General features: G+C 40.6%; 1 protein-coding gene and 2 long non-coding RNA genes across 6 annotated transcripts; 2 read left to right on the forward strand and 1 right to left on the reverse strand.

The window, feature by feature from the left end:
* The first annotated feature begins 4,548 nt into the window (after nt 1-4,548).
* Nucleotides 4,549-45,379, forward strand: LOC148404665 (uncharacterized). Its single transcript, XR_015861144.1, has 5 exons — nt 4,549-4,593; nt 27,350-27,494; nt 43,006-43,100; nt 43,176-43,255; nt 44,717-45,379. It is a non-coding gene; the product is annotated as an uncharacterized LOC148404665 (long non-coding RNA).
* On the reverse strand, nt 14,207-107,598 carry LOC148404666 (glutamate receptor 3-like). Of its 4 annotated transcripts, none has more exons than XM_088388481.1 (16): nt 107,366-107,596; nt 106,920-107,078; nt 75,942-76,181; nt 56,946-57,133; nt 46,681-46,734; nt 45,690-45,851; nt 44,708-44,875; nt 44,240-44,344; nt 38,534-38,638; nt 36,143-36,349; nt 33,969-34,342; nt 33,048-33,246; nt 26,730-26,977; nt 18,701-18,815; nt 17,335-17,582; nt 14,207-15,747 (listed from the first exon to the last, which is right to left on the reverse strand). In XM_088388481.1, exons 1-15 carry the CDS (start codon nt 107,451-107,453, stop codon nt 17,337-17,339), a joined length of 2,658 nt encoding a protein of 885 aa, XP_088244607.1. In that variant the 5' UTR covers nt 107,454-107,596; the 3' UTR covers nt 14,207-15,747; nt 17,335-17,336. The 4 variants fall into 4 exon arrangements, 3 of the variants coding, with proteins under 3 accessions (XP_088244607.1, XP_088244600.1, XP_088244620.1); XM_088388474.1 differs by lacking the exon at nt 18,701-18,815 and adding an exon at nt 25,884-25,998; XR_015861142.1 differs by lacking the exon at nt 14,207-15,747 and adding an exon at nt 25,884-25,998 and having other exon boundaries at nt 17,434-17,582; nt 107,366-107,598.
* LOC148404667 (uncharacterized) lies at nt 46,917-76,700 on the forward strand. Its single transcript, XR_015861143.1, has 3 exons — nt 46,917-47,148; nt 74,295-74,402; nt 74,483-76,700. It is a non-coding gene; the product is annotated as an uncharacterized LOC148404667 (long non-coding RNA).
* Nucleotides 107,599-144,179: the final 36,581 nt, after the last annotated feature.

A 144,179-nucleotide genomic window follows, 5' to 3' on the forward strand; every position in this document is an offset into this window, starting at 1 on the left:
ACAGATATGTAGTTTACCAGATGCCCAATTATCCCTTCCTGCACTCCCATTTCTCACCAACTTTCTTCTCTCCCTTCGTTCTCTCGTCTCTCTGCAGCACCAGACTGCTTCCATATCCTTTTGACTCCCCAGGCTGAGGCTTATTTAACAAGCACCTGGGTGGCTGGGCTGAGTGAGGATGTGGCAGCTGTGGAACTGCACAATGTGCTCCGCCCCTCTCAACCATGGCAGACTCCTCCCAGAGAGGGTAAATCTCCAGATGGGCTCGGTTTGAAGCACTTCAACCTGGGATCTGCTAGATGAGCCCCATACGGGATGACCTAGCATATTTAAATGCTAATTGCAGATACAGTCAGATTAATTACCTAACTGCATTTATTTGCATCCTGCAGCAGTCTATTTTCTTCTTCAGTAGTTTCAATAACGTGAAGTGAGTTTGTACATTATAAACCTCTGTCATCAGGCATGCGCTTTCTGTGACGGTTGGGCTGATGTATTCTTGATTTAATGCTTTTCACTGCACTAACGTGCACGGTAGACGTTACTGTATTATCCTTCCGCGCCTCTGTGCTGACACTGCTTTTTTCCGCATCCCATTGATTCAGAAGACTTGAGTGATAGATGGGTTTAATAAAGACCCCCCATACACACACACACATTCACACACAAACACACTCACACACACACACACACACACACACACACACACACACACACACACACACACACACACACACACACACACACACATACACACACACACACACACACACACACACACACACACACACACACACACAACTCGCCTCTACCCCAAAAATGTATTTCTCCAGCTACAGTTTTAGGAGGGCATAGAAGGCCTAAGATCAGGGTCACCTTTCTCAGAATGTCATGTCCAAATCTCACTCAAAATCGCTAAGGCTCCCTTTCACTCCGTTAAGACAGTTCATGACTCTTTGCTTAACGTTTTGAGCTTCACAGTTTTTGACATTTTCCCTGACATATTCTCTCTTGGTGCAGCGCCACAGCACTTTGAGCCCAGGCGGTCATCATCATTTTGCTATCATGGCCTCTTCGGCCATCTAAGCGTTACATTTACTTTGACCTCACTTTCTCCGTCACACGAATCGTAGCACTTATTGCTGCTTAGTGACTGTGGTTTGTCCAAGTGCAGCTAAATTACTCCGCTCCCTGGTGCTGACAGTGTGCATGATTTCATTTTGGCTTTGGAAGAATGTTGTGCAACAGTGATAAGATCAAGATGGCGGCGCGTGCACACGCAGCGGCCACTCTCTGTCCCGTTCGGTGTTTTGTGAGTGTTTGTCCGGCAGTTTTGTTTGTGTTCGTCTCGTGTGATACGTCGTGCTACTAGTGCGGCGGGCATGTTCTGCTCAACATAGGCGGAAGTGGGTTTTATGGCGTTCTGGACTTTGGTGCGGAGAGATTAAGGGCGCTCGGACTGCTTCGTCATGGAGCGACGCCGGGCTGGCCTGCTCGTCCTCCCCCGGTTGGACTGCGTCGTGAGCTCGGACTGCTCCATCCTGGAGCATTGTTGGGATGCGTCGGCAGCGGGTCTGCGAGGCAGCGGAAGAGGGGCCAGCGCGGAGACGTCGGGCCAGGCTAGCGGCCAACCCAGCTCGCCCAACCGTGCCTTCCATTCTCCTGGCGTACGTTCGTTCGCGGGACGACGAGATGGGTTGCGTTCACCTGATAGGATCCACGAACCGGACAGTGCGTGCCTGCTGTGTGCTCGTGTTCACAGTGGCCTGGTTGACTGTCATCTTACCGGACTCTGCTGTGCATCGGGAGCGGCTAGCGTGCTATCTTATTGTTCATTGATGTTGACTTCTTGTTTTATTTTTCCTGTACTTGTATGTGCGTTGTGAACTCTGTCTTGTCACCCTGGGATAGTGAGAAACGTAATTTCGATTTCTTTGTGTGTCTTGACATGCGGAGGAATTGACAATAAAGGAGACTTTGACTTTGACTTTTGACTTTGAATAACACAGGTCTGTTTGCCAGTACCGTATTTTCCGGACTATAAGTCGCTCCTGAGTATAAGTCGCACCAGCCATAAAATGCCCCAAAAAGTGAAAAAAACATATATAAGTCGCTCCGGAGTATAAGTCGCATTTTGGGGGGCAATTTATTCGACAAAATCCCACACCAAAAACAGTCATGAACAAGCAACAACAGGCTAAACGATAGCAACAACAGGCTAAACGATAGGTATGCTAACGTGACAAACACAAACAAAGAGCTGAGAACGGGCTTGACGTAACATATAGAGTGATTAAGGACAACTATTACATGAATAACATGTTTATAAAACCATCGGTGTCACTCCAATTCATTAAATAGCAACAACAGGCTAAACGATAGGTATGCTAACGTGACAAACACAAACGAAGAGCTGAGAATGGGCCTGACGTAACATATAGAGTGATTAAGGACAACTATTACATGAATAACATGTTTATAAAACCATCGGTGTCACTCCAATTCATTAAATCCATCGATCGTTCTTTGTCAACAATGGGTGCGCGCGGCTGAGGGCGCTTGCACTTCAAAATATTCCATAGGCTCATATAACGATAGATAAACTATATTTCAAATAACTATAATATAAGCCAATAATATTATCAAATCATCCGTGCACTTTAAATCCATTAAATCCATCGATCAAATTCCTCGTCCTTTGTCAATATCGCCGCGCGTGCGCCCTGACGTCAGCCTCGTCTTTATTCCACAGAGCTAGTATATAACTATATTGTAGCGTTAACAAAGTACAAGGATAGACGTGGTTTGGTAAACGGCTCTTTATTAAACAAAACAAACTTCCAAGCATGTGGCGGCGTGGACTTCCAGACACGAGAACTCCTTGGCATAGGACCGGGCGTGCGTAATGGCCATGTCCGAGCCCCATGCACCGTTCGCGGACAGCAACTCGGCCGAGCGCCGGCCCCCGACTCAGTAGAGTAGGACCGGGCGTGCGTAAAAGCCATAATAGCTTTTCACACCTTCTATGTCACTCCAAATCCTTGATTCCTTCAAACTCTTTGTCCTCCGTGTCACTTAGAAATGATCACCGCTAATGATGCCGGTAGTCCTTACGTGGGTACGTTTGTCCTTTATGTAAACAACCGCCGCGCCGCGCCGCGCCGTGCCACTGACGTCACTTGAAATAGTAATCCATTGGTACATCACGGTTCTCCAAACTTTCTTTCTGCTGCTCGATTACTGTTTTCAGCTGCATATTTTACAACTTGAAGTTTGTAACCTGCAAAATATGAGTTTCTTTTTGGTGCCATTTTTCTTAAGCCCACCCAGTTGGTGAGTCACGGCCAACGGTGAAATTTAGAGCGCCCTCATCCAGTTTCGTCTGAAAATATAATTTTTTTGGGTTGTTTTATCAAAGACAAAGTCTGCTTTATCGTAGATTTTTTTTTTATATACTAAGACACACAAAGAGATTGAAATTACGTTTCCACTATCCCTCGGTGAGATAGTACACATATGCATACAAGCAACACACAAAAAACCCAAGAAGGCACAAACAATGAATAAATAAGAGTGTTGAATAAATGATAAATAAACAAATAATAATAAATAATGATAATAAATATAAGAGGAGCAAAAATGGAGCAAGTGTACATACAGCAGACAGTGGACTTGGATATGGTGCTTTAAAGTGTTAATTGCTTTATTTGATGTTTTCTCTATTTTTTATGTTTTGAATATGTTCAAGATAAAGATATAAAAGCATGTGAAGTGATCAACTATACTAAAAATAACATGGGAAGTGGTCAACTATACTTGTAAGTGATGTCTTAATGATCAAGTAAAAATTTGTGAAAAAAAACATATATAAATCGCTCCTGAGTATAAGTCGCCCCCCCACCCAAACTATGAAAAAAAACGCGATTTATAGTCCGGAAATTACGGGAATTGGATTAATTAATAGGCTCACAGACGATTCTCTGCTGTGGAGTGACAATGGCAGTTAACGAAGAAAAAAGAGGAAGAAGACTTAAACTGCATTGAAGTGAGAACGTAAAGCCCACATAAAACAGTAGACCCTTTGTGTTTTATTGTCTGCATTTAGTAAAATGAGCCAATAATTATTGTTGTTTTGGCATTTGGCCTTCTTTGCACTCAGATTGATGCCCATTCAGGGATATGCATGAGAAGATTTTGCCTGCTTCATTTTATCCACAGTTACTTCAGAAAGTTAATCTCAGTATATTCTGGATACATACTGATAATAAAACCATGTATTCCTTGAAACTTCGAAGGTCAAACAAATTCTGGTCAACAGTTGATTTGTTTGGATTTCAAAACTATTTTTCTCAGAGGAAATAAGAACATTTTGTCACGTCTCGTCCCCAACTGCTCCACTATGTGTCTGTTGTCTTGGTTTCTGTCTGTGTGCTCGCCCCTCCCCTCCTGTGTGCGCATGATCAGTGTGATTATTCCCACCTGCCTCTCGTTACCTGTCATGTGTATATAAGTCCTGTCTGCCCCTCACTCCCTGTCGGCTCATTGTTATGTGTCAACGTCATGATGTCTTTTTGGTTCCAGTTGCTGTCATTGGTAATGTCACCCGGTCATTTTGTTTCACGTCTTTTTCGGTCAGTCTTGTTGTTAGGTTTTGTTAATGAGTCATGTCGGTTGCCGAGTCTGTTAGTTTGCCTTTTTGAGTTCACCAATAAACCCTGGTCCAAGCTGCACTTGATCGTCCTGCTCCATGCTCCACCCGACCGTGACACAAAACCTTGTTCCAGGACCAAGCCTTGCCCTTTATGAGCAGAAAAGGACTTTTTATTTGAAGCAAAACTTTAACTGTTTTTGTGAGCTCTTCCAGTCGACAATGCTATGACAGTAATTCTTGCTTTCATCTTCGCATGTCATGAATGTGTGCATGACACAGGATCTGAGTTTGTGATGGGAAGCTCCGACTGTACTTGCTCTTGTCATCAAAGGAAAGTCGCACACTCCCTTGATAGTTGTCTTTCACAGATTTGAATATAATGCACCAGGAAAATTACAAGTGTGTAAAGCAGCAGTGACAGACCTCAAAAAGCGGAACAATTCTAATTGGATGTGTAGAGAATCAGTACAAGACTGGACCAATGTACATCACGAGAAATGACAATAAAGGGCGATGGATGGGGATGAAGTAACTTCAGCTGATGTGGGCTTGCTTTGTGTCAGCCGAACTGGAGTTAAGATGGCCTAACAGAGGCTATATTTTTAGATGCTCCAGACTTGCACATGTTTCATATTTGTCTTGTGTATCCCCTGCTGCTGCATAAAAATGTAATACCCCAAGTGGAGCTCTTCATTTCCCTTTGTCTCGCTGCAGATGACCCAATAAAGCTTTGCAAAATAATCACAAGTTTGACTGCTGTGACTAAATTGAACAAATGTGTTTGCAGCATATACAGTGCGTCATAAAAGTTCCAGGACTGGTGTCAGAGAAGGTGTTTCAAATCTAAACTGCAAACTTGGAGTTCTCTTAGGTTAATGGTTGTTATGTGCTCATTTGGGCTAGTGCAGTAATACCGTATAAAGAGAGGGGAGAATAGTCACTTAATTTGAATTCAAATTGAAACTCTTACCACTATGGCATGACAACATAACCATTCTTTCTCTGCTTTCTGTTGAGTCATCATCAATTGAAAAGTACAAAAAGTACAAAAGTGGTTCAGCAGTGACGTATCGCTATGAAGAATGGGCACTTGCAGACTTGCTTTTAGAAATTGTAGATAAATATGTGTTGCAGACTTTTTTGTAAATACATGTGTCAAACTGCATTGTTGTGTGTTTTAGTTTGCAGTGTGCAAGTATAAATGTATTGAGTTTGTCCCTTGTTCATGATTATTTTCAGAAGTTACACACTGTAGAAGGTTTGTGTCAAGTTTTGTTGTGGTTGAGAGTTGCACCCAGTGGACATATTGCTCTAGTTTGAGGAGGCCCTGTTCCATATACTATAAACTGCATGTACTTTAATTAGTGAGACTGATTACTGAGCTGACTCACAGTTCACAGCAATCAGTTTTGCAAAACATCTTTACAGTTTCCACCAACAAATCACATCAAAATTCCCAACATTGTACTTCCTTTATATTCATTTTATGTATTACACTAATTAAATTCAGATGGCGTGAGAGTGCAACACGTGATAGCAATACATTCGCATTATGTTTGTATTATTTCACATCCAAATCACCATTAAAGATATTCAGTCAAACATTCTAAATGTGTATCCCAGTACATACTATACCAAAGAGCAACATTTATATTTGCGAGAATATAACCATTTACTCATTTAATGAAATCAAAGAGATGTCAGCAATACACTCTATTAGCACCTGGTTATTTCTGGAACAAATCAGATTTTTAATTCTTGCTGTGGCCAGAGGCCATTGATGGCTTCAGTGCTTTTCTGTGCTTTGGTGCTGCCATGTTGGCAGTAATTATGTTGCCAGTAATTATGTTGCCATCGAAGGCAAGCAATGGAGAACATGGACATTAGCGTAGCATCGTTGTTGGCACAAAGCTCAGAAGGAGCGTGTTGTATATATAGAGATTGTGTAATGGAGGAAGCTCTTAAGTAGTCTCTTGAATGTTATTTTTGGTACAGCTGTTTTTTTTTTTTGGTACAGCTCTTATCTATGGACTCCAATCATGACAGAGTTGAAAAAAGAAAGCACACTCTCTAACAATGTGGCTGCACAACTTTTTCTTGGATAAACTTGAAAACCTTCAAACAGTTTCAAGGTCTTTTATATTTAATCACAACATATTTTGTACTGTACTGGATATTTCTAGGCCACAAAAAAAGTCATTCAATTTAATAGTCAGCTGTAACGGGCAATGCCTTTTTCCAATTCGACGGTTAAAATGACGTGACGTTTAATGTTTTTGTCATATTTAATACATAGAGATTGTGAACTGGTCCAGATGTACACAGTTGTGTGCTGTTGCTTTGGGTTTTTATTTTAAGGATTGTTTCTATAATTGGGTGTAAGGGATCAGACAGTACAGCCAAGTGCGTAGCGACAGAGACTTTACTGTGAAAGGGGATGATGGGAATAGCTGGTGCTGGAGCAGCGATCTGGCTGGGGTGGACAAGCAGTTCTGCGGATTTCGAATTGTAAAGTCAGTTTCTCAGGGACAGAGGAGCAAAGCATCACGGGACAGACTGACACTCGGGTCTGCGCTGGCGGCGCTGATATAACGCTGTCCATGAGCCCGTGGCAGGTGACAGCGATTCCACTGACAGGGGGGCGTGGTCCTGTCGCAGGTGGCACCAGCACGTGACATTGGGACCTGATACTGGTGGTATTAAGTGGTAGATTAAGTCTAGTAAATCCTCTCTGAAGGTCCAGGAACCAAATGCAGTGCCTGCCACTGTTTTACAGTAATATCCAGTAGGCATAATTGGAAGCAAGCAAGGCTTTTAAAAGATAGATGATGTCTTCTAACTCTCAGTCTGAGGTCTCTGAGCACACATTAAGCCTCTGGGTTGTACTATTAATGAGGACTAAGAGATTGGGCCCTCTCGATTGTGGTATTTTCCAGTAAGGTTTTGATCAAATTAGAGTGCCATTAGACCAGGTATGCTAAAGTTGATGCAAAGGCGAGAATGATTTGCTGTGGGCTAATTTTTGCGTGGCACCCTGCCCCCACCAAGTTGGAATGTTTCAATCAAGCTTATTTAAAATGGTTTTTCCCATTGCCTTTTGCCTTCCTCTGGGGGCACCCTCTCACATTTTTTTTTGTGCTTTTTCCTGTCTGCCCATGTTTTACCTCAGTCAAGCCCCAAGATGACCTGGCAGGCTAAAGTTAAAGGCCCAAACTGGGGCTAAATGGATGCCATGAATTCAATTGGGGCGCTGGTAGGGATGGTCAAAGACTTTTTCCCGTCGCGATGCTATCGATTATTAATCGTGTTTATGGTCATGAGGGATGTTCGCCAGCTGTTGAAATATTAACATCTTGGTTTGATGGGTGTAATGAGGAACAATATGAAATGGTTACACTTCCAGAGCCAGCCTCTGCATCTCCATCGCACAAAAATGTTGGTTCCTTCCTTATTCTGTTTTTTAGTAATCAGCAGTAAATCATGGGTTGGTTTCACCCAAATCAAATCTAAGCACTGAACAGGGCAGTCTAAATGGATATTTGCGAGTTCTTACTAATACACAACAGCACTATTGATCTAAACAACTGCTTTAGATTACTTTCACCATACCGAAATGCTGGGATTTTTTTTTTTTCCCTCCAGCTGGCTTCCACTAACTCAAAGTGTCAAATAATTTTTTGCTTATTCAGATTTTGATTATTTTTAATGATGTGTGCCTTTCTTTGTTCAGCTGCCAAACAGGCACAGTTCTGGTACTGTGCACTTAAGCAGATGTCAAGTTCTGTTCATAGCATAAAATCACAAAGGGCTTCAATCAACATCAGCACTATTTATGCACCCTTGATCCAGAAGCAGAGCAGCCGTTTGAAGAAGTACAAATCCAATGCAATTACACAACAACATCTGTTTTTTCTTCTGTCCCCTAAAAAAATATTAGAGGAGCTTCAGCACAGATTCCTTAATATATTTCTACCCGCATGTTACCAAATTTGAAAGTTTCTCCCATTGCGTCTCTTCTTTGGACAAGCTCTGACAATATATTAGGTAGTTGCCCTCTGGTTTTAAAATAATTCACACCTGGCACCGATTCCATTTAGTTTTTATGAGCCTTGGACGTACCTTAAAACCATTTTAGGTTTTTTTGTATCACAGCCTCTTTTATGTGCCCTCAACCTAGCATTTCATAAATTAGTATTTGGTTGCACCCGCTGAACCATGCTATCCTATCTTGATCTGTCCTGGTTGGACCTCCTAAACTATCTTAATCACTCCTTAATTTTCACAGTTATGGACACGAGAAGCACCACTTGGGACTGTCTTAATGTTTTTGATTACTTTTAAGATAAACCCAAGGGCACATTCCTGAATGGCTTCCAAGCCAATCCCACAAACAAAAACAACAAAAACAGTTTTGCAGGATGGCGAAGAAAAGCTGCAACAGGCCTGGAGTCAAACACCACTCTCATATCTCTGATAACATTATTAAAAAATTCAGCCTAAAGGCCATGAAGGTTTAGCAGAGGATTATTATTTCAAGGCCTCTGCAAAATGAATCAATCCCTTATCAAAGTCTACAGTTCTCATGAAGTGTGTAATCAATTTAAACTGTGTTCTAGGCTATCCTGTGACTGTTCTATTAAACCGGGCTATTTCAGAGGGAAACAACTCAACTATAGCGTTTGACACAAAGCGCCTTTCTTTGCAATCGCTTGAAAACTCACATAAATCAGACAGTGTGAAACATTTTTCCTGAATTTGAAGAATTTCTAAAGAATGCACGTAAAAGTTCCTTGCAGGAAGAAGGGAAAGGTTTGATGTTGATGTTGATGATCCTAGGAGAAATCATGCGTTTCGCTCTGTGGTGCCTTTAGCTGAAACGTTTGCAAGAAGTGGTTTGCACCAACACCTCCACAGTGTAGTGCAAACCGCTTCTTGTGTGTTGTTTGATTTGATGTGGTTGCCTAAAAGTGTCTTATATGCTGGTGCACGCAGTATACAATCATAAGTTAAACCCCTCAGAACAAGGCACATTTACCCACTTTGATATGACCGTATGGTATTGATGGGCGGTCTGACCATGGTCCAAGTACGTTTCACACATGATGACACAGCTGAATTAACAAATGACGTGGTAATGTTTTTTTAATGTGCACATCAGTTGTTTTAAATGAAAATGACATATATACTGATCTTCCCTCTATCTTTGTGGTTGCAGTGAGTGTTTTTAACATTATACATGAAGTAGCATCTTTAAATCAATCATTAGCTGAAGCCTTGTAACTGAGACAATCCTAACATACAGTGCAAGCCAATGCAGCTTTTCAAGTGAGAAATTAAATTCTTGACCGATGATCATATGTCAGTACATTAATTGTCATTCTGTGCCAATTGTATATTTTGGAAGTCAGCTTTAAGCCGCATCAAATGCAAAATAAATGCTTATTGCTATGAATAGTAACTAAGAAATGCAATTTCCAGATGTGAATTCAGACTGAGCTACTTGTCATTTCTGTAGCGGAATATTTAATAACGTTCTGCATGACTACATTTTGTTCTTTTTCTTCCCCATCCAACAAATCCGGTTCAGTATCAGCAATCATACTTCACACGTGCTTTTGAAAGCCATAAAAGCAAGAAGGGCTGAAAGTGATACTATAACAAATAATATACATTGCCATTCTCTTAGGAAGTGGTAGGACCTCTTTTGACCATAAATATAACTCCTAATGTCCATTTACTAGAATGTCCCAAAGCTCCAGGCCAGTTTAGTCCATGTCCATCATAAGTCCCCCAGAAAATTCGCAAACAAAGTAAACTTATGCAAACCTACTGGCTTTTTATAATGTTTAGTGCATGTTTTCTTAATTTGAGAAAAAAAAAGCCACAATATTTCATCAAAATTACTTGGTGAGTTAATTTTATTCCCCTGCCATGACCTTAAATCTATAATGTGGTCGTTCCTGACAACAGAAGCCATGATGAACAAGGTTAGCAAAACAACAGCAATGTTAGTAGTCGTTATGGAGCACAATGATGACCAGAAATGTCTCATTATGTTCCTTGCCTTTGTGGTGCACTGAAAATGATCTTCCTATAATCTGCACGGGATCTGAGTCATACCTAAAGTACTCATTGTCTGAAGAATGTCTGTCTGGAGTGCCAAAAGGTGCCTCTGTGCCAATATTTGTTTTTATATCTCATTCTGCCCTCCTCTTCCTTGTCAGAGGGTTTACAGATGATCTCCATGTGTCCTCTCTCCACATCTTTATTGTCTATGGTCATTAAAAGGTGCTTCAAAGAGTCCAAACCTGAATTCCCAAAGGTACCGGCATGCTTAATACTTAAGACATTTAAGTCTTAAGTCTGGCACTTTAACGGACAGCGAAAGAATTTCATTGTACAAAGAAAACGTGCTTTCCTTTTTTACAATAAACACTTTGAATCTTGAATCTTAAAAATAAAGAAAGAAGAATTTATCTTCTTTGCTCCCGGGATCCTCTTCACAATAATCGTGATGGGAGTTTTGGCTCTTTACTGTAAGTTTGGCTCGGTAAAAAAGAGCTGGCTTTTAATACGCTGAAGTGGCTCCTCAAGTTGATTGATGTAACTTGTGATGGTCTTAGCAGAATGAATGCTGAAGTCTACGAAACCACTTTGTCTGGTAATTTACAGAAAAATGCATCCAAACTAATTGGGAGAAGCTTCAGTTTATGCATCAAAACGTACTGCCATCACAGAAAAGGATCTCACCAGGGGGAAGAAAGTGGACGGTCTTTAACTGGCTAAGTCAGTCACCAGACTTTAACCCCACAGAGCATACATTTTACCTCCTGAAGAGGAGACTGAAGGGAAACTAACAAGGACTGAAAGAGACTGCAGTAAAAGCCTAGAATATTATTTCAAATGTAGAATGCAACAGTCCGGTGAAGTTAGTCGTTTTTGTCTTAGGTCATAGCCATTGCATTTTTCTGGGGGCCTTTGAAATTAGCTGAAAATTTGGTGAAAATAAAAATAGGGAAATGGAACGAGTAACTTGGAATCTTATTCATTGTATTTCTTGGAAAGAGAGCGATAAGGGCGGTTGACTGCAACTTGTTGAAAATTGAAGCAGCTAGCAGACTAGAAAGCTGTTTTCTTGTGATGCTCATCAAAGTCAAATCACATCCTTTCACCTTTTTAACTTTCCTCTGTTTCACACTTTCTTGACTTCCTTCCTGAACATGGTGGCAGAGCCCCTGTTAGATCAGATTGCTTTTCACAGCTACAGGCCCTTTTAAGCAGCTAGGTAGAAGAGCCAGCTGAGTCTCACAATTCAAGACATGCAAGGAGTATAAAAACACACGCTTGGTGTGGGATGATTACTGTAGTTGCACTCGTGGCGGTAGGGAATAAACTTTCCTGTTGATGTGATTACGCTTCTTTCTTGCGTCTCACGTTCTTCATCAAATTGCCGGTTCACTTCTGGTTTGTCCTTTTCTGTCAAAGTGCTAATGCACTGCCCTCTTTAATTGGGGAGTCAACAATTTCCATTGGACAGTTACATGGGGGCGTCATGCTCTGCATTGGTTCTCAACGTTGCAGTGCCATCCAGGTATTATAATGAAAATAATGAGAAGACACAAGAATCTGAAGTGATTGAGAGCAAAATTTCAATATTTGTCTGATGGTGTGGCAAAATGGACCTACAGATAAAAGAATTCATTTCAACACAATGACCAGAGACGAGTGAAAATACAGTTTGTCTAAATGGCTCTAAACTTAACACAAACACACGACACATTTTTGATGTCATATGAGGGCTCTGAAATTAAAGCGCAAATCTTTTTAAAAAAATTATGGGATTTGTTGTGGTCTAAAAAACTATCCCTTGATTCTGTAGCAGGTTTTTAAAACACCAGGGTAGGAGATCACAAAATCAGACGAACTTTTGAACGATGCTTTCAGTGTGCGGGTGCAAGGCAGGTGTGTGAGTCCACTTTGATGTGGACATATTGCTTAATGACACAGACATGCAACAACATCTTTCTGTACATTTTATTTACAAAATGTATTAAAATTCTCTGTACAGTGCCTCACTAATGAGGTTCAGACACATTTTTGATGTCATATGAGGGCTCTGAAATTAAAGCGCAAATCTTTTTAAAAAAATTATGGGATTTGTTGTGGTCTAAAAAACTATCCCTTGATTCTGTAGCAGGTTTTTAAAACACCAGGGTAGGAGATCACAAAATCAGACGAACCTTTGAACGATGCTTTCAGTGTGCGGGTGCAAGGCAGGTGTGTGAGACCAAAGCAGACACTGTTCACTATTGATCCAAAACACACGCACACAATTTCCCTGTCCAACAGCTCAATACTGGACCATTACAGGTAAAAACCCCTCAAGTGTATATTTGTCTGCTGGAAACTGGCTAGTTAACTGACACCATATCCACAGCTTGTTGGAGTTATTTAGGATCATGAAGTCATCTCGAGTGTTTTTTCCTTTCTCAAAAGATACAGCCATGATTAAAGTACAGTAGCAGTTTGAGCTTCAAATTAAAAATGCACCTCATGAAGGCCAGCAGAAAAATATAAGCAGTTATTTATTCATTGAGGACATTTGGTTGCCATGACAGTCGAGAACGTGTTTTTTTTTTTATTATTTTAAGACAAAGAGCCCATTCACTTTTAAGCCACACTTTTCACTGTTGTTTACAAGACACTGTAAACAAGCAGACGTTAGATATGGGAAGCATGACTTATTTGTATGGCGTGATTCTATAACACTAAATATCGCTTTGAAGCTTTATCTTTTTTGTACTGTGCAACCAATTAAAATTCAACAATAGGTGATGAACTTACCTGTCCAACAAAAAAGCTGCTAATTCTGTGGCTGCCTGGGGCCGCTTTGCTCTTGCCCTTTTTCACATGCCCAGTTTCTCACAAATGAAGTTGAGGATTTGAGTTTTATGGAGGTGGTTATCACATTATAGTTTCAGCATATCTCCTGAAGCTAAAGATTTGTACTCTCGGTTGCTATTAGAATATGAAATCTACTGATTTAATTGTGAAATGTAAATGCAATGTTTCTGTTACATTGTAGTGTTTGCATTTGTTGAGAGGAACACAAACATGATTTATCAGTGGGCCACCATTACATTGACTAAACTAAAGCCTGTTCCATTACATACTCTGCCTTGTCTCCGATTTAAGGAAGTTAGTTTATTTTAGCTGTTATTGTGTGGCATTACTGGCATATGAAAATAGTGACAGAGACAAGTACAGGAAATACTTGCATTATTCTGACATCCATGTACTATTCATCTCCTACACAAGCTCGTATTGCAATGAAGAACTTGATTCAAGAATTTATTTATGAAATTGTCATCAACCTGCTATTGACATCAGCCAATCTCACCCTTTATTTTCATTTAGAAATTTATTTACCAAGTGTATGACGTAAGCCAAAGATAGCTTGGTGAAGTTAATATTGTGGACAGGTGTAGAAAATTAGAATGGATGACTCCACTTTGATGTGGACATATTGCTTAATGACACAGACATGCAACAACATCTTTCTGTACATTTTATTTACAAAATGTATTAAAATTCTCTGTACAGCGCCTCACTAATGAGGTTCAGTAAATTATGCATGCATCTCTTGCTCTTTTGTACCCACTACAATGCCTGGTGGTCTCCCAGAAAGACGAGCGTTACAAAAAAGGAAAAAGGTAAAACTGATTAACCAAAGAAAAATAATAGAAACAGGGCTGAATTTCTAATCTAAGTTCAGTTTGTGAGTTGTAGGGCTCATCAAGCATCACATGCATTTTTTGTTAAAAAAAAAATATCATCAAGTAATATAAATAGTTTGTGTTGAGCTAAACACATTTCACCTGTTTTCTTCACATTATCATTTATTTTTTTATTTTTTTACATAAACTATTTGCCCACAGCTTCTGGTGATTTAAATATCTTCCTAAAAATCCTATGGAATCACAGCCTTTTTGGAAAAGTAATTATTACAGTAATATGGACATGTGCTAAGCTTGCAGAAGCACCTTGGTGCAACCTTTATTAATATCAATTCATGTCAATGATTTTTTTTTTTTCTTTTTACAATGTGAAATTACCAAACACTTATGCTCCTGAAAGAAAACCAAAGTGAAAAGCACAATTCATTTTCAAATGTTCTTATGTGCAAAGAAAATGGTAACATATTCCACATAGTACAGTTTGAAAGCTTTGACTGGTATCATTTAGTTAGATTCAGCAGTTCACTGACAATTGGCGTTTTTGGGGGGGGGGGGGTGTCAACCTTACAAGGATACTTGCCGCACACACACACACTCGTACACACAATTTAAGCATGGCAACCTTTCTTTGAATGACACACACACACACACACACACACACACACACACACACACACACACACACACACACACACACACACTTGGCAGTATTAGAAGTGCGAGTCATGACCTGGTTCTGTGGCGTGTGTCAGCAGCACCAAAAGAGTACAAACAACACACTCTGAACTGTTTTAAATGGCATTTTAGGGTGATGAATCAATTAATACAGGAAGGGCCAAGGTTCATATAAAAGTTAACTGTGTAATAATCAGTGTCTGGCGATGGTGCACTGACAAGATCGAAAGAACACATTTGAATATGTTTAACGTGTGAAAACCTGGCAGCAGGAGAATAGTAATCTGCTTTTACAAGAAACCAATTAGTCCCGTCATCTAAGATTCATCTTTTGGCACTTCAAAGTGTGCTTAGGGTTGCAAAAGTGATGGCTTTAATTCTCTCACATTACATGTATTCTCTATATGTACTGTATATATTAATGCGATCGCACTGACCCTCAATTCTTCACTTTTGTGTGAGTTTCAAGCAAAAAGCAATATCGTTGAGAATGCGTTGCATTGATTGGACTTTTCCATAAGGCACTGAGAGGAGGGAAATCAGCTCTTCCCATGACCAGTCTGGTCGTGTCATCATTGCAGATTATCATCCGACCCAAAAGGATTTGGCTCCATTCTCGTAATCCTTGTCCATTCAGAGATATTTAATCACATTTGCACGGGACGATGGAAAAATGTGCGAAACCTGTGTCAGGATACAAAGCAAAATCAAATACGGAAAGGGAGAATTACTTTGTATGATTGTCAGACGATCTTGCATATCACAGTGAGTAAACACAAAGACAGATTATATGTGTCCAAGATACTCACTTGTGCAAACAAGATGTCAAATGTTTTGTGAGCGCCAACATATTATCTTAGAGAGATACAGATCTTACATGAACAAAATATAATTAATATGCAGAATTTTAGCGGCCTTCGGCACTGTTTGCAATTATGATTAAAAAAAAAAAATCAGTAAAGGGCCGCCTGTTATCCAATTATCAGCACACATTTACGTTTTATCTCAATGGGCTTCATTATGCTTTAGCTTCCAGATCTTAATTTTTTAATAATATCAAACAACAATATTAAGACTGAAAAGCAGCAATCACAGTAAAAGCTCAAGTAGCCTCTTGACGGTTCACTGTGAGCGATGATTGTGAGGAGGTATACTAGGTATAAAAATATTTGCAGGGCTCTGGTGCACGTCCGTGTTTGACTGGACAAGATGTGAAAATAACCCAATTAAAAACAAAACTAACATTTGAAGCTGCGTATTTAACAGTGTTTACCCGCATTTGTGCAGTGGGATGATTGCTTTCATGGGGAAAGCACAGGTCTCTGCAGGAGCTGTTAGTCGTGAATACGGCTGGAGTCAATAGATCTATTTAATAATTAACATGTTACTCTACTGACAAGGTCAGGCATGAGAATCGCTAGCCTCATATTGCAGCTCTAAAGATCATATGTTAGAATGTTATTCGCTCCATCTGTAAACCATATGCACCGCTGCCAATGTGCTTTTTAATATGCAATGAGAGAATGCAATTTCTGCACACACTGTGTGTAAATGCTAAAGACTTGAGGCTGGATTGAAAAAAAGGCAGAATTCTTTGACATGTAGAATGTGAGACTAAGTTGGAATGATTTCAAATAAAAATGTGAATTATTTATTGATTTGGTAATTTTACTTTATATATTTGGGTAATGTGCTTGTAATGAGCCAAATATTTGAATGTGGAATAGTTTGAACCAGTCAGGAAATGTGGAATGTGTGAAGTATTCAGAAAATTAGGCGATTTGACAATGCTTTTCAAAATGGCCTGAATGAGCGGGACAGTTGGAACAGCTTTGAAAATCAAAGTATGGAGAGTCTCTGTTGCTGAGATGCATGAGTCCAGCCAATAGATGGGATGATCAACAACAATAGCCATTTTGTAATAATTTGTTGACTACTGTTATTAAGCAGACTTTTTTTGAATACTAACAAACAATAGCCGTCTGTCAGTGCACGAGAATAGATTTTGTGTGATCTTCCACGGTGAAAGGTTAAAACTGATACTGTATTTCATCTAGTCACAAGGCTATATCTTACAAGGAACAAATAATGGCTGTGGTTTTTATACCCAAGTGAGCATTTATGTTTGAGTTATTCCAACATGACACCTGTAACAACTCCTCGAACAGCTGCAACACAGAACCGCGCGCGTTTGAATAATTTAGTCGAACAGATACGACAAGAAGCTAAATGATCTCAGCGTGATGTGGATGGTAAAGAAAGGTGACGTACCTCTAAATCTTAACACTCTCTGTTCCATATACATTGTAGCCTTCTCTGTATGTGGCAAAGTTCTGGGTGTTGGTTGGGGGAGTTGGCTTAAAATTGTGAGCACTCTTGGCCAATTTCAGCCGTTTGGTTTCTTGCCGTGACTTATAACAGAACTCTATCAGGGCCACCATCATGGCCAGCCCAAGCCCTCCAACCAGAATATAGAAGACTCCAGCCACATTACTTAGGCTGAGAGCGCTTGTCTTGTCCTGCGGGAAAGTCAAGAACATAGTTAAGCATTTTGTAGTAATGCGAGTGTTAGCAGAACAAAATTCAGCCTGATCAATAAATCTGATCTGGTAAAACTGGTGCAACTGTCAATGAATTATTAATGCTAACAGTTACAAGCAACAACCCTAGAAAATCAGTTTACAGTTCAATCTGATTGATTTTCCTCAAAGATAAGAACGTCTGACTTTCCTTAATAAAAAAAGAAGCTATCTATTGAAGTTTTGTCTTTAAGTCTAAAACTGCTCTTGACCATGTAAGGAAGCTGGTCAGCGTCGCTTAGGTCGACGGCTCTAACCATCCCTGTCTCCTTAGCGACATGTACGTATAACTCTTATGGCAACATTGTCATACAGTACAGTCAGAGAAGATGATCAAATCAAACCATTTTGCTGCTGCTTACCTACCGAACTTATTCATTAAAAATTTGTTCATAAGAGTTTTACTATTTGCAGTTTAACCCCCCGAGCATGGACGGATCAGGCAGCTTTGTAACAATTTATTAAGTGAATCTCAGAGGGTTAAATATTGAGTGTATTACATTCCCTGACTTCTTGCGGAATGCCACCTGAGCCTCAGTTTAATCACAAGCGTAAGCATTTGTCAAATTTGTCACATTTCGAGAGGCTTTGCCCGTTCCTCATGCCACAGGAGGTCAACAAATCTAATGGACACAGCTCTTTTGCAAAGTAGTAATAACACAAATAAATCAAATTTTCATTAACAGTTTGGTAAATAGAAACAGCAGCACAATGGTAAGTGTCATGAAGTGAGAATGAGCATAATTAGCATTTGTCAACAACTGCTGTGATTCAATTAAAATTTCAAGGCACTCTATGGTCATTTCCCCATTGGATTATCATTACATAACAGGTTCACATTTCATGTGGTGTAAAAAAAAATCGATGCCAAAAATTTGGGGGAAGGGGTGCCTTGTAAAGCCACAATCCATATTACAGTTAGTGGCAGGTCCAAAGAAGTAAATTATGTGCAGCAGATTAACACAGTGTGAACTACCAATGATAGAGGTTTGTCTTGCATATGAACAGTAGGTCAAAATGCAATTTGGAATCAGTACAAAAGACCTGCAGCGACTGACCTTACTTCCAGAGTCCTTGGTTCCACATTCACCCTTATCGTACCACCATTTGTTTTTCAGCTTGTCTAAGATGCCTTGTTCACTGAGTTTCAATACTGCAAGGTTTACAGGAGTTCTTCACGTGGGAAATAACATAAATAACATTATATTATGTTATTTTATGTTATTCAACTTGTTTACTACTTACATCTTTTACAAAGCGATAAAGCAGGGTTCCTGGCCACGGCAACATGACAGAGAGCAGGCATTCTACCTATCACCTTTATAAACCCTTACCTACAGAGCCAGGACCTACCCATATCGCTTTGAGTAATCGGCAGACGCTGTTACCATGGCGACGAGCAGGTACTTACAGTACGATCTGCCAGTCTCTACTTGGGATAATGTGAAGGGGCATGGAAGAGTCTCTGAACAGCATTCAACAAGATCAGTTCAAAAGGAGCTTTGTCTTAACAAACACAATAATACTTGCGTGGTTTTCTTTTTGCTGTGCACAGTATTGGCTTCATTTTATGATTTTGATGATTTTGTCATGAGAATTGGTGGTGTCAATTGATCTATTATCTATTTGAGAAAGTAAACACTACGCTTAATTCTTCTAAATACATGACAGAAATCCCCTTATTATGTCTGTCAACTGCATTTCCCCAGTGGGACTATTATTCATGATTACTTTATTAAATAATTAAATAAATAATTAACCCATAAATGCCTTTATACTCACAGAACTAACATGTAAAAGCCATGTCTACTTGAACACTCAAAAACCTGCTACGCACAAAACATGTGAGCTACCATGAGATCTCAAAACACCTCTGAAAAGACTTCAGCTTAGTCAGCATCAAAAGTTAGTGCTTTTGTTTTTCTTTGCCACAGCAGGGTTACAACGGGAAAAAATATTATGAAGCCTACATAATTGGAAAGGGACATGCTTTGTGGCAAGGCAGTACTTGTACTGTACTGTCTGCTCAGTACAATTCCACAAATAATTAGGGATGTTCGATAAGTTTTTTTCAAACCTGTCCTGTCTGTTCAGTACAATTCCACAAATAATTAGGGATGTTTGAAACCTATTTTTTTCAGGCCTATACCAGTACGAGTCGTCAATTTTTGAGAACACATCGATACTGATATCACATCCAGATACAGTGTATATATATATATATATATATATATATATATATATATATATATATATATATATATATATATATATATATATATATATATATATATATATATATATATAATTTATGGCAATTTTCTATTTTAGGTTTGTAGTTCATGATAATAAAACAGCAACAAAACATCACAAATAGCAATATATTGGAATAATAAGGCCGGTATTGGCACCGATACCGAGTCCTGGTACGCACCCATCCGTACTACTAACCAAAGAGTGGCTGCTAACCAGTTCAGGGTGTCCCCAGCCTACCACTCAATGACTGCTGGGATAGGCTCCTGCAGGCCCGCTACCCTCATGGGGAGAAGCGGTTCGAAAGATGGATGAATAAATGAATATACATCTTTAGTGAACGTGAATTTCTGGTTCACTGGTGCGTGTCCCCACAGTGCATCGTCAACTTTTCTCTCAATGCTCATCAATATATCAAAAATTATCACCCAAAAAAAGTGTTTGCAAGGTGACTCCTTCTCCGTCTTCACTGCATAACGTTAGTTATTATTACTTGTCAATATTAAGTTGTTGTGTATGTTGCAATACAGTTGTCGACCCAAATTCATACCTGCAGTGTATAGTGTCGTCAACATGACATTTGTATTAATACATACAAGTATGAGTCAGTCGTGGTTCCGCTCTATCTCCCTGGTGAAACATGAAATACAAATTGAGAGTAAGGAACAAAACGATATATCGATAAATGAGTGACATAACTACTCCCTAGGGGAACTAGGCAATGCATAACGCACCGAGAGAAGATAACGCCACTGTATGTGTTAAAGACAAATCTGAGAAACAGTTTGTGATGACCCGAGCATCGTTTTGGCTTGTGGAGACATTGATTAAGAATGCAATTACCCTATAACATGCTCTGTGTCTAAAACTCAATCTCGACCTCACTGTGTTGTGTGCTGAAGGGCAACAAACAGTATATAAAAATGTGTGCATGTGTGTTTGTGAGAGAGAATGGTGACGTCTGTAGAAACCACAAGCTCTAAGCACGATGCAAGCAATGCACTGTGAGGATGTAAGTGCTTCAGGGCACACTTAATGGGGCCTCTCTGATGAATCCTGAAAAAGCTAAACAATCCGACAAAAGGAGTGCATACCTGAGTATTTACACACACACATTTATATATATATATATATATATATATATATTATATATATATATATATATATATATATATATATATATATATATATATATATATTTTTTATATATATATATATATATATATATATATATAATATAGTATATATATATGGCATGCCGTTCAGGACATTAATATTTGAATATATTGAATGAACCTTGAATATATTGAATGAACTTCGGAATATATTGAATGAACCTTGAATATATTGAATGAACTTCGGAATATATTGAATGAACTTTGGCATATATTGAATGAACTTCGGAATATATTGAATGAACCTTGAATATATTGAATGAACCATGAATATATTGAATGAACCTTGAATATATTGAATGAACTTCGGATTATATTGAATCAACCTTGAATATATTGAATGAACTTCGGAATATATTGAATGAACTTCGGAATATATTGAATGAACCTTGAATATATTGAATGAACTTCGGAATATATTGAATGAAACTTGACTGACGTCATCATTGCCGCCATCTTGTACATGCATTTTGTTGCTGCCGCAATTATGAACCAGTCAGCTCGCAATCAGTGGTCCACAAACACCTCGTCACTGGCAAAGAAAGCTCAGCGCCGCTTGTACTTCCTGCGGAAGCTCAGGCGTGCATGTGCTCCTCAGGCAGTCCTGTCTACATTCTACCGTGGCACCATTGAGAGCGTCCTCACCAGTTGCATCGCTGTCTGGGGTGGTAACTGCACTGAACAGAACTTGAAGGCCCTGCAGCGCATAGTGAATACGGCTGGTAAGATTATTGGTGCTTCGCTCCCCTCCCTGAAGGACATTTACACCTCCCATCTCGCCCGCAAGGCAACCTCGATTGCCAGAGATGTGAGTCACCCGGCTCACTCTTTGTTTGACCTTCTGCCCTCTGGGAAGAGGTACAGGAGCCTGCGCTCCCGCACCACCAGACTCGCCAACAGCTTCTTTCTCCAGGCTGTTAGGGCCCTGAACTCGCTACTCCCTTCTGCGTAGCGTGCGGCACTGTTGCGCTATTTCTGGGAATGTCTGCTGTACGGTGTTATTTATTCATTATTTATTCAGCACGCTTTTGTTATACTTGTTTACTTGTTTGTCTGTTGTGAGCCATGTCTTGTCACCGTGGGATAGGGGGGAACGAAATTTCGGTTTCTTTGTGTGTCTTTGGCATGTGGAGAAATTGACAATAAAGCTGACTTTGACTTTGACTTTGAATATCGTGTCAGCTATTCTTAGCAATGATGACATTGTCAATGCACTGGCGAGTGCTTGTACCACCCAAAATCCCCCGGAGACACATGCCCAGCAATATCATGCTTTGGACGAAGAAGTCCAGGCTGCTTTTAATCAGGGCGGTTTAATGTCAGACAATATTTTCACGGACCAGACCCCCCGCTCAACGTGCGGTTTAAATTAACCCTACCTATTCTAAACCTCTTCTGTCTTGGGCCCTTTCTAGTGAACGTGCGTAGATTGTACAGGGGGGCTGTTGTGGGGCACTGCTGTGAGGTCGATGGCAAGCTGAGGTTGCTATGATTAACAGGAGCCTGGTCTGTTGTGCGCCCAGGTCTGCCCCGATTAAAAGCAGCCTTGACTTCTTCGTCCAAAGCATGATATTGCTGGGCATGTGTCTCCGGGGGATTTTGGGTGGTACAAGCACTCGCCAGTGCATTGACAATGTCATCATTGCTAAGAATAGCTGACACGATATTGCGAGCTGACTGGTTCATAATTGCGGCAGCAACAAAATGCATGTACAAGATGGCGGCAATGATGACGTCAGTCAAGTTTCATTCAATATATTCCGAAGTTCATTCAATATATTCTGAAGTTCATTCAATATATTCAAGGTTCATTCAATATATTCAAGGTTCATTCAATATACCGTATTTGCCGGTGTATAAGTCGACTCGGTGTATAAGTCGACGCCCTAAAATTCGACGGAAATTTACGATTTTATGATATATCCTTTGTATAAGTCGAGCTCAATTGTTGCATTATATTAAACTTCAAAATTCAATCAGAAATATGCGAAATTTATTGACGAAATGTGTTCAAATTCCGGGAGGCCGTGCGCATGCGCAGTGGCCGGAAATAGCTCCAGCCGAGCGGATCGGCTGTTTATAAGCACCGCGGAGGAGATCGCGGAGCCTCATTCGACTTCCAGCGGGCGGCGAGCTCGCGCACGCCGCCCGGCACCACCTGGAGGCCGGAAATAGCTTCAAGCCGAGCGGATCGGCACTTTATAAGCACTGCGGAGGAGATCGCGGAGCCTCATTCGACTTCCAGCGGCCAGCGCACTTGCGCACGCCGCCTGGCACCACCGGGAGGCCGTGCGCACGCGCCAAGTGGCCGAAAATAGCTCCCGCCGAGCGGATCGGCTGTTTTTAAGCACCGCGGAAGAGATCGCGGAGCCTCATTCGACTTCCAGCGGCCGGCGAGCTCGCGCACGCCGCCTGGCACATCCGGGAGGCCGTGCGCACGCACCAAGTGGCCGAAAATAGCTCCCGCCGAGCGGATCGGCTGTTTATAAGCACCGCGGAGGAGATCGCGGAGCCTCATTCGACTTCCAGCGGTCGGCGAGCTCGCGCACGCCGCCCGGTTCAAATTTTCTAAGTGCAACGCACAATGAGATGCATGAGAAACGGCCTTGGTTACCATCACATTTGAAGCGATGAATATGAAGTTAAATTTTATGACTCGGTGTATAAGTCGAGGTCGATTTTTTTCGGTCGATTTTGGATCGAAAAAGGTCGACCAATACACCGGCAAATACGGTAATCCGAAGTTCATTCAATATATTCAAGGTTCATTCAATATATTCAAGGTTCATTCAATATATTCCGAAATTCATTCAATATATTCCGAAATTCATTCAATATATTCAAGGTTCATTCAATATATTCCGAAGTTCATTCAATATATTCAAGGTTCATTCAATATATTCCGAAGTTCATTCAATATACTCCAAAGTTCATTCAATATATTCCGAAGTTCATTCAATATATTCAAGGTTTATTCAATATATTCCGAAGTTCATTCAATATATTCCGAAGTTTATTCAATATATTCAAGGTTCATTCAATATATTCAAATATTAATTTCCTGAACGGCATGCCATATATATATATATATATATATATATATATATACATATATACATATATATACTATATGATTAAAGTATGGCTCTGAGCATGTTATCAGTTAATGAGCTTAGCGACATACATAGCATCATTAACAATGCAAATAGTGCAAAAATATGACTCAAGAGGGAACCTTACGAGGGGAATAGTTAATCTATGCTTTGGCTTTGATTTATGGCGTGGCTTGGGGACACATTATGCGCATTTCCAGCCCTACTGAAGCTATTCTACATGACTCGCTATGCAAGAACCTCCATATATCTTATAGCGACATTTTCCACATCTTTTGTTTGAGTAACACATCGTTGTTTTTTTTTGTTGTTGTCGGATTCATAACTGGCTCCTCTACTGTGCAAACAATGTCGGTGGGAAAGCCAGTAATAAATTTATGGTGGTGATGGTTTTCTCCACAGTAATAAAAAAAATATTAAATATTATATACGTATATACACATATATACATATATATATATATATATATATATATATATATATATATATATATATATATATATATATATATATATATATAGTGCACTCCATGAGAGTAAATCTCAATTGACTTTCTATTTACATCATTTCTGTTGTGCAGGCAGGCACTCGGTAAAAAGCTAACCCACTGTCTTCCAGACAGACTGACTCCTGCTTAATTGCTAATTGTGGTCAAGGCCAATCCATGACAAATAATGTTAAGGGTATAATAACACAGCTGTGGTTCATGGAGCTTTTCAGGTTGCATATAATCGAACCAATTACTTGACCTATATCATCCTATTTGAGGTGACAGCATCATTTGTCTTTACATTGACCTGCAAGCTAGTAAAGACTGTAATGCCGCTGTCCCATATGTAATGCAGTGAATGAAGTACCATACAATTCCACATCATCTGAGCAATGTTATACTTAGTTGTCATGGTTGAGCAGGGCTTAATAGTTGCACCATTAGTTTCTGTAATGGGAAAATCATTCATCATTTAGCCACGAAAGAAGATGGCAGGGTGCGATCAAAAGGGTCAATGCCGGGTTATTAATGAGCTCAATGGTGGAATCAGACCAAAGGTATTTCATTGCATGATCCATTAAAAAGGAATCACAAGCCTTGAAATGTTAATTAGAATTCTCACGTTGCAATGTGCAATGCTTAGTCCCCTCAAGACGCCGCTGTTCCCCTTGCTTTGCTGATGGCCTCCATGAAGCCATTTTGCTACTGGGAATGATTGATCCCATTGGTTCAATTAAACAAGAGCCATCGTTCCCAAGACTCAAAAACATATGCTAGAAATGTGAACAACTTCCATGAAAAATATTTAAGAATTGATTCATAAATGCATAAATTCATAAATCAGATTACTAATTACATTTCTAGAATGCTAGATGGACCTAATGTCCCGGATGAGATGAGCTGCCACGCAGATCTGTAAGCATGAATAAAGACCGCCAAACTTTCATAACTGCAGGGCAGCTTATTCACGTCATAAATTGATTCATGTGCACTTGTTGTCACTAATCTCCTGTTTGCTAAGCAGGGCTCCTTTGTTTGAGCTGAGGTGTTAAACCGTCCGGTCAGACCATCAGTCAATTTGGTGATGTGCTGTAGGGCAGCAGCAGGTTGTTTGGGGTGGACATTTGGTTTGGTTCTGGTTGGGTTGCTATAACAGCCTTGCCGATTACTCTGCACTGTAGTACCCGATTGTGGTGACATCGAGGCTGACCTTGGAGTCACCTCCCCCGCTGCCGCACTCTCCCTTGTCGTACCACCATTTGTTTTTCAATTTGTCCAAGAGGCCTTGCTCATTCAGTTTTAAAACTGCCAGGTTAACAGCATTTCTTGAAACGATAAAACATAACTTGTAAGAAAATGCACAGGTCCGTGAGAAATCTAATGCAAAGTAATGGGTGTACCAAGCATTACAATAGGTCAGGGTAGAAAGGCTACCACTGTAGCGGGGGCTTACGCAAAGAATCTGTTAATCAGAATGTTCTGGGAAAGGACAAATTGCGGTTTAAGAATTTCAGGAATATGGAGAGATAAGAGGCTCACTTAAGGTAAAGACAGTGTTAAATCTTGGAAAAGGTGGCAAGAGGGGTTACATAGTTTAGAACTGAAGTGTGCGGGATGGGGACACTTGTCATTGAGAAGAGAAGAAACAACAACAAACATCATGCAATTAACATTTGTCACAGGTGACAGCACAGCTTTTAAAAGGCTAAATTGAAAAGCCATCGAACCGTTAAATTAAAAGTGACAACACAACAGTCAGGTAGGACGGAAGGAGAGATGGAGAAGGGGGGGAGCAACAGGAAGACATAGAGAAACATGAAATGATTCTTAGCTTTAACTCTATGATACGGATTTGATGAAAATAACCCTATCACGTGTAGAAAAGACGATGAACGCATTAAACCTTTGTATCCAAGTGCATTAAAAAGCAGACTACCGTTACCTCTGTGTCCATAAAAAAACAAGGAGAGGATGAGAAGAGAATGACAACAGGGTACATCAGGGTAGGTGGAATACTATAACAACATGGAGGATATTGTTATATTATTCCACCCACCTTAATGCTGAGCCTTTGGGCGTCGCCACTCCGTAGCCTTTGGAGTCGAGGTTCCCGCCCACTTTCATGGTGTCGCAGGGCTTCCGCTGCTCTATGTACTCGTTCATGGTGGACTCCAGGAGAAAGGCGAACTTGCCCTTTGACTTTCGTACCCGGGCCACGCCATCGGGTGTGGTCTTAACAAACACAGAGGGCTCGGCTGATTTCATGTACGACCACATCTTCTCGTATACAGCTATTTTGGATCGCTGTGCGGAAAAGAACAAAAGAGAAGAACCAGGTTCAGAAACACAAAACTCATTAATGTGCTGTAATGGATTTTGTGGCATTTTGAGCTTTGTGATCACTCGAATGAAATTGGCAAACAGAAGTATTAAGACATCCTGTAAACCCGCTGTGATATCTTGAAATACTTCTGAAAAAAACTGCTGTTGGATTTACTGAAATCACGAAGCACAAGAATTTACAAAACCCATTGCCTTGATTGAAGCCCTCCATGGCTTGTTGCCATTTTCATTTACCTGACAGTCTGTTCCATTTATATGTGCAATAAATTACGGGTCATGCAAACAGTTTGCTAACATTTGAAGATGACTGAATGTTTGAATTTGTATTTGTAGATCTCTAACATCCTGACTGTGGAAGGCATCATGTGAGCGTAGGAGAAGGCTGGTTACTCATTCACCAGAAAGCCCATCACAGACTTACTCAGATGAGCATATTCCAAGTGCCTTGGGTCAGGATTAACCAGCAAGCAAAATCTGGGTGAGTCAACCACTATCTATGATAAACATCAATTAAATTATTCAGTGGTGCTGGATTTGTTTTGGCATAAGGTGTTTCACATATTGAATAAATGCTGGTCATGAGCAAGTTTCCTGAATGTGAATATGTTTTTGTGTGTGCTGCTCATTTGATCAAATTTAAAAATATATGCATGGTACTTTCAAAACAGTGTTGGATCATTTTCAAGAACTGGCAGAATCAAAGCAGCCAAAAGCTTTAAGGGTGGAGGGTGAACAAGCTGTTGAGGAAAGAACATCTGTCTGGAATACACATCAAGGTTATTATAGTTAATGAAAACTAACAAAAACAAAACTAAAATTGAAAATACACTTTGGGTAGTGAAAATGATTATGGATAATTTTCACAATTAATGGTTGGGCATGCTGTTTTACACATCCTCGTTAAAATGTATTGGTTTACACTCTGGCCCCTTGATTCAGCAATGCTTCACATACTGTAGCTGAACTGCATACAGCAAGCTAGCATAGGATCAATTTACACCTACGCCGTTAAAGGTAATAAAAACCAACAAAACAATGACAATGAAAATTAGAAGAAAAAAAAATTCAATAAAACAAATCCCACCTGATATAGGGCAAAAGGCAGAATACACTCTGAACTGGTCACTAGCCAGTCGCAGGGCACATATTGAGATAAAGAAGCGAACACATCCATGTGCACACCACCACTAAGTGGGAAACGATCCGACGCTGCCCGCACACAAGTCAGGCGTGTGCACCCCTACACCAACAGCAACCCATACTGTACATATTAAAAAAAACTATAACTAATGCTAAAACTAAAAAAACTAAACTGACATTTTCCCCAAAACAAAAAAAATATTAAAATCAGTCTAACATATTAAAACTAACTGCAGTTAAAAAAGTTAAGACAATAGAAAATAAAAAACAACTATAATGAAAAATCCCCAAACTATTAACAACCGTTATTCACACTCAATATTCTCCCTGGTGAAAGGTGAGGACACACATACACACACACACGCACGCGCGCACGCACACACGCACACACACACACGCACACACACACACACACACACACACACACACACAAAACCCAATCTTGATGATAATCATTATTCTGACCTGAGTAAAAAAGTCATTAGGCCGCCATGGAAAGAATTGGTTCTGTAAATTTCAGGTAATGAAGTTAAATAGAATAATAGAATATAAACTAGAATAATTTAACATGCGTATTGAGCTTTGTCACCATGCACCATCCAGACCAGACTCATCAGTGTCCCAAAAGCCCCCTTAACAACAACATATTCATCTCTAATGCATCTCTATTAATAAACAAATGCATTAACCTTGACCTGAGGAGAGTGCTTTACCGTCTCAATGTAATCTACAATTTGTTTGTAGGCATTTGTCATAGAGCATCAGGTTGAGGGTGAAGATGAGATGAGACAGCAGCATAACACAAAAAAAAAAAAAAAATGCCTACATGATGAATGTCACCCCGCAAAGATGAAAATGCTTCAAGTCGGGCATTGGCTAGTGTGGTTTAATGCAAATATGATGGATGGGAGGAGGTCTGGGAGTTGGATGTGATGTTTTTTGCTGACAATCTGGTTATATGCGCTTACAATTTACATGTGTCAAACAGCATTGAAAGGACGCTAGTTTAGAGGACAATTTCCCCAGAGACCGCAGGCTCATCTGCTCGGCTGCAGAAAAGCTCCAACGCCTCCTTAAATGAAGAAAAAAGAATGGATCTAGGCATTGATTACTGACGACAGAGTGTGCTGTCTTAGTGCTTTATGAAGTCAATTCATCAATATCAGACTGAGGAAGCGGCGCGACCAAAATCTAAATAGGCCGATTGCACGGCAACTAAAGTCTTAACAGGGCTGTTCAAAGGGGAATCAAACAGAGTGAAAAATACAAGGAGAATAGCCTGGGTTGTTTTTGTGATTGTGGATTTCTAACTCAACAATGGGGCAAATTTCACACAGGACTTTGTTTGACAAGGGAGTCACAGGGAAATCTTCTTTCGAATTGTTTTTCTTCTTTTTTTTAAGTGTGGCAAATTATCCAAATATAGGTTCTGAGTGCCGCAGCCAGTTTCAACCTAAAGCAGATGTGAGCTGAGTATGTCTTCACAATTGTTTTCTCATTTATCATATTCATGAATGCTTTATTTTGCCAGCTTGGGGATGCGGTTAACAAGATGCAAACATGACTCCGTTTTAGGATGATGTGGTAAACTAATTGCTGCCCAAAATGCCTCTCTCAGAGCAGAGGGAGTTATTTTGGAATAAAAAGTGATCTATGAAAGTCTTGTGGTAAAATAGAAGAAGGGAAAACTTACTTCATTAAAACCATAGTGTCTAGTTTTAAATCCACCTACCAGACAGTCCATTAAAACAATAAAGCACTGAGTTGTAACTTCAACAACAAAAGCAGAATTTATTTTGTATGCAGGTGTTTGGCATCAAATATGTATCCCTCCTGATTGTGAACAAGTGTGGGAGAACTCCGTGTATAACTCAAGGTGATGTACGTGGATCTGTTGCTGAGGTTTTTTACATTAAAATGAGTAGATCCTTGTTGATAGTTTGATAGCTCTTTCCCCTGTGTTCATATTTTGAAATATACCCATAAAGAGATATTTCCCAGTGGTAGTTGGACATTTTGTTGGCCCAAGATGTCCAACTTGCCTGAATACAAAAGTTATTTAACTGCACAGTCAAAATAGTAACAGTCCATTCCATTCTAAATAAGTTTCATTGATATTGATTTCAAGTTAGGAAGCGCTCTCGGCCTCTGCCCCATGAATGTTTTTATTGCAGGCTGTTTATTTATTTAAATTATTATTTTGGCACGGCATTCTGACTTCAGTCGGTCCTTACCAAAATGCCGTCTGCATGTCCAGCTTTGTAAATTCTGCTTCACGGTCTTCCCCTCAGAATTCCTACTCTTTCATTGCATTGCGGTATGACCGCAATACAATGAAAGAGTAGCAACGCAATACTCAATATTCTCCATGGACTACCTTTGTGCAGAGACATAGTACAAGTTGAGGCTCTGAGTGGTCAACTTGTGTCATGCCATGTCCCGAACTCCAACTGACACCTCTTTGAAGTTTGTCCCTGAGGACAAAGCTTTGCCAGAGGCTACGCCTATCTTACAGTCATCTATCATTACTTTCGATAGCTCCCTTTTATATGCAAACAAGCTGTAATCTTTATAGAAACTCCATCAGTCAATACTCTGCTGAAACACAACGTGACAAGGGCTCAGGGAGTTGTGTTACAAAGCGGCGACTGATTGCAGAGCAGCCTCCAGATTCCTGGAATAAATTGTCTCTTCTTCATGAAACTCTGGCTCGAAGCAAGTCTTCGCCGCTTAGAAAATCTACTCATTAAACCTTGTATTGGACCATGCAGAATCTGTAATGTCTGCGTCACAATAGTTGAGACGTGAAATTGATTTTAATGCTGAGCAAAAATGTGTTGGTGACTGCGCACAAGTTGTTGTTCCATCTTTATCATACCTGCGCATCAGTATGATGCATGGATTTTGCCCTTGAGACTTGAATGTAAAATTCTTTTAGGAGCAAGAGAGGCTTCGGGCTTATTCACGTCAGTTATTATCCTCTTTTCATGGTCACACTGTTAAATGAGGTGCATTAAGGGTCTCTGATGGGCTCTTCTTATTTTTTTTCACATAATTAAGCACCGCATCAATCTATGATTGAAGCCACTATTACGCCACGTATTCCATTTAGATGTGCATTTCAAAATGTAAGTAAACTAAGTTTGGTGATGGGCCCATCAAAGCTGGAGTTACACTACATGGTTCAGGTGACACATCTGGTTTCTTGTTCCAATGTGGTGTGAGCCTGACAAGCCAATGGCATCTACGTACGTACAATTAAATGCCTTGGTAAGCAAACCACACAAAACAGGTAGACACACAGTCTGTGTGTGTGTTGGTGGTGGTGGTGGTGTGTGTGTGTGTGTGGGGGGGGTGTCATTAGAAGCAAGTCCTTGATAAGGACTTTAGACTCTTGAGGATACGAGGGGCTCGACTTTATCCCTTTGTGAATACGAATACAATCTTCTTTCAACATTTTGTTTCTGCATCTTATATACAGTATATTTGAGCTACCTCTTCTTCCCAGAAAGTGTTTCTGCGTCAGACAGGTGAAATCATCAAAAATTTATATCGCATAGACTTGGCATCGCATGATTAGTTGGAGACACTGACATTTCCAGCTGGCTGATGCCGTATGGATCTCATTAATGCAGAGTGTAGTTTTTCCATGTCAAGCCTCTACAGCTTTAATTAAAAGTCACTCCGAATAGCAGTTCAGACATGTCATTTTCTATTTGAACGCCGGGTTGTAAGTAGGACACCCATTCCAAAGAAGCTGGGAAAACCGTCACTTGGAGACCACTTCTCAGAAATTCCGATAGCCTGCTGTGTTGCCATTGTCAGGTTGGAAACCTAATCTATAATTGGCATCCATCATCGTTTAGATCTAAAAATAAAAATACCCTCTCTCTCTCTCTCTCTCTCTCCCTCTCTCTCTCTCTCTCTCTCTCTCTCTCTCTCTCTCTCTCTCTCTCTCTCTCTCTCTATATATATATATATATATATATATATATATATATATATATATGTATATATATATATATATGTACAGCATGCAGGATGAAAGGAGCAGTCATTGGGAAGTGTTCTTTTGAGAGTTGCCACATTCCCATCCCGTGCATGTTTTGCCAAGTTTTTCTTTGTAAGAAACATCCTTTTTCAAATGTCCTTTTAGTGTTTGACACAAAAGTAAGTTGTCCTTTATGTGAGGAAAATGAATATTTTCTTTTGAGCAGCTAGAAGGCTGTTTGATTATTACCCTCTACCTTTCATTGCTCCTAATTCAAAAGATTTCACAACTGATGTTGCTGTCAACAGCAGAAAGATAAAGTGAATGCCACTTCGAAAAAGAACTGGTGCAAGAGCTATTGCCTAGTGATCATGCGGTTTGCTTTTAGAGGCTAATGCAGGTTCAGATTTTGGTAATTTACAACTTAATTGACCTTCTGGTGCATTTGGCCGATGGACATATTACCCATCCCATCTGCAGGCTTCTTCAGACAGCTCAGATTGACCTACAGAATCGTTCTTCATCATGTCCAATTTGCCAGCCATGGCGAGCTAACTAATTATATTTCATGATCTGACCTGTCTGAGTCTGATATGGGAGCTTGATTAGCCTTCTGCTTTTATCACCTCAGCGTCTTCGATGTTGTTATCGCACTTTCTGCTGACAGCCCCACTACCTCAAGGTTGCACACTGCAGTTCTGCCGCATAAATTTCACATGAATGTCTAAAGAATTTGAGAACCGCTTCTGTCAACACGTCTGCTATGCAGGTCAACATTTCCGCACTTGGAAAAGCTGAAAAGGGACTTCATTAATGGCCTTGTGTGTTTCTATGAGTCATCAAGCCTGACAGTAACATAATGACGTGCTTTGTGTGAGAGGTAGCAAAAGAACTACTCACCCTAAAAAACTCTTTAGTGGAACCTGAGTCCAGAGTGCCATATGCTATCTCCGTCTGCTTTGCGAGATCTTCGGCGCTCTCTATAGGAGATACCATCCTCTCCACTGTCAAGAAGGCAGCCAGATTGGCTGTGTAGGATGAGATGATGATGAGGGTGAAGAACCACCAAACACCACCAACTATACGGCCTGAGAGAGACCTAATTGCAGATTGCCCATGATATGGAAAACAGAAAGAAATCATTGAACAACACATGAAAGACTATCTAGCATTATGCTTGTGGGACTTTATTGTATACGGTACTTCCTAAAATTTTAACGTCAATCACGCACCTGATGCAAATATTATACTTTGAAGCATTCGAGGTACGAATTTGTTTTATGGCCTGAAGAAGGCTATAACATCTCAAACTTGACTTAAATAAATTTGCCAGATTTTCGGCACTTTCTATATTGATCTGGGGTTAGGTTATATGCCTTGATATACTACCTTGAAACTTAATTTTAATTTTAGATATGTTGAAAAACTGGCCTGTTTCTGTGCCAGTTTGATTCTGCTCCAGTGCGCAAAGCAAGGTATGAGTATGATATGTTTAGATATGAGAAGAGAGTATGGACGTTAATCCTATCAAACACCACATCCGATGAACCACAACAGCCTTTGTGAGCAGCAACTTTTGTTTTAAGGATGAATTGATTCTGATTCAGGCCTTGATCCTGAATTGAAGATTTGTGAAAAGTTGAGGCTAATTCGTTTTTATTTATTTATTTTTTTATATTAATTTGTCAGTTTGGTGGTGGAAACGTATGTCTTATTGTACCTTAGTTAAAGGTCGGTTAATCAATTACAAATGTTTTAACTCTCCAGGTCCTTTAAAGTAATCCTAAATGACTACTTAAATAACCACTGACACTGACCCACCTTGGGGAGATGTCACAGCCCTGCTGCATGAAGGCGCCCAAAGAGAACCAGAGAGAATTGAAGATCCCAAAGTCATTGGGAGGGTCAGGGGGCATCTGAGGGTCTTTGGTCTCATCCTGTTCCTCGAGATTCCATTCGTAAGGACTGAACCGACTGACCAGGAACAGAACCACGCTCACCCCAATATAGGCAAACACTATACACATCCAGATCTCATAGGCCAGTGGGTCCAGGAAGGAGAAAACGCCAGGCTTGGACTTTTGAGGCTTCTTTATCATAATGGAGATGCCCAAACTCATAAATGGCTTGGAAAAGTCTATCACTTCCTCTCGAACCAGAGTAATGGTGAGAGGTGCGACAGCTATATCTGCTCTCTGGAAACAGGAACATGCACAGTGATCATTAGTTATGACCTGCATGAAATGTCATGCGTGCACATGTGAATTGCTGCAGCTGAAAACTTGCAAATAAAGAAGAAAGTCATTGCATATTTTATATCAGTTATCTAATAGAAAACAGAAGGACAGACATCTTAAGGGAGGCTGCAAAACACACAAGAAAATAATACTTTCCCCACGGCCTATAGATTTGAATGTAAAAAAACATCATTGAATCAAAGTGAAGTTCATTCGGTTGGAAAAAGAAACCAGCATTTGGACTGTAAGAACAACTCGGAAAAAAGTTTGCTTGCTACATGGGAGTTAACATTGTAAACAAATGTTGTAGTCTAGTGACACATCATGCTAACTTGGCATTCTAAGCGTTCACTACTCATACTGCAGCTACATTTGCTAACAACCCTTAGCAAACACACTTAGCTAACATTGTTTGGTATGGTGACCCAAACATGGGCATTTAGAAGAGAAATGTGAGCATAGGAATGATCAAAACAGAAATATATCAGTATATGTGCAATTAATTAAAATTTTAGTTCTCTAATTAATGCTAGTCATAATTTTAACAGCAACATTACATGCTCTCAGTTACAAACAAGCGATGAGCCTTATGAATTCTAAATGATTTGAGAAAAAAATGTAACATTTCAAAATAAAGTAGCTTCCCTTTTAATAGACACATTTTTTTAATGAAAAAAAGCACACATTTATAGCCTGTACTATTCATAATTGACATTTGGTTGTGAAATTGACAAAACATCATCTTGTGGCAGACTGAAAATGTGTACAAGGTCAACTGCGAAGGAGCACAAATAGACCCAATAAATACCATTGTTTTCTTTCCCCTGTCAACACACCTTTGTGAGGGGCCATAACCATTTAATCCTCGCGTAGCCGTAAGCAGCGCTCAGTCAATGGCCGAGGAAATAAAGCAATAGCAGCCTCAGGCCTAACCTTTAAAAGATAACTAAAATCTAATTAATTTAACGGTCAAAAGGTCAAAATGTACACTACTATTAGTCTCGGCCCACCTGCTGTAAAATTATGGGCTAGTAAAGACCTAAGGCTGTCGGGAAAGATCTATTTTTCTCTCTCTATCCGTAGCACATCAAACCATGCAATCTAGCAGGCTGATGATTGGGAAATTGAACAGATGAGGAGGCAAAACCCCTTTTGCATTTTGTATTGGGCTCCGATTCAACTTTTACAGTCACAGACGGACATTGGAGGCATGACCCTTTGCTAATGTGCGAGCCTCAACCTTTATAGAGTACAACACATATGGATCTTGTTGTCTCTAACCGCGAGCCACCATTTAACTGTTGATTTTGTCATCTGTGAATTTACAATGTGGCATATTCATCATACACATCAAACACTGAACACAATTACACAGCCACTTCAAAGGGAAACAATCCATCTCTCATTGAAGTGATTACACAGTGTTTGCCATATGGACTGGTTGTTTTCATGTACTTACCTTGCTTTTGCCTGCAAGAAAGGAAGATTTGTAGGCTAAGCAAGACGGAATAATTGCAGTGAACAGCACTGAGAAATGATTTCATTTTCTCCGTCTCAAGATGATCACCAACCCTCCCGTGCTTGAGGCTGCGCTGGACAAATTCCAACAAGACCGAGCAGCATTAAGACTTTGTACCGGGCAATAGCCGATGAGTTGTTGGTGATAAGCTTGAGACAGAAAAATGAGATCTCCTCTCATGTTGAAGTTCCTTGCAAACTGTCATGTAATCAGTCAAAAACGAGGCTCCCAGTACTCACCCCATAGACCAGTTCACCCACCATCCCGTTCCACGCCTTGGTCTCGGGGTCTCGGGCTCCATACTTCCCATCCATTACTATAGACAGTTTGTACTTAATTCCAACATGTTTGGCAATCTCAGATGCTAAATCGACGCAGTAGCCTTCATATCTGTCATTCCCCTCCAGATGCATATAATTTTTCTTGTACATCACATAAGGAGCTTCCTGTTGGTTCAAACACACACTGGTTTACTCACCGCTTGGCACACATTCAGTTTAATACACAGCATTATACACAGCATGCGCTCATTTGAACTTGTGCTCTCACACTCACGCACACATTTAACATACGACATACTAGACTCGTTGCTATTATCCTCTTCCATGCAGTCATGCAGAAAGAGATGATGCATTGCAAATGCATATATATATATATATGCTCTAATAACAGCAGCGTGGTGCCGCGGACACGCAGCTGTTATCAAGACATGGAAGCCAGCACACACCAAGCCCAATGCACGCAACCCAATTTGAGTGCAACTCTGTGGAATCTTAAGGAGGAGTGAAGGAAGGGAGAACATACTTTAACTGTTTCCACCAGCTGATACTGTATTTCATTGTGCCTCTGTCCTGACAATGTCCGACCTGAGCCGGTCCAGTTTTCAGAAATGCTTTTTTGGTACGACGGTTGAGCGACATGCTTTCTGGGTATCGTTTGACAGATACGTGCCTACATACTTTTGTGCACCATGTAATGAACAGGAAGCAAATTTGTTTTTTTGCACTATAGTGTGTTTCTCTAGGATGTTATGCTATGGTTTTGGTGTTGACATTGGTGCTTTTTACACAGCTGATGCAACAGCCTGATAAGGCTTTACAAGTATCTACCACGGCAGGCCAAAATTAATGGTATCACTTGGTGGAAAACTGTTTTTAGGGTATGTTTACACAACATCATAGTTTTAAAATGTTCTTCTTGCATCTGGTGTCAAAAAGATTCCTTGTTCACACAACCTTGCAAAAACAACTAAAAGCATCCAAAAACGTAGGCACGCCACGGCGAAGCTGGCAATGTCGATTTGTAAAGAAATCGTTTCTGGTCTTGGCCGCCACTGTATTTTGAATCTCTTTTGTCAGCATTTGCGGGGGCTCAGCCAAAGCTGAACAACTTTTTACTGTTTTGTGTTAAAACCAATGTTGTGCAAATGGCCCTTACTGTGAACAGAAGGGGAATACAGAGAAGCATAAAGGGCTGGGGAGTCATTAGACAGGCAAGGTTAGCACAGTGGTGGCTGAGGATGGGAATGGGGATGGGTTTCACAAGTAAATGCTAGTGACAGGAGAGAGATCAGAGTGCCCAATCTTATGTCAACATATTCAAGATCATTGCACCACTGTGCACTTAATGGCTGTTCCACCCCCCTCAAAAAAAAAAAACCCCAAAAAACGCTGAAATTGAACACAAATAAAATAAGCTGTAGCTTTACAGAAAAAAATACGCAAACCCACTCCCTGTATGAAGGAGTTAGAGCAGGAGCGTGCTAGGTTTTCATCTCCCTTTCAAAATGCTGGTGCAGCTTATCTTTTCTCTTCCCGAGCACATCATCATTAACAAACAATAGGGCTGCTCAGGAGAGTGGGCATCGTCATTACAGCCGCACGCAATTAGAGTGCAAGTGGGAAAGCAATGGTTTGTTTGTTCAGTGCTGAACACATCCCCTCACCTCAGAATCCGCCAAGCCTTTCCCCCAGTTAACGCATCTTATCTACAGACTGAATTTCTCATCTTGAGATTTCCTCCTACTGAGTGGTGAGCTTGACTCCAAATATGTGCTTTTCATTTACAGCCATTGTTCTCCGAAGGTTTTGTGTTATAGTAATTTCTTACCATGTAATTATCATACAATTACCAAATGAGAGTTCAACACAGAACAAACGGAAGGAGCAATAGAAGGAAAATAACAATAACAAGGAAGAAATACCACAATTTCCTATTATTTGGCTTATCCCAGCTCGGAAAAAGACATGGCATTATCATCCTGGGGTCATTCCTTCGGCCAGTCGATCCCAAGTGTCATTGAACATTTACTTGATGAGGACAGACAAGTCTACTTACGTATGTAACTGATGGAGTCAACCATTATTATTGATACCATTATTGTGATGTCACTGCTACGACAGGCCACTGAAGTATGGAAAATTAAAATGCTTTGACACCCACACGGATACAGTTGAAACACTCCCCCGTCAAGGGTCGACTGTTTCAACATGTAGTGAGTGGATGGAAAGCAACACAAAAAAGATGTGGTTCTACCCGCCCAGGACAGAATGTATCACTCATTGGCAATCAACACCATGACCTTGAGTGGGAGAATACGTGAAACATTTCAAACAATTTGGAAAGTGTACCATAATAGTAGTGACCACAATCGTTCGGTTTTCCACTGAGGAGTCGTTGGTGACCTGCGGATCCATTATATTTACAAAGCGTGTGAACTCGTTCCAGTACCCGATCTGTAAAGAGAGAATTTTGATTAGTGTTGCTGCAATTACGAATTACTACATGGAAAACAAACCTGACAATTACCCCAACCTGAAAATGAAAGAAGAAAACAAAAATAATAGTACACTATAAATAAGACTTTTAAATGATGGGATTAACATGTTCACTATATTTATTAGAGCAGGGTCATTTGAATCAGGTGTGTTGGAAGAGGTAAACATGTAAAGCATGCAGGATAGTGGCCCTCGAGGACCAGATATGGGCATCCCTATATTAGAGGTTTTAATGTAACAACTTGGAGGCGAATCCTAAACAGGGCAGAAGGCCTTAAGACCACAATTATAGATTTCACCTAACCTAATAAAGTTGAGTCTAAGTCTAAGTCTAAGTCTAAGTCTAAGTCTAACCAGGGTGAGGGTTGTTGACGTAAAAAAGTGTCAGTATAGAGAAACTGCCTTAAGTTTGTGAGGACATTTTGGCGGGAATGAAAATCTCAATGTTTCACCTAAAATAAAATGTAATACATAACTCATTCAGTATACATTTGCAATATGAAACCACAACAAAAGTGTTTCCATATGGTGTAAATCAGGGCTGTAGACTCGGACTCGGGGACTTGGTCATTTTTGCCGGACTCGGACTCGGTGCTGATAATAAAAAATACGTTCAATTTTATTTTCATCATGCTGCTGAGAATGCGCGTAGGAATACTGTCCACAGCCCTGCTTACGATCAATGCGGCCACGTTGAGTTGCACTTAGGCTAATGTTTACATTATATACCAATGTCAAGGACGATTACGTCACCCAGCTTATATCATTATTTAGATTTTGATCTAAATTAGCCTTGAATAAAGACTAAGCAGTCACATGAATTAACAGAAAAAATGGACAGCCGGACTCGGACTCAGTGGTCAAGAGGCCGGACTCGGACTCGGTGCAAAAATCCGACCGAGTCCACAGCCCTGGTATAAATCTATAATTATGAATTTAGTATGGCCCTCGGAGGGCCTCAGAATAAATGCAAATGTTGCCTTAAAAAAAGTGCCCATGCTTGGTTAGGCCATAAGGACTATTGTGCTGAGTTCTTTAAAATTATGCATTTCCCAGACGGTTGCAGCATATACCATTATGGAAACAAATGAGAAGGATGTTAAAATGTGTTTGGTGCAGTGATGTGACTACCGTATTTTCTGGACTATAAGTCGCTTCGGAGTATAAGTCGCACCAGACCTAAAATGCCCCAATAAGTGAAAAAAAAACATATAAGTCGCTCTGGAGTATAAGTCGCATTTTGGGGGGCAATTTATTCGACAAAATCCCACACCAAAAACAGTCATGAACGAGCAACAACAGGCTAAACGATAGCAACAACAGGCTAAACGATAGGTAAGCTAACGTGACAAACACAAACAAAGATCTGAGAACGAGCCTGACGTAACATATAGAGTGATTAAGGACGACTATTACATGAATAACATGTTTATAAAACCATCGGTGTCACTCCAATTCATTAAATCCATCGATCTTTCGATACGATAGCAACAGGCTAAACGATAGGTATGCTAACGTGACAAACTCAAACGAGGACCTGAGAACGGGCCTGACGTAACATATAGAGTGATTTAGGACAACTATTACATAAATAACATGTTTATAAAACCATCTGTGTCACTCCAATTCATTAAATCCATCGATCGTTCGATACATAGCAACAGGCTAAACGATAGGTATGCTAACGTGACAAACACAAACGAAGAGCTGAGAATGGGCCTGACGTAACATATAGAATCATCGGTGTCACTCCAATTCATGAAATCCATCGATCGTTCTTTGTCAACAATGGGTGCGCGCGGCTGAGGGCGCTTGCACTTCAAAATATTCCACAGGCTCATATAACGATAGATAAACTATATTTCAAATAACTATAATATAAGCAATGATATTATCAAACCATCCGTGCACTTTAAATCCATTAAATCCATCGATCAAATTCCTCGTCCTTTGTCAACATCGCCGCGCGTGCGCCCTGACGTCAGCCTCGTCTTTATTCCACAGATCTAGTATATAACTGTATATTATAGCGTTAACAAAGTACAAGGATAGACGTGGGTTTGGCAAACGGCTCTTTATTAAACAAAACGAACTTCCAAGCGTGTGGCGGCGTGGACTTCCAGACACGAGAGCTCCATGGCATAGGACCGGGCGTGCGTAATGGCCATGTCCGAGCCCCATGCACCGTTCGCTGACAGCCACTCGGCCGAGCGCCGGCCCCCGACTCAGTAGAGTAGGACCGGGCGTGTGTAAAAGCCATAATAATTTTTCAAACCTTCTATGTCACTCCACATCCTTAATTCCTTCAAACTCTTTGTCCTCCATGTCACTTAGAAATGATCACCGCTAATGATGCCGGTAGTCCTTACGTGGGTGCGCGCCGTGCCGTGCCACTGACGTCACTTGAAATAGTAATCCATTGGTACATCACGGTTCTCCAAACTTTCTTTCTGCTGCTCAATTACTGTTTTCAGCAGCATATTTTACAACTTGAAGTTTGTAACCTGCAAAATATGAGTTTCTTTTTGGTGCCATTTTTCTTAAGCCCACCCAGTTGATGAGTCACGGCCAACGGTGAAATTTAGAGCGCCCTCATCCAGTTTCATCTGAAAATATAATTTTTTTCAGATGTAGTTTTTTTGTTTTGTTTATTTGGTTGTTTTATCAAAGTCAAAGTCTGCTTTATTGTCGATTTTTTTTGATATACCAAGACACACAAAGAGATTGAAATTACGTTCCCACTATCCCTCGGTGAGATAGTACACATATGCATACAAGCAACACAAAAAACCCAAGAAGGCACAAACAATGAATAAATAAGAGTGTTGAATAAATGATAAATAAACAAATAATAATAAATAATAATAATAAATATAAGAGGAGCAAAAATGGAGCAAGTGTACATACAGCAGACAGTGGACTTGGATATGGTGCTTTAAAGTGTTAATTGCTTTATTTGATGTTTTCTCTATTTTTTATGTTTTGAATATGTTCAAGATAAAGATATAAAAGCATGTGAAGTGATCAACTATACTAAAAATAACATGGGAAGTGGTCAACTATACTTGTAAGTAAGTGACGTCTTAATGATCAAGTAAAACTTTGTGAAAAAAACATATATGTCGCTTCTGAGTATAAGTCGCCCCCCCACCCAAACTATGAAAAAACCGCGACTTATAGTCCGGAAATTACGGTAATTAATTATAACATTCAAAATATGCCATTAACTCATAAATTTGGCCGTGTTTTTTTTTTTTTTTTAATTCCATGCTGCAACTACAAAATTACTTCCCTGCAGTAGATAAGAACAAGGCAGACAACTTAAATCCCTCCCACTTTCAGTCTCCCAGGTTTTATGGTAAATAATTGATATTCTGCCCTGTGAACTGCATACATGCTTAATAATTTAGCATATCATTCCAGTGGCTGTACAGTTTCTTCTGTGAGACCCTGCCATGGTAGTTACTCTGCATTCTGCTGTACAGATGCTAAACTCACACCAATGTCAAGTGTTTGTTTGCCCATCTGAAATAATGGCTGCTTTGGCTCACGATGAAACGCCTTGCATATGTTGCTGCCAGTGTTCTAACTGTTGTTGGCTCAGATTTTCACATTCGCATCTGGCCTCCATTTTTTTCCCCTCCCGTCAGATCTTTAAATATTTGGGCCAGGCAGGTGTTAAAAAGAAGGAAAAAAACATTTACACGCCGAGTAGAGGTGCTAGAATTTGCTGGGGCTGCTGAGAATGTATTGTAATTTTTTGCGCGGTGTTAAACACCTCACATAGTTTATTCCTTCCTGTCTGCATGCTCATGGGATGAGAGTCGTGGAATGAGACTCGTGTCATGGAGTGCTGGTCCAGAGGCAAAGTCCTGATTTCACCTTTCAGCCCCATACATCACTCATGACAGTCGCAGCTTGCAGGCCTCCTCCTCTTGCTGCTGCTGGGCTGACTTGGCCTCACACTCCTGACAAACTGCTGCCCAACTCGTGTCCTATGCCCTCACTGCCTCGCATTCACCCTGTGACCCCCCTTCCTCCCCCCTCGTAACCCCCCACCACATCTCTGCTCATGGCTTCTTTTCAAGCTGTAGGGGTAGCGTGATGCTAATTGAAGTGTGAGTTTTATAGGCCTCAAAGGCCGGCAGTGTAATCATGTGTCATATTGGACCCGATCACACTCGTGAAAAAATCACAGCTGTCTCTTGGAACTGGGTGAGGTTATGAAATAAAGCCAGAGGTCATTATATGTTATAATGTGAATGCACGACTGGGAATTGCCATTTTAAAGGCGAGTCCAAGAAATTCTCTAAACTCTTTTACAGTAATTGGTTATTTGAATGGGAATTCCTGCCGGAAGAGGGCCAGAAATCATACCTGCACGATCACATGACATAGGAATACTCTTGCATCTTTCATGGTGGGGCACTTTAATCAGACTGATTGCAGGCTGTGCGTGCTTTGTGTGCATTCTAACACTTGTCGTACCTCACAGAGCTGCTATCCAACAGAGGTCGACAACTGAAGACTGCTGCTATTCTCATGACACGAAGAGCCCGTAGCATTTCAATAAAGGTAGGAAATGGCTTATTTGAAATTGTCACACAGTCTTCCAGCACATTACACATGCATGTTTAAGCATGCTCAAACATGTGGTTACCATTCATGAAGTCCAATTTGAAAGTTACAGTTCTGATGACCATCAACCCTTGATGTGTGCAAGCATTTAGGTGTGTGTTGATTGGGGGTGTGCATAATAACCAATTTATTCATTGTGTAGAAATATTTTTGATTGCTCATGTCTTGATGCAACTGACTCAGAGTTGAGTGGATTATTTGTAACCAGCGGAGGCGCAGTCGACTCACTCTCAACTAGTTTGTGATCTGAAAAACATAATTTAGCCTACTCAATTGAAATGCCACTTATGTTATTAATGGTGTTCCTCAAGGTGCTGTTGTCAGGCCCCTTTTGTTTATAATCTGCTACTTTCCTCTTGGCCACATCTGTGCTGTGAATTGAATGATACCCAGCTCTACCTAGCCAAGAAAAAACACACTATCACCCAACGACTTTTCCGATTCTTTTCAAGAAATCAAATCCCAGTGTGCACACAACTTTCTAAAATTAAACATTAATTCAAACCAGATTGGCAAGCAGGTTAGCAAAGTTAGCACAATAGTAACTCTGCATTTTGTCCCTTTGTTTTGATTTTTTGTCATCATTAAAGGCTGAATCCCACTGGGTGCAAAGGTTTGCCAATGTTTGAGAAAGTAGTGACTTGATTTTTTTCAGGTCATAAACTAGATCACAAACGTTGCTACTTTTGTAAACACTCGCAAACCTTTGCTGCTAAATTGGGTTATGGGCTTACGACTGTTTTCATATTGAGCCATAAGATCTAGTGAGCTGATGCTAGCATTCATTATTTCTAAATTTATTTATGTTCCTTTCATTATTATTTTTTTAATTTTCATAACCAATGTCTCCTTAATTATTAATGAGCAAAAAAAATATTTTCTCCTCACGTTATCTAAAATGGTGACGGCCTTTGTTCTTACCTTTCTTGGCCCACCTAATTTCATCTCATACACATCAATGGTGTAGTTGGTTCGACGGCCATAGTTGTCAAACTGGATGTTGCCTGTCATCCCCTTCACTTGGACCTGTCATGTGGCACACACAGACAGAGATCACTTTGCATATATAGCTGATATTACAGTGCTCGTGTCCTTGGAGCTATTGGAGTGTGCACAGTCTGTTAATCAAATGATGAACTGGATTCATTTTAATAAAAGATGTAGTTTTATGGTAATGAGGGTCTGAATTTGAGTGAGCTCTGCACAAAGATATCTGGCGGCAGCGGCAGCAGAACAGCTCCACGCTCGCTTTCCTTCTCTGTCACTTTCCATCTTTATCTCACGCTGGTTCACTATCTCTCTGCTTCGCTTCTTCCAGTTTTTTCTCCACTCATTCATTTACCCTGCTCACTTGCCATCTTCCTCTTCCTCTCGTCCTTCCTCCCCTACCGTTTTCAGAGCTCTCTCGATGTCGATGCCTTGGCTCCAAGGTACAGCGGGATTGGCAAGGCAGTCTCCGGCGCTGCCGCGGCGAGAGACGTCCACACGTTGACGCCGCAGGTAGCGGAAGGCCTCTGCTATTACCAGGATGGCATCATGTGTCAGCGCTGAAGTGTACTGTAATCGAAGAAAAAAAAATAACACAGGCGGAAATAGAGCGAGCTTGGATTGCTGAACTACTATGTACGGCAGGGAAGCAGATCAGTTTTCTTTCCAACACAGCAAGTTGGACTGTCTTTGTCATTTGTCTCAAATGTTCAAAATACCTAGGCAGGCGATAGAACTAAAAGGTTGTTGGTTTGACTCCCACCTCCCTTTCGTCCTATCCTTAGGCAAAAGACTGATGACTCGGTGGCTCATGAACCTGAATGAGCATCTGGGGACTGAATGAGAGAGCTTTGAGTACTCTGAAGCCACACGAATACCAGATAAATGCATTTGTCTCAGCAATCTAATCAGCCAGATTTGATTAGAATTTCTACTCATGTGGTCATAATCTCTTTCAAAACCTTTAGTGCATAATTTGCAGGAGGCCAGCGCATCGATATGGGATCTTATTCCCCACGCACGTCCCCTTTAACTTACCTTTTCACCAGTGACGGCTTGAGCAACTTTTTTTTTTTTTTTTTGGGGGGGGGGAACTGCGGCAGCATTACAAAATCTAATAAAATGCCATTCAAAATCCATTTCTTTCTGGCTCATTGTTTAATTAGATTTAAATTGAAGCTACGATATAACCTTAGTTCACATTGCTTATTGATATATTGATTGTTAGGGGGATGCAAAGTAGAGGAAATAAAGAGCAGAAGGAAAACATAATGACAAAGGCAAACAGAGGATGAGCGGAAAGAAAAACCACGACAGAGGTAACTTCAGAGGGAGTGATCGTTTTACTTTGCGTGCGGAATGAAAGGCCTTCCAATCAAAGTACCTTCAGAGGGGCATTCCTGGCTTCTGGGAATTCTCTTTCATCTAGCCGCTCCCAGCGCTGCATAAACTGCTGCACAATAGGGTTCTCAGGGTTGACTATCTGAAACCCTGAAATGTTGGCTCCTCCAGCAAAGACTTTGTCCAAACTCACGTTTGAAAATCCCTGAGATGAGAGAGAGAGAGAGAGAGAGCGAGAGAGAGAGAGAGAGAGAGAGAGAGAGAGAGAGAGAGAGAGAGAGAGAGAGAGAGAGAGAGAGAGAGAGAGAATGGGGTTGGCAAAAACTTGTGTAACTTGTGTTTCTTTGAGTTTGTATTTTTTTTAATTAACAATGCCTGAGATGAAACACTACAAATTTACAATTTAACAGAACCAAAAATCGTAACGTAGTATTGTGGCGCTTCAGAATGGGCTCACCTGGAACCAGTCACAAGGAGTCATGTCATTTAACCAATAACAAAACTCCTTTCCACTCTGTTTTTCTTTGCGTTTGGGACATTTTTTATTTGAAAACACTGTGACAGTTGGGCTGGCCCCTCAGCAAGTTTTTTGGTGTACTGTCCAAATCTGCCAATCCTGCTTAACGCAATGTTAAACAGAATTGGCAGATACCCCCAATGCCCAAGCATTTGGGATGAAGAAGATCAAACAAAACTTGGCTTGAACTTGGCGTGGTTGCTGGTTGCCTAAAAATCAATCAGAGTGAAATGTATATTTTGTGCAACTCAGTAATGTGTTTGTTTGCTTCTTCTACTGAAACCTTTATTTCTATTACTTCTTTTTATACCTATTTATATTGTGCAGCCAAATTTATTAGAATTTGCACAATATTGTCTTACTGCCATATCGGTATTGATAAGTTAATGGGTAAAATGTGAACCATTTAATGCATACAAGTCTAATGTGTTTTGGGCGTGTGCCATTTTGGAACCTCTGTGTCTGCATACAGCAAAAAGCAGGTTCCACGCCCTGCAGCATTTCAATTACTACTTACAAGATTGGACAGAATGTAGTGGTAGCCGCGACTGTTCTTCCCCAGGGCCACAACCTATTGGAGAAAAACATGAGTACAGTCAACCATCCATGTCTCGAAAAATAACAGTCGCATATTTTATAAGCCACTAAACAAATAAAACATAATTGCTGCAGGTTTTCTAAGCACATTGTCTTCAACTGAGGTGAAATATTACCTATGGAAGAACAAAAGACAAGTGGCAGAAATTAATTGTGGCGGCGCCGATAATGAGCGAGAACCACATCTTAGACGGTTCCGCTCGCTTTGAAGTCATAACTGAGGTGCCACCATTGGACAGAAAGGAGAACTCGAAAGGTAGAAAATGACATGTTTAAAGCAATTTACAGTGAGACAGAGAGATGTACAGTGGATCCCACTCTGCTTTGAAAATAACACACCTTTGCGGCATAAAAGCGCGTTTCAACCCACGCAGCCTGTCTGAAAATAGTAAGTGCTGTTCTACGCCTTTCCATCACACTGCTAGCAATCATGCTGCTCTTATGCTACATTTTCCTCCCACTGTCGATTATTTTGTTGATCAGTCTGACAATCGCGCTTCATGTAGTCCAGACACTATTGCAAAACATATATATATAACAAGCTGGACAACAGCCATACAGGAATATACAGTACTGTGCATGACTTCTGTGTTTTGGTTTTCTTTTGCCCTATACAGACAGTGCAACGCAGGTGTGTAGCAACATTAGCATGTTTGCGTTCTTATTTCTTTGTCATGACAACTGATGGGCTATTAAACAAGTTATGGACTAAAGCAATAGAAACCTTAACCGACCAAGTTGAAATTTGCAGCTTCAGAATAACAGTTAATTTTTTTTAGGGTCAAATATCTACAAGGTGACATCGCAGAGGTTTGAGCTCTCTTCTACACCAAATCTTTCCAACCATAAATTATGGCAGGGTTTTCCCAAACTATTTTAAGACTGACAGAATAAAATATGATATGATCAGTTTTAAGCATAAACAAGCTTGAGAGCAAGATGTAATGCTTTGTTGTTGGTTGATAAGGACAACTGCACAATCGATTTCCATGGAGCTTTGGGCGAGGTAGGCAAATTTAGCTCGGAAAGAAGCTTGAATTTGTGGTGTAGAAAATTTACTAAGAAAAACATTGCAAAGCAAGGCAAATGTATGTTTATCTTTTGCGACTGAAGTGTCCGCACACTCCAAAAGAATCAACAGTAGATTCCCATCTGTCCATTCATAAAGTCTGGATTTAGTCTCTAGTCTCTAACCAAAAAAGTGCCAAATTGTTTTCTAGTGAAATTTCACATTATTCCGGATTGCTAGCAACAAAACCATCCTTCTCAACACAGAAGAAAAATAGGAACATTGGCCCTCATTTATTGTGGAGGTTAGATTCCGGAAGCCCCCAAGAAAGATGGAAATACACCAAGTAGCTTTGTACAAAAAAAAAAAACAATACAAAATGCAAGGAATGTGTTGTCACCATCGTCACATCTTATTCTGTAATATCTGTGAATTTGAATGATTGTCCATTTAAATGTTGGCCTTTTTAGTGACCTTGGAAATGCAAGTGTAGACCTGGTCTTGTTGACTTAGAATAGCGCTAGTTTACCATTAGCAAGTCTGCATATTGAGTTGTTGCTAGTGAATGAGCTGATTACATCTTTGTCTTCTGAGAGTTTCTTCAATACAGCGATTGGGAGCACACCGGTGCCTGTGTCGATCTTCGACCACCTTTGGAGTTTACAGTTCATTCGAACTAGTAGGGTAAAATAAATTACCCAGCATGTTTAACCTTTTAACCATAGATGTGCAGTTGCTAAGCCAGTTGACAGTCTGTCATTTTAATATTGTGTTTGTTCTAGTAGCTGAGCTGGAATCATTCATATCATGAGACTATCCTACCATCTTTTATTCAGCATTAAATAATTTCCCCTTCACTATGCTGCTTTTGATCTGACCCATAATCTCTGGAATAGTGCAAACAATTTAATTTGCCACGTCTTTAATGGGGTACTCTTATAAACTTAACAAACCGCTCCCCTCTTCAAAACCCGTTCACCCAGGATTTAGCGTTAGATTTTCCCGGAGAGCAGTGCAATTGCACATTGTTCACTGTCAAGTCGTTTGGGAGGGTCAGTGTTCTGTTACAACTTCCCCATCGTTACGGCTTTAAACTCAAAGCACTGCAGGATGTCAGACCGAGGTGGCTGTCAGAATCCATCAGTGTGCATCTAATGGCTCTTTTTATAATGATGCATCCACTTTCTACTGTAAATGTTTGTCTTCTTTTTGCTGGAATCCTGCATTTTATCATCCTAACCTTGACTTTGGCCATAAGCCTCGTCACACCTGCCCTGGAGCGGGCCAGCCAAAAGTCCCGTCTCACTGTCAGCCTGCAGCTTGCTGTCTGACTTGCAGTAGTGGCACGCGACAACCTTGGCATGGAGCATAACCAGCTTCTTGTACTGTCAACTCATTTAATGAAAGGCATTGCTCACACTGTATTACTGTATTGACTGTATTAAAAAAAGAAAAAGAAAACAGCCACTGCAGGGAACAATAAGCTATCTGCTAATGGAGTAAATGAGAAAACTATTATCTTTTTTGTGCTTTCATTTGAGCATTGACTTTGTATTATTAACAAAGGGCGGAAGATCAACCTTCAATTTGTGAGAACACAGGCATCTCTGCCTTAGCAAACCAAATGCAATTTTGCCCTCTTCCCCTTAAAATTGATGTCTTCCAAAAGAGAAAGCTATTTTAAATCCAGTTTACACTGTCACCATTCTCCCTGAATTGATTCCCTTTGCTTTTAATACACACATACAAACACAAACCTGCTAAGTCATTATTCCCTTTCACGGTGACACAGGAGTAAGGGAAAGTGTTTTGTGTGTCTACCTACGCTATAATATAATTCCTCTTTTTCATTGCCACTGGAAAATTGATCCAATAGTTCTGTCTCGGTTTTAGCCTGGAATTTTCCCTAAAAGCCCAATGACGACAGACAAGCAAGTATGACGACCTTGACTTCACCCTCATGTAGTCTGCCAGGCACACAGAGAGCTCTAAGTGTAGAGCTACAGCTTCACACTCTCCTCTAGCGTTGACCTTTTCAATGCCAGCTGTGCTGCAAGACAAGAAGCAGCTCTGATAATGATAGCCTCCACAGTGTTTGTACACATCTCACACACACCTCTTAGGCATATGGACAAGGACCTACAGACACATTCAAGCACAGGAGTCTCCAAACATTTTCCTCCAATAGCTGCATACAGAAAAATAGAAAGATTTAATTGCCACTCTTAAATGTTTTGACTTTCTATCAATCAAACGTGGTACAACCAACCGACCGACCGACCAACCAACCAACCAACAACTCAACCCAACCTAACCCAACCCAACCAACCTACATTTTTTGTGTGTAACGTAGTTGATATATTTGCAAATTGGACTTTGACACTCACTAAGCAGAATGTGCAGTAAACACTTTTTGTTTCTGAAACTGAATTATCCTGACTCTACAGTTATTATACTGTCATTATTTTAGCTGTAAAAGAATTATTTGTCTTTGAATATCGATAAAAGTTCGTCATTAATAGCAATGGTAGTCCATTACTCACATCCCCCCGCTTTTTTGACCACCACTTTTTTTTACCACCACATTTTTAACGGTGCCCACACCCACTTCTTTTTTCCAATATTATTGCGGGCCATGTCACAAATTATTTTTAGTATATGCTGTAGGCTGTCCATAAATGAACAATGGGCCACAAATGACCCCAGGGCTGTAATTTGGACACCAAAGCATTATGAGGCTCGACAATTTGTATCTCATTACAGAAGGTAGAAATGTTCCTTTTAAAAGTATTTTCCATGTGTTCTACTCTGTTTCACATTTTTAATTAAATGATGAAAATAAATGAACTTTTTCTATAATGTGTGAATATTTTGGGAGTCCCCTCATTTGTATTACAGATGAGAGATCAGTGTTCACAATATGATGTGATAATTGTAGTGCTATAAAACATGATACAGGAGAAGCTCATATACTGATACAATCATCTCTGAGATGATGAAACATAATTTGGTCAATATAAAGCATGATTGCTTTCAGTTGCTAATTCTGGTATCATTTTAGCACTAATTTGTAAACCTTCTGTGAAAGCTGAACTATGATTATTTTTGATGTCTGCATTAAGAAATATGGTCTTAATGTTTAATACATAATGGAAAATGTATGACAATGACCAAAAAAAGAACCCTATCAAAATGATCCGTTTTGATTAACATAGTCAAAGGTATTTGTTTAACAATCATTATTGTGGCTGTAATCTAAAGTACTTTAGAAAAAACACTTTATTTTACTGAGAGTTGTTCCTAATATATTGCAGCATCATGTAGCTAAGTAAAGGTAAAATGAAATAAAATTAAAAAAAAACACACATCCCAAACATACGAAAATTCTAAGGACTGCAGTTTGCATAAAGTTTTTTTTTTTTTAAGAGCGACAGTTTGATGGATTTAAATTTCCATTGTTCCGAATGTATCCTTTATGAGGGATTTGGAGAAAAAAAAAACATTGGAGGTTCAACTCCAGTTTGACAGTAGTCTCCGCTCTGGAGGTCTTGCTACTTTCTATTTCACACAATGAATTGGATATTTGAGACTTTCGGTTCACTTGTTCAGTGTCCCCAAGTGAAAGTATTAGTACGCTTTGGCTAACGGCCATTGGCAGTAAGGTGCTTCTCTGTGAATTATGCAGGGTTAATTTCTTTTAATTACTTGTGGATTACTCCAATACCAAATATGAAAAGAGAAAATACATTAGATACCAATAAAATATATTTTTATCTATATTTGTCTGCATGGGAGGCATCCATTTCTGTGGTTATGATACAATAATAATATTACGCCCAGTCAACTGCAAAGTGATAAGTTTGATTATTCCAGTGATAAGTTTAACAGTTTAAATTTATAATATGGTGTTTGAATAGTAAAGCAGTGGATGCTTTGTGAAACAATTTGTGAAAAAGCGGCCAGGAGTGCAGCAGGTAAATTGGTTAGCAAGCTAGTTTGGAAGCTTTAATTTTGTCATAGTTATAGTCAGCATTTGATTTTTACTAAATATTCATGTTTCTTTTCATAACTCGGATAATCCAGTCACCTTTCTTTATAACCTAATTATGTAAAGCCATTTGGTTACTCCCTAAGCATGGCATTAGGACATACAATATGCCCATGATTTAATAGATGATGAATCCATACGATATTGCTGTCATGTGCTGACTGTGATCCAACTCCTGAACATTTCCCTACACCTGATTCATGTTCAGTAGATTGTCATTGCTGAAATATGAGATCAATTTGAGACTTGATACCTCAAGGCAATGAAAATAATGAGACACTCTCATGAGCGCAACTTTTTATGTGAGCCTTTTTGAAGCAGCAAGGTGTCCTTCTCCTCTCTCTGTGAAAACGGTCGCTGTGATTTTGCTTTATGTCATGAGCAAAAACATGCTCTGCTTCGCAGACTTTAGTGTCACAACACTGCGTCCTTGACACACGCATAAATTGTCAGCGAAACATTCTCACCCTTAGGAGTCAGCAGGTCTTTTCCTTTTTGATGATAACGCTATAATGCAGTTTAATTAGAAACACAATAGCAGTTACAAAAGGCCTGCCACAGTCAAGAGTGGTGCCAGGGTTTTGAGCACAGTAATCACATTTTTCAGCAGAAAGTTGAGCTATATTTCATTCAGGCATTCTGCTTAGCAACCTGCATGGAGAAGAATACAGCTGTTAAACTCATCAAGATTTTCCCCTTTGGATGTTTATTTAACTAAATATCTTGATTTAGTGTTTGCTGTTTTTTACTATACATAATGTTTTAAAGGTTGGGCAAATGTTTTAATTTGTCATATTTCCATGAAATGTAACTATCGTCTTTCTCCGCTGGTTTCAGCCAAGTAGCATGCTCCATTTTGCCTGACTGGTTTCAAGACATGATTTATCTAAAGTTAGGTGAGCTATTTCTATGTCCATTCCTCCATTCAACCATCTATATTTTATAATAATCTGAGTAGCATGATAGGAAGTCTTCCCAGATCGCATAATCACATAATCAAAAGGCAAATTTCCTATGAGGCTTTTTGAATATTGTTTGTAATTCCGAACACATACTGATCGGCCACTATATTTGGTACACCTGTACATTCGTCTGAGGCAATAAAAAAACTGTATTCAAACGTCTGCCTTTACAAAGTCAACCTGCCTTCTGCCAAGACTACCAAACTCTCAACAAGCTTGACTGATCGACTAAGAGATGCTATTCCACTCCAGGCCAGTAGGTGATGCTAATGCACTTCACAAAGGGCCTGATTTACGAAAGGTTTGTGCGTGCGAAACCGGGCTCAAAACTTGCGTGTTGAAACTGGTCGTGATTGCCACACACTATTTTTTTCAACCACGGCTCCCTCCACTGGATCTAATTGGTCACTGCCTCATTTGGCCCAATGCAAGTAGACTGTAACTGAAAAGGGAAAATACGTTGCTACATTTGCACTTTTATCCATATCCTCACCAAAATATTATGGCTGGTTTTAGCCACCACCTGTGCAACATTCAGTTGGAATATTTTAGGAAGATTCTGCTTAGTCACACTGACAAACCAATTAACAAATAGTTCGCATCACATTTCCCCTTGTGCTTGAATATGTAGGTTGACATGATTTATTTTTGTGGCTGCATGAGCAGACTACAATGAGTAATACACTTGCCCGATTTGTTTATTTGTATTCCAAATCCCTCCCAAAATAATATTTTTATTATCATCAGAATTTCTTATCACTGTCAGAGAATAGAATGAAACTTAAATATTTCAGATTGTGTAAATTGCCCAAGTGTGTTTTCTGTGTAGAGAGGGACAGCGAACTGTCTCTGTGGGAAAGCGTAATGACCACACTTTATGCCTCTGCAGGCAGGAGAAGGGATGTTGGAACAAATCCCCCTATGCACCGCTCAAATTTTGTTCGATTTCCATGAATCCTTCTCACTTTCTGTATGAAAATGCAGCTTTGGCAGAGTGAACTCATTCCCTTTCAGTCTTTGAACAGCTTGTGCGCCCTGGGCCTGTCCCAGACGCTTCATTTAAATGTATCTATTTATTTATTTATTTATTTATTTATTTATTTATTTATTTATTTATTTATTAATCTCTCCCCCTCGCCTGCTTGTCTTTACACTGGCGATGAGCAGGCTGTTGCCTCTGAGCAAACTCCGGTAAAGAAATCCCAGAAGAGAAGTGGGCCAGGAAGGCACATAACAGATAGGAGGCTATATGTGAGCAATCTCATAGATGCATCAGATTAGTCATGCCTTTATATATGGTCGAACACTGTACTCACACAAAGACCTATTCATTTTGACGAATTATCATTTCGATCACTGTAGCGAGACAGCAGATGCTCAAGCATGTGTGCAGCAAAAAATGTGTTGTGACTCAGGGAAGGATGGCCGTTGCATTAATTTCTCTGCAGTGCAGTGTATTGATGGGGAAAAAGCCCTACTGGTGATAAATACAAAGTGGTTGTTGTTAAACACTAAAATGGTAATGACACTGATAGCTTCCCCCTCAGCATCCCAAAACTCAAGTGTTGAAACTTTAGTTTCCAAAACAAAATTTTGCCTTATGCAGCATTATGCAAATATGTTTCAGTGTGTCTCTATGCCACTTCAAGCTATAAATAAAGCTAATAAAATTGCGTCTCCTGACCACTGATTATACAGCAGCATATCCATTTGGGCTGAATAGCATTGAATTTTGTCATTGCTGTTATCTATGCAAATACCAATATTTGAATATCACAAATCTAAAAGACTGGCTGTCCTCAATTTATTTGGGTACACATATGTAACATAATGAGCAAATATTTGCACACTCACCAGCCACCAGGGGCGGAGCAAGACATTTTTCAGTGGGGGGCCGAGTGTGACAATAGCTCATTAAGGGGTTGCCATAAGATCACATGTATGACTTCTGCCTTGGCTACACAGCTGAGAAATAAAAAAAATTAAAGAAGTAGCTAATCTATCCTTCTATATGTGTGCATTTTATGTTATTTCATACAAAATGAAAATTAGTACACTATAGTTATATGCAGAACTATGAATTTAGCTGTTGTATTTGCCCCGCCAGCATATACATAGCTAGCAAGCCGATTGTCACGTGTACATGATTTAATATTTTAAAGTGTTGAACACTCTTAAAGTTAATGTTTACAAGAATTTTAACATCACAGTTCTTAACTTATTTGTACGTTTATATATTCAGAATGTCAAAATGTTACTTGATGGATTGGCTATGGCGTTCCCCATAAAGTAAACTTCCCAAAGACTTTGTCACTGTCGTCTGTGACTTTGGCGATTGAAACTCTTCATTTGTCCTTCTGTAAGGACAATCATTAGTTGGTACAACTACAACAGCAGGTAGAAGCGGAAAGTTTATGTGAAGGTATGAGCAAGTGTCACATTGGGAGCTATTTCCCAGATAGCAGACGGCCAGTCCCTGTTTTAATGTGCACACTTATGTGCCTCAATAGGGGGCCCGCAGCGCGGAAAAGTCCCGCAGCTTCCCTCAATTCCTGTGACTCATCTGCACTGGTAGATTATTTCAATTAAGCTAGGACAAAAAAAAGAAAAAATTCATGCTGAAGTCATCTGATAAAAATGGGGCAAATTGGGCTTACTGCTGTTATGGAGGTTATTAGAGCTTTATCTTCCCCTGTGCTAGAAAACAAAGTTGACCCAGTATGATGTACGTAGCCAGTGAGAGAAAAAAAATGTCTAAAGTGGGTATTTAAAAAAAAAAAAAAAACATCCTTAATGGGAGAAAAAAGTCATAATTTTAGGCGTGGCAATCGTTAAATTATTGGAACAATTACACAGGCACACTATAGTGCACCTTCACTATAGTTAAAAAAAATCACCAAATTAATGTTTCGAAATATGAATCTGCGAGACTCATGCAGTGGGTGGATTTGGTGAAGCCCAGAGACATTAAAATGAATGTTAACAAGCGCAATCTAATTTGTTAGATAACTGCCTTGAAACGGAAGCAACGGCAGCAAGCATGGGAGAATGATGCAAGATCGTGCTTCTAGGTCTAGTGGACAAAATGGAAGAAATTATTTGGTCTTTTAAGTTTTTTTTTTTTTTTTTCAAAGAAGAGGATTTACTCGGCAACGTCATTGGTGGTCTCTTCAAAATAGCTTCACACTTTCCACTTTAAGCTCTGTCTACAATGCAGCCTTACTACTCTGACCCATTCAGCTTCTAGCCATCAGGCAAATTTACAGTCTGGCTTAGTGGGGGAAAAAAAAAGAAACAACCAATATAATAACCCAATTCTTAACTAGCCGTTTTCAAACAACAAAATCCCAAATCAGCAAAGCTTTGTATTGTTATTTATTTGTCCAACCAAATTGTTAGTTAGCAGGTTTCTTTCTTATTTACGGGGATGATTAGAAATTAATAGAGAGGAAGAAAATAATTTCATCTCGACTCAAATGTATCAAGATTTACAGAGCGCGTTCTTGTTCTGTATATGTACCACCCATTTGTTGCGCTTTACAGCCACACGCCAATTGACATCAAATATAATGTACTAGCTTAGTTCCCTAATAACAATTGCCCGGTGATGACCAGCAGCCAATTTAGTATAAAACTAGTTGTTGATACATTTGGGTGATGATAGTGTGGTGCTTCAATTCTCTGATATTGTCAAAAATGTCTTTTACGATTAAGATTTCAATGCAAGGGCTTGAGCCAAACTCCTGGTAAATCAGTTAATTTACTAAAAGGTGCTTCCCAAAACCTTTATCCACATAGTGCACTTTTTGAGTCTGCCATTTTCATTTTTTTTTTTTTTTTTGGCAGCATCGCTTGCCTGCTGCTGCTGCTACTGAAAATGATTACAAAGCAACATTCCATGTTAAGCGATGAGTTCAGACAGAATTGTATTAAAAGAAAGTGTTCCTCCTTGGACTAAAATACTGTTAAAGTAAAGCAAACAAACAAAAGTGGGCAGCTTCAAGGATGTAGCAAATTAATTGGAGCAAATACTAATGGGTTTGTTGGCCTCCCTTTTTTACCACATCTAGTGATTGAACCTTTTTATAAAACACAGCCACAGAAAAATTTGCGTCCTTTGTTGTTCCGGTAATTCGCAGCCTTTGGTGACTGTGGTGAAAGCTCACCTGCTCTAATATGCTGTTGATCCTGTCCACCTCACAGTCGATCACAAAGCGCTTTTCCTGCCTTCTGTCCATCTCCTCGATGATGCGTTTGAACTCTGCCGCATCCGTAGCGCTGCTGACGGAGCGAGCGGTCACCTGCCAGTTGTTGGCCACCGCCGCCTCCATGATGGCCTGCAATATGGAAAAGCCTGGAGAGAGAGGGAGAGACAGCCGTGACCCTAAGGGTTAGACAGTGAAGAGGCTGTCACACCGTAAGAGTTTGGCAGGATTGAGTAGCTGCTAATTTATTCTACAGGGGTTTCCACTTGAATCCAAAGGTCAAAGGCCATCTCATTACAATCTAAAATACCATTCAGAAGTCCCACTAGAATATTGTATGGAGCCCGGCTTTATGCGGCGCTGCCGATGTGTGTGCTGATCTGCATTTGCATATTGAAAAGGCAATATAATGAAGTGAAAAGAGGGAAATTATATCTCCATATTATTAAAAGATCAGCAGGTGATGTTATTGCACTTGGCAATCAATTGAATTACAGCATTTAGCTCAGTGACATGCTAACGTTGACACATCCTACTTAGTGTTCCCTTGGAGCATTGTTCCAGCTCATATTGAGACAATGAAAGATTTATTTAAGATCTGTTATCTTATGCAAAAGGAATGTGAAATAGTTTTTTTTTAACAAAAGCACTGTGGTCAAATCACACACTTAGGTAGCTGTCGTTTCTTTGATACATATATAAATATATATGGTATATTTATTCATATATTTATATACATTATATACATTTATATATTTTTTTAAATTTTTTTTGCCACAGAAATGACATTTGAAAGCAGTGGTCAAAGTTAATACCCATCACTATATTTTCTTCATTGCGAGTTATTTTTCCACAAGGCCTTATCTCGGTAAACAGGCAGCCTAAGAACAACCTCAGAGACCATAGCAAAACAACTTTCTCCATTTCTCTGATTTTCCCTCTTCTTTGCATTCCTCTTGAATGGCCAAGTAACCTTTTCTTAAGAAGTACTGTACGTAAGCACTCTGAGACAGTGTGTGTCTGCCCTTCTGATGTGCCTCCTGCACGGCAGCAAATAGTCACATCCTCAGCACATGACCTTTTAGTGAGTATAGCCGAGACCAACTTGAGTGTGTGTCATCCGTCCCAAAGAGCACGGGTGCTCCCTCTGGAGACGTCCACGTGTCAGGGCTCAAGGTTATCTGGCAACTGGTTGTCAGCTCATGTGTGCACTGAAAACATTAGTTTTTTTTTGTTTTTGTTTTTTTAAGGTGGGTTAGCACAGGTGAGTTGAGCTTGTCGTCCCTTGGCAATTTCTCAGTCACAGCAATTGTAGAAAACTATAGTAGAAGGAGCTTGTTTTGACAAGAATTTACTTGCTGTTTGGGGACCACCTTGTAGTAATGCGATGCAATTCAAATATTTTTGTGATAGCACCAAATTACAACCCAACATTTGTCTCAAAGTACTTAACATATGAAGCAAATCTAGAAACTCTCTATTCACACATCAAGAGACCAAATAAACTCCTGACTGATGAAAATTCAGTCGAATATCGCGTAAAAAAACCTGTATGTACTGAAGAGTTTAACCAATTTTTTTGTCTATGTGATACTCGCCAATGGACGTACTCTCTATTAGCTCTTAAGAAACTACTGTTGCTTATTTTCTTCCAAGCTCATCTTGTGGCAAACACGAGAGACGTCATGCGCACTTTGATTGAAACATAATTATATGAGCCTGATACTCTTTTACTGGTAAATTGAGACTTCAATCATGTTCTTCTTTTATCAACTCACAGTTTCAGACATGTGCAACAAGCGGGAGTGAAACACATGCCAACTCTGCCTTGTGCCAGAGTGTGATGTCTTTTAATTGGAGAAGATTTTTTCGTTTTTATAATATTGTTATTTTATGTTTTATGACCATATATTTCAACACGGGGTGTGCAGCAACTGTCGATGGGTCACAATGCAAGTTTGACAAGACAAAAGGCCACATTTTGACTGAAAAATGCCTGATAGTGAAGCGAAATTGTCTGACGCTTTTCTGAAGTGTCACCCATTTTCCATGAGCACGGCGGCAGCAATGACAGTGGCAGCGGTCTCTCTTACGCTGCACTTCCACCCATCTGTGTTACCCACCGCCAAAGTTGCAAAGTGACGATTTGAATAACATGGATGCATTATTCATTTTCCCGAGGCAAACGCTCAGAACCTCACCAACCTCAAGCCAGCTGGAGTGCATGGCAGGCTTCCCGGCAATAAAAGCTCCTCACATTAAGAGATGTCATGCAGTTTAACTGGGTTAAAATGCTCTCTGGTGGCTTGGGAACCATCGAGTGGAGGGCTGGTGTCAGCAAAAAGATCAATGAACCATTATCTTCCTTATAATCACGATGTATGACTTGATGATTACAAATAAAGTACCCATGAAAAGCATCATAACATACTTAATACGGATTTCTATATACTCCTTTAGCAAGGAATAAGAAATCCTGTAGTGTGTAAAATCTCGAATGTGAAGGAAAACTATACATTATGCAAATTACCCTGAGCATGGGAGTTTTATCAATGAGATTAGGATCACACAAACCTTTTATTTTGAAATTGCTGATATTTTCCTCTCTACTTGCCCGTGGCCAGCCACAAACCCTGCGCATGTGAACAATTGGATTCATTGAAGATTCAAGGAAGATTCCATGCTTGCCTGCTTTTACATTTGTATGGAAATTAGCAGATGGGATCTGGTTAGAAGTAAATAGTCTGTCAAGGAAATGATTACTTTTAGTCCCATTTCTTTAAAAGTCAGCTCTAAAGTTAGTGCGCCCTAGGCCCACTTTTAAAACCTATAAAAAATAACTAAATCCGAGAGCTCTTTTGACCACAGTCAACTGTCTCAGTCTCAAGAATATAGGAGATACAACGCATGCATCGCTTGGGTAAACATGTAGTCAGTCATGCGTTGAATTGAACATGCTAACTAACCATGCAAAACCATCTGCACACAAGAGTATCATTCATTATTTAAAACAAATGAGTGCAAACAATATCAAATCCAAAGGGTTGAAAAGTAAATTTATTTTTCAGTGTGTCAAAAACAAGAACTGTGATAACTGTAATTGCATAACCACAGGAGCCGCTGATATTTTTCTCCCCCCCACACAGTGCAAACTTGTATCCTTTGTCCGAGCATGCAAACTTGTCATCAAAGTTGAACCAAGAAGAAGCGTGGGCAGGCGATGTGCGTGTGTGTCTAATCCGAATGTGTGAAGGGGCGCATTTGCAATGAAACCTGGGAGTTGAGTTGCTTTTTAAATCCTCAACACCCACTTGGTGTGCTCGAGTGCAGGCAGACGCCGCAGTGAAGGGTGGAAACTCAATCGTTTCCTTTTTAAAACGATATCCCAACATTGCGGCATGCAATCAAATCCCGCCTGAGCCTGACGACGCTCAGCATGCGTATAAATCAGACTTGTTGTGGTGGCGAGTGCTGTCCTCTTCTTTGCCCGTCAGTCGGATTTGAACAGGATGAGTTCTGAAACGTCACCCGTGGTGGCTCAGCTGTAATTGAATTGCATCTAATCTCATTGCCCAGCTCCTCTGGTTCCCTGCTTCTCATTAGGGCCGGGTGCAGGGTGTTACAAGCCTCCATCTCCTGCGCGCTCGCCTTTGCGATCCTCTCACATATCGCTCAGCTGACCCGGGCTAACGAAGCAAATTAGAGAAGCAAATTGCACATTTCTCCAGGCATACACTTTAATTTCAACATACTGTCAGCGTTTCTAGGTCCACTTGCTCAATCAATGCAGAAAGTACTCGAATCTGAAACTTAATTGCGTGAATGCTGGATGGATGCAAAGTACGTCAATATATTTTATTTTCCTTACTTTTGGAGGGGATGTGCTTCTTTGTCAAAATTTCTCAACGGATTCTCACCATTTCAGTTTTTAACATCTTCTGAAAATGTACAATTGTCCATTCATTCCCAATGACACATTCAGCGTAACAGAATAACATCATTTCCATTCAAATATCAATATACTAATATCATTCCACATAATTGCATATCTTTCTGTCAACCCATATCATTCAATATCATTCCACGCATTTCATCAACTTATGCGCATTTCGCATCAGTGCAATTCTCAATCATTCCATATCATTCGATATTATTCAATATCATTCCATTCCTTCCATATGGTCCCAGGTGAAACCAGTTTCATTCAACTTCATTGCATATCATTCCACATGATTCCATTTTGTTTCATTCAGTATTCTGGCATTTCTCGTTCATCAATTGATCAAATAAGAATGAGCAATAAACAAACATAAGGGCACGCGAGCTTGAATTGGTTAACCTCCAGGATTCCTTAAAGAATGAAAATGAAATGCCCAGCTGGAGATGACTTCAACTGTAAATGCAGTAGCTCTCTCCTCTTAACTTGACAATGCACAGCAAAATGAAAGTCTGTGAAAGGGGCACTGTCTAAGGTCTCAGAGATCATCAGGAACAACTAAATGGAAACTACCAAGATAATGGCTTGGCCTCATAACTGTGGACTTCGCTTGATAACACGTTTAGGACTCCAGAGCTTTAAAATAGGAGGCAATTTACACGCTGGACTCGGGGACATTTTCATGACCACACCACATGTGCTCTCAATTTCCTCCACAGATTATGTGTATTTTTGGGAGGAGAAATGCTTGGTGAATTCATATTGTGAATAAAAAATAAAACAAAATAGGGTGAAAATATTTACATACAATGAAATTAAATAAAATCCAATTGGGGGTGGGAAATAGCCTTGAAATTAGCATTTTCAATTTGCAGTGTCAAAGCCAAATGGTTCAGTTATATTTTTGCACAAGGCCTCAAATCCCCGGTGGCACCCATGCTATTATTATTATTATTATTATTATTATTATTATTATTATTATTATTATTATTATTATTATTGTTATTATTATTATTATTATTATTATTATTATTATTATTGATTACAGAATCCCTCCTACCATCGCACAACATTAAATTTGCTTTCATATTCCCAGTGATGCACTGTCTCGTCTTTTGAGCAAGCCAAAATAAATAGTTACTCTGAAACACTATTTGGAGCTTGCTGACAATTTGCCTCCTGGCTAAGTATGCTCAGAGGATTCTGTGGGGATCCCCCCTCCCTCTCCCCCCTCTGTTTGCACAGTGGAAAATACAATCTTTGGTTTTGTAAAGCCTTTATATTGTCTCTCATTAGTCATTTGGCTTTGGCCCATAGGTGTAAGTCTAAAATGATGGTTTGTAGTCTTAAACACCTCGAAGAAGGCTACTGCGATTAAAGTCTGATGGTTGTCTATAATTGAGAATGTGGAAGTGGCTGTAAAAGTGTGGCATTTAATGGAGGGAGGTGTTCAAGAGGAAGACATACTCTCGACTAGTTTGCTATAACAAAGGCATTGTGTGTGTGTGGTTTTTTTTCACAGTTTCAAACTGTTATTTTAAAAGTCATTCAGCCTCAGAACCTATCCCGACTGACATACGGCGAAAGACAGACTACACTCAAGACTACTACCAGTTAGTCACAACTAAAGACAGACAACCCATTTTCCACATTATGTCTCATGTAAAAATTATTGCAGCAAGGTCTACAACTTCTCCTGGCATCCCTGCCAAGTGGAGAAAAGAGCTTAAGTCGTCTGGAGGAGTCGGACTGTGAAGTGAAAGCAAAAAGTAGCGGAAAAAGTGTGAAGCCAAGACTTTCATGTGGTGTTTACAGTGAGTTGCGAACCAAAATTGATTGGCTGCCAAGTGTGTTAATCAAAAAGACAGCACATGTCAAATCAAACAGAAGCAGCGCGTTGCCGGTATCTTTCGAAGTGCATACATGCAGAGGGGAGAGAACTATCAACCCACAAATTCAGTACGACGCCGCCATCTCTCTATGCCTGCCCCTGTTTTCCCTCATTTCCTTCTCGCAGCACATATCCAAGGATGGAGCATGTGAGTGTGTGTGTAGTACGGACGCTGTAGGATGCTGATGAAGACAGATCCGTAAATTAGACAGAAATGGAAAGATCTGTGTTTGTCATGGGCATCTACGTATATTCAATGTGTTGTTTCCGCCACCCCCGTCATCCATTCAGCAGTGCAATATTCAAACGAGCTTTTGAACTTGGTGGCTGGAACGGAGAGGAGGCTCCCAGCAGTGATTTTTATGGCGGCTGAAGCCAGCGTTGAGTAGGTGGCCGAATGGCTTTATTCCAGCTTCGCCTGTAAAAATTGGAAAAGCATGGTGCTTTATTCTAACATGCCTGCGACAGAGGACTCTCTCGATCTCATGTTTTGAAAAGCACTAGATGTGTTCTAATGTAATGGTGTGGTGCTCCTTGCAAGTCAAACTCAATGAGTACAGGAATGCCAATTCTGCTATGATATCAGTTCATGTGTGCAAAATAAAGAGAAACACTAGTGATCCGTGGCCTCATTCATATTTCTTTTTTTCATGTGCATTATATGGGTTCGCTTGCCGTGCCCTTTCTTGTCGGCGTGTCCGAGCTGATTTCATTCCTCTGATGCATGCATAATTTAGTTGTTATGAAGCAGGCGTGAAAGAGAAGGCCATCAAAGCACACAAATCATGTGTTTGTGCAAAGTCTCAACTGGGATTGGCTGATGAGCCATTACGGTAGCTGGGATGAGACAGCAAGCACAAGGAAATGTCATGTATCCTGCACTACAGCACATGCCTGTAACTGTATTTCACGTTAGAAAATGCCTTTGGTTCAATGATTGTATTCAACTTTGCGAATTGAGCGCAAAACTATTGCCTGAAGTCTTATAGCTGAATGGATTTGCTAAATACACAAGAGGGGCACATAGAAGTAATAGGTACTATACTAATACAAGAATGATCAAATTCTGGCGTTACAAAGTTTACTGTATTGGAGACATGCACATTACAATCTAGTTTGGTATATGCCACAATAAGGACTTAAAAGGCGACATACAAAGGAGGAAGAAAATGAGAACAAAGCTCAACATTTTGCTTTTAAATAATATATGCAAGTAATTAATTTGCGACTGTATTGATTTGTTGACACTGATTGTACACAGCGAGTGTACACAGTAATAGTCTTTTGTGTAATAGTGATAAAATAAGAACATGGTATTCTCAACATGACTACAGTTTATCAACTGGAAATGACATTTACAAAGCAAATATTCAAGCATTCCACAAATACGTATTGCTTGCTTTCATTGTTTGCCTAGCCTGCTAACGTTGCCAAGGTTAAGGTTTAGTCATTCGTGTTTAGTTGTCATACACGGTTTGATTGATATTTTATTCATGACCTTTTCAATATTTTGAATGTATTTGTAATTTGTAACAAACAAAAGTGGGAGATTCCAAAGAAAATATAAATACCAGACAGACAGACAGACAGACAGACAGACAGACAGACAGACAAATGGATGGACGAATAGACTGTCGGACCAGATGGATGGATGGATGGATGGATGGATGGATGGATGGATGGATAGATGGATAGATGGATAGATGGATAGATGGATAGATAGGTAGATAGATAGATAGATAGATAGATAGATAGATAGATAGATAGATAGATAGATAGATAGATAGATAGATAGATAGATAGATAGATAGATAGATAGATAGATAGATAGATAGATAGATAGATAGATAGATAGATAAAGCAACAACCAATCAATAGAAAGTGGCCAGCTTAGTTCATACGGTCGCCTTGTTTACAACACTTTAAGCAATGGCAAAACAGTGCGATCAAATTATAACAGAGGCTTGATGTGTTGGGCCATCAAAGGCATCCAGGAGAGTAGAGGGAGCCATTTATTGCTTGACTGTTTAAGCAACATAGGCAACAGTCTCTGGATGGCCAATTAGAGGCTTTGTTGAAGAATAAGGTGTAAGGTTGCCGTTTGTTACAGTCTCTTTGTATGATTGCTCTCTTTCTTGCATTCCATCTAGCTTGGTAGTAGAAAAGAGGCTAACTACACACGGTCATCCCATCCTCCTTTTACTCAAGCCTCTTGGCCTTGTTGGCACATCTCACTACCAAATGTGTCTAGACAGATTGGTCTTGTCTGCCCGTTTAACAGCTTTTCAATAGCATGAATGGATTCTGCATAGCCATGTTATTGGTGTGGTAAACACAAACACGTTCGATGTGCTTAACTGTTCGTGTGACTTTGAATGTCAATCATACACAACTCAGACATATACGAGACTAGGACCTGACCAAAAAAAATTTTTTTTTTTAGGCCAATGCTTATTTCGATACTGGGCAGAAATAAAAATGTTGTAAATGTTTTGTAAATCATCCAGATTAAGCTTTGGTCAGACATGCAAGGGCAGACAGTCATCATCACACCCACAAATATACCGTAATTGCCGGACTATAAGCCGCGACTTTTTTCCAAAATTTTTGACCCTGCGGCTTATAGTCAGGTGCGGCTTATATAAGATTTTTTTCGTGATTTTTGTGATGACTTGATCACTTTTACTCTTAACACTATTATATACAGTAAAAGCTACAAAACAAACTGACAAATAACTCGTTTTCAAATCAGACGAGTAAAAACTGGTCAAATATTTTTAAAAAAAGCTATTATTAAAAGTGAAGACAATTTGCAATTCTAGTAATGACACACGAATTTGATGCACAATTTGTCTTCGCGGGCCACATAGAATGATGTGGTGGGCCGTATCTGGCCCCCGGGCCTTGAGTTTGACACCTGTGCTCTAAACCCTTTCTCTTACTCTGCCATATCACTCAGACATTACACAAAGCAGTGGCGCTGTTTGGACAATCTGCATTGTAATTGTACTAAGTTCATCTTGTTTTTCCTTTTTTTAATCACTTCACTGGTTTCTTTTAAATCAAACAAGTTGTTTGATAACAACTTGTTTGGTATAAAAGAAACCAGTGAAGTAATCTGCATTGTATTAAAACCCAATCAATCAGCATTTAAATTCAATTCTTCTGACATTTTGCTCACCAAAAACAGGTTGTAATGAATGTGAACTTTTAATGCATTATATTCAGAAGGTTACTTTGAACCTTAAACGGCGGCGCGGCGTACTTATGGATTTTTACGGCCTCCGGCCTCCAGGAGGCGCTCTAGCAAGAAGCAAGAGCGAGACAGGCGAAGAAGAGATAATGCGCCAAAGAAGACGTGCTAGTTTTTGTTTACATTTCGCGCATCACGCGATCAAGACGGACATTACTGAAAGGAAGCCTTTATACACAAACCGTCATCATGGGGGACAAAAGAAATGCATATGATGCAGCTTTTAAGCCAAAGGCAGTCGATGTTGATGACATTATCTTGTGTCTACTCTGGAGCGTACTTATGGACTTTTACGGCCTCCGCTCTCCAGGGGGCGCTCTAGCAGGAAGCAAGAGTGAGACAGACAAAGAAGAGATAATGCGCCGAAGAAGACGTCATCGTCTCGCGCATCACGCACACACCCACATTGACACAAAGACAGCAAGCTTTTATACACAAACCGTCATTATGGGGGATAAAATAAATGAATATGATGCCGCTTTTAAGCTATACGGGTCGCTCGCTAGTTTAATATAATGTAGCGCTTCGTGCATGAATAAGATTAGCATGAACAGAACCTCTTCACACTCGAAGAAATGCATAGAACCGACGACGAAAGAGAGACTGAGAAAGTGTGAGGCGAAGGATATCTAACGCTATTCCAATCGGACACGAAGGAGGAAGACTTGGTTTCAGTGCACAGGAGGAAAATGAAGACGACTCTTTTTGTACTTTTACTGGTATGTTTTTTTTAACCAGCCCTGTTCGTGCTGCTACCGTGTTGCCGCTGTGTAACCGCCGCCATTACCGCCGCGTCTCAGTGACTTTTCTGTGTTAATTCCGTGTTGCTGTGGTATTACTGCCGCGTCACAGGCAGTGTTTGGAAAGAAATGTTAAGGTATGTTATTAAAGCTTTAAAAAAAAAACTTTGTGTCCAGTCTTTCTTTGCTAATAACTCGCGTGCACACTTCCGCGTTGCTGCGGTACTACTGCTGCGTCACAGGCAATGTTTAGAAAGACATGTTCAAGTATGTTATTAAAACGTTCAAAAGGCTTTCTATGTACTGTCTTTCTTTGTAAAAAACTCGTGTGCAAGTGCGGCTTATAGTCCGGTGCGGCTTATGTAAGAAAAAAAAAGAAATATCCCTGAATTTTAGCTGGTGCGGCTTATAATCCGGTGCGGTTTATAGTCCAGCAATTACGGTATGTACAACATACTTTACGTTTTAGAAGCAATACACTACTAATTCACGCTAAGGATGGACTTTGAATCTTCTCTACTTAAGAATAGGAAGAAGTAGAAGAGGAACGTTCTGAAGCCATGCATGTCCTTTACTTCCTGCCCATACCTTCTGAACAGTGTTGACTGTTCCATGATAAAGTAAGATTACTATATTTACCCTAAAAGTCACTATTTTAAAAATTCAAATACAAGTTGAACTTTAAAACAGTTGTATAAATGTACATCATAATATTAGTTCTTGAGTGTTTTACACTGAGCTCCTCTGTCTTGCTACTTTTGTTTTTATGTTAGGTTGTCAGATAAAACTTCATTTGAATCCAATTGTTTTACAATCATTGTAAAACTTGCAATACATTTTGTTGCAATGACAGAGTAACAGGCCAACTGGTTGGGGTGCCAATCCATCAGAATTATCACCTCGTAATAAACTTTTCTTATTGTGTTCCTAAACCTCATATGATCAATACGGCCCTTTATTGTATCGAATGGGCTTGCTCAAATGCTGTGCTCTGCAGTGTGGGGGTCATTGGAAATATTGACAGAGTGAATGAAAGAAGTACCTCAGGGTTATTTCTGCACTGAATTCAGTTTCCGTCTGGCAGATTTCTCTTCAAAGAACACTCAACTTCCCAGCACTGTAATGAGCTCATGACATTGAACACTGTTTCAAGTGCAGGTTCACCTGTCGAGCCGTTAAATGATGGAAGTAAATTAAACGGGTCTGTGTTTGCTGTGAACACAGGATCATTTCCTTTATAGCTGCACAGTACAGACAGAGTTACAGACAGAATATCGACTGATCGGGGGAGTGGTGCAAGGAAGCCACAACATACTGGTACTGCACAACAGTATCCGCAATGGGCCATGGAGGGACAGGTTCTGCCGAGTCGCCAATACTTACTCAAAGGTGCACTACGTTTTGGCTCCTAGGGATTCTAGTATGTTCTCTCCCCGTCTGCCATGTTCTGATGGGAGTCTCTAACATTATTATGTTCTATCATCTTGCAGGTTTAGGGCACATTTGTTGCAGGGGTGGCGGTACACTGCTACCATGACGTTTGTATGCATTCTGGATGGATGGCAAAAAACGTGCTTTATAAGGCCATAGAGACCTTGCAATCTGGTCGACAACTTCAAATAATTCTCAAGTCCCTGTCGATGTTTACACAAATATGAAAATGTTTCGTGACCATCTTGAGATATCCTGCCCACAGAAATAACAAATGAAGACAGCAATTGACTTGGCTGTTCCTCGTGGATAAGCACAAATACGATTTATATTAATTTGCTCAGTCTTTCTCCAAAAGGGTTGTCACAATATCAGTAACAGTTCCGCCATAACTGAGTAATGATAACCCAACATGGCAGGCTTATCAGGTTATGCAATTGTTTTACTGCAATCGGGTGGTAGTTCTGGTCTGCTCGACAGCATCCAATGGAGGATATGCACGTGACGTCACAGACCGGCCGATGGTTTGTTTTGGTGGCAAAAAGTGGCGGACGCTAAAAGGGCCAAGGCTGATACTGGAGCATTTTTCAGCATTTTATCGGTTGCAGCCTATCGCTTCCAAAAAAACGATACCAAGAAGTTATACCGGTTCCCTGCGGACCAGACCAGAAAGGATAGCTGGGTGGTGGCGCTTCGTAGGGCGGAACATGGCTGCAACAGCTCCAAGCTTTGGAAGCCAACTATCCATTCTTACATCTGCTCAGATCACTTTGTGGGAAGTACGTAATTTTGTTTTATTGACGTCAACATTCATCTGTGAGGTATACTGGATGTAGTGCTATAAGGTACACATCCACCATCAGAGGACGCTGGCATGAGTGCCTCTCATAACATTTGAAATGTACTCTTTTTATTTATTTTAATGTATGTGATGTTTGTTTTTTACTCTGTGGGCCAAGAGCCTGTGATAAAGTTTATTATTATTGCTCGGATATTCCCTTTTTCTTGCTGCTACTCGGCCACGACCTAAGGAATGCATAATTACACAGCTTCATTATAGTATGTTTGTCCAATTGCTAGTTTCTAATAATTTGATTGTTCACATATCTACAATTATAATATATCATTATTACATTATGTGCTGCCATGGCTGGGATCTTCTCCGTTTCGCTCCACTGGCTGTGACTCAACGGACTGGACATAACCAGCAGCCAGGTAGCGATATCGTTGCAAACTCTTGTAGGCTCTGAGGTCTTCCTTGGTATATGGACTTGAACAATCTATCAAATCGTTGTAAATGTCTGGATATGTTACTGGCGGAAAAGTTGCCTAATCAGAGGACCAAACGCTTGCTGTCCCAGCTCCTGCTACACTTGAGCTGGTGGCGTTCTTACTTGTTTTCCACAGGGGATCAACACGAATGTTATATTTTTTCAACTTTTCAATGTGTCTCTTGCGGCTTTCTTGGTCCAACTGGATGAAATAATCACTCACGACACCAACCCAGGCCGCCATCCTCATGAGTCTAGTGGCAGCGGCTGAGGCTTTTTGCCACCCAAACAACAATGGCCACCCCGACGTCAGTGCATATCCTCCATTGCCTTTTGATTTGGAAAAAAGTTTTCCCACTTTCACCTTCATAAAACCTGTAACAACTGTGAGGTTTCGGAATAACCCTACGGGTAACATTTAAGTACCGTAATTTTCGGACTATAAGTCGTGTATTTTTTCATAGTTTGGGTGGGGGGGGCGACTTATAATAAGGAGCGACTTATATGCTAATTTTTTCAAAAATTTCCCCCCCCCCCCCAAAAAAAAGGGAAACCGTGATAAACGAACCGCGATGTTGCAAGGGATTACTGTAATTTGAATTTCAAGTGACGTCAGCAGCGCGGCGCGGCGTGGCGCGGCGGTTGTTTACCTAAAGGACAAAGATTGATCACGGGATAACAAATATGACGAAGGGCCCCACATACTTGTTTCTAAGCTTTGTTTCTAAGTGACACGGAGGACGAAGAGTTTGAAGGATTTAAGGATTTGGAGTGACACAGAAGGTTTGAACAACTATTATGGCTTTTACGCACGCCCGGTCCTACTTTACGGAGCTCTCTTTCACCTCCGTGGATAGAAGTCAGGGGCCAGCGCTCGGCCGGGTGGCTGTCCGGGGACGGTGGATGGGGCTCGGTCATGGCTTTTACGGACGCCCGGTCCTATTCTATGGATCTATGGATCTGGCTGGAAGTCCACGCTGCCACACGCCTGTAAGTTTGTTTTGTTAAATAAAGATCCGTTTACCAAACCCACGTCTTTCCTTGTACTTTGTTAACGCTACAATATAGTTATATACTAGATCTGTGGAATAACGACGAGGCTGACGTCAGTGTTGTTGCGGTGTTGTTGACAAAGGGACGAGGAATTTGATCGATGGATTTAATGATTTTGAGTGCACAGATGGTTTGATAATATTATTGCTTATATAATAGTTATTTGATATCTAATTTATATATCGTTGTATGGGCCTGTGGAATATTTTGAAGTGCAAGCGCCGTAAGCGGCGCGCACCCATTGTTGACAAAGAACCATCGATGGATTTAATGAATTGGAGTGACACAGGTGGTTTTATAAACGTGTTATTTATGTCATAGTTTTTTTTAATAACTTTGAATGTTACGTCAGGCCCGTTCTCAGCTCTTCGTTTGTGTTTATGTCACGTTAGCATACCTATCGTTTAGCCTGTTGTTGCTTGTTCATGTCTGTTTTTGGTGTTGGATTTTGTCGAATAAATTTCCCCCCAAAATGCGACTTATGCTCTGGAGCGACTTATATATGTTTTTTTTTCACGTTATTGTGAATTTTATGGCGAATGCGACCTAATGCTCAGTGGCCGAGTGGTAGAGTGTCCGCCCTGAGACTGGAAGGTTGTGGGTTCAAACCCTGGCCGGGTCATACCAAAGACTATAAAAATGGGACCCATTGCCTCCCTGCTTGGCACTCAGCATTAAGGGTTGGAATTGGGGGGTTAGATCACCAAATGATTCCTGGGCGCGGCACCGCTGCTGCTCACTGCTTCCTTTGTGGATGGGTTAAATGCAGAGACAAATTTCACCGCACCCAGTTGTGTGTGTGACAATCATTGGGACTTTAACTTAACTTTAACTTTTAACTTAACTATATTCCGGAGCGACTTTTAGTCTGAAAATTACGGTAATATTTTTACATTCTTAACCGTCATGCAAGTGTAAAATGAACTCATGTTTTGACATTCTTTCCACCACCACCACCCTCAATGTCTGATTTGATGTTGTTGGTTGGTTTTTGTTGTTGGTAAAAATGTCACGCCTTAGCCCCAGCTGTTCCACTAAGTGTCGGTTGTCTTGGTTTCTGTCTGTGTGCTCGCCCCTCCCTTCCTGTGTGCCCATGATGAGTTTGATTATTCCCACCTGCCTCTTGTTACCTGTCGTGTATATAAGTCCTGTCTGCCCCTCACGCCCAGTCGGATCATTGTTGTGTGATCATGTCGTGATGTCTTTTTTTTTTTTTTTTTCCTGTTCCTGTCATTGGTAATGTCACCCTGTCTTTTTGTTTCACGTCTTTTTGGTCAGTCTCGTTGTTAGGTTTTGTTAAGTCATGTCAGTTGCCGAGTCTGTTAGTTTGCGTTCTTCAATAAACCCTGGTCCAAAAAATCTCAGAAAGCCAAGGTTGAAGATCATTAAGATCACTCAGGGTATACATAGCACTGGAGTCATGACACGCAGAACAACACCAAAGGCATAATCATAAAAGGAAAGTGTCAGGATGGTTGAAAACAGAGTGTGACTCAAGAAACGGAGTGTGACTCTTAAATCAAGTTGCGGTGAGATTGCTGAATATGGGGTTGATTATGCCCAGAAGAGACAATAATGTCTGTAATCACCTGTCTCTGCTGCACAGACCTGGCAATTGTGTGACCACACTTGACCACCCCACAAAATCCAGCAGCACCCTTGTCAGCATCTGTGTTTTCAGGGGAAATTGGAAAGGATGGCAAAAAACGCAAAGAAAATTTGCTTTGTTCGTGATAACGTTATAGAGAATGTTAAAGGGTATGTTTATTGGGATATTTACTCTGTACACACAAGCAAATCTGTCAACTACTCAAACTAAAAGAAACAGTCCCAATTAAGATGAATTAAGATAGCAAGTCTTCAATTTGCTTCCAGTCCGGCTGCTTCATTACAGCATCGGCTTTCAAACAGCAGTCTGATATTGGCATTTGAAGCACAAATTTACCTCTAGTACATCTAAGCCTGATGCATACAAGCCATCACTCTGCGGATCTGAGCGTGCTCCACTAAGGCCTAAAAGCCTTCTGTGCCGGCCAAATAGCAGCACCAAATGAATAGCACGGCTGTAATTAATCTTCTCTATTGACTGAATAAAACCTTTCAGTGAGACTTGGCGAGTGAACGTTATTATTGCTCCTGTTTTCTCCCTATTACCAGAGAGTTGAGAGAACAATTGAAAAGTCACTTCTGTTATTCTGGATGATCAAGGCTTTTACTAAAATCACACAAATACATTGTATCATAGGATTTTTGTTGTTGTTGCACATGATGTAAATTGGGGCTATTTGATGTGAAATTCGAACAAGAAAATGTATTTTTGTTATGTATTGTTTACTGACAGTGATAACTCTTAAAGCTTTCTCTTTAATAGCAGTCCAGCTCTCAGAATGTTACTTTTACGGTTTATTTATAATAGTAGCTATAGTTTGAGAGGTGTAAAACTGCAATACATCATATGAAAATGAACTTTTAATATTTAGTTCATCTTGTATTAACTTTATATTAACATTATACAACATAATTTTTAGCTACTATATCATGTAACTACAAAAAACCTACGTTTAATAATGCCGTCATAAAACAAGATGCCAGGTGAGACATCATCAACTTCGTGTAAATAATTTATGTTAAATATTTAAAACAAGTAAATCTACAGCAGAAATAAACTTTTTGTAGGTTTTATGATGAAAATTGAACCCTCAAAAAAATTATTTCTGTTACCATGTCTTTTGTATTGGAGCAAATGAGGTTGACCACCATCCTGTAATTGATTGTGCTTCATCCAAAGAGATCTTCCACTGTAAAAAATAACTTTTAATAAACCTAATATGATGGAAACTTGATTAAAAAGACCCAATCCAGGATTCAACAGACAAAAAATGTGCATTTCAGTATAAATCATCGCTATTTAAGTCTCTTTATTCCAGAATGTGACCCCAATTAAACACAGTGCCTTTTATTGGCCATCAACAGCGACGTTTCCGACTGCTGTCAACATAGATGACTTACAGTAGAATAGAGCAGGCTAAAACGCATCAGTATGCCGACCATGCTGGTAGTGCTGATGTTCCGATCAAAGGTAACGGCACAACATTCCCTGACCCCACCCCCAACAAATTGTTTTGTACTGTGTTGGGTGTTTTTAGCCCACAAAAAAATATACTAAGGGATGACCCCTCCTCCCAATCGGTTCCTTAAATCGGGGTTCCAAACAAATGTATCATTTGATTACTGCTTATTGGAGGACATGCAAGAGGAATAGTTTGTTTGTCACTTATCCCTCGTTTAAGCAGAAGTGCGTGCCCATAGTAGCAAGGGAGCTGCATTTGGTGATAAGAAGAGGTAGAGGCTCTCTGACACATCTGTCTGCTTGATGAGCCAAATGTCAAAGCCCCCCAAAGAGCTGGATGGAGTGCATCAATAAACGACTTTATCCCCTCCTGGGGCCAATGTCCTCCCACTAATAAGGGATCGACTTACACCACTGGCAGTCAGGATCGAGGTAAAAGTAGCTTGGCATCGCCTCTGGCACGGGGGGGGGGGGGGGGCCCTCCGGTGTACACCCGGCATTATCTGGACACAGGTAACACATGCGCCTACTGTTGCCTTAATTGCTGGACTGAATTGTGTTTTGTTTCTTTCTTCTCGCATTCCCCTCCCTCTGATACCCGCTGGTCCCTCCACTTTATTTATACTAAGTGTCCACCATCACTGTCGCTCTGCCACTTTTCCAGTCTCCTCGTCCCCCACCTCCCATCTGAGCCTGCCCTCAGACGTACGGAGGAGGCAAAATGGAGGGACGGCGGCTGCGGCTCAGCAGTGTCGGCCGTGCTGAAGGACGTGTGGGTTGCTCGCATCCGCAGGGAAGAGCTGATGAGTGTTCTAGTCAGAGTGACCCTAATTAACCACGCGTTATCTGCAGGCTGCGCGCTGGATTAAGGCCTTCTGCTGAGAATCAGACTTGAAGACCCAAAGACAGACTTCATATCCTGCCTCAAAGCAGGAAGAAGAGGGGCGGAGTTGATGAGGTGAAAGAAAAGGGCCAAAGAGAAATCCCGATTGCCTGAAGCTTATCTGCCTTCTATTAACGAGCAAGTAAACATCTCAAACGCATGCAAATGTGTGAAGACTATGCCGATCCGCATGTTTCCCCACAAAGACAAAGGCATAAAATATCTTAGTTTGTCATAGGATGAACATGTACCTCCCCCAAGTTTCAGTATGACGGGATCATTACTCTGTTGTGAGATAATGAGCTCCTTTTCTCATTTGACATTAGAAATCCCCCTGAAATGAACACTTCAGCTTGTTGACAGGCCGTCCTAAACGTGAGGCACCGCCGCATTAAACCGGAGTCTATTGTCAACAAGGCAATTCAATCTGAGAACAACACAAAGCCCTCATTGCCGCAGCACAAAGCACGGCAGCCCCAAGCAGGCAGCGCCTGCGATTTGGGAAGGAAAACATTTTAGCGGCAGATGTGACATACCTCATTTCCCATGACAGACGAGCCACTATCAACATGATTAAACAGAAGATTAACTGACACAAACCAGCCAACTGTTCCAAGTACCCAAAGATTATTGCTCATGAGACACCATTTCTCCAAGAGCTATGTGTTAATACGAGCTTCTGATTTATTTGTACTGATTTACATAACATAGCACTACTGTATACATTAGTGCTGTTATCACTTCAAGCATTACAAGGCTCTTAGAGAGTATTACGGGCTATCCTTTGCTTACCCTTGTGTTCAGATGCTATTCTAAGGCACTGCAACATTTATTGTGTCTTGTCACTGTTTACTGTCAGAAATAGGGGAACGGCAGCCATCCATATCTGCCACCCAGTGTATCATCTAACCTTATGCAGGATTCATTTGCTGATACATTCACACTGGGACGTCTGTCCTCACCGTGTTAAGTATGGCCATGCCATTCAGCAAAAGTGATGTTACCAAGTGTAATAATTAAAATAGTGTTTCAATTACTATTTATAAACCAAATGTCAAATTGGGTTACATATTTGTATTCCTACTTATCTTAAACTCTTAAATGATCTGAAACACTGACACCTCAGACAAAATCTAATGAGGTTTTCAATTCAGTTTAAAATTTCTCATTGCTGTTCAACAGAGTAAAGCGCCTAAAGAAATAGTCTTTATTAACACACTTCAAGATGCCAGATGGACTCTTCTTGTTTTTTATGACAAGTTGTCTAATAGATTTGTTAAGCAGTGTGTCGCCAACCTGTAAAAGTCAAATGTCAAGGGTATAACAGCAGTATCGTTGAACGAACCACCACAGTGACAAGACATTGTGCCTCTAGGGATTTTTAAAAAAAAAATTGTGTCTGCAGTATATTTCACGGCTGTCTCTTACCTCGGTCTGTGTCGTAGAGGTAGACAAACTTCTGCCACTTGTAGTGTGAGATCAGACTTAGGACTGCTCCTCGTAGCGCAGGACGCATCTGGATGACAAACTGCACCTCGTTGTCGGTGGGGTAACTGGGCGTGACGAAGGAGGTATGCAGCGCTCCGCAGAAGGACGTCAAGGTGTTCATGGACTTTTTGTCGTAGAATCCGAAGATGGCGTACACACCGCGGGAGAACTGGGAGCAAACTGCAAGAAAGCCAAGATATGCCGTAGCACCAGAGGGTTATGGCTTGTGTCGGCAAAATTTGCGTATGCGCATTGAAAAACTTGCGCCTCATCACTTCAGGCACTAAACGATCGATTGGATCATTTGAACTTCCACTAATAGCCAATTAAAGCTTGATGTGAATCCGAATGCCCCTCAATACAATTGATAAGACTTGACAGCATACCCTGGCTAATATGCATTCACAAATCGGGTTACTCGTATAGTCTTTCTGCTCTCATTAATCTTCTGGTTTTTCTTAAGGAACACCTTCCAAAGCACAAACATTTCTGCATGTTTTTCCATCAAGATTCCTGAATAATTCACAGATAAAAATGTCAAGCTTTATTATACATCTTATTTTTAATATAAGTAAAAAAAAAAAAAAAAATTGGATTCCTTTATCCACACCTTCTGTCATGAAAGTAGTATTTGTACCCAAGTAACAAACCCAGAACTCCTTCTGGGGTTTTAAGATGTGACACATGCACATTCGTCTGTGCATTTATCATGCACTCCAGTGGGTGATGAATGCGCACCACTTTCAGTCAGAGAAGTTCCCATTGTATGTGAAACCTCACCCTTATGGTCCCAGCTACAGGTGTGCTTTCGTAGCCTTTCACCAACCACTGCTCGCTTAGTCTGATTTACTCTCAAGTGCTCCCTCTGGGTAATGAAGCATCCCCAGCAGCTGTAAACACTTTGAATATTTCACTACAATGGTCGGATGTTGGGAAGGATCGTTACATCGTGTCACATTAAACGGCTGTGTTAAACAGGTGCCTGATTGTGCTGCAGTTATCCGTTCGAGTTACGCATCAAACGGTACTCAAGTCTAAAAACGGGAATCTGCCATTTCAAATATTGCACACTTCGTGTTTTCGGACTACATTGCAATTAAAGATGAACACTTTATTGAGTTCAAATTGACATCACAACCAAGGTTTCTACAGCTTAAAGCACGTCAAACTGTTTTGATACAATTTCAAATTTAAGCCAAAATCCACAACGTTGGTCCCAACTAAAACCATATCACCGTTGTGTTGTTATCATTGCGTGATCTTACCATAAGAGTCATTTGGTAAATACGTTTTTTTAAGAATATTAATTTATTTGAGGATTCGAGACTACGTATTTATTCTCATAAAATCCTGCTAGACGTCTTCACAATTTTTTAAAAAGACAAAATGAACGTCATAGCGCTGTGTGATTTTCAAGACTTGAAAGTTTGCTTGAATACATTTTAATGGCCTTGTTTTTAGATTCATGAATTTATTGTCTTTCAGGAACTTTAAAGCTCTGTGGAAACCCTGGCAATGAATAATCATAATAAATAATGATAAAGAATATTTTTTGTTTGACAGTAGCCTCTATATTTCACATATATATACCATGAAAACCTATCTTAAATGATATTCAATATATAGGAAAATAATTGCAATTAGATTATTTTGCAAAATCATCCAGCCCTAATTGCAACAAAACTCAAAGCCCTCTGAATGATTTCATGTAGGCAAGCCTTGTTGTGTCTTTCAGTCTGCACGCAACATGCTGATACTCGGGAGAACACGACAGAGCTCACATATTGAGCTCTTTAGCGCAATTACTTGTGAATGAAAGAACCAGTTAGTGGCGGGATTTGCCTCATCCTCTCTAATTCCCTTCCCCGCCTATCTAGCTCGCTGCAGACACCTCGCCCAAGGTGCGGCACCTTGAAGCAACACCCGCATCCTGTTAGTGAATCAACAGATGGACAGCAGTATTGTCACTAAGAGCTGCTGTTATCTTGTGCGGTGAATGGAAGCCAGCAGTGTCCTCTGCTCCCTCTTAATTTAGGCCAGTTCTGACACAGAACACGTCCCAAGGGACCAGGTCTGGCGGCATCTTTTTCCCTCGATCCAGCTGTCCTCTGCTTATTAGGTTCAGCTTTGAGTGAGGCTGATCTTCAATAAAAGATACTCTATGTGATATGGCACTGAACTCCCTTTTCGGTGTCACAGTCTTATTGTAGTGGAAGGGTTTGTGATCCCATGAGCAATAGTGTGGGGAACAATGTTCAGAGGCATTGTCACATTCTGGCAAGGTTTTAAGGGACTGAGAAATGAGCTCGTCCGTTTCGGGGGCAGACACACACACAACAGCCGGTTGCACTGCTCAGAGGTATGTCAGGTTTTCTACCAACACTGTAACAACCAACACTGGTGTTGTTATGAACATATATATATATTTGAGTAGGAATTATATATATTATATATATTATATATATATATATATATATATATATATATATATATATATATATATATATATATATATATATATAGGAATTATATATATATATATATATATATATATATATATATATATATAGGAATTATATATATATATATATATATATATATATATATATATATATATATATATATATATATATATATATATATATATATAATTCCTACTCAAATGTTTCTTGTGTTATTTACTAACAATATGATTGAAAAACTGCACTAGTAGTGCTTGTAGGTTTAATTGCTGGCGGGTGCCTTGATACCCAACCATTGCGCCTCGATGGAAAACTGGCTGAACAATAATTAAAAAAAATAATAATGTGAGAAATCAATAGTGTGTTAGGTAAGTTCAAGTCATGCTCATGGTCACCCCACTTTAAGCCAGTAAATGAATCTTTTTAACAAATAAAAATGGGGTGTTGCTTTAAATGGGCTCATATACTGCTCATAAATCTTCAATCTAATTGGCCAGTTTATTTATTCATAGAAGAATTGATTACCAAAATAATCAATTGCAAGTCCTCTCTTGCACACCTGCTTGCTTCTGAACCATGTTGAACTTGTACCTCATCCACCTAAACATCATTTGGGATATATAGTAAAATAAGCATGCCCTACTGCTATAAATAGACTTCAAGCACCATTAGTGTACCACTACATACAATTAATGGAAGCTGTGCTATTGATTTTCAATGAAGCTGGCGTGTGAAGAAAGCTTTTGTTTTCTTACTCTTGCCCACTAACAAGATCCACCACACGCTGGGGCTTCAAGGGTGTCGGCATCCTGCAGACAGCATTAAAAGTAACTTTGGAGAGTCCTCGAGGGAGACTCGCTATGCTGTTGATCACTAAGCCTTAAGCAATGTGCCATCTTGTCTGTAAGAAAAAAAATTACTACTTTAGCCAGGCAACTCTACCCAAACACTTGCATCAAGAGCAGTGAGATCATTATGTAAATTCTAAACATGCTGCAGGTTCTCTTAGCTCTTTTGGAGACATACAAAGCTTCTGATATTACTATAATGAAGACTCAGGTATGAGGAACAAGCTGACGATTGTCCGTAAGCACTTTTTGTTGTGAAAGTTGTGGGTCAAGCACACTTGTTATTCTACAAGTTGTAAAAATATTGCAAAATATTTACGTGAGAATGGCCGCCTCCATTCGACTTCATTGGAACCCTTTCAATAATGTTGATGTTCTCGAGGGATGTCCATATTTCCACCTAGGTATGATCAATTTAGAATCTTCAGTTAATGGGAACATTCTCATCATTTTTTGAATTTGAGTGGATTGGGTTATTTTTACCCAAGGGTGATATAAACCATTTTGACCCATGTGATTGGATTGGAGTTGAACCATTCTTGGTAGCTTTAATGATTTAATTTACCCCTTGATGGATAAAAATACCAAGCAACAAATCGTCATCCCAAAGTGGTGGGTAGGCTATATAACGAGTCACTTTTAACTTTATTCCTCAACTCATGCCAACTGCCTGCTTGTAAAAATTGCTATTGGCTGAATTCAAAAATCCGCACTCACTAGTTCCAAGTATGTTGAGACATCTATTGGTTCCTGTGTCCAAAATTGATTTTCATGCTGACTAGTGATCAGTCAAAATGCAACGTTTCTCAAAATTCTCAGTTCACAATTCCTAGCCACTCTTCAAAGCTGTAGTGTTTTTAATTGATCAACAACTACGTATTTTTATGTGATTTTCAAATTTAAAACAAGTGTTTTTTCAAAAAATTTCTTCACACTGTTACCTCCATGTATAATATTATTTAATTCTTAGTAGGAAAGAAGCGCTTACTACTGATTTTCCTTTATTAATAATGAGAAAATATGCTACAATGCAATAAGCCGTTATATATTTGCCCACCGGGAGGGATTTGAAGTTTGCTGTAAAATGAAAAGTTCACTGAAGCACCACTTGCTGCTAAATAACTGGAGTAAGCCGCAAGTTTAATGGACTGACTTGAACATTAGTTCTTACATATGGAAATTTCTGGCTGGCTAAACCCAAGGGAGGGGGGTGGGTGGGGGCGTCAAACTGTATTTATGTATTTGGTTCCACAAAATCCTGAACTTTCCATCGCCTCTTTCTCCTCACCTTTATCCCCAGTCTTTATCCTGACCTCTCCTTTTGTTGTCTGCCTTTTGCCTCAGCCATCTGCTCCTACCCTGCAGCAAACCATCTCTTCAAGTGTGATTCTCTCTCTTTCGCTCTCGCTCTCCGTCTCTCTCTCTCTCTCTCTCTCTCTCTCTCTCTCTCTCTCTCTCTCTCTCTCTCTCTCTCTCTCTCCGACCTGAGTGCCTTTCCCTCATCCCTCCTTACATGGTCTCCCTCCATAATATCAGTCGACTGCATCAGCTAAGCAAACTGTTACTGGACTCATGGAAAAAACAAAAGAAAAAGCAGTGTGCATTCTCAGAGGAGAGAGTGGCTGCTCTTGCATGAAGCTCATCCCTCATGGTGATTAAATAAAATTGAATGAGTTACCCGTTGAGGGAAAACACAAAGGCTGGAACGGTCCCCACAGCTCTGAAGAAATCACACAGTGTTTAGTCTAATCCGATGATTCCTTGAGTGTCACCTTGAATTTCAATAATAGCATATTACTGAGACAAGCGGGCCCGTGAATGACGTCATAGTGGAGAGATCTAACGACAAAGATCTCTTTGCCTCCTTGCCCATTCCTTCGCCTCTAATCTCATTTTATTTTCCTTGCGTAGCTGACTGCTCCTTTGCCGCTGCAGGGAACCAAGCGTCCCATCTCCAGTTCACTGGTCAAACACACACAGTTGCGCCGCCCTCATTCCCTTCCACAATCAGGACACACAGGAGTGCTAGAGGGATGTTACATTTCTGACGCATCACTTGAGTTGACTGGCTTGCTGGAATGCTAGCTCAGATGGATACGCACTACCCTGCAGGCACTCTCAGCTAATTCTAGAAAGAAATATCTTTCTTGAACTGTATTTAGACTAAGCTAACCTTTTTTTTTTTTTTTTGCTTCGCCAAGGGGAGAAGGGCAAAGGCCACTAAATGTCAAAGCTGATTGTATCTTTTTAGCTATTTTCTTTTGTCATAAACGGCATATTACAGTTTCCATTGTGTGTCTTGTGAGCCCTATATAGCGCTTTTACTCCCCCCTACTCTTATTCCAACTTTGGGACCTGCCCTGAAGAGGGGATGCTGTCAGGAGAAGATAGCTCCTAAGTGCCCTTGGGGGGTTGCATCAGCTCTCGCCGTAGAGAAGTGCAGCGCGCATCAAAGTGTTAACTCAAATGGTAAAGCCGCATTGAAGCCGCCGTGAAACATTAAAGAGAAGATGTCACTCGTCTTGCTGCATCAGCTTCTCCATATTTTTTTTTTAATATGTATATTTTATGCATATTCATATTTTCGGAATTAACTCTCAGTGAACTCACTTGATAAAAGAACTCCCCTGTTTCTCTCATGCTTCCGGGGCAATTGCAATTAAGGACTTGAAAAGAGCTGTTGAAAATGTGTTTATCACCCTGGATGTGACAATAATATTTCTTTGAAAGACAACTATGCTCCTAAAATGCTACCAAAGGCTTTTATGAACATAATACTGTGCTCACTCCCAACTAATTACACAAGTGCGGCCTCGCACATTCCCGTTTCCCCACAAAGGGGTGCAGAAAATTGCTGGAAACAATTAGTTCATTGATAGGGGGTAAATGATTAGAACAACACACGCACATTCTTGCATTTTGGCCATGTGCCATTTGAGTTCTGTTCATCTTGTATCATTGATGGATTACAGCAGCATTGCTATGATGTCATACCATTCATGTAGATTGCAGATGTCAAACTCCAGTCCTCGGGGGGCCGCATTCCTACATGTTTTCCTTGTTTCCCTCGTTAACCTTCCTATTGTCTTAGGGTCACTAGTGACCCGTTTTGAGTTTTAGCATTCATAAAAGTACTTCATACATTTGTTTTTTGCATTGAAACTTTTTGACTTTGTCAGGGACTTCCATTTAAACAAAATAATGTTGTTGTTTTTTTTTTACTGATTTATAAAGTGCTCTGGTGAAAAAAATTACTTTTGTGGTGTTCGGGTTAAAATTTTCAATTATAAAACATTAAAAAATGCCAAAAATGAAATCATAAACACACAATCAACCAACAGCCTCTTTCTCCAACCACTTGAGCTTCATTTAGGGGCTTTTCTCTTTGCTTTTCTGCGAGAACAAACAAAGGGAGACATGTCACGGCATTTCAAGCCATTTGAGTGTAGAGGTGGTGACTTGCAGAGTACACATCTCCAATTCACAGGACGCAACAATGAGGAGAAGATTGACTGTAAATGAAGCTTTGGATCACATCTTTGCTGCAAATGCGGGAGAGGACACATAGGATTTTAGCGATGGAGATGAGCAGGCCTCTTAGGACGAAGGTGATGTGGAGTAACAATTGGAAGAAACAGACACAACTGATCAGTCTGAAGAGGAGGTCACTGGTGCTGAAGCTGCTCCTGCTGAATCACTCCAATCCAAACGTGGCAACATACGTTGGAGCACAGTTCCTCCTAATGTGCATGGAAGGACAGCTGCTGCAAACATCATCAAAATGACCCCAGGGGCCACGAGGTTTGCTGTGACAAGAGTATGTGACATCAAGACGTGCTTTGATCTTTTTTTGCCATTGTCACTAAAAAAAGTCATAATTGCTATGACAAACCTTCAGGGGAAAAAAGTCTATGATGCTGTGTCATCAGGAAGACAAAAACCCCATCATCATCCTGGACTACAACAAAAACAAAGGAGGAGTGGACAATCTGGACAAGCTGACTGCCACCTACACTTGCCAGCGAATGACCAGGAGATGGCCAATGGTTATGTTTTACAACATCCTCAATGTGTCTGCATACAAAGCATTTGTGTTGTGGACCCATATTCACCAAGGGTGGAGTTCAACCCAAAACACCAAGCGGAGAATGTTTCTTGAGGAGCTCGGGAATTCCCTTGTCCAACCGCACATTGAGCAACGGGAACGGGTACCCCGAGACCCAGCTGCTGCAGACTTGGTCAGACAGCTTCAGTGGTCACCAAGCACGCCATCCACATCCACAGCAACCAGAAAAACATCAGCATCACCTTCCTCCTCAGCAGCCAGTCCTGCCTCAAGCACTCCATCCACATCCACAGCCACAATGCCAGTGAGACCACCTTGCTCAAAAAGAAAGAGCTGTCAGGTCTGCCATAGCAGTATGGACAGAAAAACCTACATAGTGTGCTTCACCTGCAAATAATACATCTGCAAAGAACACACTGTCACTTTTTGCAACACATGCATCTAAACACACACAATCACGCCCGCGCACACACACACACCCCTACACGCACACAGACACACACACACACACACACAGGCATGTTCTTTGCACATAGTATTGAGAGAACAGGTATTTGATTTCTTTTGCTGTGATTTTCTCGATTGGTCTCGATTGGTTGTTGTTTTTTTGACCTTGCAAATCATTGTTTTATTGTAATTTTTTATTATTTATGACTGTTCTGTTTTTCATATTGTATAATATTGTATTGAAGTTCTATTGTGTGGAAAAAAAAGACTTATTTTTGCCCTTTTCTTGAAGTAGATATATACGGGTCCAAAATGACCCGAAACACCATAGATGTTACTATATTTGATAATATTAAAATGAAAATCTTTTTTTTGTTGAACATTTAAGAAATGTGTTTTAATACCTCTCAGTTACACTCAGGTAACAGAATAACTGATTATTTTGTTGCCTTCTTCTCTTCAGGTTCATTTGACCACTTTTTAGACATTGAAAATGAGGGGTATGCTGTAAAAACAAAGGCCCAGGGGGCCACAAAAATATATTAAAACCAATCTTTTCATGGATAAGGGAGCCAAACCAGCTAAACAAGAGTTAAGAAAAACATTGGATGATAAAAGATTGTGTTTAGGGTATTTTATGGTTGATTTACTACACGGGTCCAAAATGACCCGCTAACACCACAGATGGCAGCAGAAAGCTAACACATTAGGAAGGTTAAACACACTTGATTCATTTATCAGGCTCCTGCAGAACGTGAGGATGAATTGATCTGTTTTTCCTTTGCCTTGTAATGCCAAGTCCACAATGGGAATTGTAGTCAGCTTCCCAGCAATACTTGTGATGTCAGCTCCACACAAAGAATCGTACGTAGAGGAAGCTAAAAAAAACTTGCTTATAGAAAAAGTACACTTCACATACTATGATCACAAGTAACATAAATCAAGTAAATAGATGGGTTTTTTTTTTAAATATGCGGGAGAAGTGTTAAAAAGCGGATTAATTGCAGTACTATAGTGGTGAAGCTTCCATAATTCCCAACCAAAAATGTAATCACAATGTCAAAGTAAGAACCCGACACAAGGTCAAGTGTGTCAGTTTGTACAGTATATTGTCGTTCTTCACAATCACTCGACTTCATTCAACTATCGCCTGCCTTCTCCTTGCACCTCTGTGGCTTTCCACTTGGCCTCTTGGTGATTGTGCGTCGTACTTGGGAGATTGCCCGGTAAGCAATCCCAAAGGGAACGAGCACCTCTCAAGCCCATCCTCTTGTGACAGGTATTGTCACCTTCAAGGTCTTACCTGTCGTGCATTGTTTGACAAGAGAACAGCAAACAGGGCCGGGAGCCAAAAGCCCGGGCCAAACAAACCTTCTATTGGCGATTTCTTTAATCTGCGTTTTGATACACCTTGTTTGACTGACATACTCATTATGCAGGAGCAAGGGGGCAGAAAGTTTAAGCGAGAACATTGTCGAAACATGATGGGTATTTTAAAACTTTAGATAACGCTGTTTTATTGATGTCGCTGTGAAGAAAATCATTTCCAAGGGGATTTGATGCATGCAAAAATTTCACGCAGCGTGCCCTCGTCTGCAGTATGTCGTCTCCTTAACACGTGCAATTAAAGACTATCTGCAAAAGCAGATAAGAGAGGAAAACCCTTGGCCATCTTTTTTTTTTTTAGAGGCTGGCCGATGTAAAGCGAGCAAATAACAATCCCTTCTTGGTCGAACTCATGCTGTTCACCGTTTGCTGCAATGCAGTGGAGAGAATAGAAAGAGTGCTCCAGGCCTTGTATCATCCAAAAAAAAAACACATCTCCCCTCGCACATTCTGGGAGATTGTCACAGGAGCACTAGAGAGGGGACAGCTGCTAAACACTGACCCGGTGAGTACGCCTGCGTGCATTTTTAAGGAGGATTCACCCGTGTATGAAACACGTAAGGCTTATGATATTCCATAATTGGATTTCCCAGAAAGCTGGTGACAAAGTATCTCACACGCCACTAATCCTCCCAATCAACTTTGCGAGCCCAAGGCGTGATCCTCGTCGCATGATGAATATGGAGGGCGCGAGCGAGCACAAAGCGAGGAAGAACGCGCTGACCGGGGATGGAGCAAAACTGTGATACGACAGGAAGGGACAGTCATTAAAGAGTGGCGACACATACCGCCATGTGTGGCTTTATCTGCATAGCTAACACAGACGCCAACGAGACGAGTCACGGGGAGGTCGCAACAGTGTCGAGGGCAGCAAATTCAAAAGGTCAGCTGAACTCAAACGTTTGAATGCTCGCTGTCACGTGCGGTCAGGGCTTCGGTCAAATAATGATCTGCTTTTGTTAAATCAACTCAAACGGATCACGCTAAGTCTGTGAAAAGTGCTTTTTTATCAAAGAAAAATAAAAGGACTTGCAGCCCAATCAAATATATGACAGTAATTGCTTAGAAACCAATTCAACTTGACTGCAGGGGGGCTGGTCTCGCTCGGGTAAACATTTATGGTGATATTTCATCCCTAGAGCCAACTTGACTTGACTTGTTTTGAATTCAATTGTAAACATCAGGAGAAAATACCTGGCAGCTTGTTCTTGTGCCTACTTGGATGATCCAGGGCCATTGTTTCTCATTTTCCCATGTCAAAATGCTGGATTGTTTTTCTGTCTCTCCTGTACATCAACCTCAATGTTGTTTTCGAGGCCTACTCCACATATACTCGTGGATTTTTTTTCAAATCCAAGCATGTTCCCCAGTGGTACTACTTCTTGGGTCTTGACCTTCAGTCCAGAAATCCATCCATCTATCCATCCATTTTCTGTACCGCTTAGTCCCCACGGGGGTCGCGGGTATGCCGGAGCCTATTCCAGTCGTCATCGGGCAGTAGGCGGGGGACACCCTGAACCGGTTGCCAGCCAATCGCAAGGCACACAGAGACAAACAACCATTCGCACTCGCACTCACACTTAGGGACAATCTGGAGTGCTCGATCGGCCTACCAGGCATGTTTTTGGGATGTGGGAGGAAACCAGAGTGCCCGAAGAAAACCCACATGGGCCCGGGGAGAACATGCGAACTCCACACAGGGAGAGCCGGAGGTGGAATCGAACCCGGACCCTCCAAACTGTGAGGCGGACGTGCTACCCAGTTCACCACCGAGCCGCCTCAGTCCAGAAATAAACTTCTTAACTACCCCTGGTCAATGTAACTAAAAGTTTTCCTTTCTTGGAATAATGTATACAGTATGTTGCACAATAATTAGCTTACTTTCACCAAGCAAATCTAAGGTTATCTGGATGGATGGATGGATGGATGGATGGATGGATGGATGGATGGATGGATGGATGGATGGATGGATGGATGGATGGATGGATGGATGGATGGATGGATGGATGGATGGATGGATGGATGGATGGATGGATGGATGGATGGATGGATGGATGGATGGATGGATGGATGGATGGATGGATGGATGGATTGGGTAGGCTGGGTGGGTGGGTGGATGGGTTGGATGTGTGGGAGGATGGTTGGGTGGATGGGTCGGATGGGTGAGGTGGGTAGGATGGGATGGATGATCGGATGAATGATCGGATGGATGATCAGCATACACCACATTCCTTTTTGTTAAATTTATTGACTAAAGTGTAATCATTTGTTCCCGTGGAACGCAGTTGTGCCTAATTGTTCACTGATATTTATTTCTTCAGTGTCAAAATATGTCTGTAAATGCCATACATTTCATCGGCAAAGCTTTGTCAAGTGTCCAGTGGCCTTTTGTTTTCTCCTGGTTAAAAGCGCCCAATGCAAATGAGTGATAGTTTGCTTATTTTAGCTGCTATGCTAAGTAATGATTTAGTAAGAAGTTTACTGTTACCGTAAATACTTCGACACTAAAACTACTTTAGGTTAAAAATTTGAATCCAAACAATTACTGTAACCAGACAACAGTAGTGAAAGAGAGACCCTTCATCCTCTAAGGTTCCCAAAAGCGCTGATGTGCAGTTTCCATGTGGACAAAAGGCCAAAAGACATAAAACATAAAAAGCTACGTAATCTATGAGGACTGGGCCTCCGTCCTGCTTGCTAAACCACTTTTGGTTTGTCATTTTCTCTTTTGCTCATCAGCATTGCAGTGCAGCAGGGACTGCTGAATTTCCATATTTCTGTGGCGGTGCAAAACATGTGAGCACAATGATTCCTGACTTGTTATTTCTGTCCTGAGGGATTTTAGATATGTGTGTCCTACGTGAGAAACCGAGGGGCTGTCACACAGGGTCTGTGTGAGTGGATGATCATCAGCTACTTGATTTTGCTTTTAAGTTAGCCTTTGCCAGTGGCCTTGCTTATCAAACGATATGTCAAGATATCCTATGAGGGGAAACAGAAACAGTTACTGATTAATTTGCATGGGGAAGCCTGATTACAGCCAGGGTGGAGTGTAAAGAAAGCAGACTCTCCTATCTCCTTAACATTCTATGAAGAACAATTGACAAAATCAAAGAGGACGGGAGATGCAACCAGTTGTTTAACCTTGATGACATCACTTGGAAAAAAAAAATCTTCACAGCCACAATCCAATTCAATGCCACTTTTCATCTTATTAGCACCCTTGCTGAGACAGTACTGTGTCCCTGGATGATAAAAGTAAATGCACAAAGACAGAGCAAGAGGGGGAGAGCGAGAAAACAGAGGATGGCGACTGAGCTGTAAGCTATTCCAAGGGACCAGTCAGTCAAAGCTTTCAATAAAAGCTCACTCTTCAGCAAATTTCCCACAAGAAAAAGTAAAAGAAAAAAAAGTGTGAGCTGCACACCGGGCAGTGAGGCAGAGCGCCACTGAATTAGTCCTCACAGAAAAAAAAAATACATTTGCCAACTCTTCGTGGCTCAGCAAAATATTCTTTGATTGCAAAATAAAGCTTTTGTCTACTGTTTTTCTGCCATGTTTAAGAATGTCATTTGAGTTCTTCCATATAATCATTGCAGATTTAATCCCCTACCTCCCCAGTATGCCACAAGTAACTCACATTTGACCATAAGTAGGATTATGTATTGACTCATTTTTACAGAATAAATAACTTTTTGGAGGACTGCAGAAATCAGCTGTGATGCGCTTTTACGCCGGTGGCCAAATATAGCATAAAATTATGTTTTATTTATGACACAGCAGGGGGGAGATTTGCAGCATTACAGCGGCCACGGCACGGCCGGGCGTGTGGGCAAGATACATCAATAAAATAGAAATATGGCATGAATAGGCCCAAGTAAATCAGCAAGATTTATCAATGACTACTCAACTGAAAAACACATTGAAAAAAATTCAATTGTATAGCGATATGTTTGGTCAACTGGGTGGTAATGATCATCAAGTCCCCCGTAGAAGTGGAAAAAATGGTTCCTTCAGACTGCAATGTAACTACAAAACACTTTTGCAGTGACGATCATTTTATCATTTACTGCCGTGATGAAATAAACCCACATAATAACCGTTTACATTTCCAAGTCAAGCACTGAAATAAAATACAGATTATCCCCTTCAGGATACGCAATCAATAATTCAATGCTGCAATCAGCCGCAAGATTAAAAGCATTGGCAAGTTTAGTGTGAAATAAAAAATAAGTATGATAAATTTCCCTCTTAAGAGGATTTTTATGTTTGGCTTTTGCTCTTTGCTGGCAGAGTCCAATCGTATGATATTTTTCAGAAATATCAACATGACAGAATGACATGCAATGACAGAAAATTTTATTTTTTATTTTATCTATACATTCGCACTCAGTTGCTCAAATGAATTAATCTTGAAGCATCCAAACTTCAATTGCTTCTTAACTGCAGGATGACAGAATTGCTGATTAAATGACCGCGTTGCCCGCAAAGAGTAAAAGGGGCTTGATTGGCATCTCCATATGCTTTTAAGGTACAAACCTGTCGAAACGGCAACCAAATTCTTAAAATGGAGTGTGAAATTTCCCCTGGCTTCCACAACCTTTGGCTCCCTTGAGAGCTGTTTTCAAACTCATGCTTGGTCGTGCATCAATTGCCTAACGGGAATGGCAGCACTGCAATAGGCAGGTCCAAATACTATGTTGTTTGAAGACAGTCAGTCGGGCTCTGTGCCCTTCATGGTGCTTGTGCAGTGTGCTGGTGTGTGTGTGTGTGTGTGTGTGTGTGTGTGTGTGTGTGTGTGTGTGTGTGTGTGTGTGTGTGTGTGTGTGTGTGTGTGTGTGTGTGCGTGTGCGTGTGTGGGGGGTCTCCCTGTATTCATTGTCGAGGCACAAGGTGAAAGGTTTGCTCTTTGAGGAGCCACTAATCAAATGATTACCCGAATGTACAGCTTTGCATTCAGTCCAGCATCACCATGCATTATGTGGTGGCTATTGATAATACTCCAGACAGAGCTGTACAAAATAAGAAAAAATGCCATGTGAACAGAATATGTCTAACCGACTGTTAAGCAGTACAGTAATCCAATTGCAGCTCGGTGGCGCACTGGGTAGCACGTCCGCCTCACAGTTAGGAGGGTGCGGGTTCGATTCCACCTCCGGCCCTCCCTGTGTGGAGTTTGCATGTTCTCCCCGGGCCCGCGTGGGTTTTCTCCGGGCACTCCGGTTTCCTCCCACATCCCTAAAACATGCTTGGTAGGCCGATTGAGCACTCCAAATTGTCCCTAGGTGTGAGTGCGAGTGCGGATGTTTGTTTGTCTCTGTGTGCCCTGTGATTGGCTGGCAACCGGTTCAGGGTGTCCCCCGCCTACTGCCCGTTGATGGCTGGGATAGGCTCCAGCACGCCCGCGACCCCCGTGGGGACTAAGCGGTTCAGAAAATGGATGGATGGATGGGTAATCCAATTGAGCTAAATTCGATGTTCAATAAGTGAAGTCCTTGTTTATGTTTCATGAAATGTTGGCTATGTTGAAGTTTTACAGACAGATTTGTTTGCATCGTTGTTGTAATCTGCACTTTTGTTATTTGTTACTGAACAAAAACCAAGCAGAGCAAGACAAAGGAATCACAAACAGAGGAGCAAGCAAACAAGAAAAAGGAAAACTTAACTTTTTTCTATTCTATTATTTTCTTTGCCGTGAAGTGATGGCTTCAAACTAGAAACTACAGACGCCTTTGTCACCTGTCAAAAGATGTCATCGTTGCATTTGAAAAACGGTACTATGTACAGACAAAGTTCATATGGGAGCCAAGTTTAACACTAAAGCTTGTCTATAAACCATATCAATATACATAATCTTACAGGCGTCATGTCTTGATGAGCATATGAGAAGTTGGAGAAGTAAAATATATATTATGTCAGCTATGCAGAAAGTCAACATAACACCCAAAGTAAGTAGGCAAATGTATACATTCTGGGAGCAACATAATGGGCAAAATAATAGAGGAAGGAAATGGAACAAATTCATACAGAATAATGTTCAGCACAAAGCCAAACTGAGTTAGCAAATAAATGTATACATTTTCGTAGGAATGCAGTCATAATGCACTCTAAGCATGAAATTCAATCTTATAAACGTATAGAAAATTACTTTTTTGCGTTGTGATGTACTGACAAAATAAGTTGCGTAGAAAAATTATGGAGAGATGAATCCTTTGAATTTTTATCATCGTCATTAACAGAAAAAACCTGTCCAGCAGGATTCCATCCCACCCGGGTGCAATCATTTTAACTTATTGCAATTCTGATTTGAATACAACAGCAAGATTCACGGTCGGACCAGAGTGAAAAATTGTTGAATTTCAAGGCAGGCAATTGTATTGAGAGAATATAAATTTAGCCAAATTAGCAAGGGACTCCTCCATTTGTGCACAAGGGGCTGAACAAATAGTCAAATTCAAATTGACATCTCTGCACTATGATGCAATAATTGATAGAATTTTGTGAAGCTGTTGTGGTGAACATTTAAAAGACTGTAAGTCAAAGTGTTCAAAATGTTACCACCTCTAACTCAAGTAGATTCATGCGTATTTGACTTTATTTTAGCTTAATCCATACTGATAAAACTAATGGATTGATGTAAAGTAAACCAAATTTATTACTGGTGTTTTTTTTTTTTTTTAAAGTGTTTGTTAAACAAACACATGAGAAGAGGACGTTGAATAAAATGGTATTAAATTGCCATACTGAAGGGGAACACGCATTTAAATTTTATTATGTACAGTCATATGAAAAGGTATGGGCACCCCGAATCAAGATTTTCCCTTATAAATTATTGGTTGTTCGCATCAACAATTTCAGTTAAATATATCATACAAAGTGATATTTGAGAAGTGTTTATAGGATTTACAGAAAGTGTGCAATCATTACTTAACCAAAAGTAGATTGAGTTTGTCATTAATCATGCGCATTGGTCAAATTCATGTTGTGGACGTTGAAAAGGATATGCGCTGAGAGCGTCTGTAAACTCTGTCAAGAAACTCGTACAATATATGTTCACCAACAGAACAGCTGGTTACTTCCCGTCCCCATCCACACTCTTATTTTGCCTCCTCTTGACACACAACTTGGCCACCAAAGTGTCACATGTCCTTTTTCATCATATTCTAACACTGTCAGGCCGTATCTGAGCGACTCTTTCCGCCAGGGACTCTGGAATGGATTCGCTCCAAACAGCCCTTTCATTCTGCAGCTGCAAAGGATTAGAACTTTGTCATGAGCCCAGATAAATTTGCCTTCCTGATTTGTATTTGCATGACACCAGAAACAAAAGCCATGACACTGGCATAATGTGGAGATAAAGAAGGACATTAGGAGCTGTAGCCAACAGTTGATGATAGAACACTGGAATATTTCATCAGACAGTGGCTGGACTTGCGTACGAGGTCCGCGGGCCGAGAGCGACCGCCCACAGGTTTTAGGTACCCATGTGTGAAATGGCAACAGCACTCTGCGACGTAATCATTGAAGGGAAAAACAGAGGAGGGTCATGGTTGAGCGAGCACATCATGTTCACTTAATTCTCACTCATGGGGATAGTCAGCACTGAGGACAGAGAATTGCGGTAAGAACCATGTCAAGCAAAAACACCGCTGCAACAGCCACATCACATCAAAAGCCTTTCCCTCCTTCAAACACACACACACACACACACTAACAGCAACATCCACTATACATATACCGACTCATTACCTCTGTTTGGCCAAACTGATCATGGATCTTAGAAGCAAATTTGCACAGATTCATTGCGTGAATGTTTCCATTGTCAGTCTCTCACAATATTGTCATTATGGTTTTAAATCCATCCATTTTTTTACCACTTCAGGGTCAAAGGTGACCAGTTGCGGATAGTGTCCATTCTAGTCCATCATAACAACTAACTTTTGTTGGGGCGCAATCACCAAACAGCGATTTGTATATATAGTTCCATGTTCTATCGCCGTTGTCACAGACTAGATCTGGCTAACATCGCCGTTGTCACAGACTGAATTTGGATAAAAGAGGTGCCTAGGTAGTGGCCATGTTGCTAGGGGCGACGTTCCCAACAAATGGAATGCATGGACATAAGCTTAAGGTTGGCGTAGGCACGTTAATAGGGACAAACATATCTTTTCTCGACATGTACGCATCTCTCAGACATTCCATATAGATTTTGGTGCAGCATATAGTATTTGTTTTTTGTCAAGTCCTATGGACATGAGCTTAAGGTTGGCGTAGGCACGCTAATAGGTACAAACGTATCTTTTCTCGACATGTACGCATCTCTCAGACATTCCATATAGATTTTGGTGCAGCATATAGTATTTGTTTTTTGTCAAGTCCTACAAATTTATGGCATCCAATTGTAATGAAGATGAAAAAGGAAGCACACTAACCTTGCACCAGCTACACGCTATTATCCATCAGGCAAAAGCAACTTAAGTTTGGATAAACTTTAAAAGTTTTGAAGGAATATAATAATTCTGTACTGTATTGGGTGGTAGTGGCCATGTTGCTAGGGGCGACGTTCCCAACAAATGGAATGCATGGACATAAGCTTAAGGTTGGCGTAGGCACGCTAATAGGGACAAACATATCTTTTCTCGACATGTACGCATCTCTCAGACATTCCATATAGATTTTGGTGCAGCATATAGTATTTGTTTTTTGTCAAGTCCTATGGACATGAGCTTAAGGTTGGCGTAGGCACGCTAATAGGGACAAACGTATCTTTTCTCGACATGTACGCATCTCTCAGACATTCCATATAGATTTTGGTGCAGCATATAGTATTTGTTTTTTGTCAAGTCCTACAAATTTATGGCATCCAATTGTAATGAAGATGAAAAAGGAAGCACACTAACCTTGCACCAGCTACACGCTATTATCCATCAGGCAAAAGCAACTTAAGTTTGGATAAACTTGAAAAGTTTTGAAGGAATATAATAATTCTGTACTGTATTGGGTGTTTTAAACCATGAAAAAAAGTGAATCAATTCAACGGACTATTGGTTTTAACAGATGACTGCTCAGGCCATTAGTCTGTCAAATCGTGGTTCCACTGTATAACCATTATTTTTAATGCTTGATACATATAAACGCACATGAAAATCTTCATGAAAATACTTTGACAAGACCATCAAATGGTATGTTAGCCAATTCTAATAATCTTGGCCACCTCCATTCATCAGTCAGTAGAGTAGATTTACATTTACACTTACGTTAGGGTAAATCTACCCGTATGTTCATGATAACTGCATAATGTTTCTTGGTACATTAAATGAACTCAGATCACATAAAGGATGAAAAATCGAAATTCCTCTTTGACCTTCATCTAACAATTGCGGCAATAATTGAATTTGTTTCACCCTGTGTTGCATCTTTCATTTTCTCCCTGCTCTCAGCAGCAAAAGATTCTCACAAGTCTCTTCCAAATCTTGCACTATTAATATAGGTTCAGGGAGTCGTAGGTTGACTACGCTCCCTGCATATGAAAATACAGTTATTACGCTTACTGTGTCATCAGTTTAAGTACCAAATCACATTGTGCAATATTTTGAAATTTGTACTCGTTTTTTTTAGAGAGGCGGGGTATTTTGGTTGATTTCGCAGGAAAACTGCAATTTCTCACTCGTTTGATGAATTTCTTCGCAGTAGTCATGCAGATGTGATGGAACCATTGCATTCATCCTGGCTCAGTGAACGATCAGAATTACATGGGTGCGTGTTATGCTTCAAGAGACATGTTTCTCTTGCCCGCAGAAGGTTAATGTTGCAGTGTCAACAGCACTTTGTGCCGACACACCCTCCACTCATCAGCTGTAGTAATTATCTGCAAACTAAGCCCTGTCTCCAGAGGTGTTGCTCTACATGATAAGTCTGATTAGATAAGTTGTCTTCAATATTAAGCACATCTTTTTTTTTCGTCACTGCGAGGAATATGCTAATGCATGTTTCAACCTCCGCTCCTTTAGTTGTATGCTAGAATGCCCATCCACTAGTTTCACAAGGTTATGATGCTTCAGTGGCCCGGCGACTATGAACTGTCACAAGCAATCAGTTCTGACGGAGCCCTCGTTTCTGCACAGACATGCAGCTTTGGCAGTGTTCTGCTCGCTACTGTCTCTTTTGGTGCACGCCAGAAACGTGGAGTTGGAAGCAACTGTGATCCAATATTTATTAAGAGAGGGTGCATTGTTGATGTTTTGTATTCAGCACAACACTGACTGGTGTCGTTTTCTTTCTTGATGATCTTTGGATCAGGAATTATCTGCTACCACAAAAATGTGGAGGGGAAGTAATAAACAAATGATAAAAGTCTGAGGGGACAGAGAAGATTAATGATCTTTTTTATAATAATAATAAAGAAAACAGAGAAGCTTTCATAAGCTACTTGACCTTGGTTGGTATGTTGACAGAAGACGTGAAAACAGTTTCGCTTTTGGACTCCGTGACGCCAAACCAATGAAACCACTTTAGATGAGGCACTGCAGGCAAAGGATTACGATGTTTAATGTGAATAGTCAATAGCTGGACTGACCAAGAGACACGAGCAGAAAAAAAAGGCAGACTGCAGCATCAATCGTCTTTGGAAGTTGGTTTTTTAACAGCGCCATGCTTACTTTTTCTTATACAGGTTTAAGGCTAAATGGCATCCTGAAATGGAAAATAATCTGTCACAAACAATATGTCCTATTCTCCTTGAGAGCTTTTGCCTGATGAAAGCATAAAAATCGGAAAGGCGATAGGCTGTGCAGACAAATCCCTTATTCCCCGATGCGCCCGAGATGAATAGCTCGAAACGGCAACAATGAGAACCCCTTCTTGATTTTATTTCAAATGTGCATCCACCATGTGAATGTTCTTATCATGCATTTTCTTTTTTATGATTCCAAAGAAAAAAAACTCTTAAAGCACATAAGATTCGGCACATATCCGCTTATGGTCCCTCATAGTGTTTATCACTGGTCAGCCAGGTCCTCCTCTTCATTACAAAGTGGCGCAGATATCATCTTCAATAATGGAGCCCAGACTTGTGCTGTTGTTGTTGACTTATAGTTCATAAAGCAGCACATTATTTGAGGGGCGCTAAGCACATGTGCAGAGCATAGATGGGCTGTCATGTTGTATCGTGCTTACTGATGTAAATTTGAAAAAAAAAAAAAAAAGGTCTTGATCTTGTATTTGTGTGTTGCCCATAACGCTAACATATGGATCAGTGTAATGCACATTACTCTTGAATCTTATGTAAATGCAGGAGTTCTTGGTTAATGGTACTGTAGAATTATGTTCCTATGGCGTCGATGTAACCTGAATTCCAACAATTTCAACACTCATCTATCACAAACGTAAAACCTTAATTGCAGTAGATATTATGATCTCTGATTGGCCATGAATATGAATCAATAAGATGACTTGCATATTGGAATGGCAAATTTTAAACTTTTAAAACTACTCTATTACTATAGTTCACAAGGAGGACCCTGTGATGACTGCAGGCTCTGTGAAGCGATTTAATGAATTTAATCATCAGTGTGTCCTGACACTCCATCCGTAATCATTTTGCCTTAATCCCTCTTCTCTCTGGCACTTTCTTACATCTGGCCTACAAAATTGATCTGATAAAGAAAATCAATAGGAAATTCAAAGAACTCACAAGCCACTTACAAGCCACTAAAGATGTACGAGTCGAGATTAGGGAGATTATTTGAGATATTGTTTTAAATATATATTAGCAGTGATGTAATGGTTAGTTCCACTTACATGCATACATGCACATACATGGTTCCAACATGGCCTCTCGCCCAGTGTTTGAGGAGGACACGTGGAGATCTAAAGCAAACAAAATTGAGCGAGGAAAGCTGTTGTGTTACCAAACAGCATCTGCCAGAGTGACTGAGTCCAAGACAAACACCACTCAGACAGAAACTCTTTTCCTCAGGTTGACTTGAAAAAGCTCTTTTGAACATTTCATTAAAAATGAAAATTGTTGAACTTGCCTTTCGGTCTTTTTTACATCTTGATTTCCTGAATCTATTTGCAGCATCTGCCTTAAAAATGCATGTGTGCATGTATGGCAAATGTATGGCATGAACATTAGGTCAAAACAATGTTCCACTTTGAGATTTACGTTCTGGCACGATCCCAAGATTCATGTTACATTCGAACGCTTTAACCCCATGTGGCCAAAGCTAACAGTGCAAGTGATGTAACCATCCAAGCAAGACCGCACTATTGCAAGGCTTTTAGCATTAGCAGCTGTCTGGCGGCTCTGCTCTCATTCATCCGGAAGTGTGACACGCGAGTGGATTCAAGACTTGGTCCTTTCTGCAGGCCTGGCCTCCTCTTCGATTGGAACTGTTTTGTCAATATCCTCAGAGGGACATTACCCTTCGCACCCCATTCGCTACAGCTCCAGTCATCCGACGGCCAGCAACTTCACAAGGCCCTGGAGAGCACATGGTCATCAAACCGTCATATTACAGATGAGAAGTTCACCTTTGATTTTACTGCACTGTCACGGTGCTCCATTCTATAACGCATTGCCACGCATCATTACAGATGTCGTAGTATTGCAAAGCTGTGATTTAATATGACTTTGGAGTTTCAGTTCATGGCTCAGTTCAGCTTTTGATGTCATTTCGGATATGTTAAAACATCAAATCAAAATGTGGAATGTTTGCTTTGGTTTTCTAGAAGTAAAAATATCAATATACACCGAGGGCAAGGGCTGCCTGAGTGTCACCCCATGGTATATGAATAAACTGTTGTAATTACTATACACTTATATATGCAGTAAATACGTAAATGTATCTACGTGAAATCAAACGGTATATAATTATGTATACATACGATCGATTTAATTGTAATATGTTGCTCTCTTTTGATTATGTGCCTCGCTTTTCTGGGAGCTAAACTGCTTGAATCTGATTTCTATAAGTTTATAACATGTAATCACCTTTATTGGCTTTGTTCTAACTGTTTTTGTAAAAAAAAAAAAAAAAAAAAACAAGGTGTAGCTTAAGAAGTTTTGCATAAGCTGCTATCTACTATAGACTTGTCACAACAACTTGCAGTGAGAGCAAAATGCTGCAATGACGGTGACCCTTTGAGAGGATCTTAGGTTCACTTGCTATATATATAGCCAACTAAGTCAAAATAAATGAAACATTTATTATCCTTCAGCCTACAGGGGTATTTATGAATCCCCACATTACATACACAATACCACACATAAAAAGGCATCTAGTTCAGTTTCAGTCCAGGAAAAACAGCAGTGCTTTTATCTTTTAGAGAGTTCGCTTAGCAGTTCAGCTTTTGCCGTGAAATACATTATAATTAAAAAAAAAAAAACACACACACACACACATTTCTAGCTTGTGGTCCGTAGTTTCATAATAATTCCCTAAATGTAGTGAAAGTTTAAAGGGCTAGAGACACCGGTATATGTATAAATCGGTTTTAGTTAGCTTATGGGCTTATAAATATAAATTGACGCTCAAAACAACGAAAAGGAAGCTGTTGCTCTGAAAAATTTAATTTAAATTTGCCGCACAGACGAGTTTGACTGCACCGAGCCGCCAGCCGGAAGTGACGTCTCATGACGTCTCAAGTTGTACGCGTTTAGCTTCAGTGAATGTAAACAAAAAGAGAAGAGGGGCCAGCGCGGAGGTTTGCGGCCAACCCAGCTCGTCTAGCCGTGCCTTCCATTATCCTGGTGTACGTTCGTTCGCGGGACGACAAGATGGGTTGCGTTCGCCTGATAGGATCCACGAACCGGAGAATGCGTGCCTGCTGTGTGCTCGTGTTCACAGTGGCCTGGTTGACTGTCATCTTTCCGGACTCTGCTGTGCATCGCGAGCGGCTAGCGTGCTATCACTCTTATTGTTCATCTTCTTGTTTTAATTTTCCTGTGTTGTTTACTTGTATGTGCGTTGTCACTGTCTTGTCACCCTGGGATAGTGAGAAACGTAATTTCGATCTCTTTGTGTGTCTTGACATGCGGAGGAATTGACAATAAAGGAGACTTTGAGACTTTGACTTTGAAAAGTATGTCGAAGCGTGACGGGAGGGGCACAATTCAGAAAACGTGCTCAGCTCGTCGAAAAAATGCGATTTAAGAAATTAAATTAAAAATGCGCCTAAAACCTAAACCAAACGCTGCAGATGTTCATTTCTCCATGTGCAGTGGGCAACTCGGCACTCTACTCTTTTTACTATGCCAACCTAACCACAGTGACGGGAGAGGCACAATTCAGAAAACGTGCTCAGCTCGTCGAGAAAATGCGATTTAAGCAATAAAATTAAAAAACGCTTATAAAACCTAAACCAAACGTTGCAGGTGGTCATGTCTTCATGTGCCGAGATCAACTCGGCACTCTAAAGCCCCCAAGAGCACTTTTTACTATGCCAACCTAACCAGAGTGACGGGAGGGGCACAATTCAGAAAATGTGCTCAGCTCAGCCCAAGTGAACTGCTAGATTCATCATATTCTGCGTCAAAAGAGGTTTCTGAATCGGATAAAATGATGCTAATATTGCCGCTAGATATGGAGCTGTCGCTATCATCTGCCATGTTGTTTGGGTTTGTTGACATCCAGATGTAAAACTTGTGACGTCACAGTAATGGCGCCGCCAGTTTGGCTTTGTGCGGGACCCGATCGATAAACTGGCATTTCATTTCAGCTTTATTCTTAGTAATCGGTGTCCATTTTTAATTTCCAATGCGGCAAATGTGTTCTCAACTTCCCTCCTTAACTTGCAAGAGGCAGTGTTCTCACTGTGAACCATAAGTCCATATTAAAAATCGAGGACATGAGAAATCAAGAATTTTATACAAAAGAAACACATTTTGATGAAACACATCTACCTGATTGTATGGAACATATTCTGAAGCTCTCTTCACCCTGTACGCGCTGTAGTTTTTATCAAGCATTTTTTTGTAGACACACCCTCCTTGCTACAAATGAGAGGACTTAAAATTCTCCTTGGTAAAAGAAAAAATAATGATAGTCCATATGAGCTCTGAAGAAATCTGAAGGATGCTGAGACAGAATATGTGGTGCACTGCATCAAGCGCATCTTCGCTAGACACACGCTGTTACAGTTTGACTGCACCAACATGCTTTACGAGTCGTGTCTGCATTGACTGGCCCTGCACATGTTTTTCGTCGTTTGTCCTAACGCACACTTGCATATGCACAAGCCTGCATGTGTGCCATAAACAAACCTCCATCTGTGCCTCCACAGCTGAACCGCAATGGATCGGCCGTCTTTCTCCTCAGTATTGCACATTCTCTGTCTTCCTCCTTCCGGAGTCTTCATTTCCATTCACACACACTGCAACGACATCTAACCCGCTTTCAACCCCCCCCCCCCCCCCCCCCCCCAACCACCACCCCACCCTTTCTTTTTCCCAGCTTCCCCTGCCATGCTTCTTTGGTCACACCTTTCAAATTGAGTTATAGCCCGCAGAGAAAAGTGAGACACTACAACAATCACAGGAGAGGTTTGTGTTGACCACAACGTGTCTCTGTCAGGCCACACACTGGGAAAAAAAGCATGTCTTCCTGTCACTTTGTTAACCATCTATTTACGCTGCAACAAAAACAACTCCAAAAATGCAGTGTATATGTGTATATGTATGTGAGGGACACTGCTCACAATTATTTGTACAGATCAACGGCTGATGATGACAATTTCACATTCTTGACGCCTACCTCACCTTGATTAATTATCTAGTTATGTTATTATTCCAGGAGTGCAGTATTAATCAGAAATGTGTTTTGACTAGTGCTGGCTCATACAATTTGTTTTTGCTTAAAATATTTGGGGGTTTGGCTCGTCTTTAAGGTTGTGTTCATTGTCAGAATGTTGGTGGCTGGAAGACACTGAATATTCATTACTCTCCTAATGCATTGTGTTATTGGCCAACACATTGCAAAGCTCAAAGCTGCTGCAGGAAAACTGTTCTTCGTGACTCTTAATATTTTTGTTGGCTCCCTAAACTTTTGGACCCTGACACTACCCCCAAGAGAACATTTTTCATCTTGAGAATATTTCTCACTTATCATCACCATAGATCATCCGGAACACATATTGTGCAAGCTACACAACATCCGAGCTGAATGCAGCAAAAGTAATAAATGATTCTGAGGCGCATTGCTTGTACCAATACCGCAGTATGAATGTCTCCAGGCTGTGTTAACCACATTCCTCTCTTTGTTTACAATGAGGCATTGCGTTGCTTTCCTCGCATCTTTGTCCTCTTTCAATACAGTCACTTGTGTCATCTAATCTGCGTCAGCGTTCTTCTGCGGCCCGATCATCGGAAGTTACTAAAAGGCTGAAGATAGTTCAATATTGGTGAAAAAAGGCATTTAATAAATGTTCTCAAAGGGGAAAAATGGCTGCAAACCATTAATGAAATGACAAAATGAGGAAAATGAAAATGAGCTTCAAGAGCAAAACTGCAGAATGCGCCGTGGAGAGAAAAAAAGGCGAGTAATCGATTAAAAAGCGTGTCGAGGAAAGGTACAGGAAGGGCTCGTTCTTTCCGCCCCAGGTGGAAGACAGGAAGAGGATGAGTAAACAGAAGAGAAAAGGATGGCGGGGTCATTAAGTTGGTTAGCCGTGACCATCAGCAACATTAACGCTGTCCGCTGTGCTTTCTTCAAACTGCTCCCCTTTTGCTTTGAACTCCTCTTTTCTTCTCTCAAAGCAACCCTGACTCCCAGCTAGCGCCGCTATTATAGAACCTGCGCTGGTAATTACACATTTCCCAATTTCTGATGTCGCTTCAAAGCAATGAGCCTTTCCACCAAAGCAAACTGCAAAGCTTGGCTACAAAGCCGAGCCTTTAGGATAACCGCTGCCACACATTTGTTTGCTTCCGGTCACTAATTCAATTAATATCAAAAGGCTTTCAGCCTTCTTGAAAGAAAATTGTCCTGGCACTCTGCATTTATCATACATGTGAATTCTAATATTTTCTTTCTACAAAGCTGTTTAATTTAACTCACTGTAAGCACGCCTCTATTATATTGGTTTTAAAGGATGTGCTAGTTTTTTTTTTTTTTAATCGATTGAGCAGTAATGCTTGCCTCCAAATGGATTAACTCCCCAAATCCACATAAACGCTTCTTTTCTAACGTCTTTGAGTGGATTGCCACCTCATGAAAATTAAATGTACTATGCTGTGTTGCTCATAAAAGGCCTGAATCATGCGCAGGGAACTATTGACGACAGAGGAAGTTTGAGCATCCGATTAAATACCAGTGACAGCTTGCACAACAAATGCTGACAAATGTAAAACTCAACGACACAGGACACTCAGCCTCCGAGGCCTGCACGTCTGCAGATGAATCTCATTTAATGACCTGATTTATTTCATTGTTCTTTCATTGTCTTGGAAGAGACAATCTGAAGTGCTTTGGAATGTTGTTGACTTTGCTTATCGCGGCTTGCGCACGTTTGACAATTTAGATCGGAATCTAAACTGTGTGCCTTGCATATTTGGAAGTGCATATTTCACTCAGGTTTAAAACGAGGTGCACACATTCTGCTACTGGGCTGAATTTTACTATCCTGTGGTGTGGTGTGTGTTAAGAGTGATTTTTGTTTTTCCCTCCCTGATCTGTTCTGTAAATGGACAGGGTCCATGACAGTAAATCTTTGAAATACACAGTTAATATTTCTGCTTGTAAATCTTTGCGTGTGTGGTCAACGCCGATCTTGGGATGCCATGATTACGACACAAAACAGCACGATAGCCGATTAGGAAGTGAGCTGAAGCTTGTGCTGTTGCCAGACGCAACTAGAGCAGCAACTGGCTGTGCTGAGTCTTTGAGAAACGTGCCTCACCTCGTACCGCAATAAAAATGTCAAGGAGAAGCGTTTGCGACCACATTGTGGTATACTTACTAAATAAGCTAAAGCTAGTAGCCAAGCTTTTGCTATTCCTTCTTCACTTCTATTATTTCTTGCGTTTTGTATTCCCCCCACCCCACAGTTTTGGGGAGGAGACTAATGATGGTCTGTCAATATTTCATTCTGTGTGAGATGTGTTGTGTTCAGTGATGCTGGTAGCGTATTAGAAAGTAGCTTTTTTTTTTTATTGTTAACGTAATGACTAATCTAACGTGATACTTTTCTCAGTGCTCAAATTTCAGTTACGTTGCAAAGTCACAATAGGTCTATTAAAAAAAAAAAAAAAAACAGATTGTACAACATTCAAGCTTAAAGAGAAAGACCCACGAGGCCAGGGGTGGGCAATTAATTTTTACAAGGGGCCACATCAAAAACCTGAGTTGTGTCAGAGGGCCACACCTACGATAACTTAAACGTGCTCAATTTTCTTCCATTATAAAATGCACTAAATTATTTATTTTAAATAGCTGGTACTGGTAATTAGAAGAATACAATTATTCTGTTTATATCTATATTAAGCTGTGTGAAATTGTGGTGTATAGGTAAAATAAAAACACAATCATTAATCAGTACAATTTATTCTTAACTTCTTTAACTTTTCCTCAAATGACAAAGCCGCTGCATCTCTGGGTGTGAAGTTTGATAAAAAGTCCTTGTTGGGCTTGCAGTTTTGCTAGCAATGCATCAGCCTCTGTTGCGTGCTGTTTATCAGACAGATGTATTTTTTCTCATGCTTGGTTGTGTAGTGACAACTCAAATTATATTCTTAAAACACAGCGACCTGTGTACCACAAATCAGGCACACGGCTTTAACTTTCATTTCTGTAAAGGAATACTTGGCAGTGTTTCTTGTTGAAAACACGGCACTCCTTGTCAACTTTTCTTTTCTGAGGGACAGCACACATTTCGAGGGCAGCATTACTTTGCACTGTTCACCTTCACGCACAGCTCACATACACGTACGCTACACGGAAGTGTGACGCGTTTCAAACTAAAAGTAAAACAGTTGCATTGCACGCACGACACAGATGATTTTTTTTTAAAATTGAGTTGTAATCAAATATAATTTACGATTGGCCTCATGCGGGCCGGACAGGGACGCACAAAGGGCTGGATGTGGCCCGCGGGCCGTATTTTGCCCAGGTCTGCACGAGGCTGTCATTGTATAAAGTCACCAAATGCATCATCATATTTACTACCAACAATGTACATTATAAATGTTGCCATTGCCAAAACATTAACAGTTAAATATCTCAGGCAAAACCGAGTGCAACGAAAAAAAAGTGGACTATAAAAATGTTTTAAATATAAAAATAAGTCAGTTTTAATGTTAACTGAAGATTTATTTTTTCAAATAAAAATAATTGCTACTTACATGAGTACAAAATGTGTTGATATTATGTAAGAGTTTTATTCTTGGATGTCATGATTCAAAATGTACCTCTAAGTAAGTATTGACACAACTGGTTATTTAATGTAAGGCAGACTCCGAATGTAACAAAGTGACTATCTAGTGTAATCTAACTAAATTGCTTTTAAAATCTGGTATTTAGGAAAGAAGTAATTTTTATAGTAAAGTAACTACGACATTTTTCAATGTCACAACACAAGTTGCGTTGGTCGTCTTGAGTACAACACACTGCATAATTACCGTATGCTCATGCCTTATCATCATGGGTGAGCTTTATCAAATTTTATCTGTTATTTTTTTTATTTTTTTAAACCTGTCTCCCTGTTTATCATATCTTGGATTCCACATATTGAGCAGGTTAAATAAAGGGGGCAACAACACATTCTGTATGTTTTAAGGGTCAGGGTTAATCTTTACACTTACACCACAAAGTGCTATTCGATTAGGTTGTGATATCATGTATTCTACTGGGCAAATTATAATCCATTTATAGATATTAAAAAATGCTATTACTGCTATTACTGAGTGTTCCGGATCCAAATGTGTGATTTAAGTATGAACACAACCTTCTGGTATATTTGAATGACCAAAATCATTTTTTATTTAAGTTGAATTTCAGTTTAAATTTCACAATAGCCGCTGCCATTTTTACATTTCTGTTCTCATGGACAAGAAATGAAATGTAATCTGGGTGCCAAGCCAGGAGTTGCTTGGTGGTTTGCCATCTACAAAGAAAGAAACAAAAGCTGTACACGAGCCAACTGTTAGACGTGCAGCATACTGTATGACGTCAGACTTGTTTTGCTAATACTATAATGGCCATAAATAACTCAGTCTATGTAAAATGTCTCTGTATGTATAGTTTTTTTTTGTTTGTTTGTACATTTGGTTGGGAGATATCAGACTACTTCCTAGTTCATGGAGAATAATAAATACTTTGAGACACTTTTGCATTTTGTATTTGTTTAAAAAACAATGGCCAAAAAGATACAGCATTTCAAAAATGTGAGATGTTTGTATGATACTGTAAAAGTGGTATTGGACCTCGGCATGCAGCTTGTAAGTAATGAATGCATCTCTGCTTGGTACACTTTACTGGAGGTTTTATCAATGTCACGATGTTGACCAACACAAACAAACCAGAGCGCAGTGGTCCACCGTGCTGACGCTGAAGGTTTTTTTTTTTTCTCTTTCCAAATTATCAAGTGACATTTGATTGTCATTTTTCTATTTTTTCCATTTCTGACGGATGAGGGGCCTTTAAAAGTAGTCGTGTCAAACTTCACAGTGTCGGTGCGTGTGAAGTTTAAGGCCGTCCTGAGACAGTTCTCTTGATGGAAAAGCTTCAACATGGCAGCAAGAAAGAAGAAATGGGCCACGGCTCCCACAGGAGCCCCATCCTCTCACCAAAGCTCAGTCTGCCCGTGAATTTAATTAGATTCCGATATCAAGCCTTTTCCCTCCTATGCTTCCATTCCTCTTCAACGTGCGTGAAATTGCATGGTACTATCTATTATTTATTCACACTCATTTGCTTATTGTTTCTGTCGGAAGCCTTCGTTTGGGTCCTCGCGGTTCAGCTGCTTCCAATATGATGCTCTACTTCATTTCCCTCACCGCTCCGGCCCACCTCCTCTGCAGATCAACTCCGTTGCTGGTCGGGTGGGAGCTATAGATTTTTTTTCTCCCCCTCCCCACCCTTTTGCCCAATGACAGCACGGTGAGGTGCTATGAGGGCTGGGTGCTAATGAGCTGACTCTGCAATGCTGGGGAGATGCTCTATAACACCAGGGGAGTGAGACGATGGAGCGGGCGGAGACTCAGAGGGGCCATTATGACCGTGCAGCACAGGGGTTAGAGGGATGAAGGAGGAGGCGAGGCGTTTTGGCTCTGAAAGGCAGCCCCATTCACTCGGCTCATCTTTTCAAATGACATCCCCAAATGTCACTCTCCACTCCATTCCTTTCTCGTTTATCCACTCGGTGTCTGCTAATTGCGATTCAAAGGGGGGAGCTTATTTGTCCGCTCTGCACCATTCTGTATATGACCAATAAAAGAGCTCATAAAAATGCTCAGAGCAAGGCAATGCGTGTCATCCTCTACTGTTTTATATGCTCCTTATCTTAACCCTTTCTAAATCAATTATATGATGAAGTCCAACCAACATACATACTGCAGGGCTAGTATGTGTACATTGTTGCCAGGGGAACTTTCTGTCCAGCGTGCCAGTCACAAAATATCGTCACTGTTACCTCACAACATAGATGCCTTTAATTGGGTACATCATTTATCAGTGCTGAGTGTGCGCGTTTGGAGTGGTAGCAGCTTACTCACACGCGTGGGTGACCGAGAAGCTGTTGGAGGACTCCAGGTTGTCCACGTTGTAGTTGAGGTGGAAAGGCTTCTCGGTGCTGTTTTGGTTGGTGTTGTAGAGTTGCACCGCAAACCTGAAGGCGCTGTGCTCCTGCACCGTGGAGCGCATGAAGAGACCCCCTGCAAGTGGGAACAACGCGATCACATCATGCGCGTCACTTTTAGCTCTTTATTAGTACATCATCGCGCATTTCAAGACATTGTTATTATTCCATTATTTCAACCAAATGCATTTTTGTATCATTTCTGCCGCCCGTAACTCGCTTCATCCACGTTTTGTTTAAATCCAAACAATTCAGTAGAGGGCTGCAGCATTCTTTATTTAAAGACTAATTTGTTCGGACATCCTCTGTGCACATTTTACACGGCTAAATAAAACCACAGATTTCCATCCGCAAATCACTTACCGATATTAATCTGATTAGGAAATCCCGCGGATGATGTGTCGAGCAGCCACAGTAACAACAGCACCAAGATTTGTGCCATTTTTGCCATCAAGAACCTCTCTGTTCAACTCCTTGGGAAGAAGCTAGGCAAATGCATATGTTCGTTCGGGAAACTGGCAACCGGAATCCAGTGGACAGATGATGGTCGCTCACAGTGCACCAATAAGGTTCATTGAGGTGCACTGGAGAGAAAGCGCGACGGAGAGCGAGGGAGAGAAAGCGCGGAGGAGGGGGAAGGAGTGCGGAGGAGATCTGATTGGACCAATGTTGGTCAAACTTGATGTGACATTAAATTAAAAGGCTGCAACCTGACACTTTACAACAGCCTGGAATAACCCCCGCACTTGCCTGTATTAGACGGCCAATCAATAGGAAGCACTGCAATCTGCAATCTCTGGTGGCCAATAACTGGCTCCGTGCCTGCGTGACCATTGCATGCTGCAGACACGCGTTACTCTTTTTTTTCCCTCTCCATTCAAAGTGATGCTATAATTTGGCCCATTTAGTGTCCAGTATACTGTGGCATTTTTATGATATAAAATCAATGGTGGGGCACCATCTGCTTTGGCAAGCTAAATCCATCCATCCATTTTCAATAGCGGCTCACCTCATTAGGGTCGTGGGTGAGCTGGAGCATATCCAGATGACTTTGGGAGAGAGGCAGGGTACATTATGGATTGGTGGCCACTCCATCTTTGGGCATTTAAAACCAAAGAAAACTATACTGCACTCACTGTGCTTTTGTTAAGAATCTGAATTCTCAGCGTTCAAAAAAAAAAAAAATGCACAAAATATGCCACATTATTTTTCCCACCCCACTTATTGAGTATATGGGGATTTTGAGCAGTGTTATTTTTACCAGAATTTTGGCTCGTTTTATTTGACCCAGCAGAATGGGTAGGCTAAAGAGCTGAAGCGGGAGCAGGTCACCTTATTTTCTGTGTGTGCTTGAGTTGAATTCACTTTGATGTAACATTCTTAGAGAATGTTGGTGGTGAACAGGTGGTTCAGTCGACTTTGGACATGGGCAGATGAAAAATGTTAATTTAAGGTGTTAACATTTAGTTCAGCCTTTACTGATAACACCCAACAATAAAAGGACGAGTGAGTAGTAACTGTTAGCAAGTACAAGTGACACATGCCATTCAAATTGGTTAATTCTCAGTCACACTTAGACAATGTAGCAAAAGACATCATAGGAATCTGATAAGAATTCTCATTTGGTACATTTTGTACATGTACCTTGGCTAACATGGATCAACTACTTTACCCATGTTGAAAATCCTTAAATGATCCATACAATGCATTAAAGAGCCTGTGCGATTCTACAGTGGTGAAAAGAAATCGGTCAAATATTTATGTCGAATGACCCAGTGATCATAAGGAGACATTTCTTTTCCAAAAGGGGTCAAAGTTGACATCCTCTCCCACAACTGACTTGTTCCCAGGGGAAGAATCTATGATCACATCACATTGATTCTTTGCTTTCCGCAGATTCTCTAGCAGATTGACAGGACATCACATTTGTGACCTCAATGATCCAAGTCATTGTGATCCGTGTCAAAGTGTAGCCTTTTGATGGTTCTACTCTGATGTCTCTTCACAAAGTGCAGGATAATGATGCATTGGAGTTTGTAGTTTTGTTTGATAAAAACACAGTGCATAACTCATCAAGTCTCATTTCAGCTAAGTGAAGCAGAAATGAGCTAGTCATTGCAGTGTGTTGCTGGTTCGCCGTGTCATCCGGCTAATAATGAAGCATTAAAAAAAAAAAAAACATTTAAGGAATTAGACCTATTAGGGTGTCTGCATAATTGAGATAAGACAGAGATGCAACAGAGATTTGAAAACGGGTGATTGTGTAACATTCTCAGCAATTAAGAAACCCCAGCCATGCTGCATTATCGCCTCAACTCGACCTCTGCACAAATCCCATTTGGTACAACCATAGATGCAATCTACTTGAAAGCCAATAATTTTGGCTTCTGTATTGTATGAGGGGACAAAAAAGGTGCTGTCTTTTTCTCATTGTGAGGTTGATTCCACAAGTATTGCATGAACATGAAAGACAATCAATAGAATAGATTTTTATGAGAAGTTGTTTAAAATATAGGATTTGCCATAATCTTTTCTTGGGCTCACAATGAAGAAAAGCACCAAATCAAATTTTCTTCTTATATTTCCATTAATTTTAAAGGCTTGCCCATTTGTTTCAAAGTGCTCTATAAATAGAGTTGAGTTCAGTCGAGTTGAGTTAATGTCACCCAAGCTGAAGTTCCTGTTCCGATTCGATTCTTCTGTTATCATTGGATAGTAATAATGTTGGGCAATCTGGTGCACTGCAGTAATGCAGGCTCAATCCCTGGCACCAGTATTGTTCAGCTTAATGAAACTCTTTTGGCAGCATGCTCCCAGCAGCATTGGTGTTTCCTACCGGTCGAGCAGAGTCTATGTATGATTTGGAAGTGCATACTGGTGAGTCAGTGCTCACTCGAAGGTCCTGAACAAATCATCGGGAATGAAGGGTGAGCAAAAGCGTGTGACTGCTTCAAGCAAAATCATAAAGAGAAATAATCATCATCATATTAGTTATTAAATACAATCAGAATTATGGAATAGACAGAACACATGTCAGCTGACTTAAGAGGAGGTGCATACCGTGGATAAACGATTTCACAAGAATAAAGCAGGTTGAGTACAATTCTGGCATTCAGTTATTTGTCAACAACAGCAGGTGTTTGGGAAAATGCAGCAGTCTGTCGATGATTACTTTGGACCAACAGGCTACAACACATTGTGGACATATGTCTTAGATCAGCAATGATGACTCAAATCTAGCGCAACACAGTTTTTTTTCATGTTGTTTTGCTCATGCACATTGTCAACTTTTGATTTTACATTTCAGTACAACTGAGCTGAATCATGAGTTACTTTTACCTGTGTTTTTTAGTATTAAACTTAGGGACGCTGTGTGCTCTGCTGACAAGTACCGTATTTTCCGCACTATAAGGCGCATCGGATTATAAGGCGCACCTTCAACGAATGGCCCATTTTAAAACTTTGTTCATATATAAGACGCACCGGATTATAAGGCGCATAGAATAAATAACTCAACGTTGCTCAAACGTTAATATCACACAACACACAAAATAAACACGTAAAGCTTACTTTAATAAGTTAGTCCTCATCCACAAATCCATATTGGTCCATATATAAGGCTCACCAGATTATAAGGCGCACTGTCGGCTTTTGAGAAATTTGGAGGTTTTTAGGTGCGCCTTATAGTGCAGAAAATACGGTAGTCGCTACACAGATGGAGCCAGCCGAATTGAAACATGTCAGCCTGGCAGTCGCCAGCAAAGATCCTCCGGCGTTTAATCAATGCCGCACAGTGGCACTCTTGTGCATATTCTCCCAACCAACCTCTACTTTATTAACAAGCGACAACCCTGGAGTCTTAACTGCCTTCAATATGAGTCCATTACTTCACTTACTCCTTAATTGTACTACCTCTTCTCTTGGTACATGCTTTTTCTTTTAAGACCTCTTCTTTTGGTATAAATGTTGCAAAAAAGTCAAACCCTGTGTGCTCACGGAATTAAAGACTTGCGAGGTACATTGAGGTCTCCTGCAACATCATGCACTGGCGATGGTTCAAACTTCTTGGATTTATCTAACTTTGGAAGCATGTTTTGCTGTCCTCTCAAATCTGTCATTTTGGCATCCTCAGGCTAGAATCTGGCTGGAGCCACCCTAATTTGTGGCAGTTTCCTGTCAAATTTGGTCCTGCGTGCTTTCTGCACACATTCATGCGATGTTTTTTGTCTTTCGCAGTCCAAAGACTGTAGAACGTCCAGTGGCCCATGAAAGCAAAACATCATTTTACATGTTTTGATTTAGTTAACTGTCCAGAAATAGCTGATGATGCTGGGAAACACCTGCCCCATGATGGTCACCAACACTTACTGATGCGCGTGAACAGCCCAGGCACAGAGCTCCCATCATTAAAACAACGAGTCAACGTAATGGCTCAATAGTGAGTTAGATATTGAATCATTTATTTGTATTTGTTCGTCCAATACATTAAAGTGACCTGAACGGTGGGCAACCTGCTTATTATTGATTAACCACCAAACATCCAGTCATAAAAGTACAGTAGTATTCTGGTTAAATTGCTTTTATTGGATTTATTTCAAACAGAATAAAATGTACATGCTGCCACTCAATGTGCATTGTGTTAGATGAAGCAGTGTGCACATCCCGCTTGTGACAACACGTCCACATGCCCTACATAAGATATTTTTATACTTAAAGTGCGCTCAATTTTTGTAATAGATTTCTTCGACACTCAAGTCTCTGGAAAATTCCATGTTCCATGATTTACAGCCATCCTCACACTTGAATGAGTCAAACCTTTTTTGATAGTCACGCACAAATTCCTATATCATGCACGGTAGATGTGTCAGCAGAATGTAGCCCTTAGCGCACAAGCTGACGTGTAATCGTGCTCTCCTTGCTGAGAAATTAGAACTAGTCTCCTCCAATAAATGAGTGGATTAATACTGTACAAAACATGCCATTAAGCAAGAATGATGTAGCCCAAAGCCAGTGATATTTAGAAAGCAATTGCATGTCGTTCGGTCTTGGCCAGATGTTGGAGCTTCGTAAGAGACTCTGAAGAAGCTTCTTCCTCATTCTGTCAGCACATCCTTCCATAACAAGGACACTGGTCTGTGGAACCAGAAAGTATTTTACCATTTTTGAATAGCGCACATCTACAAAACATATCTAGATGAATAAAACAATTGATGGTACACAAAAAATCCCCATTGGCGTAAACCTTTTAAAAATTGGCTTTAGAAACTAGAGGCGCAACATTAGACCGCAGTTCAAGGAATCAGACCACTGAGGACAGCAATTTCATAATCTCAATACTGTAGCGTGTTACAAAAGCAATCGCTCTGCAGCAAACACAGAGTGTGACGGAGGCCATGTTATCAGCTGCACAGGCCGACACACTTCACTCTCTTTGCCTCTGGCTTTGCACCGTCACAAACATGGGACCACAGAAGTCAGTGCAGCGTGGCATGAAGACATCTTTACCGCATGGGCTTTGTGCTACATAAAGATGGAGGCCTTTTGCGCCCATGAGTGACACTACAGTACAAATACACGAATATATGGAGTTTATCACACGGTTTTTCTTTTCTGGTGAAGCATTTTATCAGTTACAACCATCCAGGAAAGGAATTTAACCATATCTTGTACTAAAACAGCTAAAAACAATATTGACCAGTCAATGTCTGCCATTTAGCAACTGAATATATGCACTGTGACCTGCACTGCTCCATAGATTTCCAGTCCATCTGTGAGCATGTTTGACTCTTAGATTGTCTTTGTATTGCTAACTTCAATTCAGTCACTACATAACAAACTTCAATTTTAATTGGCGCCACAAGCCATACAAGTTTTAAAGAAAGGAGTTATACATCAGAAATTTAGTGCATGCTCATGAAATTTTATTTCGTGACCAGTTTGGTCTGTCGTATAAAATCAGTATTACTTGCAGCAACCAGATTCCCCCAAAGGTACATCACATTTTTGTCTGTCTACCTAGAACAGAGCTAATTGGGTACGGAAAACAGGGCGAGCCTGTTGCCGCTTTGAATATATGCTAAAATATACATATAAAACATGACCAAAACTCATTCTAATTTTTGTTGGACCGAGTTCTTCTGTTTAAATTCTGTCACGGTCGGGTGGAGCATGGAGCAGGACGACCAGGTGCAGCTTGGACCAGGGTTTATTGGTGAACTCAAAAAAGGCAAACTGACACGACGTAACCACAATAACATAAATGACTGACCGGGACGTGAAACCAGACGACATCGGGACATGACGACAGCAAGACCGGACGACAACAGGAACCAAAAAGACCTCATGACAGGAACACACAACGTAACTCCAACACCGAACAACCACAACCAATGATCCGACAGGGAGTGAGGGGCAGACAGGACTTATATACACGACAGGTAACGAGAGGCAGGTGGGAATATCACACTGATCATGGGCACAGAGGAGGGGAGGGGCAAGCACACAGACAGAAACCAAGACAACAGACACATAGTGGAGCAGTTGGGGACGAGACGTGACAAAATTCACCTCTAAGGTTTGAGGTGGATTACATCTACGATGGGCATTTTCTTTGTATAGTGGGAGTCACCTTATGGTGTATTAGTCTCGCAATGACATGGTACTATATACACTCTACCTGTAGCTCATCTCATCTTTTCATTCATATCCAAGTCTTCCATATAATCAGACATATCAAGACTGGGCCACAGGGAGGGAGAAAAAATGGAATTAGGTCACATGCAACATGTCATGTAAATGCATCCTTAGTCGGTTTAAATGTGTAAATTAGAGTTGCAGAATTTTAATGGTTGTGATTAGAAAGAAAATGAAAGCAGCAGTAACCACCCGTCGTCTAATATATCCCCCATCCCATTCGCCCTATTGTATCATTTCCATAACAGCAGAAGGGAAATTCTCATTGCCTGCATGCCTAATTGGGAGGAAAACCAACTGGTTGCTACAGATAATGGGAACGGTGATCCTTTTAAATAATTACCAGTGTTGATTGTGTCGCATTACCGGCGCTCCCATGATAGATGCTCCAGCTATTATGAGCTGTTACCACAACGATGCTAATGTAAAAGAGAGATCAATCTTTAAATATGATGATATATATGCACGTAAACACTAGCTTTTAACGTTATTCCCCCATTGCTACATTTGTTTTTCTAGCAGCAAACACAAGATGCATTAAAGGTACATAAATTGCTGTGACTAATGGAGACAACAGCCCTCTTGGTAGATTGAGGAAATTATAAATATTCATCACACATTCCGCATTTAGTGCATGGCATTATCCTAATTGTATTTCCTTTGATTTCCAAAATGCTGGCTGCATGAGCGCGTCATCCAAGGTCAGGTATTACACCATGATAAATGTTAAACATCTTCCAGATATGTTGATGCTACGCTTCTTAGTAATGCACTCCACATCCCAGCAGTTATAATGAAACATTCAGTAGCTGCGGGTATGAATATTGCATATCATTAATAGATCAAAGAATCAGGAGGTCAGGAGATTTCAGAAGTGGTATGGCATGTCAGTCTATACGTGTTGTTGCTGTTTGTTAGCCCCGCCCGTGCTGTAAAGCTTCTTTTCTTCCATACCTGAATTGCTAAAATCAGAGTAGCTTAACTAATTAGGCCTAGCATTGCTTATTTACTGTATATAATGCAAATAACACTAATATGCCTGTTGAGATGAGTTGCAAGCCGCACCCTCTCTGCCTGGGTGTGTCTCAGCCACACAGAAGGAGGCAGGCTGTTGAGAGCACCAGGTGGGGTTAATTAAGAGGGAGAGGTTTGGAGCTCACGGTACCCTGCTATGATTTGGACAAGGCAGCATTTCCAAAGGGCAGGACTGCAGCGGAAAGCTTGGTAAACGAAACAAAAGAAGGAGCCGGTGAGCCTTTGGACATTTGAATATGGGGCTACAGCTCACACCTGGGTGGCTTTGGAAATTAATATGTGGATGTGCTGCTTATTAATTGTAAAATTGATATGGGTTATGGTTATGTTAAACATTATAGTGAAATTGTGGTAAATTATGTGGTGTATTTTAAAAAGTAAAAGCTAAAAAAGAAATCGGGAAAAATGTTTGTGTGTACTTACCAGGGTTGAAAGCTGTTTGGCTAAGTCATCCTGACTTAGTATTTAAAAATTAAGTATTTGATTTTGGGTTATATTGCTTAATTATGGTTTAGAGTTTGACCATCTATTGGTGTTTATTTTAAGGTTTTTCATCTGTGTTTGGCTGTGTTTGGCTGAAGATAATCAAAAATAAAACAAAGACAAGGAAGAAAAACCAGTCATGATCACTGAGTGAAGTCCAGTTCAAGTCCTTTTGTCCAAGCGCCTTTCAAGTGGGGAGCTGCAGTTTAACTTGACAGTGAAAAACCGGTGTGAAGACCGGAGTATCCTGAACAGCAACTGACCAGGCCTGGAAATCCAGAGGCCTGGTAACACGCTGAGTATCAGCTCACGCCAATTGAATCCTGGTGGGAAGGAAAGATGGCCGACTCACAGTCATTGGAGCAGCTCAAAGCCAAGAGGACGTCTGCAAAGCGGCAATTCTCCAGGCTGGCCAACAACATTGTCCGGATGCATTCCATAATGTCTGAAGAGGAGCTCAGAGACAGTTTCAAGACCCTTATAATTGAGTCCAGCAAAGTCATGGAAGCAAATGAGGATGTGGAGACCCAGTACCTTGCAGAGATGGAGCTGGAGGAGGACCCTGATGAAGTTCCCGGTTTGAGCGAACAGCAAAAGGCCGATATTGTGAAAACTGCGGACGGGTGTGAGATGAAACTGAAAGAGCTGAGGGACCTCATTCATTCAGCTGCACACACAGTGGAAGTGTTGGGCCCCTCCCGCCGAGCAGAAAGACTTCCAACGGCGTGTGAGGGAGCTTGAAAGCATCATTCCCAAGTTAATGTCCAGAAAAGCATGGTTCATTGGAGCAAAAGCTAAAGAAGATGTTGAAAGAAGTGTAAGTGCAGCTTCCATCAGCTACCCAACAGCCATTAGGCTAAAGCCAACCCCCCTCCCCAAGTTCACTGGCATCAGGCGAGACTTTCATCGCTGGAAAAGAGACTGGGAGGCCCTTCAAAGGCAAGGAGAGCCCACTGGGTCAAAAGAAGTTAAAAAGTTCCAGCTCCTTGACAGTTTGGATGAGAAAATAATGAGAGATCTTCGGCTGATGACCTATAACACAGCAGACGACATCTTTCGGGTCCTGGAGAACCGGTTTGGAAGTCAAACAGCGATCGCCATTGAAATAGTGGAAGAGCTCCAGAGACTTCCAGCTGTTAGAGGCCACCAGCCCAAGAAAGTTGTTGAGCTCATCCAAGCTGTTGAAAAAGCCCTTCAAGATCTGAGTGACCTTGGTGAAACTGATGCTTTAAAGAATCCTCTGGTGACAAAGTCAATAGAAAGCAAGCTTCCTGATGCATTGAAGAAAGAGTGGCTTCTCTATGCAGCTGGGAGAAGTTGTCCTGATCCAGAGAAGCGGTTTGACAGTCTTCTGACCTTCCTCAAGAGTCAAGAAAGCATTTATGAACAGCTGGACCAGTTGAGGGATGAAGAGCCATCATCCAGGAGAGAGCGGCCTGAGCAAAGGCAAGCCAGAACTAGAGCCTCAAGCCAGTCAAGTCGCCACCTCTCAGGATGCATCATCTGTGGGGACAGTAAGCATAAGAGGAAGCTGTATTTCCGCAAGAAATTCCGGGTGCTCAGGCTCACAGAGAAAAAGGAGGCAGTGCGGAAATTGGGCGCCTGCTGGAAATGCCTAGAGATCCATGATGGTGATAATCACTGCAAGACAACATTCCTGTATAAAAATCCTGAGTGCGATGATCAAGGAGAGCATCATTTCTACCTGTGTCCCAATGCTGAACCATCCAGAAGCAGCATGGCCCAGAGGAGGAGCAAAGGCAGCACAGTGGGAGGTGGCGAGAAGGGTTACACTGAGGCCCAGGAAGAATTCTTCAAAAAGCTCTCACCTGAATTAGTCCAACAGTGCCGGGACGTATTCTGCAACACAGTAGCAAGAACCTCCCACGCTGCGAAGATGCACTCAAATCTCCTGGCAGAGAGCGGCCTAGTGGAGTGGCCGGTCATCATGATGCTGTTGGAGGTAACTGCCAATGCTGGGCAGAAAATTGGGACTTTGATCGACCTAGCATCCGATACCAACTATATCACCCATGAGGCCGCAGGGCAGCTCAATCTTAGAAGTGAAGACATCACGCTTGTGGTTCATGGCGTGGGAGGCATGAAAGTCTTGGTCAAAACCAAACGATACCTCCTAAAAATCCGTATCACCACCCCAAAAAGCACTCTCAAGTCCCACCCGCTAGTTTGTTACGGCTTAGACAGCATAGCAGACATCCACAGGCATGTGTCAGCCGGAAAACTGCAAAGTCACAAAGAGGGGCAGCTGGCTCCACAGAAAATCCGCACGGTGGGGGACCTCATGCTGTGGGACGGACCATTAGGGAAAACAGTTGCAGGCACCCATCCTGAATTGTTTGAGGAGGTCACTGTCTCAGCCCGCACGTCAAGGACGCACTTTGCTAGATCTATGAGGACTGCTGCTGTGATGTATGAAGAACACACCTGCAAAGTCCCCATTCAACCTCAGATATCCAGCTGTACTGCAGCCGCATCCAACTTCCTCGACTGGTGGAAATGGGACAGTATCGGTGCTGGCTGTGTTCCAAGATGTGGGGGCTGTCATTGTGGAAACTGTCAGCCAGGTGGTAAAGAAATGACCCTCGCTGAAGAAAGGGAGCTGGAGGTAGTAAGGAGTGGGCTCACCTATGTTGCTGCTGATGTTCACAGTGAGAGCCCTCACTGGCACACCAAGTACCCCTGGGTCGAAGATCCAGCTACATTGCCAAGGAACAGGAACGCAGTTGAGGCCACATTCTTGAGGATTGAGAGGCGGCTGGCCAGGGAACCAGAGTGGAAGGCCGCCTATGCAGCTCAAGTTCATGAGATGGTCGAACGCCGAGCTGCTATGAAGTTGACCAAAGACATCCTAAGTGCATGGACTGGCCCAGTATGGTATATTAGCCACCTCATTGCACCTAACCCACACTCCGTTACAACTCCGGTGAGGCTGGTTTGGAACAGTAGTCAGAAGTGCAGAGGGGTGAGCCTAAATGATCTCCTTCTGAAGGGCCCAGATGTCCTTAACACAATCCGCGCTGTGCTTCTCAGATTCAGGAGGGGAGCGTTTGCTGCGCTGGGAGACATCAAAAAAATGTACAACTCTGTTTGGCTGGAAGAACAAGAGGTGCATCTGTATAGGTTCCTGTGGCGTGATTCTGAGGAAGAGGAGCTGGGCGAATACGCTGTCACGAGAGTTAACATTGGGGACAAGCCAGCAGGCTGCATCGCTCAACTAGCCATGAGAGAGACTGCTAATCTCCCCCAGTTCAGCCACCTTGAGGAAGAGCGTCGTGTACTGCAGGAAGATAGCTATGTTGATGACATCTTGACCTCTCATGACAACTTGAGACAGCTTAAAGTCATCACAGAGAATGTAGAGCAGATCCTGAGAGCAGGAGGCTTCGAGCTGAAGCCGTGGGTCTTCTCTGGTCAAAATAGGAAGGAGTCATCTGAAAAGCAGGAGCAGGTGGCTACTCCCAGGACCGTGATTCTGCCGAATCAACTTAAAGAAGAGGACAATAAAGCTCTCGGACTCGGCTACACTCTGGAAGACGACAAGCTTCATGTTATGGTCAGAGTAAACTTCTCGAAGAGGAGGTGGAAAATGAGGCTGGGCCAAGACCTTCATCTTGAACAGGTGAGAGCTCAGACACCAGACCCACTGACACGACAAGAGTTGCTGAGCCAAGTTTCTGGACTGTATGACCCGATTGGTCTAACAACACCTGTTAAGCAAAAAGGGGCCATTTTGGTTCGAAGAGCTTTTCAGGAGGCCAAACCCAAGTCTAGAACCATCAAAGATACTTGGGACTTGCCGCTGTCAGGAAAGCTTAGAGATGATGCCATCTGCCTCTTTGAAGAATACGCTCAGCTGAGTAAGGTCAAGTTTTACAGAGCCCTGACACCAGCGGGCATGCTGGATAAGCCTGATCCAATCACCTTCTACGATGGCAGTGAGCATGCGTATGATGCTGTCCTGTACCTGCGGTGGGCCTACAACCGAGGAATTACAGTGCGGTTGGTGGAGTCAAAAGCTAAGCTGACTCCGTTGGACCACAAGGGGGAGGCAGTCAAGGAAGAGCTTTGTGGAGCAGTATTCGCTGCCCGGTTGAAGAGGTATTTCGAGCAACAGGGCCGAATCCAAGTCAAGCAGTGGTATCACTTTGTTGACAGCCAAACGGTACTGGGTGCAATACAACGTGAAAGCTATGGATTCCATACTTTTTTCGCCAACCGGATTGGAGAAATCCAGGGCAGCACACAGATTCAGGAGTGGTGGTGGATCCCTGGAACTTTGAACATTGCGGATATTATCACTCGGGGGGCTGGCCCAAAAGAGTTGGAGGAAAATTCACCGTGGCAGCAAGGCCCAAAGTTCCTGAGTCTTCCAGCTGACGAGTGGCCAATTAAGTCTGCAAAGGATGTATCAGAAACTGCCAAAGAGAGTATTGGGAAGATGCAGAAGAAAGTATTTACATCTGCACTCACAAGAGCACAGGTGAAGAAAGACCCACTAGATCTGGAGTGTCGGAGGCCACCTGCTGGCATTGCTGCCCGAAACCTGGTGGATGAAGGACGGTTCAGCAACCTGACCCGCCTGGTTAAGGTTGTTGCCCAGGTCTGGAGGGCAGCAAAGCATTTTGCAGCTCAAAGTAGGAGCCTGGAAACTCCAAAGTGGGAGGCAGTTTCATTGGGTGGAGTTATTACTGTGACATAACGTCAAGATGCTTTAAGAGATCTTTTTCTTGCTGCACAAGAGGGCGTGACCTTTCCAACCACCACAACAGACCGGCTGGTAGTCTTCAAGGAGGAAAAAACTGGGTTATTGGTTTGTGGTGGGAGAGTCCAGGCTTTCAATGATGACAGGGTTAGTGTTCCCCTCATACCATACAGTGCTTGGATTTCAACATTGCTGGTTCGTGAAGCCCACAGCGAAGGTCACGAGGGAATTGCTGCGACTCTGCTGAAAGTGAGAAAGAGAGCATGGGTCATCAAGGGACGACGAATTGCTCAAAAGGTCATTGACAACTGTGTGATCTGCAAGAAAGCTAGAGCTAGAAGATGCCAGCAAGTGATGGGTGATCTGCCCCAGGAGAGAACCAGGCCGGCAGCTCCATTTGAGTTCACAGCAGTTGACCTGTTTGGACCATATCAGGTCAAAGATGATGTGAGGAAAAGAGTCAGGTTGAAAGTTTGGGGACTTGTATTCTGCTGTATGGCCAGTAGAGCAATCCACACTGAGCTGGCCAACACCATGTCGACTGAAAGCTTCCTGATGGCTTATCAGAGGTTTACAGCAATTCGAGGACATCCTAAGAAGATTTGGTTTGATCCAGGAACGAATTTCGTTGGAGCCAAACCTGTTCTGGAGGAGCTGTATCAATTTCTAGATGGCCTGGACAGGTCTGTTATGGAGGAGACGTCAGCTCAAAATGGAACCAGCTGGCACTGGAAGATTCAGCCAGCGGATTCACCTCATCGAAACGGCGCTGCTGAAGCAGCTGTTCGGATTGTGAAAAAGGCATTCCAGAGCCTGGAGAGGGACTCAGGGAATCTTAGCTACAGCGAATTTAAGACGATCCTTCAGCTTGCTGCAAATCTTACAAATGAGCGCCCCATTGTTGCGAGGGTGCAGAGCCATGAAGACACTGTGCAGTACATCACACCCAATGCACTCCTGTTGGGACGAGCATCAATGAGAGGTGACTGGAAAACATTCGACTTTGGAAGGTACCCTTATAAGAGACTGCAGGAAATGCAACATCAGGTTAACATATTCTGGAGGTCCTGGAGCCAACTCACCGGTCCTAATCTGTTTGTGAGGAGTAAATGGCACACCACACAGAGGAACGTCGCAGAAGGAGACATTGTTTGGTTGTGTGACCAAAATGCGTTGAGGGGCCACTTTAAGCTTGGGAGAGTCATCAGTGTCAACCCAGACTCCCGTGGCATCGTACGGGATGTGACACTCAGAGTTGTGAGAACCTCCTGCGCCCTGAGATTAGACCCACAACATCAGCATCCAAGCATCCTACATCCAGCATCCAGAGGGATCATCAGTCCACAATTCTTCACTGGGATGTCCGACGACTGGTGGTTTTGCTACCAGTGGAAGAGCAGACAGAAAGCCAAAAATAGAAACCCTGACCACAAGTCATTGTCTGCGATCTTCCCAGCGGTTTCCGTGGGAAGATCGAGTGGGAGGTGTTGTGTGTACTTACCAGGGTTGAAAGCTGTTTGGCTAAGTCATCCTGACTTAGTATTTAAAAATTAAGTATTTGATTTTGGGTTATATTGCTTAATTATGGTTTAGAGTTTGACCATCTATTTGTGTTTATTTATTTGTGTGTTTGGCTGTGTTTGGCTGAAGATAAATATAATAATAAAACAAAGACAAGGAAGAAAAAACAGTCATGATCACTGAGTGAAGTCCAGTTCAAGTCCTTTTGTCCAAGCGCCTTTCAAGTGGGGAGCAGCAGTTTAACCCCACAAAAGTGTGGGCCACTTGACAATGGCCGAAGACTACAAAAATCCATGATCTTAGGCAATCTTGCACTGTCAATCAATACAAGATTGGATTCGCAACATAATGTCAAGTCAGCCATTTCTGTGCATTCAATTTGCAGATAAAACTGTAATCAGGCTAATGTGTTTGTCTCAGCAGAATAGTTGGCGCTGCGCTAGTTAAAAAAAAAAAAAAAAAAGAAGCAAGCTGTGAGTGAATCCGGCGCTTTGTCGTCCATGATACTGACAAGACTTTTTGCGATGAGAATCAAGCACTGCAGAAGCATCGTCTTGGAACATGACATTTAATGTACATTCTCTACATATTGATAACCATTTGCATATTCCCACATAGCGTTCTGTCAGCGGCAGCAGTGGGTAGCAAAACACAGCTGAAAAGAGTCTGTGTTTGTTCAGCTCAACATAATAATAGAACAGAAATTATTTTAGCATGTCTGCAAGGCCACCACCAACCTGTAAAACATTGCCTTCAGCCCTTACAGTAATTTGCATGTCTGCTAATGTGTGAATCATATAACATACAATGTGGAAAGAAAGGAGCATCATAAAGTTAGCAATGTGATTTTGACATGTTAGAATTTTGGCCTTGTACGGTCTTATTGGTGGATATATTGAAGTGAACCTTGTAAAAAAAAAACACACACAGGAGGAACATTTTCTGGAATGCCTAATGTAAAAATTAAGTCAATAAATGTATTACTATGTTTCCAAGAACTGAATGAAAGCTGCTCGGAGGATTTGCAAGTACAGTAATTCAACTCTATATAGTGTGACATACTACATATGATTCCAATTAAATGATACCAAGTCACAATTAATCGACAATACATTCCGCATTATCCACCATTGGATATCTGCAATGACCAATGAATTGATGAATTGATTCAATGCTCTAACCAAAATAGCACACAAAAGTAGTTCCAAGTCAGTTGTAGTGTTTCCCTTTCTCAAGTGGCAAAAGGCTTGTCTCCCTGCACACAAGGTGTGAATTATATATTAAGCCAGACTGCAGATGCGCGGCAGTGCATTATTTACTGATAGCAGCAGAAGAGACACAGATGCTCTTGAATGTTCAGGGTGCTCCCGACAGCTGTACTGGTTGTTTAAGAAGACTTGTATTCACTTCATCAGAAGTTCATGGAGATTTAACATGGTGTGTGATGTTCTACCAGATGTCCTCATCCTGTGAAAATGGTCAATTACAGAAAATTAATGTTTGAATGTTTTTGTCAAAATGCTTCAATAAGCAAGTATTATAGCACACTTTACATCTGATATTAGGTAGCAAGTTACTGTAACAGCCCATCGTAACTGATAACTCGCTGATGCTCTCAGTTTTTGGCAATTATTGTCAACTATGTACAGTATATAGAATATAGAAAAGAAAATCAAAAAATTTACTTTACAGGATCTCGAACTGGCAGCTTCCTCAGCTCTCAAGTCGGATCTTTTTAACTTGTTAAGCTGTACCTAATGTTTTGCCCTGCGATTGTTTATGACATGAGTGGTAATGTATTTTTAACATCACATTCTGGTGACATTTCCATGACAAGCTGCAGGTTTTAGACAATTCTCACATCACATTTCCTGAACATCACATTCCGCTTAAGAATCATTAAATTTTCACACATTTTCTCCTTTCTTTTAGAGGTTAAGTGTACTAGATGTGTCATCACAGTGATGGAACTCGTCCTGACAGAAAGCGCTATTGTGCAGCCGCCCTCCCCTTTGCATGGCATATACACACATGTCCTTGCAAAAGAACCCTGATGCATTTTCATTTATTTGCTGAAGTGGTGGCATTTGGGACAATAAAATGGTTCATTTATTGGACATGAAAACTGATTATTAGTAAAGACAGCTCGAGTGGGGACAACAAAGGCAGCGGAAATTCAGAGAAGATAGAGTTAGATTGATTTGCTTAAGAGAAAACGAATGGCCCTGTCACAAGGTTGGAGGCTTATAATTTATCCCATATTGACTAGCCAGTAAACCCCAACTGTTGTTCAATGTTCAGCAGAGATAACGTATCTCATTCAGTCTAAACCTTATGACAACTTGTCGACATTCCCTAAATATTATGAGCAATTAAATCCTCAGCATGTTACAAAAGCTGGCACACCTGGTTCATGAGGTTTGTCTCCCCTCACTCCTAGAGGTCATCAAGGTCGCCTATAAAGGCATATTTCCAGAAATCCATGGTACTCTTATTTTAGCACCCCATCATCTGACATTTCAAAATGTTAATGTCTACAAGGGCTAAGCTAATTAAATGTCTTCAAGCTGATTATGCTCGCAAATATGTCACCACTAATGTCTTGTGACATGACTCCTCCCCCTCACATAAACACGGGACATTGGGTGTCATAGAAGTCAAATGTCACTGTTTTAGACAACCGCGCCTTCTCTGCGCTCACTTGGCATGTGCAATATTACATGCAGATTCGTTCCAATCAGTCTGCCATTTCTCCACCTCTTGCTTTTACTGTTTTTCACTACCGAATAGTTTTAGAATCCATTGTTCTTTCAATTATACTGTACAATACACTAATTGGCGAGTGTAATTTTGCAATTTGGAGATGAGGTGCTGCCTCCTTTGTCTTCATAGGGGCTAACATTTTTTGGTTAGATTTTGGACTATTTGAAAACAAGTAACTGCTTGTACCACATCTCATTGTTTGTTACGGTTGGTTTGTTTACTCTTTTCCCCCTATTCAGCAAATTAAAATTTCATGTCATTAGAAATATTTTTTTCTTTGCAAATAAAATTTGCTTCCTTTTGCATTTGAGAATGAGGTTCGAAATAAAAATGCTACATCTGAAATATCTCTCAAACTCAAATTTAAATGCTTAATGTTAATAGTTTTTTTTCCTCAGGGTAAATGGAGTCAAGGGTCATATTTGATGCTACATATTTTTTGCCAGCGCTGTAATTACCTGGAGTTTTGTTTTTTGGGATGAACTCTCTTTTGTGAAGGTTCATACTGTGTTCTTTAAGTTTACTATTTTAGACTTTTGTTTTAGTCAAATAGGTAAAATCTTCCCTTTCTGACTAAAAGAACTGTTAAGAATAGCGAACTGCTCTTTATAGTGACAAGAATTTATGGAATATTCTTGTTGGACATGATTTTTTTTCATCAAATGACTGGTGCCTGTGTATGATTTATGACAGAGATTGGTGTGAGTGATGGAAGGAAGCTCAGGGGAAAGTAGTGTCTAGTGTTCCATAACATAACACACCTACACATTGAACGATGGTACATAACTGTAGAGTGCAAGTAGGTGTATAGCAGAATGGCACGATTCATTTTTATCTCTATATATATTCACATGCATGCATGCAGTAGATGCTCATTGAACTGTTGTGATGGCGCTGAAGGAAATCGCTGATTTTCTTGTAAGGGAGTAAAAACTATTCATATGGGAAAGGAGATCTTGATTAAATGTCAGCATGTTTAGTTGCCGCCTCTGAGTTCATCATTTTCAAAAGCCAAGTTATTCCTTAGTGCACAACCTGCTTTGGAAAAAAAAATGGCTTGAAAATGAAAGCAATTTGGTTTTGCTCCCAACTCTACAAGATGCTTGAAGTAATGTGTAAACGCAAGCTGCATTCTGTAGAGTTTACATCTTCTAGTCAATATTTTGCAGTGTTAAAAAAGCAATACTGATGATTTAAGATAAATGTAAGCCTGTGTTCCAATAACTGGATGGGTTCCTGTTACATAAAAGCGCATCTAAAGAAACTCGTTCACACCAAAATTATACCACACTGTAAGTATAATCCATTGTTTTTGCATATGTCCTCTTCCAATGTATTTATTAACAAACACAAGCACTAAGTATTACAATGAATTATGCCAGATTTATCATAAATAAATATTTTGTTCTTATAATAAGCTAACGCTGAAATGAAAGCAAATTAACTCTGAGTTTTTTGTCTACTTCAGTTACAGATTTTAATTTACTAAAGACTTTGCAGTTTACAAATTTTTAACTACTGTAATTCCTGGACTATAAACCGCACCCAAATATAAAATGCACCAGGTAAAATTTGGGTAAAATCCTGTTTTGTTTCTATATAAGATGCACTGGACTACAATCCATAGGTGTTTTAATGCTTAATTTCAATATGTAAGAAAATATGAACAAATTATACAATAGCATAAAAGTCATGAAAAATCCATAGATAAATTGAAGTCCCAATGATTGTCACACACACAACTGGGTGCGGTGAAATTTGTCTCTGCATTTAACCCATTCCCGAAGAGAGCAGTGGGCAGCAGCGGTGCCGCGCCCGGGAATCATTTGGTGATCTAACCCCCCAATTCCAACCCTTAATGCTGAGTGCCAAGCAGGGAGGCAATGGGTCCCATTTTTATAGTCTTTGGTATGACCCGGCCAGGGCCGCACTGGACTATAAATCGCAGGGTTCAAAGCTTGTGCAAAAAGTAGCAATTTATAGTCCAGAAAATACGGTAATCACTACGACAACTTCACACAATTCTAACATAAGCATGAACATAAAATCATAAGTGAGATTACAACATAATGCAAACATCTGGGGCATTATCACTTCAATTTTAAATATTTCACCACAATAATATGGATGCTTGATGTGAATAACAAATATTAAGAATTCCATAGTCCAATTTCAATATTAGACATTGCTTTCATAAGGTGCTTTTCTATCTTAAATTCACTCACTGGAGTGTCATGCAGTGCTCTGTGTCTTGTTCATCTACACTCTGACACATAGCCAGAACAAGCCAGGAACCATTCAACAAACCCAAAGACGACGTGCTCTAGCGAGTTCCTCTTCCACTGAATGGTAAACAAGGAACCGTCAGTGGTTGAGCTGTTACGTCCAGCTGCTCCCATTGCTAATCTCCCATTTCTACACCTAACCCCTTCAATCACAAGTTTCCAACCAATATAGGAAAGAATCAGAATCGTCTTTTCAAATATTCAGGTGATGAGATCACATAGTTGTTCTTTTTTTTTTTCTTTCTTAATCCTGTAAAAAGAACCCTCAGTCACATACGGATCCTCGCCTTGCGTGGTAACTTGTCAGGCTGCTGCTATAATTGGCAAAGGGGGTTATATCCTGCACTCAAAAGGCAGTCAAGCAAGCGATTTGTATCAAAAATATATATCTAGACAGGTCATTTGTAAGACCAAACCTGGAGAGTTCAAACGAACGAATGAATGAATCTCAGGCAAGTGCAGCCAACAGTTGTGTCAAAATGGTATCCATTAGATCAGCCATGTCCAAAGTCTGGCCCGCGGGCCAAATCCGGCACCCGGTCATATTTCATATGGCCCACAGCTTCGGTCTTATAATGTATTATTCATGACCCGCCTGCACTGTCAAACTGAATAAAAAAAAAAATCCTGAAACTTCAAACTGTAATTCCTCCTATTACCAAAAGGTGGCAGGACCAGCCCTCTCCGCTCATTTCTGCCATGGCGACTGCAAAGAAAAGGAGGACAGTTGACTTTGAGGGCCGTCGCTTTCAAGAGAAATGGGAATTACAATACTTCTTCACTGAAAATCAAGGCAATTGTGTTTGTCTAATTCGTGAAGAGACTGTTGCCTTGTTTAAGGATTTCAACCTAAAGAGACACCATCAGACTAAACATGCTAACACATTCGACAAGCTAACAGGGAGTGACCGCGCTGATAAAGTGAAGCAGCTCCAAGCTGAACTGGCATCACAACAGCGATTCATCACATGGGGCTGTGAGTCAAAAGTAAATCAAAAGTAAAAATTACTTAATATTAAATATTACAAAGTGGCCATGTTAATACTGTTGAAGTTATGAACCTGTAGACGTGACACAAACTATTACTTTCTGAAAAATATTGTAAATGACAAGAGCAAAATTCACTTGTTTTAAGTTTTAATAATAACAGACAACTTTCCATTACTTATAACTTCTGTTTAAAATGTTCACGAGGCAAAAATAATTTTAAACTCTTGTAAATTAAATTATCTCATACAGTTTGTTCAATGTTATCTGACTCTTCAGATATGAATGACAAGCAGAATTTGTGGTTTTAAAGTTGTTCACATCTGCCTGAGTGGCTTATATTTGGTTATTTTGTCATTTAAAAAATAAAGACAATTGGGACAATGAAATTTGTTTCATAACAGTATGTATTTGCATGAAATTTCTGTAGTTAAAAAATGTCTGAAATAAGTATTGGCCCCCGGCGCCCCTTCACTTTATCAAATTTGGCCCTCCTTGCAAAACGTTTGGACACCCCTTCATTAGATTGGCTTGATATCAGTTTTGTAAAGCTAGAGTAAAATAAGAAGGACAAGCATCCTGTGCGATTTCTCCCTGCAGTGTGCAGGTTGACTGTGGTTCCATCAAAAAAAGATGAGTGGAGCAGTAAGTAGAGTTGCCACTTATGGGACGCTTGTGAAATCTGTTATATGGTGCTCTTGGCGGGAGCACTAGGTTTCAAAAGAACAGGCATGATCATCCTTTCGTTCAAAAGGCATTTCGGAATCATTACACGTCCCAGACGCAAGGTGTGAGTAGAAGTGCTTGCTTACAAGGGAAATGAAGGCTTACAAAGGACTTTTGCCCATCATTATATAGTGGAACCTATGTGATGGAACAAAATTAGTTGTAATTTGTTTTGAAAAACTATGTTCTACACAAAATAATGAAAATTTGTCAATTACAGTAATCAGTTCATGTCTCAACATTTGAGATTATTAGATGTCATGCAAGTTAACCACGATTGATGGTAAACATAAACGAAACAAAACATGCCACCTTAACTTAGATAACAAGGGACAATGAATGGTAATGCTGGAGTCTTACGTAGTATTTAAAAATGTGTTAACTTCACATACCTTATCCTTGATGACTTGTCTGATGTCAGCCAATGAATGTGAATTTAGGCAGAAAATACTCTGTTCAGTGCTTTAGAGAAAAAAAGCCCCATCAGGTATGACAAAGCAACAACTCAGAATGGGACAATCACAACTTCAAATCCTATTGTTAGTGACTTTTCTTGAGTGATGTCTGACTGTTGGTCTTTCTAGTGTAGACCAGAGCAGTCAAAAAAAAAAAAAAACATTGGGTCAAAAATAACATTATATGGGTTAAATGACTGAGCCATCAACATGGGTTGAATAACCCTTTATTATGCTCGTTTATTTATTTATTTATTTATTTATTTATTTATTTATTTATTTATTTATTTATTTATTTATTTATTTATTTAACCTTTTATTTAATTAACCCCGGAAGTTGTATCAAATAGCCCACAAAACTTTTTGGTGGTTAATTGAATAACCCAAAATGGTGGATCTGTCCCTTTTTGATCCCCACTGGGTTATTTCTTTACCCAATTGTTATAAGGGTATAAGCTGAAAACAAAAAAATAAAATTCAAGTGCATGCATACCATCTTATTGGCTTCTTACAGTGGCCAAGTCTCATGTTCCCCATCTTTTTTCATCAGTCATCATTTTCTCTTTGGAATGCAAAATGTACATCAGTCCTGCTTGCACCTGGAGGTAAATGCATAGCAGGGTGCGTACAATTAAAATGCAACTCGTGCGCCAGCCACTGCCGCAGGGATGTGGGTTGATGTATTCCCGGCTGCTTCTCTCTGCAAGAGGAGGAGGAAGGATCTGTCAGACTGGGTGGACAATCCTCGAAGTGGGTTGCTACAAAAATGCCATTTTCCCCGTCTCACTTTGGCTTGTTATGACAGGCAGCCATTATTTCAAAGCAGTTCATAGCATAGCAAAACAAGGATGGATTCGGCCGTGTTACTATCAAATATGATGACTATGTTCACATAATACATACTATTTTGTGCAGTTTATGGCCCGTTTTGAAACTTCATCAGTACTCATTATATTTTTGTGGAATATTCTGCCAGGCACTCTAATTGGTGTACAAGTTGCATATTTTGGAAGGTTCTTAGAGCAATCAACTGAAAGAAAGTACTGTATGTGTGAATTGCTTGCACCAAGTCTGTCATGCATTTCCAATCTTGCTTGTGATCTGCAACCAAGTTTCAGGTAATTTACTGCTTTATTCATAACAATAGGGGAACCAATAAGCACTTTAATTTACAGGAGAATATAATGTGAAAATACTTTTAAGTTCCATAAAATGGTGGGTAGGTCAAGGTACCATTGCAGTGTGCTGATTTGCAGCATAGGTTTTGTCAAGGATCACATTTATTGTCCTGCCAACGATCGAGGGGTTTTAGTCACCACACTTTCTTTTTCAATGGAACAAAGACGCTGACAGTGATGTCGCCACGGCGGGATTGAGAGTGGTGCAGGAAACTAACCAGGTACTAACTTGATGAGACCGGAAATGGGTCTCAGAGCTGGTGTAAGTCGTCGATTCCCCAACTGCTTTGAAATTATGGCAAAATACAGCCATTTATTTACAATTCAGAAGCTGGAAACCTCATTTGAAACTCCTGAGAGACTTCAGCATGTGTCTTGTTTGGTGTCATCGACTAGGTTAGAAGAAAATATACACTCATCTTAAAACCCTTCTCGTGCCACCAACAAAAATGCTATGGCTTGTTCCAGTCACCAACAATGACTTAGCTTGTCTTGTTTCTGCATTATTAAACATGTCTGAATACTGAACTAGTGAAGGACCCATACTACAGAGATGCCCTGGGCTGCTGACGTTCCATGCTGCGCTCCTGTTTGTCTCAGGGTTTTGCACACGAACACACAAACTCAAAATAGCAATAAGAGACCTGAACATCAGGTTTTCACAACCCTAATGAAAACAAGCAGTAGAGAAATTGGGTGGATGCATTTAGTCGCATTATAGAGTAGTTAAGGTCTCATTCTATTTGTAACACAGTTGTGAGTGCTAAAATATTAAAAAAGCAACTATGCAGCAACTAACAGTAATGATGGGGGAAGTTTGAGACTGGTGTTAATTCATTCTCTTTACACTGTTTCCTACGGGAAGGATGTGGAAGTCAACCTGCATCACAGAACAGAGGTCCTACTCCAGTCTAATTGCCGCTGCATAAACAGAAGTAATGAGAACGGTCATTGACACAATTACTTAAGGAACTGCCAAGGTGCCAAAGTGCAGCCTCACAGAGATAGAGTGCTTCTGAGAACACAAGCCCCATAATGATCTCTGGAGGCCTGAGAGGATGAACAGCCGAGATCGTGTTAGGCATGAAAGCTCCATCAGACATCCAGACTTCACAGGCACACTTGCGCAAGCTGATCTCCTCCTCCAGCAGGGATAATTGCTTCATCAACCGAGCACCATCCTGACCCTCCCGGAGACTCTTTGAACAAACTCTGTATTTGAGTTAGACCACTGACTTCTTTTTCGATCATTATGTCTACAAGTTAAACTCAACTTGTTGAGGTTCCCTCCATCCATTTTCTGTACCGCTTGCCCTCATTGGAGTTTCTGGTGAGCTGGAGACTATCATAGTTGACTTTGCGCGAAATTCAAAGTACAACCTCAACTCGTTGCCAATCCTAATTTTTTAATTAGTGCTAGGCTTGAACAATCAGGCATGGCAAATGGATTGTGGTTGAGGAGTGGTTTCCAATTGTCCACTTGACAGCTCAGATGAGCTTCCATGATGTGGAGACCCGAATGCTCAACCAGTACAGAGCATTCAAAGGGGATTAGTGAGATCAGCTGTGACCAGTCCAACAGCAGCGCTGACATCCCTCTCCCAGATCCGCCGGTTTGAAATTGTCTGAGAACAATGGGTTACACCTACCTCTGTGCAGCGATACACCACGTGTCACAAAAATAGAGCCCAATATGTTAAAGTTTTAGCCAAATTAAGGACTATCTGATTGGTGGAAAGTCATATTTACTGAAGTCATAATTCCTATTATACATAAGTGCTATTGCAAACAATTACAAATATGAAGGGGCTGAATGGTTCACACATCTTTAAACACGTTTAAACTTTCCCCAAAACATGCTGTGAAATATTGCTTTTCGTGTTTATCAAATGAGGTCTTAAATTCCAACCGTAGTGTCTGCACTCTTAAAGTCCAAGTGACTAAATCCTTATTTTTATCGTGTCCATTTAGATGGCATCCTATGGAGAAATGCCCCCTTAAATCGACTCAATAACAACCTGATTGATATGGGACAGAAAACCATAGAGTTTATGGACTTCAAGGGGAAGCCGGCAAGGGAATAGTGATTTAAGTAGAAATAAAGGAACATATGCTACGAATGACTGAACAGATGGAGGAGGATGGTGTCATGAATATTGGCTTACGGTGGCCGAATTAACAGTTTTATATTGGTCTTTTTCAGCAATGCAACTTTCTGCATAAACAAACTGCGTAAACAAACTGCATAAACATATTGACTATTAAGTTAAGTCATGGTTTTCATGCAAGCATTTGATTGGTTTTGATTTAAAAGATGCAAGGGCATCGAATCAAAACGGTGTTTCACTTACACATACATATATCACAATACGTATGTACTGAATCATTCTTTACTGGAGACATATAACTCATATAACTTTGAAGGAAATGCCACGTACTGACCTGTTCATTTCTGTTTATGTAAAATGACAACAGATAATTCATTGCATTATATATAATGAATCAAACCAAATCGAATTGCAGCACTTGAAAATTGAAAAGTTCTTGAACCACATGTATAAAGATACGTATCAATTTTTATTTTTATTTTTTTTCCCATTCATTACTCCCCTTGTGTTTCAAAAAATTGTTTTGACTTACCCCTGGGTTTTGTAGTCCTATCTTCCATTTCATAATCATATCTCATAGCTGTAATTTCAGTTACAGTATTTGTGAATGCAAGTCAAAAGAGCTTTTGTTGGGGACAGATAACCATATATGGAAAATGTTTTGAGAAATATGTGCTAGAAGAGCCATAGCACAAACAAATGGCGCTCTTTTTGACAAAGCTGTCTTGATATGCTTGTTTACGACGCAAGTAACAGCAGATTAGGATGTTTCTGCATTCCATTTCAACGAAGAGACAACCTATTTCTTTTATCCCTGCCTGGAGCTTTTAAAGCACTCACTGCACTATAAGAACATTTGCTGTTTTCAACAGGAATTCTCTTCATTACTGCCATTTTCACTTTCAAAATTGGCAAGCAAGTTGCTGTTGCCTATAGATGGGAATCCATAAAAACAATGACCGTTCTGTTGACATTTATTTTGTTGTGAAATGCAGTAACAACAGTTTTCACAATGGAAAACCTGAGTTCAACTGTCCGATTGACAAATATATCGGTTTGTTTGTGAAATTTTGATTTCACCCACTACCGTATTTTCCGGACTATAAGTCGCTCCGGAGTATAAGTCGCACCAGCCATAAAATGCCCCAAAAAGTGAAAAAAAAGATATATAAGTCGCTCCGGAGTATAAGTCGCATTTTGGGGGCAATTTATTCGACAAAATCCCACACCAAAAACAGTCATGAACGAGCAACAACAGGCTAAACGATAGCAACAACAGGCTAAACGATAGGTATGCTAACGTGACAAACACAAACAAAGAGCTGAGAACGGGCCTGACGTAACATATAGAGTGATTAAGGACAACTATTACATAAATAACATGTTTATAAAACTATCAGTGTCACTCCAATTCATTAAATAGCAACAACAGGCTAAACGATAGGTATGCTAACGTGACAAACTCAAACAAAGAGCTGAGAACGGGCCTGACGTAACATATAGAGTGATTAAGGACAACTATTACATGAATAACATGTTTATAAAACCATCGGTGTCACTCCAATTCATTAAATAGCAACAACAGGCTAAACGATAGGTATGCTAACGTGACAAACTCAAACAAAGAGCTGAGAACGGGCCTGACGTAACATATAGAGTGATTAAGGACAACTATTACATGAATAACATGTTTATAAAACCATCGGTGTCACTCCAATTCATTAAATAGCAACAACAGGCTAAACGATAGGTGTGCTAACGTGACAAACACAAACAAAGAGCTGAGAACGGGCCTGACGTAACATATAGAGTGATTAAGGACAACTATTACATGAATAACATGTTTATAAAACCATCGGTGTCACTTCAATTCATTAAATCCATCGATCGTTCTTTGTCAACAATGGGTGCGCACGGCTGAGGACGCTTGCATTTCAAAATATTCCACATATTCCACAGGCTCATATAACGATAGATAAACTATATTTCAAATAACTATAATACAAGCCAATAATATTATCAAACCATCCGTGCATTTTAATTCCATTAGATCCATCGATCAAATTCCTCGTCCTTTGTCAACATCGCCGCGCGTGCGCCCTGACGTCAGCCTCGTCTTTATTCCACAGATCTACTATATAACTATATTGTAGCGTTAACAAAGTACAAGGATAGACGTGGGTTTGGTAAACGGCTCTTTATTAAACAAAACAAACTTCCAAGCGTGTGGCGACGTGGACTTCCAGACAGACCGGGCGTGCGTAATGGCCATGTCCGAGCCCTGGGCACCGTTCGCGGACAACCACTCGGCCGAGCGCCGGCCCCCGACTCAGTAGAGTCGGACCGGGCGTGCGTAAAAGCCATAATAGTTTTTCAAACCTTCTATGTCACTCCAAATCCTTAATTCCTTCAAACTCTTTGTCCTCCGTGTCACTTAGAAATGATCACCGCTAATGATGTCCTTGTGTGGGCACGTTTGTATGTAAACAACCGCCGCGCCGCGCTACTGACGTCACTTGAAATAGTAATGCATTGGTACATCACGGTTCTCCAAACTTTCTTTCTGCTGCTCGATTACTGTTTTCAGCTGCATATTTTACAACTTGAAGTTTGGAACGTGCAAAATATGAGTTTCTTTTTGGTGCCATTTTTCTTAAGCCCACCCAGTTGATGAGTCACGGCCAACGGTGAAATTTAGAGCGCCCTCATCCAGTTTCGTCTGAAAATATAATTTTTTTTGGTTGTTTTATCAAAGTCAAAGTCTGCTTTATCGTTGATTTTTTCTTTTATATATACTAAGACACGCAAAGAGATTGAAATTACGTTTCCACTATCCCTTGGTGAGATAGTACACATGTGCATACAAGCAACACAAAAAAAACAAGAAGGCACAAACAATGAATAAATAAGAGTGTTGAATAAATGATAAATAAACAAATAATAATAAATAATAATAATAAATATAATAGGAGCAAAAATGGAGCAAGTGTACATACAGCAGACAGTGGACTTGGATATGGTGCTTTAAAGTGTTAATTGCTTTATTTGATGTTTTCTCTATTTTTTATGTTTTGAATATGTTCAAGATAAAGATATAAAAGCATGTGAAGTGATCAACTATACTAAAAATAACATGGGAAGTGGTCAACTATACTTGTAAGTGATGTCTTAATGATCAAGTAAAAATTTGTGAAAAAAAAACATATATAAGTCGCTCCTGAGTATAAGTCGCCCCCCCACCCAAACTATGAAAAAAACCGCGACTTATAGTCCGGAAATTACGGTATTTGTTTTACTGTGTTTTTTTTGTTTGCAAATTGAATGTGCATGTTTTTTAAATTCGTTGAAATGTTTTATTGTTCAATTGGAGATTTGATATGAGCAGTGATTAAGATAAAGGGAGTACACGTGTCTTTGTGCCACCACTGTTGATAGACCGGCGGGACTCAACAGCAGGCCTGAATGTCTTTTGTCAGTAAATGAGACTTTAATATGTTGCACCATGGAGATGGGGCGTTGAGTGTGTGGCCCCTGCTGTTGCCTTCATCAATGTCGTGGCACACATGGCGCTGCTTGAACCAACTCTCATCTCAAGCAGCTGCCTGAAAGAGCACAAATCTTCGACCAAAATGCTTCTCTCACTGGTGGTCACCGAGACTGAAAGGTCAACATCTTCATGTTTCGTTGACACAAACCCACATATTATATTAAAGTTTCAGTATTGTATTGTAATTGTAATAATCTGTAGTGGATTCAAACGTAAACCAAAATACAGATTATTTTGCTTACATCAGACATATGTCTTTCTACCCTTTTTGTCACTGTGGCAGTCCCCTCCAGCTATGTTTTGCTTCAGTCCAAGAATGGCTTCCGTCGCAGTCTTTATCAAACTTAGTGGCAAGGTGATGCATGGATCCGGAACGATCCTCAGTATCAATCTTACGAGCCTGCGCTTGGTGTTGCAGACAGGCGGCTGTGAATGACTGAATGAATGTAATAAAATGTCACAGAGCAAGCTGCTCATGTGTGTAGTGTGTATTGATACCATTTCATGGTCCTTTGCTTTCCATACCACATTGAAAGATTCAGAAAACTCACTCTGATAATTATTTCAAAATTGTAATCATTCTCGGGAATCCAACTTTTTTTTTTTGGGGGGGGTTTGGGCGTGCCCACATCAAGATCAAGCAATGGATGTCTCTCAACTTCCTTCGTCTTAACCGAGATAAAACTGAGATGTTGATAATTGGTCCTACTCGTTATCAACACTTATTTAAGGAAACCACTATAACTATAGATAACCGGACTATCACTCAGAGCGATACGGTAACTAATCTCGGGGTAATATTTGACCAAACGCTCTCCTTTCAAAAACTCATTAAGAATATAACCAGGATTGCGTTTTTTCACCTTCGTAATATTGCTAAGATTCGTCCTATCCTCTCGACCGGGGATGCGGAAACCATTATACATGCGTTCGTTACGTCGCGCCTGGACTACTGTAATGTATTATTCTCTGGTCTTCCTAAGTCCAGTATCAAAAGTCTACAGTTAGTGCAAAATGCCGCTGCGAGGATGCTCTCACGGTCAAGAAAATTTGATCACATTACCCCAATATTAGCCAAATTACATTGGCTCCCGGTCCATTTAAGATGTGACTTCAAGGTTCTTCTACTAACCTATAAATCACTGCATGGCTTAGCGCCTTCATATTGCGTCGACCTAGTCGTTCCTTATGTTCCGTCTCGTAACCTTCGTTCGCAAAACGCTAGTCTTTTAGTTATACCGAGGGCCAAGAAAATGTCTGCAGGGTCTAGAGCATTCTCTATTCGGGCTCCAGAGCTTTGGAATGCCCTACCAATGGATATTAGAACTACTACCTCAGTAGAAACATTTAAGACACGTTTAAAGACACATTTCTCACATTTCTATGAGATGGCCCCGGCTGGGGAGGGGGTTAGGTGGCTCAAAAGCTGATCGCGGCTAGCTGGATTCTCGGGGACCAATTCAAGATGAAGGAACTGCAGCTCAACCCCCTTGAAGACACAGCCAGGACAATCGAGGGCACCTCCGACATCCATGTTTTCATTGATTTTCATATTATGTATTACTTGTGCACTCTCTGCATCCATTACAACCTGGTGATCCTGAAAGGGGGATCCTTCTATCTGTGGTCCCTTCTCAAGGTTTCTCATTTTCCCCTGGCAGGGGTTTTTTGAGTTTTTCCTTGCCCTTTTGGGAGCTTATGATCAGGGGATGCTTTGAGAATAATTGTCAATTTTTTGGCTATGTGAAGCCCTTTGAGACTGTTTGTGATTTAGGGCTATACAAATAAACTTGACTTGACTTGACTTGACACATGTCATATTGATATTTCTCACCTTAGCACATTTTGTGCTGGTTTGGGTGCCAGTTTTACTTTTAATCAGTTTTTGCTCTTGAGTTTTGTGTATTTCAACCATTGTGTAAGAAAACTAGATTACCCTTCTTTTCGTTTTGTGTGGGTTTCAAAGGATTTGAAAGTTTTATGGATTTGCCTGTGATGATAAACAGTTGAATTTAATCCCTTCTTCCTTTCAAGAATCAACATAGCTGGCATTATGCTGTGCGCTTTGAAAGTATTGTTTGTCTTTGTTTTGTCTGCTGCTGTGGCTGTACTTCCAGTATTGCAAGGAGAACATTCTGTAGTTTACGTGATCATATTATTGGTTGTGGGGGGACCTCGTCTTGCTCCTCTGTCTCATCCACCAACAGGGAGGTGCATACAGTTAGGCTGTCCATGTTGAGGGTGCACCTCTGGATGGATTTGGTGAGTGAGTTTGGTCCAGTTATAATGATTCACAGTTGAATTTGAGGAAATTGGGTTGAAGACAGGATTTTATTGCAATGATTGTGTTTGGCAGGCTTGAGTGAACAGCGGTGGAGATTGCCTTTTTTTGGAGGGGGTGGAATGGTGGGCGGCAGGGTGCAAATAGCGTTTTCATTCTGTTGAGGAGCCTCGAGAGATCTGTAGGCTAAAGTGACGAGGAGAGAGGACCAAGATAAGGTCAAAGGTTAGGGGTTGTGGAGAAGCAGTAGTGGCTAAAAAAATCTTCAAAATATTGTGAGGACAAACGGTTCCGAAAATCAATGGATGGACAGACGGACGGACAGACAGATGGGTGGATTATTCATCTTCTATCAAACTTCTAATTTAAGACTGAATTTTTTTTATCTCTGTCTTCAAATTGAGTAAAATCTCACACAGCAGGAATACATTTCTCATCCATATTGACTGCAAACGGTCTTGGTCAGTGATAAAGCAGTGTGCTGTAATCTAATTGGTCCATCAATGATTTGGTTATTAACAGATGAAATCGCTGAAAGGTTGAATTGCTAGCAGCACCGCCCTGTGCATGTATAGAAACATATGATACAATATTTCAATAGGAATATTGTGTGTCTTCATGATGGGAAGTTGTATGACATTTGCCATGGCAACACCTCCAGGCAATGATATTCTCTTCAGTACAAAGCTGGTCCTAAAAAAGATAAACATTCACCACTCATAAGAATAATAATTTGCCTTTCGGAGGCAGATCATATATTATTGTAGTTACATGAATAAAGAAGATCTATAGTACTGTAAATCTTTCACACACACACACACTCTCCCCGCCCCCACCTCCCTATCAAATATCTGTAATTAGGTTCTCACTGGGCCACAGTGTCACTATCACTCAAGTAAGATTGCAAATTTAAAGTCAACAGATAAAGTGTAAAACATATGGATCGGGCTTCACATGCTTCCGTTGATGAATGGTATTAAGAGACCCTCTTTCACTTTGAAGGATTATAGAGTGATGTTTATCTCTAAATAAATGGTTTGTTCTGTTTCACTCCACAATAATGCTCTGCATGCATGTCTTTATTGAAACATTTAAACAATATTCACACTGTCTTTTTTTTTTTTATCAACTTACAAAAGTCGACAATCATAAATATCTGCTTGCACATTCTTACCAATTGAGTGACCTAATCACTTTTGTGACTTTTCAACCCCAAGCAAATAGCTAAAAATACATCCACTTTAACCCCTCAGGGATGTTGAATCTTCCGCATCCAGAATGCAAATGAATTGCCTTTGCACAAAGCCATGAAATCATCAAACTATATTTGGGGTCTCCAAATCTTGCCACCAAACCAATCGTCAAGTTATTTCCCTTGAAGGACTATTTATTTAGTCAAGGCCAAAATAGTTTAGGAGGATGGATTTCATTTCACAGTTTAAACTCTCAATGAGATTAATAAGTAAAACGGTGTTGAAGGGTAAAAAAAAAAAAAAAAAAAAAAGGAGGGCAATGTAAAGCTGTTTGCGGGAACGAATATCTTGGCACATTCATAAATCATGTCCATCGGTACACAGGGAATCAAGCAGAGATTTGGGGGATTTGGTTTAATGATTTTCACTATCAGGGGCAAAAATGGCAAGGGGGAAGTTTTGAGGATCAGAAAATCAATTGCTGCTCGTTAGGAATAATTGGACTCAAGGATTATTTTTCAACTCAAGCTTCAAAGCGAGCTCTAACTAGTATAGCATTCCACTGATAGATAGATAGCTAGCTAGCTAGCTAGCTAGCTAGCTAGCTAGCTAGATAGATAGATAGATAGATAGATAGATAGATAGATAGATAGATAGATAGATAGATAGATAGATAGATAGATAGATAGATAGAGTTACCATTAAACTCTGTTCGTCTTTTTTCTCCAATCATTCCATCGCCACCATTGAGAAACAGTGCAGCCGGAAATTTTGATAATATAATCGAATATTGATTGACTGTAAAGCAATCCCAAGTGACAAAGAAGTTCACGTTTTAAACTGGTTGATGACATAATTTCGTGACAAAGCTGTACTTTGCATTCCGTATTTCAGTTTATAGTGTCACTTATCTACCACATAGTTTGTGTTTTATCTTAAATCGTCTCAGTGAAATTGTATGCAGTATTTGGCCTCCCACTTGGCCATGTTATAATTTGGCAAATTCAATATTTGCTTTGCCACGTAAAAATAATAAATCAATGAAAATCAATGACTTGCGAAATGGAACAAAAATGAGGTCGTCTGTCTTTTGCCAAGTGACCCACAGTAGACGCTTCCAATATACTAACTGAAGTCAGACGAGCATGCTTACAGTCACCCATAAAACAAAAAAATTGTCTCAACCACCAACTTGAGGAAATTGATTTTACAGCTGATGCAGCACTTCTGTCTAACAGAAACAATTTAGAAGCAAAATCAATTTTAGAAAAAGAGAGAAACAGCAAAACTGGGATTGAATGAAAGAAAAGAAAAATTGACATTCCAGGGATTATCGACTTCTATAATAACAAGTATTAATAATAACTGGATTTGGAAGACTATCTCATATACTCGGAAAGTGCAAAACAGCAGGGCCAGAACATAACACATTTGCATTTAGGACCCTGAAACCACTATGGGAGTCACAGGCAGCATATTAAAAACAAAATCTGCATTTTCAACACAAACATAAACTTCATTTATGCCTGTGGACATGCAGCACCATGAAAACATCTCACAAAAAAATTCAACCTTTCAGTAACAGATATGGTTTGAAAAACAAAAACTAAAAGAGTCCATGGAAACATAAATCAGGGGACAAAAATCGGGGTTAAATAGGCCACACACTGACAAAAATCAGTAACAAACAGCACACCTGGCTTGAACCTCACCACGGCTTGAATGGAATTAGAATATCTTTTGGTTCAATTTAAATTTCAGATAGTCGACATTTGTCTATAATTGTTGTTCAATTAATTGAAGATGAGTCACACTTTATATTGTGTCCATTTCTGTATGAAACCAAGAATGAATACCTTATGTGTGCCATAAAGTAGACTTCAGCCCAAAATGAATATTGAATTCAGGGCCTGTGTGCAAATGTCAGCAAGCCTCCCAGCACCTGCTAAGCAGTCTAACTGCAATCGTCACAGAGATGCTGCTGACCATATGGCTGCTGTAATTAATCACGGCGATTAGTTTTTGGCTCGTCCTCGACGTCTGCACAGTCACTTATGTACGGTAATAGCGCAACCCTATGAGTAAGCACTTCCCCTGGCTTTTCATTAGCGTCGTTAAGGTCAACACCACAGTGGAGAGCGTTTTCTTTGGGAGAAAATATGGTGAATAAATATGTTCTTATCACCTTGTAAATACCTGACAGAAGCCTGCTATGATAATGGAGACTGCGAAGAAACAAATATTCCTTTGGATTCACCATTAAACTTGATTACAACCCAACATTTGATTCAAACGAAGTTTAGTTATTAAAATTTGACAAGTGCTATTTTACGTCTCTTTCCCACTCTCTCTCTTTCTCCTGACCGCCCACATTGTTTAAACGTATTTTAACATTGATTTGAGATTCAGCTGTCACAGTATAAAACCTTTAAGTGTGCAGAGGGAGCGTTTTAAACACAACTTATTGATAACACTTTTAATTGCCTTACAAGTGTTGAAAAAAGTTATATATTTGATCTAAATATTAATATATATGTTTGGGCCTTGGGGTCGAGTCTCCTTTCATTAAGACAGAACAGCCGACAGTTTTCAGTGAACAGTAAATGATGCCAACCTTATTGTTCCCGCAGCCTGACTGTACTTTCACACTCCCACTTTACAAAACATGTGAATTTTAATTACCAATGTGCTACCGGTTTGACCAAGCATTCACACTGTGCATATTTTATTTAGCAGAGATTTTATAGGACATGTCCTCTGCATTAATTATGAAACACAAAATACGGTCTTTAAACGCCCCTTTAGTTTCCTTGATTGCCGATGTTTTGGTAAAGAGTGATGAACCGTCTGGGAATGCTTCCCTACACGTTTCATAACATTTTTACTGAAGTGTTTACAGGGGATGATTTTTTTTATGTTTTAAAATTTTCCCTTCATTTAACTTAAGCCCAGACTTTAGAAGTGACCTTTAACAGCAGAGTGCCCTAAGCCCTCATTAGTATGCACTGAGCTGTCAGAGTATGCGTCACCTGCTGTGTCGAAGGGCACCATACTAATCGTCCTTGGGATGACTAAACCGTGGATTATGACAACACGTTTCCACTTGTAGAAATGCAAATATTGGCCCTTCAGAACTAAAGTAAAACACGGAGTCAGAGTGTTGGAAGGAGGGCCCCGGGGGGCCTGAACGGCTCGTGTTCGTCCGCTTTCGAGTCTCACCCCTCTGCTGCTCTTTCACCCTAACTCCAAGAGCGATACGATTTCTGCTCCTGCAGCTGTGCTGCTCTTGGGCGTCGCACAGTGATAACAAACCAGTGAGAGTTGAGCTGTTATCTCCTTGATGCTGACATTCACCTCATATTCTTGCTAACATGCTCAAAAGGTGCGGTGCTCTCGCCAGGAATACAGCAGTAAAGCACACAGGCAGCAACACTAAACAGACAGGACCAAGAAGAGCAATCACAAATAAAGCATGTGAGTGTGTCCATTTGCTGAGCCAGAATTTGTGGCCGTTTGACAGGTCAATTAAAAATGTACACTCAGTGGTCCTCTTCAGACAGTAATTATTGTGCGCTGCTTTGTCTGAAAACGCATCAGCTATATATTGAAGAGCTCTGATCTTTCAACCTTTCCTCGCGATTTGCTTTCGATTTTTTTTTTATTCAAGTAGTAGTTGTAGTAGTAGTAGTAGTAGTAGTAGTAGTAGTAGTAGTAGTAGTAGTAGTAACGTTCCTTCTAAAGTAGACAATCTCGATCCACATGAGAGCCCTTTTTTCCTGCTGTCAAATGCATTTTGAATCATCAAACCCTGGAAAAGCAGCAACAGTTGTCTTGGCCACATGTTCGCTTCTTCAATACAGTGCGCCATTATTTGCACAGTTAGGTGTGCATTCTATTTCAAATAACCACTAGCCTAAATGCGTGGCTCTCCTTTCCAAAATGAGCGAACAATCTTGCCATTATCCTGTGCTAAATAGTTGTTTTAACAGTGAGCTGTTATGCTGACATTCAGCTCTTGTTTCTCAACATAGCTACAAAACACAAATAACATTAATAATATTAACGTTATTTACTCGTATACACTGTATATTTTTATGATGACTATAGGCAATAAAATGACACTTTTTGGAAAATAATATAATAAAGGAGGTAGAACTGTTTGTATGGCAAAATGTAATAATTTGATTTTTAAAATGCTTATTTGACTGTCTTGTAAAGCAATGTAAATTTCCAATAAGTTTCTAACATGGTGCTGTTATCATGTATTTCATTATAAGCAGGCTGGAGGCCAACTCCAGCCCTTTCTTCATGGTTATCTTGGTCGGTGTCAAGCACGACTGCTTGATTATTATCAACAAATTAAAATGTAACTTTACGATACCGAATAGCGCTGGATAGATAGAGCCCTATATTATGAGATGGATTAACAAGCACGAGTAGGATTATTCCATATAATAGTGTTTTATTTTTAAATTTTATTTCAGTCGTCAATGTACCATGTTATAAATTGTAACAATCTCCACCTTACCTATAAAGTCGCGCCAGCCTGTTAAGGCAGCAGTCGAGGCGAGAGAAGAGTATATGCCTATGCATAATATTTAACACACAGAGTATACTAGTTCTAGTAAAATACATTTCCTTGGGCAACATATACATACACTTCCATCATGCTTTGCTGTTTATCAGGTGCCTGTCTAAGCCCAAAATGTCTTGGTTGATTTTTCATCCCAGTCCCTCCCTGTGTGCACGTGGGTTTAAATCCTGGACATTTTTTTTAAACGTTAGAATGAGGAAAGACACAACTATTCTTAAGTGCCTCTGCACACCCCTTTTGTTTCTAAAATGTTGTTTGAACCAAATGTAATGTGAGACAAAGTTCTACGACACTTTGTTCCTCTGAATTAAATTATGTTGTACAATAAAAGCCGTTGGTATTCCATAAGTGCTGGCAGTAGAAAGGGTAGGATACCTTATCTCTGACGATACTCGGCTGCACATTTATGGTGAAAGTAATTTGCATTTTAATTTGGAGCTTGAACTTGTGCTTAATAGAATTAAACTGTTAGCGTTTTGTGACCCCCTCAAAGTCCTGCAAGTAGCAAAGGTGCACAACTATTCAAGTTTGTGTGTCACGAGCTCAACCACATTTTAGATAGGCATTAATGTGTGGGTGTATTTTTTTTTTAGAAAATATATATT

Source organism: Syngnathus floridae, chromosome 1, assembly GCF_059516105.1.
Source record: "Syngnathus floridae isolate MCC-2025c chromosome 1, RoL_Sflo_1.0, whole genome shotgun sequence".
Classification (NCBI taxonomy): domain Eukaryota; kingdom Metazoa; phylum Chordata; class Actinopteri; order Syngnathiformes; family Syngnathidae; genus Syngnathus; species Syngnathus floridae.

Excerpts from the sequence above, each read along its gene's own strand:
- LOC148404666 (XM_088388481.1), bottom strand. The coding sequence starts at position 107,453 with ATGGCAAAAATGGCACAAATCTTGGTGCTGTTGTTACTGTGGCTGCTC. Across the intron at positions 44,345-44,707 it reads TCGAGAGAGCTCTGAAAACG|GTCCAAGTGAAGGGGATGAC; the intron begins GTAGGGGAGGAA and ends GCCACATGACAG. Across the intron at positions 18,816-26,729 it reads CCCAAAGGCTCAGCATTAAG|AACTCCTGTAAACCTTGCAG; the intron begins GTGGGTGGAATA and ends TCCCACGTGAAG.